The sequence below is a fragment of the Neoarius graeffei genome, chromosome 2 (assembly GCF_027579695.1).
Source record: "Neoarius graeffei isolate fNeoGra1 chromosome 2, fNeoGra1.pri, whole genome shotgun sequence".
In the NCBI taxonomy this organism is placed as follows: Eukaryota; Metazoa; Chordata; class Actinopteri; order Siluriformes; family Ariidae; genus Neoarius; species Neoarius graeffei.
In genome coordinates, this window is record NC_083570.1 from 54,576,400 (window position 1) to 54,703,336 (window position 126,937).

General features: G+C 43.1%; 2 protein-coding genes across 3 annotated transcripts; one reads left to right on the top strand and one right to left on the bottom strand.

The window, feature by feature from the left end:
- Positions 1-19,814: 19,814 nt before the first annotated feature.
- Positions 19,815-106,017, bottom strand: LOC132881687 (von Willebrand factor A domain-containing protein 5A-like). 2 transcript variants are annotated; one of them, XM_060914432.1, is made up of 21 exons: positions 105,923-106,017; positions 105,655-105,738; positions 80,384-80,586; positions 77,867-78,089; positions 77,502-77,668; positions 76,078-76,192; positions 74,660-74,835; positions 74,477-74,565; positions 74,171-74,315; positions 73,709-73,788; positions 62,239-62,353; positions 61,812-61,961; positions 61,545-61,654; positions 56,252-56,469; positions 55,115-55,147; positions 54,436-54,519; positions 48,389-48,415; positions 47,335-47,361; positions 47,060-47,199; positions 20,337-20,460; positions 19,815-20,116 (listed from the first exon to the last, which is right to left on the bottom strand). In XM_060914432.1, exons 2-21 carry the CDS (start codon positions 105,689-105,691, stop codon positions 20,037-20,039), a joined length of 2,343 nt encoding a protein of 780 aa, XP_060770415.1. In that variant the 5' UTR covers positions 105,692-105,738; positions 105,923-106,017; the 3' UTR covers positions 19,815-20,036. The 2 variants fall into 2 exon arrangements, with proteins under 2 accessions (XP_060770415.1, XP_060770414.1); XM_060914431.1 differs by having other exon boundaries at positions 105,823-105,980.
- LOC132873085 (uncharacterized) lies at positions 88,316-90,022 on the top strand. Its single transcript, XM_060908319.1, has 2 exons — positions 88,316-88,466; positions 89,017-90,022. Exons 1-2 carry the CDS (start codon positions 88,320-88,322, stop codon positions 89,995-89,997), a joined length of 1,128 nt encoding a protein of 375 aa, XP_060764302.1. The 5' UTR covers positions 88,316-88,319; the 3' UTR covers positions 89,998-90,022.
- Positions 106,018-126,937: the final 20,920 nt, after the last annotated feature.

The window sequence follows — 126,937 nt, forward strand, 5'->3', positions numbered from 1 at the left end:
GGACAGCACTACAAAATGGCGTCGTCACTATATAGTGCCCTATATAGTGAGTAGGGAGCGATTTCGGACACAAGGCGTATCAGTGCTTGATTCGATCTGTTGTGAACACGTGACCACAACCATGTAACTGAATTGGGAAAGTGATGCACTTCATCGTTTTAACCACTAGATGCCACTAGAGTGCACGAATTAGAGATGAACCCTCTTTTTCGTTGGGGTGTACAAAATTCGATACAGTTCCGAAACAGGAGCGGATCCAGGAAAATGGGAAGGGGAGAGGGTCAACCCAGTAAGGCCGGGGGTCTGGGGGGCTGGCAGATGCCCCCAGAAGCTCTGCAGTTTTTAAATGCCCAAAGATGGATTTTGAGCTGTCGGAGCATGAAGTCTCTTAAAGAGAATTATATCAAATGTTTTAAAAGTAGGAACTTTCAAAACCATTTTATTCGTCATTGAAAATTATATTGTCAGAGTTGCAGTTTTATGCGTAGAACATAATTACAACTGACATATGGTAATATTTATGATAAATATTGAGGCAGCATTAGGGTGAAAGTGTGTGTGGGGGGGGTTAATAAAGGTGAGGTCAAGTGCCTTCAAGGGGAATTGCAGAGAAAATAAATGTCTTCAGTGGTGAGAGTCAGGTGGTAGTACCAGGAGAGAGGGAGGTGAGGTCTTGGTGCCTGGAGTTCCACAAGTCAAGTCAAGTCAACTTTATTGTCAAATATGCTATACATGCTCGACATACAGCACAGATGAAATTTCAGTCCTCTCTGGCCCATGGTGCAAACAGGCAATGCAATAAATAAAAATAGAATAATTGAAATAAACAATATAAACAGTATAAACACTCTAGATAAGAACTAGACATAGACTAAACACTCTATATTATATATACACATAAATTGGAGCAAATAAACAGTCAAGGGCACTTGAGGTATAGCAGGTAAACATGAAATAAGCAGTATAAACAATAAACTAATAGCTGTTAAGGTGAGGTAGTGCGGAATAGTGTAAATGAGCGAGGTAAAGTGAAATGTGCAGTCCCTGAGTTCAGTGTGTTAATGAACGTTGAGAGTGTGTGTGTGTGTGTGTGTGTGTGTGTGTGTGTGTGTGTTGGGTGGGGGGAACTGTGAGGGTGACATGTCAGATGCTGAAGGGGGGGCAGGGAGGTGTGCGAGCAGAATCTGTGGCAGGGGGCAGAGGGGAGAGGAGGGGCAGAACAGGGAGGGAGTTGAGCCTCCTGACCGCCTGGTGAAAGAAACTGTCCTTGAGCCTGCTGGTTTTGGCCCGGAAACTCCACAGTCTCCTCCCCGACGGCAGCAGACTGAAGAGGCTGTGAGATGGGTGGGTGGGGTCACCTGCAATCCTGATGGCTTTGCGGGCGAGGCGGGAGTTATAAATATCCATTAGAGAAGGGAGAGAGACACCAATGATCCTCTCAGCTGCTCTCACGATGCGCTGCAGAGTCTTGCAGCAGGGCACGGTGCAGGCGCCGTACCACACGGTGATGCAGCTGGTCAGGATGTTCTCGATGGTGCCTCTGTAGAATGTGTGCATGATGGGGGCCGGGACTCTTGCTCTCCTCAGTTTGCGGAGGAAGAACAGACGCTGTTGGGCTTTTTTGGCCAGTGATGCGGTGTTGTTGCTCCAGGACAGGACTTCAGAGTTGTGCACACCCAGAAACTTGGTGCTGCTCACCCTCTCCACTGCAGCACCGTCGATAGATAGTGGAGCATGCTGGGTGTGCGCTCTCCTTAAGTTCACAACAATCTCCTTCGTCTTCTCCAAGTTCAGGCAGAGATTGTTGTCCTTGCACCACAAGGCCAAGCGGCTCACCTCACTCGTGTAGATTGTCTCATCGCCATTGTTGATGAGACCCACCACAGTCGTGTCATCCGTAAACTTAATGAAGAGATTAGAGTTGGATGTTGGTGTGCAGTCGTGGGTTGTTATCAGGACCCAGGGCTTTTCGTGCATTTGTCATCCTGAGAGCTCTCGTCACGCTGTCTGGGGACAGTGTCAACACCTGGTCGCCGGGAGGTGGTGGGGTCTTCTGTGCCGTGGTGCTGTTGTCTGCCTCAAAGCGAGAGAAGAAGTCGTTCAACTGATTCAGCAGAGACGTGGAGTTGTCACAGGTCTGCGGTGAGGGCTTGTAGTCTGCGATGGTCTGAATCCCCCGCCACAGGTTCCTGGAGTCTCTGCTGTTGTTGAAATAGTCAGCAATGTACCTGGAATACTGTATCTTGGCCACCCTGATGCCTCGTGACAGGTTGGCCCTAGCTGTCCTCAGGCCCACCTCGTCCCCAGCTCTGAAGGCGGCGTTCCGAGCCCACAGGAGCCTGTGGACTTCCCCTGTCAGCCATGGCTTCTGATTGGCCTGAATGGAGATGGTTCTGGTGACTGTAACGTCATCCATGCACTTCCTCATGTAGGCAGTGACGGTCTCTGTGTACTCCTGGAGATCTGTGATGTTGCTGTAGGTGGCTGCCTGTCTGAACATGCTCCAGTCAGTGGTGGAAAAACAGTCCTGGAGTGCCTCTGAGGACCCCTCTGGCCACACACGTATCTGCTTTGTAGCTGGTTTGGTGACTTTAACCAGTGGTCTGTATGCTGGCATTAGCATAACAGTGGAGTGATCTGAGGCCCAAGGTGGGGGAGGGGTAGGGCTTTGTAGGCGTCTTTATGCATGGTGTAAACATTGTCCAGAGTATTGTTTCCACGTGTGGGAAAGTTGATATGTCCATAGAGTTTTGGAAACACGCTCTTGGGGTTTGCATGATTGAAATCCCCAGCCAGGATGAGAAAAGCATCTGGGTGGGCTGTCTGCTGCTCACTGATGTGCTGATAGAGTTCATTCAGTGCTTCACTCCTGTTGTTATTGGAGCCGGGAGGGATGTATATTGCTACCAGCAATATGGCTGTAAATTCCCTCGGCAGGTAGAATGGCCGGCACTTAATAATTATAAACTCCACCAGTGGTGACCAGTGTTTGCAGACCACGACAGCATCGCGGCACCAGGCATCACTGATGTAAACACAGAGTCCTCCACCGCGAGTCTTCCCCGACTAGCGCTCTATCTGACCGGTACCATGTTAGCCGGGCTAGCTGAATGGCACAGTCTGGGACACTGTTGTTAAGCCATGTTTCCACAAACATGAGGACACAACACTCACTCACAGACTTAGATGAGCAGAGGAGGCAGACATAATCCAGCTTGTTGTCCAGCGAGCGTACGTTGACCAGAATGATGATACCTCCGTGCTTGCCCCTCTTCTGCTTCTGCATGTTCCGCCTGTGGCGCTTCCACTGTGGGCTGGATGCAGGAGTGAGGGTCGGTAATTGAGCAGGCCTCCGGAGCAAACCGTAGTCGCATAGCACTTCCACGTCCGCTGGATTTATATCCGTGAATATAGTTCTGCGGATGTCGAGCAGAAACTCACGGGAGTATGTGCGCCTTAAGACTGTTGGACGCGACAAAGACAAACAGATACACACTGTTTTAAAACACAAAAAACACGAAAACACCGTTCTGTCAGGACAGAGAGGAGCCGCTGCATGTGTACGCGCCACCATCTTGGAACTTGGAACACAAGGCATCGAGAGCTGGCACTGCATCATGCAGGAGTGAGAAGTAGCTCGTCTTCACTGGAGTCTGCTGGCACAGGATCAGTGTAAGTCAGTCTCAGCATTGGAGAACATCATGCTCACTGTGTGGTGCCTGCAGCACCTCTTTATACTCTCCCATCACCTCTTGGAGGGTAGATTAAGCCATTTTTCTTGCAGCCCAACCCCCATGCTGTGTGTCCACTGCTTTCCTCAAGCAGTAGTGCTGAAGTGGCACAGTCTTCTCCATGCTCTAGCGATGATGGAGAGCTGTTTGCTCAGCACCTCCATGGCAGCATGGTAAGGGCTGCAGATCCATCACCACCACACTGCCCCCCCCAGCTCCAAACCAGCTGCTGGTGATGCCTGGGCCCAGAGTGCATACTGTCAAGAGAGCCATCAGCATTCCTTCCTGTTCCATGGCAGTGTAGCACCTCTTGGCAGGGGACAACTTACTGTTGATGTAGATCAGGGGTCATCAAACTACGGCCCGCGGGCCGACTCCGGCCCTCCACCCCCCTTTGACCGGCCCCCCAGCTCCTCTGCCCCCCACCACTTGAACTGGCCCTATGAGGCAATCCCCAAAAGTGGACATGGCCTATTTTTTTAATTGCTTAATAACATGTCTGCATCTTGTATTTTGTTGATTTTATCAATTAAATTGGAAGCTGCGCGAGAGCGGGCCGAGAGGTTGCGCGGGAGCGAAGCTGCGCGAGAGCGGGCCGAGAGGTTGCGCGGGAGCGAGGCTGCGCGAGAGCGGGACGAGAGGTTGCGCGAGAGCGGGCCGAGAGGTTGCGCGGGAGCGAGGCTGCGCGAGAGCGGGCCGAGAGGTTGCGCAGGAACGGGCCGCGTAATAACAAACGCAATGCCCCCGAAGAAAGCTCCTACGGTCGAGGAGATTGATGATATTAAAAAATCCCTCGACTTTCTGGGGGAAGAAATCTCTGCTGTCAGGGTGCAGCAGAAGACCATCCTGGACCTGGTAGAAGAGGTCAAAGCTCTGAGGCTGCAGAATTCAGAGAAGGCAAAGAGGATCGCCATTCTCGAGAACCGAGTGGAGGAGCTGGAGCAGTACACCCGGATGAATGACATCATTGTGACCGGACTGCAAATTCAACCCCGCTCATATGCTGGAGCAGTGGCGAGAAGAGATGGAGAGGAACTGAATGAGGAGGATGCTAACTCTGTGGAGAAACAGGTGTTAGCATTCCTGCACTCCAAGGGGATTGAGGTAAAAAGCAATAACATTGAAGCATGTCACCCTCTCCCACGGAGAAGCAACACAGGCAAACCAGCTGTAATAATGAGATTTGCCAACAGAAAGCATAAGATGCAATTGTTAAAACAAGGGAAGAAACTGAAAGGCTCAGATGTGTTTTTAAATGAGCACTTAACAAAAAAAAATGCAGATATTGCAAAAAAGGCGAGACTACTAAGGAAACAGGGGAAAATCCAAAACACTTGGACACAAAACTGCAAGATTTTCATCAAGTTGAGGGGATCTCCAGAAGAGGCCAAGATCTTGGTCATCCGAGATATTGGGGAACTGGACAAATTCTGAGGGAGCCAAATAAAGCAATTTACAATCATGACACAAGGACTGGACACTGGACACTGGACACAAGAACTGGACACTTTCCATTATACTGAGCACAAAATACAAGATATGGAAAATAATATTGATCCGGAAAATAATCTTTTCAGCAACATCAATATCAGCTGCCGGTATTACACTGAATATCAATACAATGCAAAGATCAGAGACGGAAATAAGATATCAATTATTCATTTCAATATCAGAAGTCTGTATGCCAATTTCCATAAAATGAAGGAATATCTCAGTCAGTTCAATACTCCATTCAATATAATAGCCATATCAGAAACTTGGATCAACGATGAGATGGGAGTAGATTTTGAGCTGAACGGGTATGAATTAAATTATATCAATAGAAAGAACAAAAGAGGAGGGGGAGTGGCAATATATGTTGATAATAGTTTGGAATACAAAATTAATAATAAAATGACGGTAGCTGTTGATGATTGGATGGAGTGTATTACAATAGAAATATGCTGTGAAAAAATGAAAAATATAATGGTGAGCTGTATATACAGATCTCCTGGATCAAGCATAGAAGTTTTTATAGATTGGATGGAAAGTATGTTTATAAAATCAACTCAGAAGGTCATGTACATCTGTGGTGATTTTAACATCGACCTCTTAAATCATAAGAAACATAAAATGACAGAAGAGTTCATTAATTCAATGTTAAGTATGGGACTGTACCCAACTATTACCAGACCAAGCAGGATCACTTCTCACAGCACCACTTTAATAGATAATATATTTACTAATATCCTGGAAAATAATATAGAGAGCGGTCTACTATTAACAGACATCAGTGACCACCTACCTATTTTTAATGTATATTACTGTAATTATAGCAAGAAAAAGGATAATAAAAATTATAAATATATAAGAATGAAAACTGAAGAAACCATGATTGCACTAAAAAATGACTTAATAATACAGGACTGGAATGTAGTTTATAAAGAAAAAGATGTTGATAAAGCATATGAGGAATTTTTAATAATATTCAATGAACTATATAATAAAAATTGTCCTATAAAGAAATACAGTAATATACATAAATATACAAATAGTCCGTGGGTCACCAAGGGGCTACAAAATGCCTGCAAAAAGAAAAATATATTATACAGACAATTCTTAAAGCATCGAACTATAGAGGCAGAGGAAAAATATAAAAAATATAAAAATAAATTAACTAATATTATGAGGATATGTAAGAAAGACTATTATAATAAATTAGTGGAGAAAAATAAAAACAATATTAAAGGTATATGGACTGTATTGAATGGTATTGTGAGAAATGGATCCAAAACTACAAATTACCCAGAGTACTACACTGTAAATGATAAGACCATAAATAATATGGAGGATGTGGTGAATGGTTTTAATCAATTCTTTGTAAATGTGGGACCAGATTTAGCGGCAAAAATAAAGGAACCCGAAACAACACAATGTGGGGACATAGAAGATATGGGGGACAGAAATCCAAGTACAATTTTTCTAACTGCAACTGATGAGGAAGAAATTATCCAAATTGTAAGAAAATGTAAAAACAAAACCTCTGCAGACTGGAATGATATAGACATGTTAACAGTAAAGACAGTTATTGAGGGAATTGTGAAACCACTCACCCACATCTGCAATTTATCTTTTCAATCAGGTACATTTCCAGACAAAATGAAAATTGCAAAAGTGATACCATTGTTTAAAACCGGAGATAGACACCATTTCACAAACTACAGGCCTGTTTCTTTACTCCCCCAATTCTCCAAAATACTCGAAAAACTTTTTTCAGATAGACTGGACAAATTCATTGAAAAACACAACCTCCTTACAGACAGTCAATATGGATTCAGAACGGACAGATCAACATCGATGGCACTAATGGAACTAATAGAGGAAATCACAAAATGTATAGACAATAAAAAAATAGCAATTGGAGTATTTGTGGACCTAAAAAAAGCATTCGATACTATTGATCATAGTATATTATTAAGTAAACTAGAAAAGTGTGGTGTTAGGGGAGTTGGGTGGAGCTGGCTGTCGAGCTATCTAAGAAACAGGCAACAGTTTGTGCAGATAGGTGACCATAAATCTGATTTCATGAACATTACATGCGGGGTACCACAGGGGTCAATATTAGGTCCGAAATTATTCATAATATACATCAATGACATATGTACAATTTCGCAAGAATTGAAATTTGTTTTGTTTGCAGATGACACCAATATTTTTTGTTCCGGTGAGAATTTGCAGCAGACTTTAGAGATAATCACAACTGAAATAAATAAACTAAAACTATGGTTTGACAAAAATAAATTATCATTAAATCTAAGCAAAACAAAGATTATGTTGTTTGGGAGACATAAAATAGATTGTAATGTAGAATTGATAATAGACAATACTAAGATAGAAATGGTACAGGAAATTAAATTTCTTGGTGTGATTTTGGATCCTAAAGTCTGCTGGAAACCTCATGTAGGATACGTACGAGCAAAACTGGCAAAGTGCTCGGCAATTCTGTGGAAAACAAAATATATTCTTGATTGTAAATCTTTGCATATTCTATATTACTCATTATTTTTGCCATATCTGACTTATTGTGTAGAAGTCTGGGGAAACACCTACAAAACCACTCTGCAGCCGATATGTACAATACAGAAAAGAGCAATAAGGACAATAAACAAAACAGGATACAGAGATCACACAAACCCACTATTCATAAAATCACACATGTTGAAATTTATGGATCTGGTCAAATTCAGAACAGCACAAATAATGTACAAAGCAAGAAATAATCTATTGCCAAAAAATATACAAGGAATGTTCAGTGAGAGAGAGGGGGGATATAATCTAAGGGGAGACCTAAATTTTAAAAAACCAAAGGTTCGAACAAATATGAAAAGCATGTGCGTATCGAGCTGTGGGGTGACTTTATGGAACAGACTGGAGACAGAAATAAAACAAAGTGCAAATATAAATCTGTTTAAAAAAAGGTACAAAAAAATATTTTTAAACAAGTATATTGCAGAGGAAATATGTTAATGGAGGATGATGAGGGATAAATAGAATAGGGTTGATTGTTATATTAGAACTAGCTTAGTATATGGTATATATTTATTTATGGGGATAGATATCTTCATATTTACAGGGATAAGTATGTAGTAGATATTTTTTTTTGTAATTATATATTTATATAGATAGTTATGTGTATATGTATATATATATGTATATGGATATGGTATGTAGTATATATTTATTTTTGTAATTATATATTTATATGGATAATCATGAAGTGTATATGTGGTATATATTTTTATAAGTGTATTAATGTAGTTTGGATTTCGGGGTAGTTAAAAAGGGGTGGGAAATTAAAAAAAGTATTGTACTTCTTCCCACTCCTTTTTCGAACAATGTGCGGTGTATTGTAATGTATTAGCTCTTTATATTATTTTATTTATTCTTTTTTTGTCACTTTTTTCATTTTCTTTCTTTTGTATGTATAAATAGTTACATACATTTTTATACATGTTCGAAATAAATAAATTCATTCATTCATTCATTCATTCAAAATTGATATTTAGTTATAAAATGAACTATTCATATTTTCCGAATTTTCGTCATATGCTCGCGATCAAGCAGTGACAGGCAGCGCACGCGCAGAGAACTGTCAGTGTTCAGGACAGCAAAATGGCTAGCGGTCAGCGAAAAGCTGACCGAGAGTGCAGAGTTTTTAAAGAACAGTGGACCACCGATTATTTTTTCGTTCAGTGTAAGGACTGTGCAGTTTGTCTTGTATGTAAAGAAAGTGTGTCGGTTTTCAAAGAATATAATCTGCATCGTCACTCCGAAACCTGCCACAAAGAGTATGCTAGTTTGCGAGGGCAAACAAGAGAAGACAGGATTCGGAGGATGAAATGCAGACTGGCTGCACAACAGAATGTATTCCTTCGCCAAACCCAGATCAACCAGGCTGCTGTCCGAGCTAGCTATAAGGTAGCTCACCTACTAGCTACCCATGGAAAGCCGTTTACTGATGGGGACTTTGTTAAAGTGTGCATGCTTGCTGTGGCCGAGGAGGTGTGTCCCGACAAGAAGGATGCGCTCAACGCGGCGAGTCTCTCCGCACCTGCTATGACCAGGCGAACCGAAGATTTGGGGGACAACGTGTATGACCAGCTGAATGAGAAAGCGTCAGAATTCGAGTTTTTTGCTTTGGCCATGGATGAGAGCAATGACATGCAGGACGCAGCACAACTGCTGTGATCTATTGATCTATTGCTCATATTATTATAATTTCACTGTTTTTTTAAATGTATTTATTTTATAGGCCTATTTATTTGACCTTTATTAAGTGCTGCACACAATTATTATTAATATTATTAATAATATCAACAGGCCTACCTACAATTTATAATTTTCCACTCACCTTTGCCAGTGTCAATCACCTCAACTAGGCAGATGTTTCTTACCTTGACAGCTTTGATGTTATTTTTATTAGAAAATAAATAAATGGAATATCTGTGGTATTTCAAATTAAAACAAGACTCGATTACTACTTTTGCAAACCACTAGTAAAGATAAACAAATATGTGCCAGGAATCAAGTGTTGATATAGTAGCGGGGATATAGTAGTGTGGATATAGTAGTGTGGATATAGTAGTGGGGATGGCTGTGCCAGGCTAATAATCTCTACTACACATTGAGGCCTGCTGGTGGTCATATTTGTCTGGGTCATACAATTCTATGTTATATAGCTGACCCGACCCTGGCCCCCCATCACAGTCAGGAACGACAATGTGGCCCCCAGAGAAAAAGTTTGGTGACCCCTGATGTAGATGATGGGATGCTCCTCTCCATCAAACTCCTGTGACAGAGGTTCACCATCAGCCCAGCCTTTTGAAGTTCAATCAACACTTCCCAGAGGTGATGGAGATGACCTACTTGATGTCTCAAGACAACATCAAGACCCTGCTTCCTGGAGCAAGACTCTAACCTGGGTTGAATATGCCCATAACTCAACCTTCTTCATCCACAGGTCTCTTCCCATTTCAATCCAGTCTTGGCTATCAGCCTCCCCTTTTCCCCAATCAGGAGGAGAAATCAGCAGTTCCCTCTGCCCAACCCTTCATTTATTGATGATGCAGAGTCTGGGCCCAAGCCCGTTCATGTCTTCAGTGTACCTACCACCACTATAAGAGACAAGTGGATCATTGGTCCACTGCTCCTACCTACCAGGTTGCCCAGAAGGTTATGCTGTCAATTGCTAACCTACCTCTCAAAGTCATGTCATGTATGTTGGCACCTAGATTTGTTGGATCTTTCACCATTTCCAAGATTACAACCCCAGTCACTGTCAACCTATTATTACCACTCACCATGCGCTGCATTCACCCAACCTTCGATTTTTCCCAGATCAAACCTTTAGTCTATAGTCCTCTCTCCTATCCCACTACACCTGCTCCTACCCCTAGGATCATTGTTGGTGGTGAAATGTATACAGTCAGATGTCTGCTAAAGGTCCATTGCCGTGGCAGAGGTCTGCAATACCTGGCTGACTGGGAGGGATATGGTCCTGAGGAGAGATGTTGGACATCTGCCAGGTTCATCCTTGACCAAACCCTCATCATGGAGTCCCATATTGAGGCTCTATTTAGGATGCATGGTGGCATCCATAGGGGAGGGGTACTTTCACTATCTGGCCCAACTCCTCTATTTCCTAACCATGTGTATGCATGCCTGGCTCCTCTGTCCTCCACTCCAGGTTTTCTCTGTGCCTCCTAAACTGCAAGATTGACATTGTTTGTTTCACCTACCACCCAGCAGCCTCTCCATTCACCTGTTACTGATCACCTCATTACAGACTGTTTAAAAATCATATTCATATGAGCTTCCTCAGTTCCTGCCAGATTATCTTGTTTCTTTTGTAATATTTTTTTGTACTTTGTTTATAGCTTTTTGTCTATTGCCTGTCTTGTGGATTTCTGCCTTTTTCCTTGCTCCTCTGTTTTTGCAATTGTCTGGACTATTTTCCTTTTTGTGCTTTCATCTCTGCCTCAAGACCACCTGCAACAATATAAGTACTTTTATTGTACTCCTACCTCCCGTGTTTGCTTTTGGGTTCAGCTCACTACATCTCAGGTTTTAAGGCCTGTGACAGTTTGGTGTCTATATTTGTACTTGGCACAATGGTAAGACACTGCCAGACTGTCTTTTGCACTTTCAGACTTAAAAGCACATTTATCTAGAGCACTTGATTCAACAGGTATATTAATAATGATTAATATGGAACAGATTTACCAACATGGGCGGCACGGTGGTGTAGTGGTTAGCACAGTCGCCTCACAGCAAGAAGGTCTGGGTTCAAGCCCCGTGGCCAGCGAGGGCCTTTCTGTGCAGAGTTTGCATGTTCTCCCCGTGTCCGCGTGGGTTTCCTCCGGGTGCTCCGGTTTCCCCCACAGTCCAAAGACATGCAGGTTAGGCTAACTGGTGACTCTAAATTGACCGTAGGTGTGAATGTGAGTGTGAATGGTTGTCTGTGTCTATGTGTCAGCTCTGTGATGACCTGGCGACTTGTCCAGGGTGTACCCCGCCTTTCGCCCGTAGTCAGCTGGGATAGGCTCCAGCTTGCCTGCGACCCTGTAGAAGGATGAAGCAGCTAGAGATAATGAGATGAGATGAGATTTACCAACATGGGCGGCACAGTGGTGTAGTGGTTAGTGCTGTCGCCTCACAGCGAGAAGGTCCGGGTTCAAGCCCCGTGGCCGGCGAGGGCCTTTCTGTGCGGAGTTTGCATGTTCTCCCTGTGTCCGCGTGGGTTTCCTCCGGGTGCTCCGGTTTCCCCCACAGTCCAAAGACATGCAGGTTAGGTTAACTGGTGACTCTAAATTGACCGTAGGTGTGAATGTGAGTGTGAATGGTTGTCTGTGTCTATGTGTCGGCCCTGTGATGACCTGGTGACTTGTCCAGGGTGTACCCCGCCTTTCGCCCGTAGTCAGCTGGAATAGGCTCCAGCTTGCCTGCGACCCTGTAGAACAGGATAAAGTGGCTAGAGATAATGAGATGAGATATTGGCAATAAATGTTTGTTATTAAAATAGAATGAGAACAATACAGTTTGTCTAGATCAGGGCTTTTCAAAGTGTGGGGAGCGCCTCCCCTAGGGGGCGCCAGAGTTCTTCGGGGGGACGGAACGTGAGGAAAAATAAACCAGAATAAGTTACTATTGCGGACATTTAGCGAACTTCAGCTAGCCTTTGCCAGAGACAAAATGGATCGATTTGTAGTACCTAAAGCTACAGTGAGTGAGGAGACAGAGTCTGGGCCAAGCAAAAAAAAAGGAGGAAGTATGACCACGATTATTTAAAGTTTGGATTTTCATGGACTGGATCTGAAGATGCTCCACTGCCACAGTGTGTTGTCTGCCAAGAGGTGCTAGCTAACGATGCTATGAGATGTTTAAAATGTGTAAAACAAGATGTTTTAAAAAAAAGCATAGATGTTTAAAATGTGTAAAAAAAGAGGTTTTAAAAAAGCTCATATGTTTTAAATGTGTAAAAGAAAAAAATAAAAATGTGTACAACAACCATTTTTTAAAATACGAATGGAACATTAATGGCCCTTTTCCACTACCCTTTTTCAGCTCACTTCAGCTTGCTTCAGCCCGACACGGCTCGCGTTTCGACTATCTCAGAGCAGCACGACTCAGCTCACTTCAGCCCTGCTTAGCACCCAAAACTCGCACGGTTTTGGAGTGAGGCTGAAGCGAGCCAAACCGAGCCGAGCGGGGCTAGGGGCGTGAGGAGACACTCCCCTGTGCACTGATTGGTGAGGAGTGTCCTCACATGCCCACACACGCCCCGTGAGCACGCTGGGATCTGTAAACACCGTAAACCCGGAAGAAGAATAATTACGAATTACGAGAATTTCTGAAGCTTTATGCGCCTCGCCTCATCTATACGCTCTTGCCAGTGTCTGTTGGCATTGTCGGTGACAACAAGCCACAGCACCAAGACCAGCAACACTAACGACTCCATGTCCTCCATGTTTATTGTTTACTATCCGGGTCGTGAGACTACCGCTTAAAAGGTCACTGTTTGCGCCGCCTAACGACATCACGTGACGTCCACCCACTTTCGCTAACTCCACCCAATGTGTCCACCCACTTCCAGCCAGCACGGTTCAGCGTGGTTGTAGTCGAAATGCAACTCCAACAGCCCCACTCAGCTCGACTCAGCCCAACTCAGCACGGCACGGCTCAGCCCAACTCAGCCGCGTTTGTAGTGGAAAAGCGGCATAAGTATAGCAACAACAAAAATTGTAAGGGGGTGCTGTTGTTTATTTGCTCTCTGAGGGCGGGCTGACTCTCCCACACCTTGAAAACCCCTGGTCTAGATCATTGCAGACAAAGTAGTTTTCAATTCTCACATCCTTCAACCACGCTTTCTCTCAGTGACCACAGATGATGTGCAACTCTGCAGTTCCACAGAGAACATTATAAAAAAGAGGTAGAGATAGTGTGTTACCTTTTGTTTGTGAGAACAAAAATGACACTGAATAAAAGATGAAATAGGACATAGGAAGGAGCTATATATTAATTGAAATATGATTATATGTTTAAGAAGGGTTCCAATTAAATGTTACATGGTACATAGTTTTATTTTTAAGAAATATAATTTTAATAATTATGTAATAAAAAACAGCTGCATAATGCCACTAACATATTACAACTGTAAGTCTTGCATTCTTCAGTCATATATTATTAATGATTATTTATGAATTTAGGTTTTTGAGTAGGGGATTGAGCTACAGCATGTTAAATTAAATTTCACTGTTTATTAGTTTGAACATGTTTAAGTTTTAAAACGTGTATATTTTCAGTTAAATAATTATTTTTCTGAAATTAAGTTTCCATTCATAACGGTCTTTGTGGCAGCAGAGGCGTGGTTGATCGTCAGCTGCAAACAGAGAAGTGGGTTAAAACCCACAGATAATACATGATGGTTCTCACCTTTGTCTTATTACCGTCAGTGTACTTGTGTGCAACTCCTTACCCCCCACCCAACGAACACACACATACAAAGGAATTGTGAGGTGAAAGCCACAAGCTAGTGATGACCCATTTTTCATTGTATTTCCGTTTGTTCAGTTTTTCTGTTGAGTTTTTGAAAGTGCACTGAAAACTGCTGAAATTTCTCCTGCATCCTGAATCTTCTTCTGCACGTATACACACTGGCTTTTACAGTCATTTTCTTAAATGGTTTAATTGTTAAAAGTTTTGCCAGTAGTGTTTTGAGTATTTGGCAAACCCCCCCCCACCACCGAATTTCCTAATTTTTTGCAGATTTGTCACAATATGTATATTTGGTCATATAAAATGTTATGAGACAAGGAGAATGTTAAAAAAAACACAACAGGTTTTAAATGATTATTTAATTTACTGAAGGAAAGACTGCCTTATCTAAATGTATCACCCATCTTCTTTGGTCTATTTATCTAAACCTAATAACTGGTTGTGCCATGTTTAGTAGCAACAACTGCAATGAAATGTTGCTGATAACTGGAGATCAGTTTTATATAATATGTAACTGCAGATCAGTGGAGGAACTGTGACCTACTTTTTTGTAGAATTGGTTTAATTCATGCACACTGGAAGGCTTTTGAGCAGGAACTGCCCATTTAAGATCTTGTCACAGCATTTCAATGGGGTCCAAGTCAAGACTAGGTCACTCCAAGACCATAATATTGCCTCTTTTGAGCCAATCAGAGGTGGACTTCCACTTGTGCTTTGGTAGCATCTTGCTGCATATCCAAATTGTGCTTGAGCTCCAGATCATGAACTGATGGCTCAATAATCTTCAGGATGTAATGTTACAGAATGGCATTCATGGTGTTATCAATTATGGCAAATCACCCAAGTCCTGAAGCAGCAAAGCATCCCCACACGACCACCAACATGTTTGACTGTTGGTATGATGATCTTATTGTGAAATACTGTTTTAGCTTTATGCCTGTGTAATGGGACCATGTCTTCCAAAAAGTCGTACTTTTGACCCATCAGTCCACAGAACATTATCCCAAAAGACCTGACGGTCATCATGGTGGCTTTTTTTTTAAATAAATGAGCCGAGCCTTTACGTTTCTCTTGTTTAGCAGTGGCTTTTGCCTTGCAAATCTTTCATGTATACCATTTTTGTTCAGTCTTTTTTAATGATAATTCTATCATTATCTAAAGCAAATGCAGCATGCAATTACACAGATATTCATGTGGGTCCTTTTGTAACTCCCCAGATGAGTTGTCAAGGTACCCTTTGAGAAATTTTGGTAGGTTGATCATTTCTGGGAAGATTCACCACTGTTCCATGCCCCATGTTGGTTTGCTTGAGTCCCAGAAGCTTAGTAATAGATTTGTAACACTTTCCAGACTGATATGTTTCAATAACTTTCTTTCATCTTTGTCAGAAATTTATTTTGATTACAGCATAGTGTGCAGCTTGTTGAGGCCTTGTAGCCCACTTCACAATACTAGAAAGGTTCTATGTAAGTGATGTTTAATTTGAACAGGGCTCACTTGGGTGTGTGTAGTCTAACTGAATCCTTTTGTGTGTGTGTGTGTGTGTATCCGAAGTAGACAAATTTGTGGGGACGTTATTTTTTTTAAAAATCCAACAGTAAAATGCATTCTTATGCATTTTGAGTTCATGTTCAATTGTCAAATGTTTGCGATATTTTGATAGTTAGAAAATAACTGTAGCAGTAATACACACAATTTCTCGACATCCAAGTCTCACATACCAAACTTCAGAAAATCTGGTTGACCCTAGTTTCAGTAGGCTGGGGACAGAGGGCACTGTGTGTCATGGGAGTTGTAGTCCTGAGTGTTTGTAGTCTACTCATTCACACCGGGATTACTGACAGAACCCCCCGAGGAGCTACCTCTGGGAGCTACACTCTTTCTAGGACGACCTCTACCTCTGGGTGCTAGCTTGTTAGGATACTGGGCGTGAAACTCTTGCTTCAAGAGTGGGTAGAGAATGTCCTTAGACTTAACCCAACTTTGTTCCTCAGGTCCGTATCCTTCCCAATCTACCAAGTACTCGATTTGGCCTCCTCGTCATCTGGAGTCAAGGATCTTGTTTACCTGGTAGATTGAGGCTCCCTCAAGGTTGAGTGCAGAGTGTTCCTAGTCTGGTGAGCTGTGGGCAAGGGGTTCCAGGATAGCAGGTTTGAGGTGTGAAACTGGAATGTAGGGGATATTCGACAGTGAGGTGGGAGTTCAAGACGGTATGACATGTTGTTGATTCGTTGCAAGACCTTGAAGGGCTGGATGTAGTGTGGCTGGAGCTTCTTGCAGGTGTTCGCTTTTCTCAAGTTTTTTGTGGCTACCCACACCTTGTCACCGGGGAGGAAGTCAGGAGTCTCTCCTCTATGTTTATTTGCATACTCCTTGTACTTGGCACTGACTGCTTCCAGACGCTGGTGGACCTCCTCCCAGATGGTTTGACTTTGTCGAAACCAGTCATCAATGGCCTGTATACTTAGCTGGGTGCATCATCCCAGGGAAACAAGGGCGGCTGGTAGCCGAGTATGCACTGAAACGGTGTTAGCTGGGTGGCTGAGTGTTTGATCAAGTTTTGTGCATACTCAGCCCAAGGTAGGAAGCATGCCCAGTCCCCCTGGTTGCGCATGCAATATATTCTCAGGAAGCAGCCCAATCTCCTGGTTTGTTTTCTCCACTCAGCCATTAGACTGGGGATGGTAGCTGGATGTGAGACTTGCTGATACTCCCAACCTTTCCATGAAACTTGCCCAGAATTTTGAGATGAATTGAGGACTCCGGTCACTGACTATATCTTCGGGGATGCCGTAGTATCAGAAGACCTATTGAAATAACAGCTCAGCGGTCTGAGAAGCTGTGGGGATGCTGAGTAAAGGGATGAGTTTCAGAGCTTTTGAGAATCGATCGATAGTTACCATTATGGTGATATTCCCTTGAGAGGGTGGGAGATCTGTGATCGTCAATTGCCAGATGTGACCAGGGTCTTTGCAGAATTGGTAGAGGGCATAACTTGCCGCTGGCGGGGGTGTGTGGGGGGGGGTGTTCTCGGGACCTTTGCTTGGGCGCATTTAGAGCATGAGGCGATGAACTGATTGATTTCGGACAATGTTCTCCCACCGGTACCGGTTTCTTAGCATTTGGTGAGTACGTCGGCTGTTGGGATGTCCAGTAGCGGGAGATGAGCGAGCTAAGGTGATGAGTTGACTGCGTAGGTGCTTGGGCACATAGGGAATCCAGAGTGAGGTTCTCATCTCTACAAGCCAGCTCACTAACAATCTCTGGACGTAGGCCTTGGCAAAAGACCGCTTTCAGTGTCGGATTGTTCCACTCACTGGCAGCTGCTAGTGTCCTGAATTCCAAGGCATATTCAGCAACACTTCTGGAACCTTGGGAACTGGCGAGAAGACTCTCTACACCCTCTGTCCTTTCCGGTTCATGATCAAACACCCTTTTAAACATGGTGAGGAATTGTTCATAGGACTTGGTTTGCTCATGCCCCTTATTCCAAACTGCAGTGGCCCAGCGAAATGCTTTACCTGAGAGAAAAGGTATAAATTTTGCGATCTTGTGCTCCTCTGATAAATGCGGCATGCTGGAAAAATACATAGAACATTGCAGTAAAAAACCCTTACATGCGATGACGTCTCCAGCAAACTTCTCTGGAGTGGGGAGTTGAAGCACTGGGCTAGGAGGAAGTTCGGAGCATGCTAGGAGGGCCTGCGACATCACAGATGTGAGCTGCATCATCCGAGTGTTAAGGTCAGTGAGCATCTGTTGATGTTCTCCTAGTAAATGCCCCTGTGCGTTTAGAGCAGTCTGTTTAGGACCCTCCGCTACATCCATTACGGTGAAGTATCCTGTGAGAGTGCAGACACTTACTGATGTATGTGCAGAGGAAGCAGATCAGCATACTGTCAACAAAGCCAAAACATGTGACTGAAATCGGTGTCTGTAAACTAGCGAGGGTCAGGCAATCAGCAAACAACGTGACATGGAGAAAATGGAGAGGAAATAGCAAAAGGTCAGGGAATGCTAGAGACACTCAGAAAAGATACAAGGCTCGGTATGTACTGAAATGGCAGGACGATACTTCGCACTGGAGTGGTGTGAATGAGTGGCTTAAATGGCGGAAGCAGTGATTAAGGAAATATGTGACAGCTGTAGTTCAGTAGGCTGGGGACAGAGGGCGCTGTATGTCATGGGAGTTGTAGTCCTGAGTGTTTGTAGTCTGCTTCTTCACACTGGGATTACTGACAGTACACTTCTTTACTGATTCTTTTTAAAAATATAAATATATTTATATTGTTTTTATAGGGTAGTGCTTTACTAAACCTATTGTGCTATATGATTTATTTCACATTGTTCTAAATTTAGATTTTAGAATAAATTTTTAAAAAATACTTTTTCATAAATATGTAATTAATTCATTAACGTTTGGGTTTTTCCAGAATGAAGTGTTTAAACAAGTGGAAATAGATTTTTTTTAAAATTAACAAAACGACAATATGCATCTCTAAATCTTACCTGGCTCATTTTTGTTTGATGCATCTCCCTTGCCCTTGCACAAAAGCTGCTCAAGTAGTTCTCCCTGATGAGACACTGGTTTACAACTGACCTCCTACGACTAATCAACTGACCTTGCGACATTCCATGAAGGTGTGGTGTCGAGCATGTGCTTTTATAGTACTCTAGTGGCATCTACTGTATTTGATCCTCAGATGATTTGTTCAGCTTGAAAAGAAGACACTGGGAACTCTCCTGTCTAAACAGAGATTGATAAACACTGAATGATGTCCATCACCACCACTGATGGGCCGAATGCCCGGTTACTACTGTGGCATGCCACATTGCAAGGATCACTTCAAGACTTTGTTAAAAGGTCTTAGTATGTGTGCCAATGAGCATAAGAAGGTATACAGGTAATATTCCCTGCCTCTGGTTTTTATAGGACTACAATTACACACAACAGTAAACTTTGCTGTACAGCATTATTTAATAGGAGACTGTCCTTACAATTCCACAATACCTGCAGACTCTTATAATGGATACACTAAGGTTGTGGTCATTAAATATATTAAAACATGTATTTGATTTTATCCTTAATCATTGACAGCAACTATTAGAGATTGTAATTCTCTCAGTGAATTAGGAATTCTACAGACATTTTGTGAGCATTAGGACTTGTTTTTGGTTCTAAAATGCTTTATAAATTACTTTTCTTTCTTAAAATCACAGAATTAACACATTTTTTAGACGTTACTACTAAATCTGCCAGTTTGGCACTATTTGGAGACTTAAACATGGGCTGAACAGAAACATTAAGCAAACATTTATCTCTTTTGAAGTAAATAAATGACAAAATAAATTGCATAGGTGAGTTATATTACCGGTAAGTTGCTTGCAAACTATCAGCATGTATCAGTTGGTTTTAAAAGAGGCCTCCCAATTAATAGTTCGATAGGCAAAATAAAGCAAATAACAGAGAAAGTAAATAAACATACAGTACACACTAACAGTATCACCAACATGAAATGTAGGTTAACAAAAATATTTTACAAACAAATGTAACTCTTGTATTTTTATTGAATGCTTTGCAATTGACAATCAAATATGTGCAAAGAGGTAATATTTGCTTACTTTACTGTTACAAGATAATCAAGTTTCTAGAGCTGTATAGCTACAGTAGTATATGTAAAAGCATGCTAATGAAAGAAAAGCTCTCTTAAACTGTAGGAAAGGGAAATGATGCCACAGCTTTTGTGTAGATACTGTAAGATGGTAAATTCTTCAGAGGCCAAGAGCATCTTCTTTAATCTGACAGCCCAGCAGAGCATTTCCTACCCGCACACACACTGACTGGTTGACCACTGAAACACACACACGATAATCATCACCATGACAGTAAGACATTGTAAAGATGTTAGCATTAAATCTGGTAATCTTGTGCTAGTTAGACATGCTTTTTAATCAGCAAAGAGCTTAATTAATATATGGAATTTTTCAAGCAGTGTAAAAAAAAGATCTGATGTGTTTTGTTTTATTGTCATTCCACAGTTCAGTAACTGATTGCTGAAATGCAGAATTTACCTTTCTGAGTGCGGATCCATGCCACTGCTTTCATGGCCAAAAACTGCCACTCAACCTGTGCATCGATCTTAAAGCCATGTAACCAAATCAGAGCCAGAAGTGTAGCCCAGACATCTGGCTTCACCTGCACACAAAACCAAAAAGGAAACTTGCATACATACCAATGTAAGATAAACCCATGTCTATGTACCGTTGATATAACATTAATAAACTTCTTTTAATCATTTTCACATTTAGTTGATCTACAACCCTAATTCCAAAAAAGTTGACACTGTAAAATGTAAATAAAAACAGAATACAATGACTTGCAAATCCTTTTCAACCTATACTCAACTGAATACAAAGACAAAACATTTAATGCTCAAACGGAAACATTATTGCTTTTTTTGAAAATATACACTTTCTCTAAATTTGATGCCTGCAACACATTCCAAAAAAGTTGGGAAAGGGGTATGTTTACCACTATGTTACAGCACCTTTTATTTTAACAATACTCACTAAGTATTGTTAAGTATTGCCATGCTTTTGTAACACGTGTAGAATGTGGCTTGGCATTGTCTTGCTGGAATAAGCAGGGATGTCCCAGAAAAGGATGCTGTCTGGATGGCAGTATATGTTGCTTCAAAAACTGTATGTACTGTACCTTTCAGCATTAATTATGCCTTCACAAATGTGCAAGTTACCCATGCCATGGGCACAAACACACCTCCATACAGTTTTTAAAAGACATGCATATGCTGCCATCCAGATGACGACTTTTGAACTTTGTACAAGCAACAATCTGGATGGTCCTTTTCCTCTTTAGCCCAGAGGATACAATGTCCATTATTTCCAAAAGCAATTCAAAATGTGGACTCGTCAGACCACAGCACACTTTTCCACTTTGTGTCAGTCCACCTCAGAGGGAGAAGACAAAAGGACTGAAGCAAACCTAGGGTGGTAGATGACAACGATGAGAAGGTCAAATGGAGAGGTAACTGGGAATTGAAAGGATGAGATGAGCTAGAGGGAGAAGTCTCCATCTCTGAGACAACAGTAGACATGTGCCACCACCCCTGCCAGTTTCTCATGGAGTAGGAGAGAAAGTATAAGCAGAGGATAAGAAAGTTTAAGCAGAGCATTGTAGCAGAGCATTGTAGCAGAGCATTGTAGCATTGTAGCAGAATTCTGTGGAGATACCCATTTTTCAGTTCATGCCAGAAAGTCAAGATGGTAAAGCTAAAGCTGAGATTAAATTAGCTTTCTTTACAGCAGACTGGCACTTTCAGAGCCCACCTACCACCACTGTGTGAGACTGGGACAACAGTAAAGGGTAGATGAGGTTACTGGTAGTTCATCCTCTGGTTTATGAATGAGAGCTTCTGGGTCTGTGAGATGTGATGACAGATAGGTTTGAGGCACATGTCTGCAGCCTAATTAGAAATGAGGTCAGAGAGTTTCAGTGGGACTGAGAGAGAAATGGTAACCATAACTGAACAGGAAGAGGTAACAAACACCACTAAACTTCACATTTTCTGTCTAAATGTATGCTTCTAACCATTGCAGAATAGGTTTTGAACACTGCAGACTACTACAATACACCTTCAATAAATCTTAGGAAGCTCTGCTCACAATTCACACTTTATAGGAGACTAAAACTACACTAGATTAGCCACCTGAGAGAACTAACTTACCATAGACCAGCAGACACTTCCAAACACTACAGAATCTACACGATACAATACTAATACAAAAATTTAGATCCAACTGAATCAAATAATCAAACACCCCTAAAAATTTTCTTAGCACCCCTAAAAATAAGTAGCCTGATTCAAATTTTGCCTCCCGACGGCCGCACCCGTTCTTCTCTGTCAGATTACTTGCGGCGTCTTTGTCACACAGATAGCATATGCATATCACATAAAACTGCACAGTCCAAATCATAGGTCCAAATGGACCAGTAAAATCTATTCCTCCTCCTTGCACAGATCGGAGCTTCTTCTGATTGGTTTGGGCGTCCGCGCGATTGCCTGATTGTTTGTTTATTCAAATGGAGGCTACTGCAGAGTGCAGACGTTAGTCAGCGCATCTGTGTGTAGTTGTCAACAACACAGCGAGATGTAAAAGGTATGGCTATAGGAGTTGTGATTACATTACATTAAAATACAGATGAAATAGTAGTGTTACCTGTAGACAATTATAAAAACGAACTTAATCCCATTTATTACCGAGATCATTTTTGTGCACAACTGGGCAATGTTAACATCGTTACAGGAGTTGGCCACCTATAGCTCACCAACTGAATTTTAAAAAGTTAGATTATGTAGATAATGTTAGCTTATCTAGCGTTCATATTGGATGAGCATTGTTTCATGTAAGCTAGGCCATTTAGGTGACTGTGGTTGGGCTATCATGTATTTATGTTTCAGACAGATGTCAAAGTTTGCCTACTTTATGATACAGCTTCATACAGTAGGCTATTTTAAAAAGTTACCTTTCTTAGCCTAAGGATAGAAGGGGAATTCGTTGTAACACTGTGATAGCCTACAACATTCTAATGTCCTAGGTTGATTAAACTAGTGCCTTCTGAGGCCCATGTTCCTAACCATCTATAGCACAGGAGAATGAAAATACAGGAGAATTTCCCACAGTTGGAGAGGTCAGTACAGTATGATCCAGGTCAATTTGTATCTCAGGTATTATTTGAAAGGCAAATAGCCTACCTTGGTCAAGAAATGCCTGGTTCATTATGTATATAGACCTACCCCATGGATAGTGAACTGAAACACTGGGAAAATCTGACCCACAAATGTCTGCTTTTCCATAGATGGACATGCATTCTTTTTTTTAAGAGAATAGTACAGGTCATGTTCAGGTGAGAAAATAAATTAATCCTACTAAGCACTTTACCATAGTCAAAAGAATGGTGAAGATAATGTTGATTACCATAGCCTCTGTAGATGAATTCTAACATTAGGCTACTTTTTTGATAGCACGAGGAGAGGGGGGAAAGGAGAGAGAACACGATGAACCAGGTGAGAAAAATAATGGTAGCCTATTTAAGATAGCCTTTTGCCCATAATTATTGGGTCAGACTTGACTTTTGTTTTGTGTCTAAAACCGCACTTGCACTATAAACCTGGCATGCTGTTGACACTGTCTGTAGATTCTTACCAAGCCCTTACACTTGCTGCATTTACTTCACGTTTTATTTATTTGAAGATGACTAGTAGCTCACCACAAAATGTTTGTATGTGTGCAAAGAAGAAGAGAGGAGGATGGAGAGAGGGAGAGCAAAGAGCACAGGTGGAGAATAGAGAGAGAGAGAGGACGAGGAGCAAGACCTGGAAGCAGAGAGAGAAGAACAGGGAGAGTACAGTGAAGGTGAAAGGCAGCAGACCAGAGAGGTGTATGGAGAAACAGAACTACAAGAGCAGGCTGGAGTATCAGGAGAATCTACAGACACCACTTTAGATTTGGGTGACAGGGAGAGTGGTCCTAAACAAGTAAAGCTGCCCCAGTACCCACAAGGTCTGTTTGGCACACAAAAGAGAGCCTTTCAATATAACTGATTCCAGAGCTACAACTGGCTTGAATACTCCTATAGAAGGAATGCTGCATTCTGTTATGGTTGTAGGGTGTTTGGTAGAAATTTGAAGTACCCACAAGGTCTGTTTGGCACACAAAAGAGAGCCTTTCAATATAACTGATTCCAGAGCTACAACTGGCTTGAATACTCCTATAGAAGGAATGCTGCATTCTGTTATGGTTGTAGGGTGTTTGGTAGAAATTTGAAAAAGGATGTATTTGTGACTGATGTGGTCAAAAATTGGAGGAAGGCGCTGAACTTGTTTCAGAAACATGAAACCACTCAGTCTCACAAAGACAATGTAGTTCGCTGGCAAAGCTATCAAGCTAGTCTGTTAAAAGGCAGTGTTGTGCAGCAAATAGAGAGGGCAAGTTCCTCTGAGGTAAATGAGAGAAGGGAGTACTTGAAATGTGTTGTGGTAGTGACCTGCATTCTGGGTAAACAAGGTATTCTATTCAGAGGTCATGATGAATCATCTGAAAGCCACAACAAAGGGATTTTCTTGGCATGCATAGAACTTCTGAAACAGTTTGACCCTGTGGCAGCGGGGGCGTGGTCAAGCATCGGTCTGTGACTGGAGGGCGGAGTCAGGGAAGGTAAGCGACTTCCTTACCTTCCCATCTTGTTTGAAGATACAAAATGGCGCCAGTGTGCGTGGCCTGCCGTCTGTCTCTGCCAGCGTTATGTTTGTTTGTGCTGTATCTGTCACTTGTCAGTCTAAATGTCTGCTCGCTATTGGTGTATGATCGCCAAACACTGTTGGATATTCAAGTTTCTACCAAAGATCTGGTGGGGTCTGATCATGGTGGACAAAAGTCTTTGCCCCCTTTCCTACTGGGGATCCCAGCTTACCTCTGCCGCGCCCCAGCTCCATCCCTCTGGCGTAAATGCCACCGCCGCCGGGGTAAACGCAGCGGTCGACTGGTAAGGCTGAAGGCCTGTTTGTTGCGCACTTCCAAGGTTTCTTGGACTAAGTATGGAGCGGTGCCTCACCTTGTTATTTCTCAACGCCTGGCTGGTACCTGTTGTCGGCCCGGATGAGATGCTTCAGCCCCACGGCCCCTGCTCTCCTCGGCCTCGCTGGCGCGGGGTGAATTTGTGCAACCTACGGCCTTTGTGTTGGGCCCCCTGGATGGTCACTACTGTGGATCCACCGATTCCTGCCAAGTTTGGGCTCGTCAATGCTAGGTCACTGGCGAACAAAACTTTGATTCTGAAGGATTTCCTTACTTCCTGAGGACTGGATTTTCTCTGTGTGACTGAGACGTGGCTAGCTGTTGGTGAGTCCAGTGCCCTCACAGAACTTTTACCTGGGGATTGTTGCTATTTTAACTCCCCACGGACCTCGGGCTGAGGAGGAAGAATAGCGACTATTTATAAAAGTTATTATAAATGTAAGCAACTGTCTCTGTCATCCTCTTTTACCAGCTTTGAGATGAGTTCATTTGAACTGGCTCGCCCTCACACAGTGTTGTGTGCAGTGGTCTACAGACCTCCCAAATACAATAAGGACTTCATAAGTGACTTTTCTGATTTCCTGGCTGAAATTATGCCCAAGTATGACCGTGTTCTTATTGATGGGGATTTTAATGTTCGTGTGCTGTCCTGATAAGCCAATGGTGAAGGACTTTCTTAACCTCATTGACTCTTTTAATCTAGTACAGTCTGTTTCTGGTCCCACACAAGAACGTGGACACACACTCGATCTTGTTTTATCATATGGTTTGCCTGGTTTTTTTTTTAAGATTTTTTTTGGGCTTTTTTCACCTTTATTGGATAGGACAGTGTAGAGACAGGAAATGAGCGGGAGAGAGACGGGGAGGGATCGGGAAATGACCTCGGGTCGGAATCGAACCCGGGTCCCCGGATTTATGGTATGGCGCCTTAGCCACCTGAGCCACGACGCCCCCGTTTGCCTGTTTTTAACTTGGAGATCAGTGACGCAATGTTTTTGGACCATATGCCTGTACTGTTTGATGTTGCCGGCAACACAGTTAAACCTCGCGCTGTTGCTGCCCGGTGCTGTCGCGTCATTAACCTTTCCACTGCTGGTCAGTTCTCAGACGTTTTTAATCAGAGCTGTGTCGTTCCTGAATCAATGTGTAACGACACGGGCGAGCTTAGTTCATGGTTTCACTCCTCCTGCCAAATTGTTTTAGACACTGTGGCTCCATTAAAAATTAGGCAGCCTAAAACTAAATGTGAACCCTGGCTAAATGACACTATTCGTGCTGTCAGACGCCAGTGCCGTAGAGCTGAGTGCAAGTGGAAGAGAGACAAACTGCAAGTGTCTTTTCAAATGTTAAGAGAGTGCTGGCGTAACTACCAGACAACTGTGAAAGCTGCTGAAACTAAACATTTCTCTGATATTATTTTGTCAAACTGTCATAAGCCTCATGTTCTGTTTAAGACTATCGACTCTGTTCTTAATGCTCCGCAGACCGTCAGTATTGAGGCTTCGCCTACTATTTGTGAAGACTTTCTTCACTTTTTTATTGACAGGGTTGCTGGCACTAGGGCTCTAATTTCACCTTCTGCATATGACTCTTCAGTCTTTGTCCCTTGCTCAGCTGTCCTTGATAGGTTTGAGTCTGTGACTCTGTCAGATTTACAGGATACTGTTGGTCATTTAAAGCCCTCAGGCTCTCCTAATGATGCTGTCCCCTCTCGACTATTTAAAGAGGTTTTTCCTACTGTGGGTCCATCTGTGCTCGCAGTTATTAACAGCAGTTTGTCCTCAGGTGTAGTTCCTAAAAACTTTAAACATGCAGTAGTGCAACCTTTAATTAAAAAAACAGGTCTAGATTCTGCAGTTCTGGCTAATTATAGGCCCATTTCCAAACTGCCCTTCCTTTCAAAACTCCTCGAAAAGACAATCTACAAGCAATTAATGTCCTTTCTGGAGGAGCACAATATTCTTGAGGTTTTCCAATCTGGTTTTAAATCACTGCACAGCACAGAATCGGCTCTTTTAAGAGTTTTTAATGATATTCTTTTAACTTGTGATTCCGGTGAATGTGCTGTTCTTGTACTTTTAGACCTAGCTGCTGCATTTGACACTGTAGACCATGACATTTTAATTTCACGTTTGGAGCAGTGGGTGGGCTTCAGTGGCATAGCACTGGAGTGGTTCAGGTCGTACTTGGCAGATCGAACTTTCTGTGTGAGCCTTGGTGACTCTGTAGCCTCCTCTGCTCCTCTGTCATGTAGTGTCCCGCAGGGCTCAGTCTTAAGCCCTCTTCTTTTTTCTTTGCACCTGCTCCCGCTTGGTTCCGTATTTAGGAAGCATGGTATTTCATTTCATTGTTATGCGGATGACACTCAGGTCTATATGCCTCTTAAAAAGAATCAAGCATTCTCTGTAAGACCCTTACTTGAATGTCTTTTTTTTCCTCCGTGCTCTCACGGAAGGCGGTCGCATTTCTCTGCTCTCTTCTCCTCTCCTCTCGTTCCTGCTTGTGCTCTTTGTTTTGTCTCGTCTGCCTATACTTTTTTTTTTTGAGACTCTCTCCGCATTGAATTTCTAAACTAAAAAAGCATGGATTTGATAAACTGGTCTCCTAATGAAATTGACACAGTTTCTGGGTTTGGGGGAACCCACCTGTCCTGCCGGAACGTCTGTGGAGGACATTGAAGATATCTACCTATTCAGAACCATGATTACCAGACTTTTCCCTGGTATATCGAGGAAATCAGACAACGGTGACAGCTGTTCAAAGCCCCACAAAGCTGCCCGATATGATTGAAGCAGTGGGCAAAGCTGTCGGCACTCAGACTGTGGAAGAACTTGAACCACAACATGGTTGTCATCTAGGAGACGCTTTCGGCTTTGCAAAGAATAAGTATTTCGGAGACCAAATGGAATTGATTTGAACAGAATGGACGAAATGGACAGATATGGACGAGTGGTGTGGACATGTAAAGACTGCGTCTGTTCGAAAGACCAAACAATCTCTAGCTTATTGACATTCGGCTCCCTGAACAGCACCGGCCTCGATCAAGGCCATTGCTGGGACAACATTTCCCCCAGAAGGTCACTGCTAGGAGACACTCTCGCATTCTTCGCATTCCTTCCCCAATTTTCCGCGGTCACCGTTTTTCACCCCCAGTGTGACAAGCGGGTGCGTGACAAGCGCCGCTTGCATGACTGCAGGAGCGGACGGCTGCTTGCTTGCACTGGGTTACCTCTACCTCCTCCTCTCCCTTCCTACCCCCTTACCCCTTCCTCCCCACCCTTCAAGTCCCATGTTTTAAAGTGTACTTGTGTTATTGTGTGCTTGTGCGGAGGTTTTTAAATGCTCCCACACTGTACTCCTGACAGGAGCATGGGTGTGTGTGTGTGTGTGTGTGTACTTTTTTCCTCATCTTTCCTCATGCTACTACTGTGTTTCTTTTATCCCTGTCTTCCTGTCCTGTTCCCCCTCTGTAAGGACAGGTTGATGGTCAATTTCACTGGTAACAGTGACAATAAAGGGTTCATTCATTCATTCATCACTGATGACATAAAGGCCTGGATGGCTCTAATTTTTTTTAATTTTAACGAAAAGAAGACAGAAGTGATTGTTTTTGGTGGCAGCTCCGAGACCCTCTGTCTAGATCTAGGTTCCTTGGCTCAATACCTAAAATCCATCATCACTAACTTGGGAGTTAAGGTGGACTCTGACCTCAGACTTGACAATCAGATCAAGGCAGTTGTGAAGTCAAGTTTTTACCAACTGAGGCAGCTAGCCAAAATAAAGCCAATTCTTTCAAAGCAGCACTTTAAGACAGTAATCCATGCCTTTGTCACCACACAGCTGGATTACTGCAATGCACTTTATGTGGGGGTTAGTGGGTCCTCCATCAACCGTCTCCAGATGGTACAAAATGCTGCTGCACGTCTTTTAACTGGCGCACACAAATATGACCACACTTCCCCCATTTTAGCCTCACTCCACTGGTTGCCCATACATTTTAGGATTAATTTTAAAATTCTTTTATTTGCTTTTAAATCTCGCAATGGTCTCGTACCTCCCTACCTCTCCAAATTGCTACACCCATATTCACCCACCCGCTCTCTCAGGTCAGCTGATCAGCTCCTCCTGAGGGTGCCAAAAACTAAGCGCAAGCTCAGAGGGGACCGTGCTCTCACTGTGGCAGCCCCTAAAATGTGGAATGATCTGCCTCTGCACATTAGACAGGCGTCTTCCTTGTCTGTTTTTAAATCCCTTCTTAAAACCCATCTCTTTTCCATGGCCTTTGACACCCTGTAAGATGTTGATTTTATTTGATTGTTTCGTATTTTGTTATTTTATTGTTTTATCTTATTATCTATCTGTTTTTATTGATGTTTTATGTCTTTTAATTTATTTTGTATTTATTGTATCATGTACAGCACTTTGGTACCTTCTGGTTGTTTTTAAAGTGCTTTATACGTAAATAAAGCTGGATTGGATTGTAAGTGGCAGAATCACTGCACCTGATGTCAGTTAACCTGTGTTTGTGTGTCTTCCCCAGTGACCGCGCCCTATATAATGAGAGAGAGAGAGAGAGAGAGCAGAGGAAGGGAGCTCTCTCCCCAACCAGACGACTGATGCGTGTGCGCGTCTGTGTGACTGGGAGATTGAAAAAGCTGAAAAGCTGAAAATAAAAAGAGTTTTTTGAAACTCAGTTCTGGCCTGCCGTAATTCTGTGCTCCACCCACCTGCTCAAATTCCTACAGTGGTGCCGAAACCTGGGAAGGAGCACAGAGGAGAACAGCCCCATGGAGTCCTCCCCCTTCGCAGACCTGATCCATGTCCTCGCCACAGCCCAACAGAGCCAGCACCAGGCGCTGGTCGCCCTCCGAAAGGAGCAAGCGCAAAGGTTCGAGGCCCTGGTGCTGGCGCAACAGGAAGATAGTCAGGCGTTCCGGCACCTCCTCGCGTCGGCGGGGTCCGGCACCTCCACGGGCCCTCCCCACCTCACACTAACGAAGATGGGCCCGCATGACGACCCCGAGGTCTTCCTAGCGCTCTTTGAGCAAGCAGCAGAGGCCTGGGGCTGGCCGGTGGAACAGAGCGCGGTGCGCCTCCTCCCCCTGCTAACGGGCGAGGCGCAGCTGGCCACGCTACAGCTCCCTGCCGACAGCTGGCTGGTCTATGCAGACCTACGCCGGGCCGTCCTCCAGCATGTGGGGTGCACCCCTGAACAACAACGCCAGCACTTCCGCGCTCTACGCCTAGAGGAGGTCGGCCAGCCGTTCGCGTTTGGTCAGCAACTCCAGGACACCTGCCAGCGGTGGCTGAGGGCTGACAACCACAACACTGAGGGAATCGTCGATCTGGTGGTACTGGAGCAGTTCGTCGCCCGACTTCCCGAAGGGACCGTGGAGTGGGTCCGGTGCCATCGCCCGGCGTCGCTGGATCAGGCCATCGAGTTGGCGGAGGATCATTTGGCGTCTTTTCCAATGGCAGGATCACAGATCTCCTCTTCTCCTCTCTCTCCCCCTCCCCTTCTGTGTCTCTCCCCCTCCCCTTCTGTGTCTCGTCCTCGCCCCGTTCCCCCACCACGGAGGCGGGGGCTGGCTCCACCCCAGCCAGCCTGCCGCACCCGCGGTGCCCTCCCATTTCCCGCTTCCGTGTCTGTCTCCCCCCCCCTCAGGTGAGTGAGCCCCAGAGCACCAGTGCAGAGAGAGAGCCCGGGCCGGTTTGCTGGCACTGCGGGGAGCCGGGGCACCTCCAGCATCAGTGCTCAGCAATGGAGGTGGGCGCGGTGGTCCGGATCCCTGACGTGCCAGGAAACGCTCCGACCCGATCAAGGGTGGATCACATACCAGTGAGTGTCCAAGGGGATACGTATGAGGCTTTGGTGGACTCTGGCTGTAATCAGACCTCAATCCACCAAAGCCTGGTGCAAGATGAGGCATTGGGGGGAGCACAATTGGTGAAGGTGTTGTGTGTGCACAGGGATGTTCACAACTACCCTTTAGTGTCGGTCCACATTCTATTTCGAGGGGAAAAATTTAGTGTAAAGGCAGCAGTTAATCCTTGCCTTACCCACTCGATAATTTTGGGGACTGATTGGCTGGGATTTCGGGAGTTAATGACTCATTTAGTGAAGAGTGGGTCCTGCCGTAGTTCAACAGGGGGAGGTCCCGGTGTGGCATTGGTGGGAGCAGCTGTCACAGAGTCGTCTACGTCATCTCCGCGTCAGAGTGAGGAGCAGCAGGCTCCTCCTCCCTCTCTCGGGGAATCCCTCATGGATTTCCCGTTAGAGCAGTCGGGAGACAAGACTCTGTAGCATGCGTTTGACCAAGTGAGAGTAATCGATGGTCAAACGCTCCAGCCAAATGCCACCCCGTCCTTCCCCTATTTCTCCATTATGAAGGATACATTATACCGAGTGACGCAGGACACTCAGACTAAGGAGCCAAATCACACAACTTTTGATCCCAAAGAGCCGCCGGGAATTGATATTCCAGGCGGCTCACTTTAATCCCATGGCTGGACACTTGGGGCAGGATAAGACACTAGCCCGAATAATGGCCCGGTTCTATTGGCCAGGGATTCACGACGATGTCCGTAGGTGGTGTATGGCATGCCGCGAATGCCAGTTAGTACAGTAAATCCAGCGGCCATTCCAAAAGCGCCTTTGCACCCTCTACCATTAATTGAGACCCCATTCAAAAGAATTGGGATGGATCTCGTCAGGCCATTAGATCTGTCAACACGAGGGTATCGCTTTATTTTAGTTCTGGTGGACTATGCAACGCGACACCTGGAAGCAGTGTCTCTTCGCAATATCTCAACACGTAGTATTGCGGAAGCATTCTTCCACGTCATCTCCCGAGTCGGAATCCCCAAAGAGATTCGGACTAATCAAGGCACTTCGTTTATGTCACGCACACTGCGCGAACTGTATGGGTTACTGGGAATTAAGCCGATCCGCACCAGCGTTTATCACCCACAACCGGACGGTTTAGTTGAACGGTTCAATCGCACCCTCAAGAATATAATTAAAAAGTTTGTACGCGAGGACGCACACAATTGGGATAAATGTCTCGAACCCCTGTTATTCGCAGTGCGAGAGGTCCCACAAGCCTCCACGGGGTTCTCCCCGTTTGAATTATTATATGGGCGTAAGCCACGCGGCATCCTAGATGTACTGCGGGAAAATTGGGAGGAGGAAAATGAAGTTCAATACGTTATTGACCTGAGCGCAAAACTCCACACACACCTAACCCAGGAGAATTTGTGGCAGGCCCAAGAACGGCAAATCTGCCTGTACGACAGGGGTATGCGCCTTAGGGAGTTTGCACCGGGAGATAAAGTACTTGTACTGTTGCCCACGTTGAGCTCCAAATTGATCGCCAAGTGGCAAGGACCCTTTGAGGTCATACGGCGAGTCGGGACGTTGACTATGAGGGGAGGCGAACGGTGGGGGTGGGGAACTACAGATTTACCACCTCAATCTGCTCAAACTCTGGAACGAGGAGGTCCCCGTGGCGTTGGTGTCGTTGGTTCCACAGAAGGCGGAGCTGGGGCCAGAGGTTCAAAAGGGAACATTGACATTGCGTATCTCTCCAGTCTCCTGTGGAAACCACCTCTCAGCACCAGGGGGTGGTAGTGTGCAGCCACCCTTACAGGCAACCCGAACACAAGAAAAAGGTGGTTCGGGAAGAACTCGAGGCCATGCTCGACATGGGCATCGTCGAGGAGTCCCACAGTGACTGGAGCAGCCCGGTGGTCTTGGTTCCCAAGGCCGATGGGTCGGTCCAGCTTGGTTCTGTGTGGACTATAGAAAAGTCAACGCGGTGTCTAAATTCAATGCGTACCCAATGCCTCATATTGATGAGTTGCTGGATCGACTAGGCACGGCTCACTTTTATTCGACACTGGATTTGGCAAAGGGTTATTGGCAGATCCCCTTGACTCCACTATCCTGAGAAAAAACGGCCTTTTCCACACCGTTTGGCTTACACCAATTTTTCACACTTCCTTTTGGGCTGTTTGGGGCGCCCGCTACGTTCCAGCGGCTTATGAACAGGGTCCTCCGCCCCCACGCCACCTATGCAGCCGCATACTTAGACGACATTATAATCTATAGTAATGACTGGCTGCGGCATCTGCAACACCTGAGGGCCGTCCTTAGGTCACTGAGGCGAGCGGGTCTCACGGCCAACCCGAAGAAGTGTGCGATTGGGCAGGTGGAAGTACGGTATCTGGGCTTCCACTTGGGCAATGGGCAGGTGCGTCCCCAAATTAATAAGACAGCAGTGATTGCGGCCTGCCCGAGGCCCAAGACCAAAAAGGGGGTGAGACAGTTCCTGGGGCTGGCTGGCTACTATCATAGGTTTATACTTAATTATTCAGACGTCACCAGCCCACTGACTGATCTCACTAAAAAGGGGGCACCAGATCCGGTCCAGTGGACGGAGCAATGCCAGCGGGCTTTCTCTGAGGTGAAGGCTGCACTGTGTGGGGGGCCACTGTTACACTCCCCTGACTTTTCTCTCCCCTTTGTGTTGCAGACGGACAAGTCGGACGGAGGGCTGGGGGCTGTTCTGTCCCAGGAGGTGGAGGGGGAGGATCGCCCCGTGCTGTACATCAGCAGAAAGCTGTCGGTGCATGAGGGGCGCTACAGCACGATAGAGAAAGAGTGCCTAGCCATCAAGTGGGCGGTCCTCGCCCTCCGCTACTACCTGCTGGGACGCCCTTTCACCCTCTGCTCGGACCACGCACCCCTCCAGTGGCTCCACCGCATGAAGGATGCCAACACGCAGATCACCCGTTGGTATCTGGAACTCCAGCCCTTTAACTTCAAGGTGATCCACAGGCCAGGGGCGCAGATGGTTGTGACGGACTTCCTCTCCCATTGGGGGGGGGGGGGGGGGGGAGTCGGCTGCAGGCTGGACAGCTGCCCGGCCTGAGTTGGGCCGTGGGGGTATGTGGCAGCAGGGGCGTGGTCAAGCGTCTGTCTGTGACCGGAGGGTGGAGTCAGGGAAGGTAAGTGGCAGAATCACTGCACCTGTCGTCAGTTAACCTGTGTTTGTGTGTCTTCCCCAGTGACCACGCCCTATATAACGAGAGAGAGAGAGAGAGAGAGAGAGAGAGAGAGAGAGAGAGAGCAGAGGAAGGGAGCTCTCTCCCCAACCAGACGACTGATGTGTGTGTGCGTGTGTCTGTGTGACTGGGAGATTGAAAAAGCTGAAAAGCTGAAAATAGAGTTTTTTGAAACTCAGTTCTGGCCTGCCATACTTCTGTGCTCCACCCACCTGCTCAAAGTCCTACAGACCCTTTCATGCAAAGTTACACTCCTACATCAAATACTACTTATCTTTCATCTGCTAGTCAGAATGAAATGATACAGTGTTGTTCAGAAGAGGTAACTGCAGCTGTTGTAAGCGAGATGAAGGAGTCAAAGATGTATGCCATTATGGCTGATGAAGCCAGAGATGGAAAAGCGGAGCAGCTGTCACTCTGTGTTAGGTATGTTTCAGGGGGTATAGTGAGAGAAAGGTTCCTAGCCCTTACAGAATTGATGAGTTTCGATGCTGCATCCATGACCACCACAATTGAGGATCAGTTGACAGTAAAAGGCATTGATGACTTGAAATGTGTGGCCCAAACCTATGATGGGGCGGCAGTCATGAGTGGGGCAGTGGGGGTGTCCAGGCCCATTTTCAAAAGAAGCGCCCTGAAGCAATTTATGTGCATCGTTATGCCCATGAATTAAACCTTGTCTTATGTCACACATGCAGAGCCATTTCTGAGTCCAAAGAGTTTTTTGACATGCTGAAAAGTGTCCACTCTTTTTTCAGTGTCTCACTTGTGAACCACCACAAGTTTGCAGACACATAAAAAAGCTAGGGTTGCAGCCAAGTCAACTTGTCCAGTTGTCAAACACACGTTAGGCATGCCAACTTCATTCAGTGAATGCAGTACTTGACAACTTCCCTGCCATCATTGAATGCCTACCTGCCATCAACACACCTTTAGCAGTGGGACTGAGAGCAAAACTCTCTAAATTCTCATCACTGACTACGTTTACATGCACATCCAAATCGAGCTGCTGTCGGTAATCGAGCTGAAGGTCCCAGCAGGGTGCCAGAGAAATCCAATCGTACATGCACACAACTGAAATCGGGCTATTGTGTGAGGTGCATTGTGCACCCGAGCTACAGGTGGCGCAACACGCCCCATCGTGTTGGTACACTTCCGATTGTCGTCATGAAGAAGAGCTATTCAAGAGTGTAAACAAAGTTATCAGTTCCGTGTTCTCCATTGCGCGTTTTTCTCCCGTCCATGAATTTTAATATATTCAACTCCTTAAGCTGAATGAGCATGAACTCTTTCTCCTCATTGCTCCAGAAATGGACGTTTCTGCTTGCCTGTAGCAGTGGGGGCGTGGTCAAGCGCCGGTCTGTGACAGGAGGGCGGAGCCAGGGAAGGTGAGTGGCAGAATAACTACACCTGACGGTAATTAACCTGTGTTTGTGTGGCTTCCCAGTAACCACGCCCTATTTAAGGAGGCAGAGGGAGAGTAGAGGGGACAGCTCATCCCGGGACTAGAACACAGCGCGCGCGTGTGTGTTTTTCTCTCAAGAATAAAAGTAGGCTGTTAAACTGAAAAGTCTGACAATAAAAAGCCTATTAGTACCAGAAGCTTTGTCCTGCCGTCCTCTGTGCTCCACCCACACTTCAGAGAGCTCTACATTGCCATTTTCTCTTCTTCGTTTGTTCCTCCTGACCTCTTCTGCTGCTCGCTACTACTGTTGTCATGCCGACCGAGGCTGTTGTGTTTCCCGCTTGTGGTCTCGTCACTCGTCACTTCCGGAAGTAGCTCGACAACTAGCTCGACAGGGTATACATGCACAAAGTAGCTCGGCAGAAATTGCATAAACTAGGTCGTGTAGCTCGATTCCGAGGAATCAAGTTCGGTTCAATTTCAGCCAAATTAAGGTGTATACATGGCATTTTGAACTTCGATTTCAGTCGAGCAACGGCAGAAATTCGATTCTCTCTATGTGCATGTAAACGTAGTGAGTGTATTTGCTGTTTGTTTTCCACTCTCTCCTGTCTGTAACAGCATGTTTACATATGTATCTGCAGAAAGAGACCACTGATCTTGCCCAAGCTGTGGAATACAAAAATGAAGTGATTCCCTTAAGGAGAAATGCAGTGATGCCACTGCTGCAGATCTTCATGCCAGAGCTATGGCCTTATGTGAGGCTAACGAGATATCAGTCCCAGATCCATCATCTAACCAGAGGCGTAAGACAAAGCAAATGGAGGAATATGTTGTTGAGTCTGCTTGTGGGGCAGGCAGTGAGGCTAGTGGTTCTTCAAAGTCAGAAGACCTTAAACAGCAGTTACTATTTCCTTGCTTGGATAGAATGGTAGCAGAACTGGAAAAGCGTTTTTCTGATGTTGGTGAGGAACTGCTCAACGGAATTCATGCATGCAGTCCAAAATCAGACCAATTCTTGTCTGAGCCACATTTGTCAGCACTAGCACTTCACTATCACATTGACCTTAAGTCAGAGGAGGTGATGGTAGCCAAGAACTTTTTTAGGCGTAAGAGAGAGAGAGGCTAGTGATGTTGAGGACATGCTGACTGTGTACAGCCTACTGGATGCTGACATGTTCCCTTCTCTTAAGGCTACTGTTCAGGCTGCTTTAACCATTCCTGTTAGCAGCTGTAGTTGCGAGAGGTCTTTCAGTGCCTTGCGTCGTCTCCATACCTGGCTCAGGAGAACCATGGGGCAAAACAGACTCCATCATTTGGCTGTGATGTCAATTGAGGAGGAGCTACTTGACAGCATCAGTTATGAAAATGTGATTGATAGATTTGCCAGCATTAAAGTGAGACGACACCGCTTAGTTCACCCAAAGTAGAGGGGATGATTTGCTTAGTAAGCCAGAAGAAGAGAGGTTAGGTTTTGGTGTGGTATGAATCAAGGTTAAAAACAGATCTCATCTCATCATCTCTAGCCGCTTTATCCTTCTACAGGGTCGCAGGCAAGCTGGAGCCTATCCCAGCTGACTACGGGCGAAAGGCGGGGTACACCCTGGACAAGTCGCCAGGTCATCACAGGGCTGACACATAGACACAGACAACCATTCACACTCACGGTCAATTTAGAGTCACCAGTTAACCTAACCTGCATGTCTTTGGACTGTGGGGGAAACCGGAGCACCCAGAGGAAACCCACGCGGACACGGGGAGAACATGCAAACTCCACACAGAAAGGCCCTCGCCGGCCCCGGGGCTCGAACCCAGGACCTTCTTGCTGTGAGGCGACAGCGCTAACCACTACACCACCGTGCCGCCGGTTAAAAACAGATATTGTATTATTATTATTTTTATTATCTTTGACATCATGATTCAGTGTCTGTTTTAGAGTGTGAAGAATAAGTGGTTAATAGATATGCCACCCTTAAGGTGAGGCAACACAATTCATTTTTTTTTTCTCCCAAAGTTAAAGATGTTGTAAGTTGTATGCAAAAAGAATAGGGGAGATTTTGGTTTGAGATGGACCAGTATTTTTGACTTTGATTGTCATTTATTAGGCATATTCATTGACCTGTCTGTCTTTATTACATGTTTTGCAAAATATAAGATGATTATAAAAATATAAGTGATTGTATAAGCTATGTGATTTCGGCTTACCATTAAAGCAGTGGTGATTTTAGGCTATTTTTAAGGGGTGCTTTAATGATTAAAGGTAGTTCTCTTAGATGAAAGGCGTTTTGGTCATATAATTGAATAATGAGAATATGCAATGGTAAATTTCCCCCACCTGCTTAAGAAGAATTATTGCATTTGAGTTTTTGTATGAGTATAGGTTGACTTACAGTGAACCAACTACAACTAGCAACTAAGACAAAGAGCCTAGTGGTCCTTGGGTCAAGTTTTTCCTTACCACTTTACCACCACCACATTTCACCAGAGCATTAACACCCAGAAACTGACACAATGTTTTCTCATGCAGCAGGCCTATTACTCTTACTTGTTTATAATAAGCCTATTAATTCACTTTTGGAGAATGATGATGCATTCTTAACCATTACTATCATACACCCATTACCATTAGCCTAACCATTACTATCATACAAGTTTTACCAAACGTTCTAGGTCTTATCTAGTGAAAACATTTAAATCTGCATGACAGTGCTTGTGGATGGGTAGATATTGTAGCTTGTTGGGCGAGCTTTTGTTTAAAAATGTGTCGATTCTAAAAATCTTAAATCTGGAATAAAAATGGAAAGCCTGTTGTTCAAGCCAGGAGCCACTGTCAACACTGGGGGCTGAGCACCCCTAAAGGTCAGATCCTAGAATCACCCCTGAAATAGTACACAAAATTCAGAATCCTGCCTTGCCAGTAGAGAATAAATTCAAACACAGAACACCTTAAAGCACACAATACTTAATGTCAATGTCAAAAGCGAATAACAAAACATTATTTTTAAAAATGCACAACCGCAATATATTGGTTTGGCAAGTATACATCCCTTTACTATAACTTCCTTTGAATAATCTCAGGACTAGCTGCCTTCAAGGTCACATAGTCAGCTCATTTTTTCAACACCTGTGTGGAATCACAGCAACTTGACAGCTTGAATAAAAAAGCTTAAATTCAAGATAAATGTGCAAGTCAATCAAAAGTGGTTTAATTATATAAATTAACAAGTAATGTTTATTTCCAAACCCACATAGAGCACTGTATAGATGCTACTACAACACTTTCTTGTATGTTCAAACTACATTATTAGTCTGCTTACAGGAAGATGGCTTTGTTTAAATGAAACAAGGGGGAGACTGATATACTTAACAGAAAAGTCTGCTAGATTGTCAGGGCATGTGGTGTGCTACAAAGCATGACATCAGAAAGGACTCCTCCTCTTCATCTGCTCTAAACAACCCAATTAATTTCTCAATTCACATCTCTACCCATCTGTCAAGTGTAATATTCATACTTTGAGACTGCATGAGAACATCATGCATTGATTGGGAATAGCTGAGACCAGTGTAAAGGTATATTTTTACGAAGCTTTAATATCACTGGTATATCAGACATACCCAAACAAACTAAAACAAATAAAAGGGAGTACATGACCTCACCAAAGCACACAGCTCAATACCCCACAAGCTGATTGAGACTACTCTGGACTGACGCTATATATCCAGTAAGATCAAGGACCTTATTGTGAATTACTATGGGAACCTCAGGCTTAGAGTAACTTCTGGGAATACATCATCAGACAGGTACCAGCTGGAAAAGGAGACTATAACTGGTTGCACCATCTCTTATTCTCTTTGCCCTTACCATGAATATGGTGGTTAAGTCAGCTGAAATTGAGAGGAGAGGCCCTCTTTACTTATGGATGTCTGCATTATCAACATTTCATTGGTGCCTGGTGGTAGGTGTATCCTCCAGAACCTGGAAAAGCTCATCTCCTGGGCAAGGATGAGTTTCATGGGACTGCAGTGTCATCCAAATAGAAGCAAAACACCATGACCCTGAATTTGGCAGGGGAGTGCTACCACTGGCGATGTGACCAGGTGCTGAAGATAGTTGCAGAGGTCATCTCCAAAGCCATGGCCAACAGCAAGCATGTGTGCAGCCAGAGGAACATTGCCTTTGTCAGGGCAGGTGAGCAGTCTTAGTCATAGCTCAGATCAACAGCCAGTCTGCTCGCCTCTGCATCAGAATGGGAGTTGCATGTCAACCTGGGGACGCAGACCACATGATAACTTCATTGAGGCCAGACATGCTGCTGTCTTCAGCCTCATCAAAGCAGGTGCTCCTTATAGAGCTAACAGTTCCTTGGGAGGACTGTACAGAAGAGGCAAATGAGCAGAAGCAGTCGAAGTACCAGGAGCTGGTGGACCAGTGCTGTGGGAGGCTGCAAGGTATGATGCAAGTCCACTGAAGTGGGGTGTAGAGGTTTTGTTGGCCACTCACTGTGCTAGGTATATGGTCTACTTGTCATTGCAAGGGCTGCAGAAAGGAAAGCCATCAAGTCCAACATGGAGGCTGCAGAGAGAGCCTCCGTTTGGCTTTGGATCAGGAGAACTAACCTGTAAGCCAATGCTGCTGGGGCAAAAGGGTCTGATCAACCCTGGCTGGGTTGCCTGAGTGAGGGTGTATGATGTTGAAAGACCTGAAACACCCAATGACCTCAGGTGATAATGTGTCCTAGTGCATCCTAGGATGCATCTTCAAATCAGTTGGGTGGCAAATCCATATGGAACCAGTGGCACTGAACATACATTAACATGCCAGTGGGGCTTGTTACAGCCTTAGTCACAGGGTAGATCTGTATGGTGTAGAAGATTTATAATTTATGGCAGCAAGGTGTTCATGGCGGGCGGCCTGGTGGTGTAGTGGTTAGCGCTGTCGCCTCACAGCAAGAAGGTCCGGGTTCGAGCCCCGGGGCCGGCGAGGGCCTTTCTGTGCCGAGTTTGCATGTTCTCCCTGTGTCCGCGTGGGTTTCCTCCGGGTGCTCCGGTTTCCCCCACAGTCCAAAGACATGCAGGTTAGGTTAACTGGTGACTCTAAATTGACCGTAGATGTGAATGTGAGTGTGAATGGTTGTCTGTGTCTATGTGTCAGCCCTGTGATGACCTGGCGACTTGTCCAGGGTGTACCCTGCCTTTCGCCCGTAGTCAGCTGGGATAGGCTCCAGCTTGCCTGCGACCCTGTAGAACAGGATAAAGCGGCTACAGATAATGAGATGAGATGAGGTGTTCATGGCAACAATGTAGTGACTTCATATTTATCATACAAGTATGAGAAATAACTTTCACAGTCTACGGGTTTATACGTTGCAAAGCTGGACTGAGACCATCTGGCCTCCATGGGAAACCATTTGGCCTTTGTTTCTCACAAAGTAATGCAATTAACATTAACATAAAGTAGGGTGAACTAACAGTGGGGGGTCTACCCAGCAGTAAAATGCCTTGTGTCTCTTCCATTTGATCACCTGGTCACTATACACTTCAAAGACTCTCAAGGGGACAAAAACATTTGCATTATATAATGTTAAAGGAGGGGGTGGCAGGGTGGTTAGCACTGTCGCATCACAGCAAGAAGGTCCTGGGTTCGAGCCCAGTGGCCGACGAGGGCCTTTCTGTGTGGAGTCTGCACGTTCTTCCAGTGTCTGCGTGGGTTTCCGCCAGGTGCGCCGGTTTCCCCCACAGTCCAAAGACATGAATATGCTGCCATCCAGATGACGACTTTTGAACTTTACACAAGTAACAATCTGGTTGGTCCTTTTCCTCTTTAGCCCACAGAACACAATGTCCATTATTTCCAAAAACAATTCAAAATGTGGACTCGTCAGACCACAGCACACTTTTCCACTTTGTGTCAGTCCACCTCCGAGGGAGAAGACAAAAGGACTGAAGCAAACCTAGGGTGGTAGATGACAACGATGAGAAGGTCAAATGGAGAGGTAACTGTAACTGCATGGAATTGAAAGGATGAGAAGCTGGGGGAGAAGTCTCCATCTCTGAGACAACAGTAGACATGTGCCACCACCCCTGCCAGTTTCTCATGGAGTAGGAGAGAAAGTATAAGCAGAGGGTAAGAAAAGTTTAAGCAGAGCAGCCAGTGTAGCTGAGTTCTGTGGAGATACCCATTTTTCAGTTCATGCCAGAAAGTCAAGATGGTAAAGCTAAAGCTGAGATTAAATCAGCTTTCTTTACAACAGACTGGCACTTTCAGAGCCCACCTACCACCACTGTGTGAGACTGGGACAACAGTGAAGGGTAGATGAAGTTACTGGTAGTTCATCCTCTGGTTTATGAATGAGAGCTTCTGGGTCTGTGAGATGTGATGACAGATAGTTTTGAGGCACATGTCTGCAGCCTAATTCGAAATGAGGTCAGAGAGTTTCAGTGGGACCGAGAGAGAAATGGTAACCACAACCGAACAGGAAGAGGTAACAAACACCACTAAACTTCACATTTTCTGTCTAAATGTACCGTATGCTTCTAACCATTGCAGAATAGGATTTGAACACTGCAGACTACTACAATACACCTTCAATAAATCTTAGTAAGCTCTGCTCACAAGTCACACTTTAAAGGAGACTTAAACTACTCTAGATTAGCCACCTGAGAGAACTAACTTACCATAGACCAGCAGACACTTCCAAAACACTACAGAATCTACACGATACAATACTAATACAAGAATCTACAGTGGTGCTTGAAAGTTTGTGAACCCTTTAGAATTTTCTATATTTCTGCATAAATATGACCTAAAACATCATCAGATTTTCACACAAGTCCTAAAAGTAGATAAAGAGAACCCAGTTAAACAAATGAGACAAAAATATTATGCTTGGTCATTTATTTATTGAGGAAAATGATCCAATATTACATATCTGTGAGTGGCAAAAGTATGTGAACCTCTAGGGTTAGCAGTTCATTTGAAGGTGAAATTAGAGTCAGGTGTTATCAATCAATGGGATGCCAATCAGGTGTGAGTGGGCACCCTGTTTTATTTGAAGAACAGGGATCTATCAAAGTCTGATCTTCACAACACGTTTGTGGAAGTGTATCATGGCATGAACAAAGGAGATTTCTGAGGACCTCAGAAAAAGCGTTGTTGATGCTCATCAGGCTGGAAAAGGTTACAAAACCATCTCTCAAGAGTTTGGACTCCACCAATCCACAGTCAGACAGACTGTGTACAAATGGAGGAAATTCAAGACCATTGTTACCCTCTCCAGGAGTGGTCGACCAACAAAGATCACTCCAAGAGCAAGGCATGTAATAGTTGGCAAGATCACAAAGGACCCCAGGGTAACTTCTAAGCTACTGAAGGCCTCTCTCACATTGGCTAATGTTAATGTTCATGAGTCCACCATCAGGAGAACACTGAACAACAATGGTGTGCATGGCAGGGTTGCAAGGAGAAAGCCACTGTTCTCCAAAAAAAACATTGCTGCTCGTCTGCAGTTTGCTAAAGATCATGTGGACAAGCCAGAAGGCTATTGGAAAAAATGTTTTGTGGACGGATAAGACCAAAATAGAACTTTTTGGTTTAAACCAGAAGCATTATGTTCAGAGATAGGAAAACACTGCATTCCAGCATAAGAACCTTTTCCCATCTGTGAAACATGGTGGTGGTAGTATCATGGTTTGGGCCTGTTTTGCTGCATCTGGGCCAGGACGGCTTGTCATCATTGATGGAACAATGAATTCTGAATTATAATCAGCGAATTCTCAAGGAAAATGTCAGGACATCTGCCCATGAACTGAATCTCAAGAGAAGGTGGGTCATGCAGTAAAACAATGACCCTTAGCACACAAGTCGTTCTACCAAAGAATGGTTAAAGAAGAATAAAAGTTAATGTTTTGGAATGGCCAAGTCAAAATCCTGACCTTAATCCAATCGAAATGTTGTGGAAGGACCTGAAGCGAGCAGTTCATGTGAGGAAACCCACCAGCATCCCAGAGTTGAAGCTGTTCTGTACGGAGGAATGGGCTAAAATTCCTCCAAGCCGGTCTGCAGGACTGACCAACAGTTACCAGAAACGTTTAATTGCAGTTATTGCTGCACAAGGGGGTCACACCAGATACTGAAAGCAAAGGTTCACATACTTTTGCCACTCACAGATATGTAATACTGGATCATTTTCCTCAATAAATAAATGACCAAGTATAATATTTTTGTCTCATTTGTTTAACTGGGTTCTCTTTATCTACTTTTAGGACTTGTATGAAAATCTGATGATGTTTTAGGTCATATTTATGCAGAAATATAGAAAATTCTAAAGGGTTCACAAACTTTCAAGCACCACTGTAGATCCAACTGAATCAAGTAGATAGTACACAAAATTCAGAATCCTGCCTTGCCAGTAGAGAATAAATTCAAACACAGGCTAACTGGTGGGTCTAAATTAACCGTAGGTATGAATGCGAGTGTGAATGGTTGTTTGTCTTTATGTGTCAGCCCTGTGATGACCTGGCAACTTGTCCAGGGTGTACCCTGCCTCTCGCCCATAGTCAGCTGGGATAAGCTCCAGCTTGCCTGTGACCCTGTACAGGATAAGTGGCTACAGATGATGTCACAGATTGATGAATGTTAAAGGAAGAAAAAAAAAAAGTTTTTTACCATCAAGCAATGAGGCATTTTCCATCACACCACAGAGAGATGCTTTCCAATCACACATCCTATTCCCACGACTGAAGCTGTATTCATTTCTGTTTTGTTGTATACTGCATGTTTGCATTTTGTAGAATAAACCTACTTGTTACCTTATCACTAATTGCTTGATAGTCCTTCTGAAAGTTGTTGTAAATTAAATGTTATTGGAACACTGAGTTAGAGCCCTGCACTCCCGCAGGAGTCCCGCGGGACCCGCTGCAAAGCAGTGCGGCGCGGGACAAATTTTGAAAGCTCATTGCGGGCACGGGCGGGACCGGAAGTGCACATATGCGCGCGCGGGCGGGAGCGGGAGTGCACATATGCGGCGCGGGCAGGAGCGATGATAAGCTGCAGTCCCGCTAACTAAAAATGTGTTTGAAATAAAATTTATAAATTATTAATTTATGTCTATCATATATAATTTGTGCTGGATATTTTATTTGGCATTAATAAAAACATTTTAAGATGCCTAAATTTGCAGAGAGAGTCAGATTGCCAGATTGAGTGAGGAATAGCATCTTAAATTTGCCATTGATCACTCTAATGACTCGCAGTTCACACCCAGCTAGCAAGAGAACCATGAGTGAAGTGATTTACTGCTTGCGTTAGTCTACAACTTTAATCAGAGAGACAGGTTACACAGTGACGGTAGGCTTGACTCAATGCTATCCCAGAAATCCTTCCTGTAATAGCATTGAGTCAAGCCTACCGTCACTGTGTAACCTGTCTCTCTGATTAAAGTTGTAGACTAACTCGAGCAGTAAATCAATTCACTTCTCTTACTAGCTCTGCTTTGCAATAAAAAAAACAAAAAAAACAAAAAAAAAACAAACAAAAAAAAAAAACACACCACCACCATTGGTACAAAGCAAGCCCATTCACTTTTTTATGCTGATCAGAGAATTACAATGTTTTCTCATGTGATAAAAATGTGCGATTCGCGATTAAATATTTTAATTGCTTGACAGCACTAATTATTATTATTATTATTATTATTAGAGACATTACATGCTGAATTCAGAAACAAGGTAAATAATAACAAACGTGAACGTGAGCTGTAGATATTTATGCTCAAATCCACTCAAAGTAGGGGGCGGGGCACCATCACGCTGTGTCAAGACAAGAACTTTCCTGAGAAATAACGCGAACATCTGCATCATGCGGGATTTGCAGGCGGGAGCGGGACAAAATATGGCAGGCACGGGCGGGAGCGGGACTGAAAATCATAATTTTTTTGTGGGCGCGGGCGGGAGCAGGACTGAAAATCATAATTCTTTGCGGGCGCGGGCGGGAGCGGGACTGAAAAATCCGACCCGCGCAGACCTCTACACTGAGTTAATACACTTCTATAAATAACTAGAAGATATATATTTGGAGTCAGATAATTAAAATGATCAGAGTCAGATATTTTAATCCTAATGTTAAAACATGTATTTACCTTTGACTGTCCCTATATTCCATCACTGGTTATCGGAGAGTCGCAGGCTAAGATAATATCACTTTACATTTTAGACCTACAATGGCTCTGGAAACACTACTGATGATGTGTCCCAATACATGTTTGAATAAAAAGAATAAATAAAAAAAAGCATCCAACTATTAAAAATAATCCTGTGATGATACAAATACTTAATCAGTTTGCCCAATTACTTTTGAGCCCTTGAAAATGGAGAAAATATGTAAAAATGGCTGTAACCCCTCCATAGTTAATGCAATATTTAATTCACGCTAGCAGCACTGGTGCAAATTGTTACTCTCACTTAGGCTTTTTTGACTTTATTATTCTTATTATTATTCTCCTAATGTTTTAAGGATGCTATTTCTCCCTCAGTTTTCAACCACTCATCACCAAATTTCACATGAAGAATACTTCTGGGCTGAATTAAGTTGCTATGACTTTTGGTGCTGATCCGGATCACCAAAACCGGAATGATCCATGAAAAACGGGCTTTTTTCCTCACTATGTATCATTCTCCATCTCTTACTGTTCTGGCTCTATGGGGTACGGTGACCAGACATCTCGGTTTGTAAGAGCTAGTGCAAATCACTGTGACTTTAGTCACAGTATCTATCTAGCTATTATTATTCTCCTAACATTTTTTAGGATGCTATTTCTCCCTCCGTTTTCAACCAATCATCACCAAATTTCACAGGCAGAATACCTCTGGGCTGAATTACATTGCTATGCCTTTTGGTGGTGATCCAGCTCACTGATCCAGAATGATCCATGAAAAAAGGGATTTTTTTCAATAACTTATAACTAGCAATTTTCATGATTTTTTCAATCAGTTTATTTTATTTTGTTCAGGGAAGCAGGGCACAACTTTTCCTCACTAAGCGTCATTCTCTATCTCTTACTGTCCCGGCTCTATAGGGTACGGTGACCAGACATCCCGGTTTGTAACAGCTCGCGCAAATTGTGACTTTAGTCACAATCTCTATCTAGTTTTATTGAAACCCCTTGAATTAAAGCTGAAAGTCTACACTTCAATCATATCATGACTACTTCAGTTCAAATATATTGTGATGGTGTACAGAGGCAAAATCTCACACACACACACACACACACACAGTGTCAATGTCCACATACTTATGGACCCAGCTGTATATGGATAACCAGTTACCAAAAGAGTTAGAGGTAAGAAGAAATGTTTGGTGTCAGAATATTTGTCATGTAAAGCACCATTTCATATCCTGAAATGTAACATTTTTGGGGGAAACCTATAAGCAATTATTATTATTACATTGAAGATTTTCATCTATACAGCGATCAATTCTATAAAAAGGTTTTAAAAACTTTTTACTGCACAAAATTATTGGACATACCCAAGCTTTCAACTCCTTCAGGAGCCTTCATCAGGGATGGGAAGTGACCATCCCTGATGAAGGCTCCTGAAGGAGTTGAAAGCTTGGGAATGTCCTATTATTATTATTATTATTATTATTATTATTATTTAAAATATATTACTTTAGGCTTTAATCGGTGTCATGGTGTCACATATTACACAGATATATTTAGCGTGTATTAACCTGTGCAGGAATCTGCTCAATCAGCTCTTGTTCTGTCTTCCCAAACACCTCTGCAAGTGTGGACTCCATTTCCCAACAACCAGAAGCCTTCTGGAGGGAGATAAGCTGCAACAATGGGTCCTTTGGAGGCTCAGCAATTTCTACAGACACATCATCATTATAGACATGTAAACACAGAGCTTACTCATAACTAATAACACAAAAGGTTAAAACACATGCATACATACAGTATAATGAGAGAGATTCTGAGTTACTGCTGAACATTACAACTTTACCTGGGCTGAGGTCAAAACTGGCATCACCTAAAGCAATGAAAATTGTTTTAGATTTACCACAACGTTTGAGAACTGAGTTGAACTTTTACAAAATAAAGCACATTTGCTTTCACAAAAGACACCATCATGACATTCTCATTATCATGACTGAAATAACTGTAGCAATACAATAACCACAGAATAAGTGAGAGTACCACAATTTTCCACCATGCCCTGTATATGTACTTTGTATGAAATGAACATTTAGAACAGAGTTACTGGTATATACTACGGCGAGGAAAATGTCAATAAAACAAAATAAAATAAAACAGTATTGGTTATATCAAAATAAACTACAGAGCTATTCAATGCTTAAATCTGACTGTTCAGAAAGTATTGATTAATTTTCTGTAAGAGCAGTTCTGACAATAGTTGTTGCTGTAATAAAGATCTATCGTTTTAATTAATGTACTTTTGAATACAGTAACAACTCTTTCACAGTGGCTTATATGGTGGATGATCAATAATTAATATATTAATATTAATAATTAATTCATATAATTTAATACTCTTCATATTTATTTCTGTGCTGAACCAATTTGCAACGAAATTTCGTTTGGTGTATATTTGTTATATACTGAATGACAATAAAGGTTGTCTAAGTCTAATGTCTAAGTCTATAAGACTCATTTGTCAGCACTCTAAATGGGATTAAAAAGAAACATTCATTTACTCAATAAGAAATGAAAAATTATAACTATTGGCAAATTCCTGTGATATATGAGGAATAAACCACATTGAGCCATGCTGTTATCGGACAATAATACACTCTGGGGTGGTGATGGCCCAACAATTTGCATTGGGCCACATCACACCACCTCATCATTGTTTATTTTCCTTTAACAGCTCACCCTGTAGTATTTTATTCCTTCCCTAATTTTAACAAATTCTTTACTGCAGTGAGAATACAACAGCTCATCTATTGAACTTGCTTAAACGTTCACACTTACTGTATCTTTTTATTCTATTTAACTTTACAAAGAAAATCAGAGAAAAACAGGTTGTGTACACTTACACTCTACCACTGAATCAAATCCACCAGCTGAGTGAAAATAAAATAAAAGGAGAAAAAAAGAAATATATTAGTTACATATTCAACAATGGGTATTTTGAACTTTCAGGAACTAAAAGAAGTAGATATTGCTATAGCCCTGCATACGGTCAGGGCTCTACAGTGCGCACATTTCACTCGCATTTGCGAGCGAATTTTTCGGCATGCGAACGACGAAAAAAAAAACGCGCATTCGTGCGAGGGCTTCTTGCGGCCGACAATTTAGGAAAGCACTGAGCACAGACGCGATGAGTTTAACATTCTAAAATGTATCAAACGTTAAACTGCAAAGTATGTAAATCCAGCGCTGGATAGCCTACCTAATATTTTTTTACACTAGAGACAAGAAAATTACATCAATGTGTTCATCAGAGCCTTGTAGTGCTCAATGTGAAAGAATTTGTGAATATCTCCTTCCGTTTTCATGTAAATCCCCGCTGTTTGGAGGGAGCACTCTGAGAAAATCCTTCACTTTCTGTGTGTCTCTCTGTGTCTCTGCTCGCAGCGCGCGGGTGGGGGAGGGGCTGCTCGTTCTCACACACACACGAGGGAGGGGCTGCTCGCTCTCTCTCTCACACACACACACACACACACACACACACACGAGGGAGGGGCTGCTTGCTCTCACACACGCACACATGAGGGAGGGGCTGCTCGCTCTCACACACGCACACATGAGGGAGGGGCTGCTCACTCTCACACACGTACACATGAGGGAGGGGCTGCTCGCTCTCACACACACACACACGAGGGAGGGGCTGCTCGCTCACACACACACACACACACATACACGAGGGAGGGGCTGCTCGCTCTCTCACACACACACACACACACACACACATGAGGGAGGGGCTGCTCGCTCTCACACACACACACACACACACGAGGGAGGGGCTGCTCCCTCTCAGAGAGACACAGGCTTGTAGCATCATGGCAGTGTAACGAGTAACGGCCTGTATTGTTGTAAGTGTGTGTGTTCAGTGTTGTGTACGTGCGCGCGCGTGTGTGTGTTCTGCCTGCGCCTTGCTCCCTGTCTGTAGTTGTGTGCATTGCCTCTGTCTTGCACTGCAGTGGTTCCCATGGTAGTCGGGGGGGAGTGAAAAAGTTAAATTTTTTTTGCCGTTCTGCCATGCTAGTGCGTTTTACTGGGACATGAGGTTTCAGCATTTTTATTCTTCCTGGTCTGTAGCTTGAATAAGTTTAGGCTACTGAATAACACTTTCAGTTAAAGTTGAGTCTGGTGCTTTTGTGCTGACGCTACTATAGCCTACTATCACAATAAATATCCCCCATAACATTTCCCATTTTCTACTCACCTTTCTGTGACTGCCCCTCTTTCCCACGGTTGTATGTTGTGGGTGTGGCATTAGGTGGGAAAAGTGCTTTTTAGGGATTCATCAGATCATTCAACTGAGAGATAACAGAGCTGGTTCGGACCGAGCTGAGAAATATATTCACTATGCAGAGAATAACGGCGTTTTTTAAAAGCAATGATGGTGGAAACAAGAATAAAAGAACGGACGAGAAAGAAAGCGTAGTGAAGAAAGCTAGAACGACGGGAGAAGGTGCGGGAAAATTATATAATGAGATGGAAAGCACACACCCCAGTGCAAACATTTAGATGGGAACATACAACACAGCAGAAAAACAAATAATATACAGTATATACAAATGGTGCATGTCACAACACAGCAGAAAAACAAAGAATATATATATAGCTGGGCGTGTTGAGTTGCAGATGTTAATTGCACATTAGTTATAGAAACTCAGTTCAGCATCAAAACTCAGGATATTGCACTATATTTGGTATTGCATTGTATTGGGTATGGATGTAAAAGTGTAGAAATATAAATATATAATATACAAAAGCTATAAAAACTAAAAAGTTGCTCTGTGAGGTTGCACTGTAATAAGTATTGCACTGTATCAGGTAAGTGTGAGAATATTGTCCTTTTAGGTCCTTGTTGGTGCATTGTTGCACCTGCCAGAAGTGGCATCAGTCAGTGCATGTAATTAGCCTTTTTCACATTACGTCACTTGCAGAAGAACCTCACATCCGTTTTCAGCCTTTTGAATGGAAGAGGCGGCATGCTAATCTGCTGGCTAACAAGTAGCAACCATAGAAAGTCAGTAAACTTCCTTTCCAAAACAAGGCAGATAGGTGACTGGAATGGTCGCTAACAATACGTAATGATAAACAACAATGCGCAATATTATCATCAATCTTATCTGTGAATGACACAGTTTTGTTAACATATGTTGCCGCCGTATACCTCTTCTTCCATTCAAAAGGCTGAAAACGGATACGAGTTCCCCTGCAAGTGATGTAATGTGAAAAAGGCTAATTGCTCAAGGTGGTTATGGCCTGTGGGAAAAAACTGTTTTTGAGTCTGTTGGTCCTTGCTTTGATGCACCTGTAACGCCTGCTTGAGGGCAGCAAGTCAAAGAACTCAGAGCCAGGGTGGGAGCTGTCCTTGATGATGTTGTTAGCTCTGCTGAGCTCTGCTCTCTGTTTAGCTACTGTTTGTTCATTCATTCAGTTGTTCGTTATTCATTTGTTTGTTCATTCATTCATTCATTCATTCTCAATTGAATTTTGCATTGTGTGTTGGTGTGTCTAAGGTTTGCGCTGCAATAAACCTTTAAAATGAAAACCTACTTGTGCTTGTGCCCCCATTTTTTTCCCTGTGCTCCTAAAATTTTTAACTTAGGAGCACGTGTGCTCCTGAAAAAAAAAAAAAGTTAGTGTAGAGCCCTGCATACGGTACAGTTTTCTGTAGGCTCTGTAGATCAATCAATCAAACAAACTTTCCTTTTTACTGTAATTTTGTGGATATGTATGGTGTATAAATTACAAATTAATATATTCAGTAACTATGTCTGAAACTGCAGACATAACTTTAGAAAAACAAACAAACAAAAACAGGATTCTTCCTCATTAATCATTATATTCAGAGCACATCATTTATATGTGCATTATTGTTTCATCATGCATTTTAGTGTAAATTGGTGGAACACAATGATGCCATTTCAAAACTGTGTTCCTAATGGTTTTCTGCTTCACAACAAAAACATGGTATACTGTACAACACTGCTGCATTAATTAACATGAAAAATCATGAACCTCAGCATTAATTACATCATAAAAAAATGTTAAATAATTTACTTGACATTTCTTTGACATTTAGTCAAAGATGTGACAAATGTCAGCTCATTAAATATAAACTGTGCATTAATATTTTCAGAAAAAAAAAGATATTATGCAAAATAGGCTGCTGCAGTGATTATGTTAACATCCTATCACAAAAAAGCTTAAAAGTCAGAGCAGATGATGTTCCCACTTAATCTCTGCTTCAGGATGAAATCCATTAACACAATGGAGATAAACTTTATAGGATCCAAAAGAATTTGGTAATGTTGCAGTATGAAATTGAGCTTGAACCCCTTAAGCAGTGCACAAACAGCCATATTTGTATAGAGACACTTAGACAATTCACACACACACACACACACACACACACACACACACACACACACACACACACACACACACACACACCTTCACATCTTCATGATAAACATTAAAAAAAAAGCCTACTGTCTGACTGCACTGTGTAGACAAAGAAAGGAGTCCCCAGTTCTAGGACTTAATCTATTTTGATGCACAAGTGTAGCATCACACATTTTAAACCTGACTACTTCCTTCTTCTTTTGCTTCTTTTGGACAACGTGAGTGAGCGAATGAAACGTGAAAGACCGACGACAGTAACGGAAAGCGAGAAGAAAAGATGTTATGTTGCGAAGGAAAGGAAATGCAAGACCAAACTAATAAATATCGGCAATCAGCGAGCACCTCGGTGTGATCAGCTGTTCATTTAGCGACAGAATGATGGAACTGTCAGTGCACGGTCAAGGTAAACCTGTAGATGGCAGTAATGCAACACTGGATGCCAACTGCCGTAAAACCCAAAAGATGAAGACGACGACTAATGTAAGCATGCGCATGCGCACAAGGACTTCCTCGGTCTGCTTGACTGTACAAAGTGAGTGATTTCATGCACATTATTTAAGCCAATTTAAATAATAAGTTTGGTAGCGCAAGCATACAGAACAAAATTGTAACCATGTATTTCAGGTACATCACGGTGTGTCCTTGAGCTTCAACAGAGTCATTGGCAAGGTGGCCAGAGCGAATTTTGACACTCTTGCTGCATTTGGTCTGAACATACCATTACAAACGTACTCACTACTACAAGATGAAATCCGCTGACGCAGTGAAGATAGTTAATAACACAGTAGCCGTTACATTAAGATATCCTTAGTTAGCATTATCTACTCCATTAGGTAGCATTAACAAACTGTGAACTTCAGCATTTTCGTTCACTTACTTTCAGTAATCACTTTATTCAGGTCAAGATTGTGGTGGAGTCAGAGCTTACCCTGGGAACACTGGGTGTGAGGCAGAATACACCCTGGATTGGATGACAGTCCACTCCAGGGCAACTTGCATATTATTAAATAGTAAGTAATTTTAACAAAATAACTTACGGTAACTGACATTTGTTTAAATTTTAATGAAATACACCTGCACTGACTTGAGCTTTTTCCATCCATGTCTCAAAATAATTCCTCATGAATTATCAAAAGTTACATTACTTTATGTTCCTGAATGTTGATAACATTCTGAAATCTGCTCCTCAAATAGAAATACTGAAATTTGATATTCAGCCTAAATTCTGAACAAGAAGACAGAGTAATCTATATCCCTTGCCCTGTATACCAAGTTTCCAGATATTATTGGTCACATTTTTCAAGTTCTGCGGCAGGAAACCAACCCTACCTCTTTACACTGACCTCAGCAGCCTATGACATAAACCCACCAGACCTTTGGCCCAGGTGAGCTAAAAATTGAAATTTCTCACATTTCTTAGTATCAAAAGGCACATATACATTACTTAATCAACACATATATCAACTTTCAAGACCATACCACTCAGTTTTCAAGTTCTGCTCTAGAAACAAAACCTACCCCTAAGACTAACCTGAGAGACTAAGTCTGAAATTGTTGCAGTGGAAACATGAAAAATTAAAATTTCTCAAATTTCTTAGTAGGAAAAAGCACATCTACATCACCTTGTTAACATGTATACCAAGTTTCAAATCCGTATGACGAATAGTTTTGAATTATGCGCCGGAAATGAACACTGCTCTTAGAAACTAAGTCAAAATCTATTTTTTATGTAAAAATTTGAAAAATACTTTTTTTCAAAAATCCAAAATAGCAAAAGGCACCAGTTCACATGTTGTTTGATATGTATACAAAGTTTCATGAAGATATCTTCAGTAGTTTTAAAGATATGGCCCAGAAACTAAAACATGACTGGCCGGCCGGATGGCCGGCCGGAACCCGTTTCTATATCCCTCGCCAAACTTTGTTTGGGTGGGGGATAATTAACCCACTTAAGAACTCCAAATAAAGAAGGGTTAATTCAGATGTGATTATATGGTTTATTACTTTAAATCACTCAAGTGTATTTTCAATTCATGTGTATTATAATGTTACAAGTGTGTTTTCTAAGTTACTTTAATAAACTATAAGCAGAGGTTCATTGTTTCTTCATGTTAACGAATGTATGAAAAAATTCCAGTTAAACTCAATGCACAGGATTGCAGATATATGTTGAGAATTGAGTTCAGATGATTTATAAGTTTCTTTAAAAGTTGGCATGTTTGGTGGCTCTCAGCATTTCCACTACAATGGTGGTTTAAATATGCCTTTGTCTGTTTTTTTTTTTTAAGTGAACAATTACAGTCAGGGTTCTCCATGTGACCATGCACCATGTTAGAGTATAAATTACTCTCTTATTGTTGTTCTTATCGTTGTCCAAGGTCTGAATACAATAAGACCTGTCTAGAAGTTCTGACAGTCAGCATATTTCATGGATAAAGGAAATACACAATTATTCTCATGTTCATCAGCCAATTATTTAGTCTAATGTTCAACAACTTACCAAAGCAAGGTCTTGGTAAAGCTTTACATGGGTAACTCATTGGTAAAGCTTGACATTGGTAACTCATTGGTGAAGCCATAGAACCTGTACAGAGGTAAACAAAAACAGGATGTTCGATTACTCATGTGCTTTCTATAATGTTTACATGCAAAAAAGTACAATAATTGTAATATTATTAGAGGAATGCTCTTGCATAAATAAGGTCAAGTATTTAGAAACTCGATATAGTTACACTGCATTAAAAAAATAAACTGTTAACGTCCACAAAATAACACATTTTTTCTTTTAACAAATTACATTTATATGGAATGTGTGAAATAACTTCAGTTAAACTCAATGCACAGCATTGCAAATATATATTGAGAATTTTGTACAGATGAGTTTTAATTTTCTTTAGAAGTTGGCATTTTTAGTGGCTTTGAGCAGTTCCACTAAAACCATGGTTGAAATAAGCTTTTGCCATTAAGTAAACAATTACAGTAAGGTTTCTCAATCTGACCATGCACCATGTTATAGTACAAATCACTCTCTTATTGTTGCTCTTGTGGTTGTCCAAGGTCTGAATACAAAAAGACCTATCTTGAAGTCTCGACAGCTGGCATATTTCATGGATAAAGGAAGTACATAATTATTCTCATGCTCACCAGCCAATTTTTTCGTCTAATGTTCAGCAACTTACCATACGCGTAGCACATTTGTGAAGCCATCAATCCTGTACAGAGGTAAACAAAAACAAGATGTTAGACTACTCATGTGCTTTCTATAATGTTTACATGCAGAAAAGTACAATAATTGTAATATTATTGGAAGAATACTGTTGTATAAATAAGGTCAAGTATTTAGAAACTCGATATAGTTGCACTGCATTAAATGGTCATACTTTATTTAATGGTCATACTTTATTTAATGCCTACATTTTTTTTATTTACCAAATTACATTTCATTTATAAAATAAAAATTAGAACAAAAACTTCTCAAAAATGAAAATTAACATTTTACAATCTAAAACATTAAATCACATCGAGGGGTGCTGTAACAGGTGAGGCAAAGCAGGCAATTGTCTGGGGCCCCGAGCTGGAAAGCAGCCCCCGAGGACAGCTGATTACACTTGTCCACAACAATGACAAATTTCATGAGAACCCCCTGAAACCGAATTGAAAGGGGTTCTCACAAAACTGTCATTACGGTGGACAAATGTAATCACCCATCCACTCCTACCTCTCCTTCATTTAATAAATTTTACGATCAACCATGTACAGGAAACCACAATAACATATCTGGAGACCCCCTTAGAGATCGTGAAATTTCATGAAGCCATGCCACTAACTTTCTGAAAAAAGCTTTTCAGTACAGTATAGTGACCAAATCTTTAAATGTAATCTTCGATTGGCTACTAGGTAGGTAAAAATTTGTAATCTAAAGTACTGTAAGGCTTCTGTGCACTCAAATCAAGGTCATATCATGTACATGATACAAAAGCACCAAATCATCGTTCCCCAACTTTACAAACTCGCAACACATTTCATTAAGGAAATACAACACAATGTTAGTCAGATGAATCAGTATTTACGAACTCCTGTTTTGTTACTTACAGGAAGATCTAAATGCATGCCTCACTGAACATATAAACAAAAACAGGATGTCAGTTTCACCATGTGCTCTATATGTGTTTACACATAAAAGCAATAAAGCTAGTAGTATGTATGATAGTAATGCTCACATTATTGTATAGGTTTATAAATATTATTACCAATACAGGTTGAGTAAATTGACTCAGTTTAAAGAAAAAACAAGAGAGAGAGAAAAGAATACTGACTTAGGATAGGAATTCTTCTCGTCACCATCGGTCCTTTCATAGCTTGTCCGCTGCCTTTATTGACAGCTATGAAGGCTGTGTGTGAGCTGCTCACTCCAGACTGCTTACTCAGATCCACCACCCTGGCCTTCAGAGCCTCTTTATCAGCTCCATCATCCTGCTCGTCCCTTTCCAGAGAGCGGATCAGAGAGCGAGCACCCAGCCTGTGGATGGCCAGTCTGCACGCGCGCACACACAAAGCTGAATCAGTAACAAACAGATGATTGTAAGTGCTATTCTGTCATGTTGTGATTAGTTAGGATTTATGGGATAAACTTGACCATGTGTCTTACATTACCTGAAGTGCTTCTGTTAAGGATTTATCAATTTCCAGTTGTTTTTGAGGAGTTCAATAACAAAGTTAATACTGTACCACAAATCCCAAATCCACATGTCTTAACTACATATTACTCATTTCATTTTGGGATGAATGAAATGACTCAAATCCTCCATAAACTGCCATCTGGTTCAGCTTATCACACTAAACTGCTAGAGATTTTATTAGTATAAAACAGGGCTTCTCAAACATTTGTGTTTTCTCAATAAGCTGCTCTTGCATCTGCAGTGACAAATCGTTTGCGGTGCAAACAAATGGATCCTGAACCCATGAAAATGACCGGTAGTCCTCCAAGAAATAAGAAACTAACTGCTGCTTAAGCCCAGACAGGTGATCTGCAGCTGACTGAAAAATAGAGGAGACGTCACTGCCGCGTGCCTCAGTGATGAAGTCTGTGAGGCTGGGGAACATGTCACAATTTCTGACAATTATGCGGTCATGCCAGAGGACAAGTTTTTGGATGAAAGCATTCACCCTGTCAGCAAGCACAAACAGATTGGAATCTTGGCCTTGCAAAGACAGATTCAAACTATTCAGTCTGTCAAATATGTCGACCGAATACGACAAGGAAGCTAGCCACAGGGAATCATGGAGGTGCTTGGCCAGTTCCGAATTGCTTTCGGTCAAAAACAACTTAAGCTCTTCTCGCAGCGCATACAAGCGCTGTAACACTCTCCCTCTGGAAAGCCAGTGAACCTCTGTGTGCAAAAGCAGCTGTTCATGCCCAGAACCCATTTCCTGACAGAGGACCCCGAATAACCGTGAGTTCAATGGATGCGACTTAATGTAATTTATCATCTGAACTGCCTGTTGAAGCACAGACTGGAAGAGCGTCGGCATTTTTTTAGCTGCAAGTGCCTTGCCATGGATCATGCAATGAGTCCATCTTGCTAACAGAGCTACCTGTTAAAGGTGTGTCACTAGGCCACTCTCCTATCCTATCACTGATCACGCCCCATCGGTACAAATACCAACACAGTTCTCCCAGACCAAGTCTGCATTTTTGACAAACGAGTCAATAAGATGAAAGATTGCTTCCTCAGTTGTACGGGTTTGAAGAGGAAGACAAAACAGGACATCATCTTCAATCCCCTGGTCTTTCACAAACCTTACATAAGTAAGCACCTGAGCCCGCCCAGCAATATCAGTCGACTCATCTAACTGCAATGCATAGTAAGGACTCTGTCTAACTAGCTGCAGCAATTGCTCCTTAACATCACTGGCCAAATCAGAGATCCTGCGAGCTACAGTTCCACTGGATAGTGGAATGTCACGAAGTTTAGCAGCGGTGCTTTCACCCAGCATTATTCTGCAAATATCCTGTGCTGTAGGCAAAATCAGTGTCTCGGCTATAGTATGTGGCTTCCCAAGTTTAGCTATTCTTTGGGAGACCATGTACGAAACTTCGAGACACTAGACACGGTGGTATGTTTGGTTATGGTGGACTTTCGTAGATGAAGGGCATCACGCTTTCTTTTGAAATAATCCACCGGTTTGTTTTTCATGTCGGGGTGCTTGGTGTCCAAATGCCTCTTTAATTTGCACGGTTTCATGCTATCATTGGCAAGCACCTGCGCACAATTGACACATTGCGGACGTGGTTCCAGTGTGCCAGTAACAGAAAAAACGTATTGTAAATAACTTTTGTCATATTTGCAGAGTTTTGTTTTTTTTGGGAACTGGTGCACCAGTGGGACCAGCTCTCTCATCTCATCATCTGTAGCCGCTTTATCCTGTTCTACATGGTCGCAGGCAAGCTGGAGCCTATCCCAGCTGACTACGGGCGAAAGGCGTGGTACACCCTGGACAAGTCGCCAGGTCATCACAGGGCTGACACAGACACAGACGACCATTCACACTCACATTCACACCTACGGTCAATTTAGAGTCACCAGTTAACCTAACCTGCATGTCTTTGGACTGTGGGGGAAACCGGAGCACCCGGAGGAAACCCACGCGGACACGGGGAGAACATGCAAACTCCACACAGAAAGGCCCTCGTTGGCCACGGGGCTCGAACCTGGACCTTCTTGCTGTGAGGCGACAGCGCTAACCACTACACCACTGTGCCACCCCGTGCTTAATGTAATTAAGTTAAAATATAATTAACTGTGATACAATGTTGGATCCTTACAATTTTTAAATCAAAGAAAAAAGGTGGAGGAAAGAGAGAAAAAAGTAGGTGAAAGATTAAAAAAGGAGAGAGTAGGTTGACAAGTAGGCAAAGGAGGAAGTAAGTTGGCAAGTAGGAAAGAGAGATGGTAAGATCGGATTTAAATAGAGTTTTAAAGCGAGAAAAGAGGGCTGAAAGAGTCTTTAAAAAGACTGTTTAAATTATTACTGCAGTAGCAGTGCTGGAAGGCCAGCTATATATGCAAGGATGTAGCCTTTAAAAAGGCTGTTGGTAAAAAGTAATTGAAAAGCTAATAGTAGGCTATATGAAAGCTGCAATGGTACAAGCTCGACTCGATTGCACAGTGGTGTGTTTCCGATGTCTGTGATCGCTTATGTACTTGAGGTGCATCTATAAAAGTTCCTTGCTGAGATTTCAAATAATAACTCTGTTTTCATTGGCTGGACTGAAGACGAAGACGTTCGTTATTTGTTGATGCAACTGTAAACCAGCCCCTTGCATTTGCCACTGAGCGGTTTGTGACCACACACCCCACTCAAGGCGCGCCCCCCAGTTTGAGAACCACTGGTATAAAATATACTAGGAGCGGCGGCTACAATTATCAACAGCTTAACAATCTTCTGGCCATTGCAAAAGTAGAAAAGACTTTCAATACATAAATTGTGCATGAATAGTTACTCAAACTTCCATTGGAAAAAAATGAGTTGATTCCTGATTACTTAGCGTATCAGATCATGTGACACTGTTCCACAAGTATTGACACCTTTGTCCACAGTTATCGACACCCAGATGGTTATTTATAAAAAAATAATCGGTATGTGGTATTAAGTTAACAAAATGTAGTTTTTATTTAAAATTTGTTTTACATAGATTGATATTTAGTAGAAAATATCTTTTATATAAATAGATCAATGTTGGTGCTTACGTAAATGAGGAAATAATTCTAACGTTCGTAAACAAATGAACTGATAATGTTTAACCTGTCAGAAAATCTTTTTGTTCCATTTGCTGCCTACTATAAGTATTTTCGTAGATCACATTTTGTTAATCATTCGTTGTTGTTTGTACTAATTTCTACTTTTGTAGTTTACCAATAAATGTCAACAGGCATTTGACATTGTAACCACATGAAAATCCAGGTCAAAGGTCGCATGTCATTCCTTGAACCAAAATATAAAATGTCTACTGATATTGTAATATGTGGTAGATATTTACAACAAACTGCAAAAAAAAAAAAATCTGAAATGGAATAGAAAAATCTGAATATTTCAAGCATGTAATTTTTTTATACGCTAGGAATTTAATTCTGGTTTAATTCTATTTATTTCAATAGGATTCCAAATAGTCTATAAGATTTCCATTCTGTTATGAATCAGAAAAAAATTATTATAAAATCACAGCACTTTTATTTTTTTAAAGTACTTCATTTACTTCAACAATGTTACACAAAGCTCGATCCATAACAGTTGTAAATGTCACTTAATTCCACAGGGTGTTGATAATGGTGGACACCAGTGAAAGTGATCACTATTATCGACACCTCGTGTGACTTCTCAAACGCGCGTTTAGATACAAAATGGTGACTGTCAAATGAAAGCGTAAGAAACAAAGTAGGTTTCGACAAGGATATCATGAAGTATCTGTGAATTTGATAAGTAAAAACATGTCCATGATTTTTCCACCATGCTTACCTGTGATGATAATGTCTGGGTTTTCCTCAAATTGCTGAATGTGCTAAAAAATATTCCATCTCAGGTAATGAGCTGTGTCATTAGACGACAAGATCAAAGGGTGACGGGGTTCTTCTGGTTGATTGATTAACAAATAATAACTGTTGTAACTGAAACTCACCTTTGAAATCTGAAAAGGTGTTGATAATTATGGACTGTCAATAATTGTAGCCGCTGCTATAAGCTTTGATGAATATTAAGTAAGATAATATTTATTGCCCGATATTGAAGTGGTGGGCAAAGCTGTTCGCACTCGGACTGTGGACATTCAGAACTTTAACCACAAAATGGTTGTTATCTCGGAGCAGCTTTCAGCTTTGCAAGGAATACGTTTTTCGGAGATCAATTTGAATAGAATGGACAGATATGGACCAGCGGTGAGGACGTGCAAAGACTGCGTCTGGAAAGACCAAACAATTCATATCTTATCGACATTTGGCGCCCTGAGACAGAACCGGCCTTGTTTTAGGCCGTTGCTGAGAAAACATTTCCCCCTGAAGGTCAATGCCGGGAGACACTCTCATTCCTCTCTAATTCTCCGTGGTCGCCATTTTTACCCCCAGTGTGACAAACCAGCGCCTTCATGGCTGCAGGAGCGGACGACTGCTTGCTTGCGCTGGATTACTCCCCCCCCCCCCCCAAGTCCTGTGTTTAAAGTGTACCTGTGTTGTAGTTGTGCTTATGCAAAGGTTTTTTTAAATGTTCCCACACTGTACTCCTGACAGGAGCATAGTGTGGGGGTGTTCTTTTTTTCCTTATCTCTCCTCATGTTGTGTTTCCTTTTTATCTTTATCCCTGTCTTCCTGTCCTGTCTACCCTATGTCAATTGTATGTTGCATATGTACGGACAGGTTGACGGCTAATTTCGCTGGTACATGTGACTAGTGACAATAAAAGGCATCATCATCATTTATGACTGATAGGTATGACCTAAAAGGCCACCCAGCCAGGGTTTATTATATGATTATGTTGGAAATGTCTTAATCAGAAATGAGATCATCAAAATGAGAAAACTGATTGCTTTAAATATTACAGAGTACTTGTAGCAGTTACCCGCTGTTCTCAGCAGGCTTCAGGGAGAAGTGGACAATGTTTGAGATCTCCTGATCTCCAAGACGGTACCGAACTGATATCTTCCCCTTAGCATCTGGTTTCTGGCATTCCTAGAGACAGAAATTATAGATAAATAATTGAAAATCCATAGGCTGATGAATATAAAAATGAAGAGAAAATATGCAAATCAATCTCCACACAATACAATCAGATTCAGAATATAAAAAGGTAACATTTTCACATAAAACAGTGTGATAAAGCTCTCACCTCTCCTTTCAGCTGGGCATAAATCAGTGCTCTTTGACCATGGAAAAGTGAATTAATCGGGGGGCTCAGACGGGTGAAAGACACACCAGTCCAATCCTCAGTGATATCAATCACTGCTGGTTGTAAAGCATAACGGAGAGACTGCATTACCTAGCATTGGGAATGAAAGACAAACAATGTTCAATAATAAGGAGAACAGAATGTAGAAATATTTCACAGTAAAGCCTCCCTCAAAGGTCAATGGCAAACTGAGAGATGAACAGATATTGTCTGATGGGCATGCTGTAAATGAACCACCAAATAATTTAAATTAAATCGTGATTACTAAAGTGAGAAGTGATTCATTATTTGACAACATTAGGTTAAAGTATAAATTTATTATTTCTGTTTGTTTCTTTGTTGCTGTTTCAGAAGAACCCCGTCTTACTTTGGCCTGCATGCGGTCAGTTCCTGTGATGAACTGGGCGTGGCCAGAGCTGTTCTCAGCCAATCCTGTGATGAGTGCAGAACTTGCACCTTCACCAATCCCAAATGAGAAGCATCTGTTTAAACAAAGGAGTGGAATATAAATCCCTTATGAATCTTCTACTAGATCTCGAAAATCATCATTATGAGCATGCCAATTCAATCAATCAATCAATCAATCAATCAATCAATCAATCAATCAAGGTGCATGTATGTATATGTATGTGTGTATGTATAAGGCGGCACGGTGGTGTAGTGATTAGCACTGTCGCCTCACAGCAAGAAGGTTCTGGGTTTGAGCCCAGTGGCCAATGAGGGTCTTTCTGTGTGGAGTTTGCATGTTTTCCACGTGTCTGCATGGGTTTCCTCCAGATGCTCCGGTTTCCCCCACAGTCCAAAGGCATGCAGGTTAGGCTAATTGGTGGCTCTAAATTGACCGTAGGTGTAAATGTGAGTGTGAATGGTTGTTTGTCTCTATGGCCAAGTTTACATTAGACCGTATCTGTCTCGTTTTCTTCGCGGATGCACTGTCCGTTTACATTAAACCGCCTGAAAACGCCGGGAAACGGGAATCCGCCAACGTCCACGTATTCAATCCAGATCGTGTCAGCTCCGGTGCTGTGTAAACATTGAGAATACGCGGATACAATGTGCTGAGCTCTAGCTGGCGTCGTCATTGGACAACGTCACTGTGACATCCACCTTCCTGATTCGCTGGCGTTGGTCATGTGACGCGACTGCTGAAAAACGGCGCGGACTTCCGCCTTGTATCACCTTTCATTAAAGAGTATAAAAGTATGAAAATACTGCAAATACTGATGCAAATACTGCCCATTGTGTAGTTATGATTGTCTTTAGGCTTGCCATCCTTCCACTTGCAAGTGGTAAGTGATATGCGCTGGGATCACACACACAGCGGCTCAGTCCCGAATCACAGCTTGTGCACTTCACTCGCGCGCTCTGTGAGCTGCGCGAGGCCGGAGCGCGCACCCTCCAAAGGGCACTCGCTGTTCAGGGCGGAGTGATTTGGAGCGCAGGATGCCTGCAGAGCCGAGCGTATCCGTGTATTGGTGCTGCTGTGTGCACGCAAATCGTGTATTGGTGTTGCTGTGTGCACACTAATCGTTTTAAAAACGTTAATCTGATGATCCGCTGATACGGTCTAATGTAAACATGGGCTATGTGTCAGCCCTGTGATGGCCTGGCAACTTGTTCAGGGTGTACCCCACCTCTCACCCATAGTCAGCTGGGATAGGCTCCAGCTTTCCTGCGACCCTGTACAGGATAAGCGGTTACAGATAATGGATGGATTTATATATCAACCACTTGATGTGACCACACTGCAAAGCTTTCAAAGGCAATACAGTTGAAAACGGTTTTAACTCTGAGTTTTACACTATGCTATCATAGTCTCCTTATGAGGAATCATATGAACCCATTATGAGCTTTCCAGATATAGAAATTTATCAGAAAAAAAACCTCACTGTAAAACATGCTAAGTAAGGAATGAAATCACAATTGGGCATGCTGCCTCATCTAGAAATCTTAAATAAACCTATTTTTTATTACAGACAGCTTCACCATAGCAACTGTTACACAATTTACTTTTGTGGCAGCGGGGGCATGGCCAAGTAGCAGTCTGTGAATGGAGGGCGGGGTCAGGGAAGGTAAGTGGCCAAGTCATTCCACCTGCTGTCAATGTGTGTGTTGTTACAGGGATGGAGCATAAAAGAAGGGAGAAAGCAGAGAAAAGGGGCTCCCTCCTGACCACAATGCATGTGTGTGTGTGTGTGTGTGTGTGTGTGTGTGTGTGTGTGAATGAGTACTGAAAAGCTGAAATAAGAAAAAATAAAAAAGTGTTTGTGTGATCAACAACTCTCGCCTGCCGTGCTTCTGTGCTCCACCCACATCAGGAATTGTACAGTGGTGCTGAAACCCGGGAGCACAGAAGGGAACGACCCCATGGAGTCCTCCCCGTTCGAAGAGCTCATCCTTGCCCTCGCTACTGCCCAGCAGAACCAGTATCAAGCGCTGATCGCCCTCTGAAAGGAACAACAGCAACGCTTCGAAGCCTTGATGCTGGCCCAGCAGGAAGATCGCCAGGCGTTCCGGCACCTGCTCGCGTCAGCAGGGGCGTCGACAACCGCAGCCGGCACCCCTACGAAGATGGGCCCGCAGGATGATCCAGAAGCGTTCCTCACCCTCTTCAAGCAAGCAGCCGAGGTGTGGGGGTGGCCGCTGAAGCAGTGCGCGGCGTGCCTCCTCCCACTCCTGACTGGCGAGGCGCAGCTTGCAGCGCAGCAGCTCCCTGCTGACAGCCAACTGGTGTATGCTGACCTGAGGAAAGCCATCCTGCAGCGGGTCGGCCGCTCCTCAGAACAACATCGCCAGCGCTTCCGGACACTGGCATTGGAGGAGGTTGGCCGGCTGTTTGCATTCAGCCAGCAACTCCGGGACGCCTGCCGGCTATGGCTGAAGGTGGAAGACTGCAACGTCAACGAGATCGTCGATCTGGTGGCACTGGAACAGTTTATCTCTCGACTTCTGGAAGGAATGGCGGAATGGGTCCGGTATCATCGCCCGGCGTCGCTGGAACGAGCCATTGAGTTGGCAGAGGACCATCTGGAGGCGGCTCCAACGGCAGGCAGACGAGGCGTCTCCCCTCGATTCTCTTCTCTCTCTTCCCCCCGTCTCTTGTCCCCCTCCCCACCCTGTTCCCCTGCCGCGGAGGCGGCGGCCGGCTCCTCCCCAGCCGGCCCGTCACGCCCGTGGTGTCCTCCCATCTCCCTCTTCCGTGTCTGTGTTGTCTCCTCCTCAGGTGAGTGACACCGATAACACCATTGCAGAGGGAAAGCCTGGGCCGGTGTGCTGGCGCGGTGGGGAATCGGAGCATCTCCAGAGTTGGCGCTCCGCAAGGGAGGTGGAAGCTGTAATCCAGATCCCCGACACGCCAGAAACCACCCCCGATCAGGCCAGAACGTATCTGTGGCAGCGGGGGCGTGGTCTAGCATCGGTCTATGACAGGAGGGCGGAGTCGGGGAAGTTAATTGGCAGAATCATTTCACCTGTTGTTAATTGATGTTTGTGTGTCTTCCCAGTGACCGCGCCCTTCTTAAGGAGAGAGAGTGAGAGCAGAGGGACTCTCTCCATAACCAGACAGCTAATGTGTGTGCGTGTATTTACAGCTGAAAAGCTGAATAAAGAGAGTTTTGTATGCTCAGTTCTGTCCTGCCGTCCTTCTGTGCTCCACCCATTTACACGAACTGCCACAGTATCACATACCGGTAAGTGTTCAAGGGGATACATATCACGCTTTGGTGGATTCCGGTTGTAATCAGACCTCAATTCACCAACGCCTGGTGCAAGGTGAGGCATTGGGGAGAGCACAAGTGGTGAAAGTGTTGTGTGCACACGGGGATGTTCACAATTATCCCTTAGTGTCTGTCCGTATTCTATTCCAGGGCCAAATGCATAGAGTAAAGCCGGCGGTTAGTCCTCATCTCACCCACTCGTTCATTTTGGGTACTGATTGGTCAGGGTTTAAAAAGCTGATGGAATATTTAACACATAGTGGGTCCTGCACTAGTAGGTCACAGGAAGATCCCGGTGTGGCATTGACTGGAGAAGCTGTCACAGAGCCGTCTATGTCAGCACTGCATCAGAGTGAGGAGCAGCCCACTCCTCCTCCCTCTCTCCGGGATTCCCTTGGGGATTTCCCGTTAGAGCAATCGCAAGACGAGACTCTGCGGCATGCGTTTGACCAAGTGAGAGTAATCGATGGTCAAACTCTTCAGCCACGTGCAGCACTGACCTTCCCTTATTTTGCTATTATTAAAGATAGATTGTACCGAGTGACGCAGGACACTCAAACTAGTGAACGAATAACCCAATTGTTAATCCCAAAGAGCCGGAGGGAACTCATATTCCATGCGGCTCACTTTAATCCCATGGCTGGACACTTAGGGCAAGATAAAACACTAGCCCGAATAATGGCCTGGTTCTATTGGCCAGGGATTCGCGGGGATGTCCATTGGTGGTGTGCGGCGTGCCGTGAATGCCAAGTAGTAAATCACGCGGCCACTCCAAAAGCGCCGCTGTGCCCTCTTCCTCTAATCGAGACCCTGTTTGAGCGAATTGGGATGGATCTCGTCGGGCCATTAGATCGGACAGCACAGGGATATCGCTTTATTTTAGTTCTGGTGGACTATGCAACGCAATATCCGGAAGCAGTGCCTCTCCGCAATATCTCAGCACGCAGTATTGTGGAAGCGCTCTTCTGCTTATCTCCTGGGTTGGGATTCCGAAAGAAATCCTGACAGATGAAGGCACTTCGTTTATGTCACGCACATTGTGTGAACTGTATGGGTTATTAGGGATTAAATATATCCGCACCAGTGTCCATCACCCACAAACGGATGGCTTCATAGAGCGATTTAACCAAACACTCAAGAACATAATCTGGAAATTCATAAGTGAAGATGTGCGTAATTGGGATAAGTGGCTCAAGCCCCTGTTATTCGCAGTACAATAGGTCCCACAGGCCTCCATGGAGTTTTCTCCATTTGAATTATTATATGGGCGTAAACCGCATGGCATTCTGGACGTGCTACGGGAAAATTGGGAGGAGGGACCTTCACCTAGCAAGAACGAAATCTAGTACATTCTTGACCTGTGCGCAAAACCCCACACCCTCACGCACCTAACCCAGGAGAATTTGCGGCAGGCACAAGAACGTCAAATCCGGTTGTATGACAGGGGCACGCGCCTTAGAGAGTTCACGCCGGGAAACAAAGTGCTCGTATTATTGCCCATGTCAAGCTCCAAATTAGTCGCCAAGTGGCAAGGACCCTTTGAGGTCACACGGCGAGTCAGGGACGTCGACTATGAGGTGAACGGATGGGGCGGGGAATTGCAAATCTACCACCTCAACCTTTTAAAACGCTGGAATGAGGGGGTCCCCGTGGCGTTGGCATCGGTAGTCCCGGAGAAGGCAGAGCTGGGGCCAGAGGTGAAAAAGAGAACATCTCGGACCACTCTGGTCCCTTGTGTAGACCACCTCTCGCCGGCCCAACTCACGGAGGTGGCCAAATTGCAAAAGGAATTTTCTGACATGTTCTCATCCCTTCCTGGTCATACTCACCTCATAGAACACCACATCGAAACGTCCCCGGGGGTGGTAGTGCATAGCCGCCCTTACCGCTTGCCCAAACACAAGAAAAAGGTGGTTCGGGATGAACTCAAGACCATGCTCGAAATGGGCATAATCGAGGAGTCCCACAGTGACTGGAGCAGCCCAGTGGTCTTGGTTTCCAAGACTGACAGGCCTGTCCGGTTCTGTGTGGACTATAGAAAGGTCAACGCAGTGTCAAAATTTGATGCATACCCAATGCCTCGCATTGATGAGTTGCTTGATCAGTTAGGCACTGCTTGCTTTTATTTGACACTGGATCTAACAAAGGGATATTGGCAGATCCCCTTGACTCCTCTATCCAGAGAGAAAATGGCCTTTTCCACACCGTTTGATTTGCACCAATTTGTCACACTCCCTTTTGGGTTGTTTGGGGCGCTCACTATGTTCGAGCGGCTTATGGACAGGGTCCTCTGCCCTCCTGCTGCCTACGCAGCCGCCTATCTGGAGGATATAATAATCTACAGCTATGATTGGCCACGGCACGTGGAACACCTGAGGGCCATTCTAAAGTCGCTGAGGCGAGCAGGCTTCACAGCTAACCTGAAAAAGTGTGCAATTGGGCAGGTGGAAATACGTTATCTGGGGTTCCACTTGGGTGCGTCCCCAAATTAACAAGACTGCAGTGATTGCGGCCTGCCCGAGGCCCAAGACCAAAAAGGAGGTGAGACGGTTCTTGGGGCTGGCTGGCTATTATCATAGGTTTCTACCCAATTATTCGGACATCACCAGCCCACTAACCGATCTCACTAAAAAGGGGGCTCCAGATCCGGTCCAGTGGACAGAGCAGTGCCAACAGGCCTTCTCTGAGGTAAAAGCTGCACTGTGTGGGGGGCCACTTTTACACTCCCCTGACTTCTCTCTCCCCTTTATTTTGCAGACTGACGCATTGGACAGAGGACTGGGGTCCGTTTTGTTCCAGGAGGTGGAGGGCAAGCAGCGCCCCGTGCTGTACATCAGCCGGAAACTGTCGATGCATGAAAGCAAGTACAGCACAATTGAGAAGGAGTGTCTTGCCATCAAGTGGGTGGTCCTCGCCCTCCAATACTACCTGCTGGGGTGCCCTTTCACTCACTGTTCGGACCACGCGCCCCTCCAGTGGCTCCACCGCATGAAGGATGCCAATGTGCGGATCACCCGTTGCTATCTCGTCCTCCAGCCATTTAAGTTCAAGGTGACCCACAGGCCGGGGGCACAGATGGTGGTGGCAGACTTCCTGTCCCGTCAGGGTGGGGGGTGGGGTGTATGTGGCAGCGGGGGCATGGCCAAGCAGCAGTCTGTGAATGGAGGGCGGGGTTGGGGGAGGTAAGTGGCTAAGTCATTCCACCTGCTGTCAGTGTGTGTGTGTGTGTGTGTGTGTGTGTGTGTGTGTGTTAGTTACAGGGACGGAGCATAAAAGGAGGGAGAGAGCAGAGAAAAGGGGCTCCCTCCCGACCACAACGCATGTGTGCATGTTGAGTGAGTGAATGAGTGCTGAAAAGCTGAAATAAGAAAAATAAAGTGTTTGTGTGTGACCAACAACTCTCGCCTGCCGTGCTTCTGTGCTCCACCCACATCAGGAATTGCTACAACTTTGTTATAAAACAAACAATGTGTTCCTCTTTTTAAATAAATTTATTGTTAGGGTTGAATAATATTTGCTTCTGCCATACAAGTCGCTGTTGAGTTTTTACTTAAGTTGTTCCTCAACAAAAGGTAACTCCTGAACTCTCACATGCAGCAAAAATGAATGAAACTGGAGGATGCCGACATGCACATACAACTGGGGAGAGGACAACAGAGACCAAGTACTACTGTCACAGCACTACAATAATACAATCCCATTTCCAAAAAAAGTTAGGACGTTGTACAAAATGCAAATAAAAATAGAATGCTATGACTTGCAAGTCAAGGAAACCCTACAGTATATTTCACTGAAAATAGTACAAACATATCAAATGTTGAAACAGGATGTTTGTAGTTTGTTTTTTTAAATATATGCTCATTTTGAATTTAGTGCCGGTGACTTGTTTAAAAAATAAGTCAGGACGGGGCAACAAAAGACTGGAAACAACTGTGTAATGTTTATTAAACAAACAAACAAACAAACAAACAAACAAACAAACAAACAAACAAACAAACAAAAACAAACCACCTAATTAGGTAAATTGGCAACAAGTCAGTAACATGATTGGGTATAAAAAGAGCATCCCAGAGAGGTTGAATCGCTAAGAAGTAAAGATGGGAAGCAGTTCACCACTCTGTGAAAGACAAACTGAGCAACAATTGAAGAATAATGTTCCTCAGCGAGGTAAGCAATTCTTTGCAATTTTACATAATCTACAGTACATATCATTAAAAGATTCAGTGAATCCAGAGAAATCTCTGTCTGCAAGCGGCAAGGCCAAAAACCAACAATGGATGGTTGTGGTTGCTGGTGTGATTCCCTGGACCAGCAGGAATGGCTAAAGTACCCTTGAGCAAGGCACCTAACCCCCAACTGCTCCCCAGGCTGCTCTGGGTATGTTGTACATCACTCTGGAGAAGAGAATCTGCTAAATGCCATTAATCTAATGTAATGTAATGTGATCTTCAAGCCCTTAGGCAACAGTGAATTAAAAACAGACAGGATTCTGTAGTGGAAAATCGCTGCATAGGCCCAGGTACATTTCTGAAAACCATTGTCTGTGAACACAGTTCATTACTGTATCCACAAATGCAAGGTAAAACTATATATAAACAATATCCAGAAACAATACAGCCTTCTCTGGGCCCAAGCTAATTTATGATGGACTGAGGCGAAGTAGAAAATTGTCCTGTGGTCTGATAAATCGAAATCTGAAATTCTTTTTGGAAATCATGGAAATACACATCCTCCAGGCTAAAGAGGAGAGGGGCCATCCAACTTATCATCAGTGCACAGTTCAAAAGAAAGCATCTGTGATGGTATGAGGGTGCATTAGTGTACATGACACGGGTAGGTAGCTTGCACATCTGGGAAGGCACCATAAATGCTGAAATTATATACACGTTTCAGAGAAATATGCTGCCATCCAGACAAAATCTTTTTCAAGGAAGGTCTTCCTTCTTTCAGCAAGACAATACCAAACGACATTCTGCACATATTAAAACTGTATGGCTCTGTAGTAAGAGAGTCCGAGTGCTAAACTGGCCTGCCTGCAGTACAGACCTGTCTCCCATTTAAAATATTTGGTGTATTATGACACACAAAATACAATAAAGGAGAGGCTGAACTGTCAAGTAACTGAAATTGCATATCAGGCAAGAATGGGACAACATTTCTCTTTCAAAACTACAGCAACTGGTCTCCTCAATTCCCACACATTTACAGTGTCTTGTTAAAAGTAGAGGTGATGTAACATACAGTGGTGCTTGAAAGTTTGTGAACCCTTTAGAATTTTCTATATTTCTGCATAAATATGACCTAAAGCATCATCAGATTTTCACACAAGTCCTAAAAGTAGATAAAGAGAACCAAGTTAAACAAATGAGACAAAAAGATTAGACTTGGTCATTTATTTATAGAGGAAAATGATCCAATATTACATATCTATGAGTGGCAAAAGTATGTGAACCTCTAGGATTAGCAGTTAATTTGAAGGTGAAATTAGAGTCAGGTGTTTTCAATTAATGGGATGACAATCAGGTGTGAGTTTGTGGAAGTGTATCATGGCATGAACAAAGGAGATTTCTGAGGACCTCAGAAAAAGCATTGTTGATGCTCATCAGGCTGGAAAAGGTTACAAAACCACTTCGAAAGAGTTTGGACTCCACCAATCCACAGTAAGACAGATCGTGTACAAACGGAGGAAATTCAAAACCATTGTTACCCTCCCAAGGAGTGGTCGACCAACAAAGATCACTCCAAGAACAAGGCGTGTGATAGTCAGCGAGGTCACAAAGGACCCCAGGGTAACTTCTAAGCAACTGAAGGCCTCTCTCACATTGGCTAATGTTAATGTTCATGAATCCATCATCAGGAGAACACTGAACAACAATGGTGCGCATGGCAGGGTTGCAAGGAGAAAGCCACCGCTCTCCAAAAAGAACATTGGTGCTCATCTGCAGTTTGCTAAAGAGCATGTGGACAAGCCAGAAGGCTATTGGAAAAATGTTTTGTGGAGGAATGAGACCAAAATAGAACTTTTTGGTTTAAATGAGAAGCGTTATGTTTGGAGAAAGGAAAACACTGCATTCCAGCATAAGAACCTTATCCCGTCTGTGAAACTTGGTGGTGGTAGTATCATGGTTTGGACCCGTTTTGCTGTATCTGGGCCAGGACGGCTTGCCATCATTGATGGAACAATGAATTCTGAATTATACCAGCGAATTCTAAAGGAAAATGTCAGGACATCTGTTCATCAACTGAATCTCAAGAGAAGGTGGGTCATGCAGCAAGACAACGACCCTAAGCACACAAGTAGTTCTACCAAAGAATCGTTAAAGAAGAATAAAGTTAATGTTTTGGAATGGCCAAGTCAAAGTCCTGACCTTAATCCAATCAAAATGTTGTCGAAGGACCTGAAGTGAGCAGTTCATGTGAGGAAACCCACCAACATCCCAGAGTTGAAGCTGTTCAATATGGAGGAATGGGCTAAAATTCCTCCAAGCCGGTGTGCAGGACTGATCAACAGTTACCAGAAATTTTTAGTTGCAGTTATTGCTGCACAAGGGGGTCACACCAGATACTGAAAGCAAAGTTTAACATACTTTTGCCACTCACAGATATGTAACATTGGATCATTTCCCTCAATAAATAAATTACCAAGTATAATATTTTTGTCTCATTTGTTTAACTGTGTTCTCTTTATCTACTTTTAGGACTTGCGTGAAAAGGTGATGATGTTTTAGGTCTATTTACTGTATGCAGAAATATAGAAAATTCTAAAGGGTTCACAAACTTTCAAGCACTACTGTATTGGTAAACATACCCCTGTCCCAACTTCTTTGAAACATGTTGCTGGCATCAAGTTTAAAAATGAGCATATATTAAAAAAAAAAAAATCACTTCCATTTCAACATTTGATATGTTGTCTTTGTACCATTTTCAGTGAAATATAGGTTTTCCATGATTTGCAAATTAAATAAATCATATTCTGTTTTTTTTCACATTTTTCACAGCATCCCAACTGCTTTGAAATTGGGGTTGTACACCCATCAGCAAACATCCAAACTACCTTTCTAATATTGTGTAGGTCCCCCTTGTACCATCAAAACACCCAAGGTTTCGCAGCAGAACATTGCCCAGAGCATCACACTGCCTCCGCTGGCTTGCCTTTTTCCCCCATAGTACATCCTTTTGCCATCTCTTCCCCAGGTAGGCAACACACATGTTCCCAGCCATCCACACGATATAAAAGAAAATCTAATTCATCAGACCAGCCACCTTCTTCCATTGCTCCATGATCCAGTTCTGATGCTCATGCATTTGTTGTAGGTGCTTTCGGCAGTAGATCAAGGTCAGTGGGCACGCTGAACAATCTGCAACTATGCAGCCCAAAACACAACGCTGTGTGTTCTGACCCCTTTTTATCATAAGCAGCATTAACTTTTTCAGCAATTTCTGCTACGGTACTTCTTCTGTGGGATCAAACAGACGGGCTAGCCTTCACTCCTGACATGCATCACTGAGCCTTGGGTGCCCATGACCCCATCGCTAGTTCACCAGTTGCCCTTCCTTGGACCACTTTTTGTAGGTACTAACCACTGCACACCAGGAACACCCCACACGATCTGCCGTTTTAGATATGCTCTGACCGAGGCAGTCAGGCTCTTGCCAAAGTTGCGCAGTTGTCCATTTCTCCTGCTTCCAACACATCAACTTCGAAAGCTGCCTGTTCACTTGCTGCCTAATATACCCCACCCCTTGATAGGTGCCACTGCAATGAGAAAATTAATATTCACTTCACCCATCAGTAGTTTTAATGTTATGGCTGATTGGTGCATACCTTTGATTGGTCTGGCATTACTTTATGGCATAATACAAAATGAATGAACACCTTCTGACTAATTGGAATGGATTAAACTCAGTGTCATGATATGCTACATTTTCCTCTTTTACATCTGGTCAACTTTAGGGAATTGCTGTTTAAACCAGGTTGCTCTTTTGTGTAATTCTAAAAATGTAATGCCAATTCTCCCAAAATAATAAAATATTTGTACCTCTCAGTTAGCTATTGTGTATACTCAGTTTTACAGAAAACTGTATACAGCACAAATGTTTTAAGCTTTAAAGAGCACATGCCTGTGGAAATTAGCATTGCTCCTGACACAGTGAAGCACATCCTTGGTGTTTTCTACTTCACCATCTGTGAATATGAACACCTGAAAAGAGAGCACAAATTGAACATCCAGGGGGAAAAAATGACTAAAGCTGAGCAACAGTCTTTTGCAAAAAATCCTGATCCTTACATTATTAGCAACATTTGTTTGTCCCACTCTGGAGGAACCCCATAATAGTACTTCTAACATTTAATTAAGAACACGTAATTATTCAATGAACCCTTAAATAACCCTCAAAAAGCTTAAGAATGTAGAAAGAGTGCCCTTAAAATAATTAAGCATGGGACTTTGGAGAGAGTATGGTATAGTAGTGATCTACTGGCCTTAACTAGAGGTATAAATCTAAACAGGGAATTCTAAACATAAAAATGACACTGATTGCCATTCATAAATCACTGCAGCTTTGCATAAAGAATCATGTTACCTGTCTTGGGTGGTTGGGGATGCACGGCTGTTTGTAAATGTGTTCCAGAGGTTGCAGAATCTCTGTGCCCCCCATGTCTGCTTCCATTTCCTTTACCTTCTTCACAGCCTGCTCCATAGTGTCCTGACTGTACTGGACACTTTTACTAAAGACAAAGAAACACACAGCAAATACAGCAAAGCTGTGACTCATCACATCTAACCAGCTCTGTTTTGTTTCATCTCATTTCATCCATGCTTGTGACTCATTAATGAGCTGGGTGACAGAAATACTACATATTCACTGGCTCAGGTGAGGGTTACTTACGGAAAGAAGGACTCATAGTGAGAGCCAAAGCCATAGATGTTGAAGTAACAATCCACGGGGAGACTCTTCAGCAGCAGGAGCAGAGTGTCCTAAACACATTATTCACATAGTATTTTTTTTTTCATTCAACTTAAATTCATATGAAAAAAAAGTGTTACAATTCAGTTAAGTGTTGAGTCTTACCCTGGCACACACAATGCGTTCTTGTGCACCTGGTCCATGATGCATGTCGCAGCTCATACTGCCAGATCTGTCCATAACAAATACAAACTCTCCACACGATAACATAGAGGACATCACTGACTCAGGAAACTCTGGATAAAAACTGACCATGACCACAGGGTCTCCCATGAGAGTTCCTAAAAGAAAGAGAAATGAACCGAAGTGTAATGAAAAGAAGACAAAAAAAATGGTATTTCCAATTTCTTAAATGTGCACAATTCAAATGAGATTACAAATGTTATAAACTTTTGTTCTTGTTTTAAAGCTAGACAGCCTTTCAATTTCATAAACTCGGTGAAATTTAGTTGCCGCTGAAATTTGGTCACTGTGATGTATGTTTATTTCTGTAATATCTCACAAAAAAACAGGCCATTCTGTGACTGGGAAGTTATTTAATTTGAGGGGATTCTCAAGCATATAATGTGCATGAGATCATTCACTTCGTTCAGTCAAGCAGACAGAGGAAGTCCATGTGTGCATGTGCAGGTTTATCTTCTTCTTTTGGGTTTTATGGCAGCTGACATCCACAGTATTGCATTACTGCCATCTACAGGTTTACCTTGACCGTGCACTGACAGTTACATCATTCTGTTGCTAAACGAACAGCTGATCACACTGAGGTGCTCGCTGACCACTGATATTTATTAGTTTGGTCCTGCGTTTCCTTTCCTTCACAACATAACGTCTTCTCGCTTTCCGTTACTGTCGTCAGTCTTTCACGTTTCATTCGCTCACTCACGCTGTCCATTTTTCTCTCCTGTTTCAAATTTGTATCCCACAGTGCCTGCACAAACAGGGAAAGCCCACCACGTGATGCATGACGTAGTATTTTGAATTGGGTCATGCTGAAGCAGGAAAAAATAGCAGACAATTTAGGGCCACTTGGCCCTAAATCCATTAATTGTTCTATATTTAAAAAAAAAAAAACTTAATAAAACTGGAAGTCTGTGATTTGAATTCAGTAACTTTCAGTCTACTAAACAAAAATAATTGGGTGTTAGGGAAAATTCTTTTTATGACCTAAACTTGAAAAATCTGAAACACAGTCTACCTTTAATAGAAAATTTCAAAATATGCTCCAGAATTAGTTTGTTTGGTAGGAAGCCATAGCCTAATGGTTAGAGAAGCAGCTTTAGGACCAAAAGGCTACCAGTTTGATTCCCTGGACCAGTAGGAATGGCTGAAGTGCCCTTGAGCAAGGCACCTAACCCCCAACTGCTCCCCAGGCTGCTCTGGGTATGCTATACATTGCTCTGGATAAGAGCATCTGTTATATGCCATTAATGTAATGTTTGTTTAAATAAGTGTTTTATTTGACAAAAGGATGTGTGACATTCTGAAAAACATGTTTTTGTTTCTTTAAACAGTTTAAATTGTACCTGGTTTTGCCGCAGGCGCTTCAGCCTCCACTATAGCAGTGAGCTGATGGGGATTCTGATAATATAGATACAGCTCAACATCTCGGTCAAACATATGACCTGCACAAAGGCTTACCTAAATGCACGTACACACAGGTCTGATTTAAAACAAGCAAAACAAACTATATACAAGTATGATGTACATAATGCTTAAACAAGCATTTGTTTTGAAAAATAATTTCTACCTCAAACAAGGAGATTTCTGTTTGTAACCACCCATTATATGGGATTGGTTAAGTTTATGGAGTAATAAATACTATAAAGCTACTCAGTAGGTAGGGTTATCATGTCTTAATGTGAACTAGAGGGAAGATAAAAATACCAAAATTGTTTGGGTGGTACCAATATATGCATAAAACCTTGGGTGGTGCCAATATATGCAAAATAATCCATATTGGCCCCTGGATTAATTCTTGAATATTCAATTATTATTGTGAAGGTTTCAACCATCTTCAAAATTCTGCAGGGGCTGAGGCTTCAATAGGCAACCCTAAGAAGAGCTGCTTCATGATTAGAACAACAACAAAGAAAATAAAGAGATCTAATAAAATTGAAATATTTAGTAAACTTTAACTATCAGAACTAAAGAGACCAAATCTTTTAAATGAGGAACTTGAGTTAAAACTTGAGTCAATGTAAATTATTCTTAATATGATTTATGTATTTATACTACTATTAAACACTTAAAGCAAAAATGTTCCTGAAACTTTTATTCAATTGTAATTTTTAATATAAATAAAAGCTAACAAACTACACCTTTTAGTTGTCTATTAACTTTGTACTTCATTAATGACAAAGATCTCAAACTATGTGATTTTTACTGACAACAAAATATATGAATCAACAGACTTCACTTTTATGAAGTGTAAATCTAACTTGCATGTGTAGTACTGATACAAATACTAGTAAACAGTGGTCGGTTTCATAGCACAAAGAGGATTCTTGCAGACTAAAAAGATCACTTTTCTTAGTGAATAAAAACCAACAAAGCATGTCACATAAAAACACAAGGAAAAAGTTTCATTTTTTGGAATGAATGGAAAAAAGAAAAAAAAAACCCCACTAGTAGCCGGCGATGGAGCATTTATAGGTCGCAAAATCACTGGCTGCCTGCAGTTATTGACAGGGCTGTACTCATGGAAAATAAATGTGATGGATGCCTGTATTTGTTTGCCTAATACACCCAATGCTAAATCACTGAATAAAGTAAAAAAAAAAAAAAAAAAACTGTATCAGCATTCTTTTTCAGTTAATCATTACACCTCTAAACTTTGCTGCACCATATGGACACTTTACATGCTATTTAATCTCTCTCTCTCTCTCTCTCTCTCACACACACACACACACACACACACACACACACACACACACACACACACACACACCTTTGCCTTTGTGTGGTCTGTGTTGAGGAACATCAGAGGCTCGAGAGCACATTTGGACTCCACTTTGGTGATGGGGTTTGGAGAGCTTATGTGTGCAGTAAAAGAGAGAGAGTAGGGAATGCCAGTGGAACTTGATGTTATCTCTGATACTATACCACCACCTGTACCTGAAAATAAAGCAGAAAACAAATTATAGGATTTATTTACCTGATGGATTATGCATTTACCTGGGTGCATGATTGATCAGCAGGATTCCTCACATTGTGATGTGACAGAGTCTTCAATAATGCGTCTTTAGTATGGGACAGTAAAGCATGTGCTGGTGGATGTTTTTGTGTGTGTGCGCGCGCGTGAGCGTTTAATACCAGCTGGTGTATAGCGGGGGTTGAGCACTGCTGGCAGGCAGAATTGCAGTGAATGGTCAGCCTGCACACTCAGCTCGGTGATGAAAGTGAAGGTGATGGCGGCACTCTGTCCCGGGGGTAGAGAGCCCACACTCAGCTTGAACACGTCCACAGACTCCTCACTCTCCTCCAGCAGAAAAGCCTGTTCACCTGAACTCAGGGCATCGTCATACTGCTCTCGCGCCTGACACAAAATACGTGTGTTCAGGTCACATTCTCTTGCTATGTGATGAAGAGGCTAAAGGAGGCTTACAAGCATGCTGCCTACTTAATGAAACTCAGAAGACAGTTAATGACTTGTGTAGCCAACAGTTTATGGTGGCACTGACATTCCTGTTAAATTGTCTAAAGGATACTGCAGGTAAGGTCATTATTTTATCACTTTCAGGAAAGCTTAGCATCAGTTATTATAACTGCTCCATTAGGGTTGGGCGGTATTACGGTAAGAAGGTATCCCGAGGTATCCAAAAGTACCAACGGTATCGGTCTCATTACCGTCATTTAAAAAAAATATATAATATCTAAATAAATATGGAGTACATGAGGTCATAATATAAAATAATAAATTGAAGATCATCCCGAATAACTGTGTGATCGTATTTTCACTAATTCTATCAATTTCCTAAAGAAGTTCTCATCGCGTGCAGGGTTGTTTATGTCGTTACCATGGCAACCCTGCGTGACATTTGGAGTCTGACAGAAAGCTTCGCAAGAGACTGAGACCGGGGGTGTCATGGCTCAGATGGCTAAGGCACCGTACCATAAATCCGAGGACCCGGGTTCGATTCCGACCCGAGGTTATTTCCTGATCCCGTCTCTCTCTCCCTCGCTCATTTCCTGTCTCTCTATACTGTCTTATCTAAAAAAAAAAAAAAAAAAAAAAAAAAGAGACTGAGACCGCGGTTGAAAGGTGGCAAGTCAAGATAACGAGTTAGTGGCAAAAAAAAAAAAATACAACATCGGCAGTGTGGCAGTATTTTGGTTTCAAACCAAACGAAAAATCTAATAATATGTCCCCTAAGGCACACCATAGCCTGGGGTACTCCACTTCCACGAGATCTCTCCAATGAGTTGTGTTTTGAGTAGGTTACATGAGTAACAACAAGGTAAAATAATATAACGTATGACATTTGGGATGTGGGTAATAAACGTTTGAAATGTCATCTACTGAAGAAGCGGAAGAAAACATCGTAGCGTAAACTGTTAGGTTTCTGGTGGGAATTAGCAATGCGCTTGCTGTCTTTGTTGGGTGTGTTAAACCGTATGGATTTAAGTGGAATAATTGTAAGGAGTTATGTGATCAAGACAACGTTTTAAGCAAGGTAAGGCCATTTGATTATTAATTTCCCCGCCATGGCATGACGTGGGCCCATATGATTTTGCCTTGTGCAGCTATCACGCATTTGAATTAGGTTCGCCTCATTTGCGCTGAAGAATATGGTTTATCGCGCAGTCTAAACGGACTTGGGTGTTGGTTGATTCTTTTTCTTTTTTTTATTTCCCATGCTTGAAAGGGTATGATCCTGCTCATCGTGTACTTTTTTTTTGATGGAGTAGGTGAAATAGTGCTGCAAATGGCGTTTCAACGCAGACATGTGTAAACGACAGTTGAATGCTATTTTCAAGATGAAGGAAGAGTTGCGTGATGCTTTGAAATATCTCTTAATCCATTCATCAATGCACAAAATTCGCTTTGCTGCTTAATCCATACCACAATGCACACAATTCGCTATGCTGCTTTTAAATAGTACATTTGAGGCATAGGCGCACGTTACACAGTAGGCCGAAACAAAATATTATTTTTTTCTCGGTAATACCGTATACCCCGGGAAAACACAGAGACAGTTTAAAGGTATCAAAATTTGGATACCGCCCAACCCTATGCTCCATATCAAGAAGAAGCTGCCTTTATTTGTCACATGCACACTCAAGCACAGTGAAATTCATCCTCTGCATTTAACCTAGCTGAAGCAGTGAACACACACACACACACACACACACACACACACACACACACACACACAGAGCAGTGGGCAGCCATACTACAGCGCCTGGGGAGCAGTTAGGGGTTAGGTACCCTGCTCAAGGGCACTTCAGCCCAAGCCCACCCCATGTGAACTTAACTGCATGTCTGAACTGTGGGGGAAACCAGAGCACCCGGAGGAAACTCACACAGACACGGGGAGAACATGCAAACTCCACACAGAAAAGCCCCCCCATCGGCCACTGGGCTTGAACCCAGAACCTTCTTGCTGTGAGGCAATAGTGCTAACCACTACACCACCATGCCGTCCACATAGTAACAGAATGATCTATATTTATCAGATACATGTCTAAATAACTTTAGCAAAGATACTCACTTTATGTTCAGAAACAAAGTGTGCAAATGTTCCACTTTGTTGTGAGAGGTGTACTGTGATTAAACACTGAACAGGTCAGGACTTTCAGCAGGTGTCAGATGTTGATCGTTTTACTCACCTCCTGTTTCTCCTGCACCTCAGCCACTATCTCCTGGTCTGCAATCTTGGCACTGAATTGACAGACAGCAGCTCCTGAAGGCATGGGGAAGACAAACACAGCCTCCAGGGGTTGCTCTTCCTCATTTACATACTGCAGGGTGGAGGTCACTGTCGCTACATGCCCCTGAACTTGCAGATCCACCTCAATGTGCTTCAGGGGAACTGAGCAAGAAACAAACAAAAGGTGGCAGGAGTTACAGGTTATATCACATTTGGAGTTTTTCCTGAAAGGGTTTCTATAGCAGGTGTGAGAATACCCAGTTTAAAAGTTTATAATGCTTGTCAACATGTCCACAATGTACCTGTGTCACATCATCAAGTGCTCTGTACAGATGACAGTTTTAAAATGATTGTACAGATGACAAAGTTTTAAATCATTTAAATGATTAACATGACATGAAAAAAAAAAAAAATCAGCCAACAATGCAGAAGAGGAATCACCTGGATCCAGTAAGTCAAAGTAAGTGATTTTTACCTCAGGTGATGAGACAGACGCATGTTTACGATACAGCTCATCAAGAACAACAACTTTATCACACGTACACTACCCCACCTCTCTGCATTTAACCCATCTGAAGCAGTGAACAAATGCATACACACGTGAGCAATGAGCACACACACATACCCAGAGCTGTAGCCATGCTACAGTGCCCATGGAGCAGTTGGGGGTTAGGTGCCTTGTTCAAGGGCACTTAAGCCCAAGGCCACCTCATATTATCCTAACCGCATGTCTTTGAACTGTGGAGGAAACTGGAGCACCCAGAAGAAACCCATGCAAACATGGGGAGAACATGCAAACTCCACACAGAAAGATCCCCCATTGGCTGCTGGGCTCAAACCTAGAACCTTCTTGCTGCGAGGCGACAGTGCTAACCACTAGTAGCTACACTACTGTGCCAGCATTTCCTACTGTAAAATGGTCATTTTATAAAACTGGTCATTAATGATGTTTTTCCAGAAGTAGATTATGTCATAAATGTGTTAAGTCTTTGAATGTTAAGCATCTACTTTTTTCCTTTTGGAGAACTTTATTATGCTATATTTTTACTTCTGGTTGAGATTTGTGCAAAAGAGTAATGTTGTAAAAGATAAATGCCTGTAGTTTTCAGAACAGTAAGCAGTAACTGAGAAAAAGTAACCAGGTTAAAGGTTTTCACAGATCACCACACAAATTTAAACTTATTTGGGTTTGTGCTTGTGTCCACGTTCATTTTCATTTAGTCAGATCTTTAAAATGTATTAACCACAATGGATTTTTTTGGCGACAGAGACCCCCAGAGCTTCCAACATCTATGCTTCAGCCTTTACTTAGCTTTAATAAAGTTTGACCACTATTTGTTGCTATGGCAAAATGATAAAAGTGGCCAGATGTAAATATAAATAAAATTGACAAAAAAAGGTCACTGAAGATGAAAGATACACCTCTGTTAGTGGCTACTTTTACCCTGCATCAACTATATGCTAGTAAACTTTGACCTTTTAATTCAGAAACCTCTACCTTGTAAACCAATAGAAAACAAGAAGGTGGACAATAGCCAAATGTTAAAAAAAAAGGTGGATGAAATTTAAGTTAATTATACATAAAGAACAGCAAAAATCTTTCATTATTGTAGTCCATTGTATACTTCATTTTCCTACTTTGACCAGTTCTTTGTTATTCCCCTTTCATGTCAGTAATAAAAGTGTAACATCTGTATACTGCTGTCCAACCATATAAAGTCAGACAACCAACAGTAAATATCTCTGTTTATTATTATGTGCAATATCTGACAGAATGGACCGCAGAGTGAGCGAAAGCTGATTTGGTAACAACTATCTAAAACTAGAGATACTGTGCCAAGGGCACAGTGGTATCTTATTTCCACACCTGAGGCCTTGGGACAAAGGTCAAGGTCACAGACTGAGAGAAATTAGGCCACTTGTCTGGAATCTGATGACAAAGGGAAAAGGATATAATACTTCCATGTTAATAATATTAACTAAATTCCTATCTTTCACCAATTTCTTGATGCAGGCCAGTGAAAAACATGCAGATCATTGATCTGACCTGTCAAGGTCACTCCAGGGCAAAACCAATGTTCCCAAATGAAAGCCCATATATGACTTCCAATTCATGATCAATAGTAACTATGGGCCTATCTTGCACCATTTTCATAATACAAGCCATTGAAAATATGCAGGTCATTGATTTGACCTGGGCGGCACGGTGGTGTAGTGGTTAGCGCTGTCGCCTCACAGCAAGAAGGTCCTGGGTTCGAGCCCCGGGGCCGGCGAGGGCCTTTCTGTGTGGAGTTTGCATGTTCTCCCCGTGTCCGCGTGGGTTTCCTCCGGGTGCTCCGGTTTCCCCCACAGTCCAAAGACATGCAGGTTAGGTTAACTGGTGACTCTAAATTGACCGTAGGTGTGAATGTGAGTGTGAATGGTTGTCTGTGTCTATGTGTCAGCCCTGTGATGACCTGGCGACTTGTCCAGGGTGTACCCCGCCTTTCGCCCGTAGTCAGCTGGGATAGGCTCCAGCTTGCCTGCGACCCTGTAGAAGGATAAAGCGGCTAGAGATAATGAGATGAGATGAGATTGATTTGACCTTTCAAGGCCACTCTAGATCAAAAAATTTTTGGTGCCAAAAGAAAGTCCATATAGGAGTTCCTATTCATGATTAATAGTAACCATGGACCTATCTAGCAGAGTATGAGATACAGGCCTTCGAAAATATGGGGGGGGGGGGGGGGGGGGGGTGTCACCAATCTGACCTTTCGAGGTCACTCCAGGTCAAATTTTTTGGTACCAAAAGAAAGTCCATATATGACTTTCTATTCATGGTTAATAGTAACTATGGCCTTATCTTGCTCTGTTTTTGAGATATAGGCCATTAAAAATATGTGACCTAATATTGACCTAGGTCAAAGGTCAATACTATAAATATTCATCAAAACATGTTTTTCTATGGCAAAGGAGCAAGGCTAGCTCAGGTTCAGGCAGGCATCTGTCATAACCAACAATGTCGTTTAAATCATCACTCCGTGGAAGATGAGCATCAGTGACGTCTCTTGAGTTTTTCCAGGTTATCAGCATGATCCTTCTTCCTTCCAGAAATTAGACTGGAGCGCCATACATGAGAGCTCTGTGAGAGCTGTGTCCAAGAATCTGGATTGATGCCAAAGTCCTTTAGATCTCTCTTGAGCACATCCTTAAATCTGAATCTTGGGTGACCAACAGGTCATGTGCCTTCCTATAGTGCACTGTGAAGTACCACATGAGGCAGCCGATCTTTAAGCATTCTGCTGACATGGCCAGCCCAACGCAGCAACATAAATTTCAGCTTAGATGACAATGGCTCAGACTTTGTGAGCCAAAACACTTTTGTTAGGTCATTCTATCCTCCCAGGAAACTCCAAAGATGGACCTCAGGGATCTTGCATGAAAAGGCACTTAGGCATGATTCTTGAGGGCGATATGTGGGCCAAGATTCAGCTCTGTAGAGTAGCACACTCAAAACACATGCCTCACAGACTCTGACTTTAGTGGTGATGGTAAGATGTTTGTTTTTCCAAACATGGTCAGTTAGATGGCCAAAAGGTTGTCACGGCATATCCCAACCTAGATAAGATCTCAGTCTCCAATGACACGCTTTTATCTATAGCTGAGCCAAGATATCTGAACTTGTCAACATTTTCCAGCATCGCGTCTTCAATCCGAAAGTGATACTCATCAGCAGACTGGGACAGAGTCACAGTTTTCTTAAGACTGATTGTCAGCCCAATGTTCTTGCAGGCCTTGGAGAAACAATTCAGGAGTTCTTGTAGATGGTCGGCAAATGATGCACACAGAGCCACATCGTCAGTATAGAGAAGCTCCCTTATGACCACCTCTTGAACTCTAGATCTCGTCTTATAGCAGGAGAGTGAGAAGAAGTTGCCATCATCTCGAATGAGAACAGAGACACCCATCGATTTGTCAATATTCTTGTAAACTTGCCTGAAAACAAATGAAAGTATATGCTGAATAGTGTGGGAGCAAGTACATGTCCTTGTTTAACTCCCCGGTTGATGGGGAATCTATCAGAGATATCACCCTCATATTGGACCTTTCCATGCATGCCTTCATGAAATGCCTTGATCAAAGCAAGAAGTGTTTCCAGACATCCAGCCTTTTTCAAGACTAAGACAAGGGTGTTTCTGTCAACAAGATCGAAGGTTTTGGTAAGGTCTACAAAGGCTATATGAAGAGGATGACATTGTTCTCATAATTTCTCTTGTAGTTGTCTCACACAGAAAATCATGTCAGCAGTAGATCTTCCTGAACGAAAGCCACACTGAGATTCTGGATAGATTCTCTCAGCCAGTAATTGCAGACGAGTCAGGAGCATACGAGCCATCAGTTTCCCAGTGACACTCTGGAGAGAGATGCCTCGATACTTGTTGCAGTCTCCCCTTCTGTTTGTAGAGTGTGGTTATTTTCGCATCCTTGAAGTCCTGTGGGACAGACTTTGTAGACCAGCAAAGCAGAAATCAGTCGATGAATGTGTTTAGCTAGTATCGAGATACCAGGTATTCCATCCTCACCAGCAGTTTTGTTGTTCTTCAGCTTAAGTATTGTTCTAGTGGTCTTGTCCAGAGAAGGTTCTTCATCCAGGTGTTGCATTATTGGTAAGTCACAGATATCTTCTATACTGGAAATGTCTACTTTGCTGTTCCCGCCATACAACTCCATGCTGTTCCCGCCATACAACTGCTTGATCCATCGAGCAAGCTTTTCAGATTTGTCAGTTATAGTTGTACAGTACCATCTTTCCTTTGTAGGACACAGAGTCTGAGAGGCAAGCCCGATAGTCATCTTTATTGCAGAATACATGCCTCGTAAGTCCCCTAAGTCACAAGCTGTTCCAATCTGTGAACAGAGTGAGTCCCAGTAATCTTTTGCACATTTCCTAGTTGTTCTTTGTGCATTTGACCTGCTCTGTCGGTGGTGTTCCTTTGTTTGTCTAGTTGGCCGAGACTTGTATTGGAGCAGAGCATTCCGTTTATCTGCTAAGGCAGGCTCGATTACTGGCAGTGATGCATTAAACCAGTCTGGGTTTTTCTTTTGCTTTATACCAAACACCTTTGTTCAACCATGAAAAATAGACAAAACTCTGACTTTTTGCTATAGAGTCACCTCATTGACAAGTTCAAGGTCACAGAACTCAGTGAAAATGGGTCAAATCACTTAACTGATGCAAACTATTTTGAAGCCCCCTAGATAGGTTCTCCGTACCCAATTTAGTGAAAATTCATGATAAAAAAAAATGAGGGAGGAGTCGCGATTTAACACAAGTGACCTTTGACCTAATTCTGGCAAAGGGTCAAAGTCAGCGGTCAAATGAGTGCAAAAAAGTATTAAGGTATAAGGGCCATGGAAGATGGCATGAAAGAATTTTGTCTAGCTTGTCCTGGTACTGTACCAGGTGGTCCCATTCATAGCCATTCCTGAAAAAATTTATGATGTCATAAATTGACATCATGTGACATCATGCATTATATGGAGATCACAGATGGTCACTATCTATATGCACACCAAGTTTCATCCAGATATCTTGAAAACTGAGCAAGAAATAAGCCTTGTCTAACTACTACTATGACGTGCACACTAAACCTAAGCAATTTCAAGATCTCATTTCCACCAAATAATAAGCTACAACCCCGATTCCAAAAAAGTTGGGACAAAGTACAAATGACAAAAGATGGCGGTGCCCTGTATGGCAACGGCTACTCCAGCTCCCGATAGCGATATGCGTTTTATGTTAAATGTGTTGTCTGTACCGTCACAGTCTTGTATGAGAATAGTCTACAACAGAAGCTTACTACTCGGACTACGAAACTCCAACTTTTCAAACAATCTTTCCGGAGTTATGATGGCTTTGGGACCCAAAGCACTCGGCGAGCTAGGCATTCTACACCGGCAAGACCCAGGGGCCTGCAAGGCAGCAGACTCTCCTCCTGCCACCGGCCGACACTGGAGGCGACGCAAGTGGTGGGAGAGACCTAACATGCGTCACAAGCGGTGTGCTAGACCCAGCAAGTGGGGCAGTCGAGTGGGTATCAGCGCCAGGCTAAAAGCTAAACCGTACAGACCCGCACTTCCTTCAATCCTGCTATCCAACGTTCGTTTGCTGGAAAACAAAATGGACTACCTCAGACTGGATTTAATTACACAAAGAAAGGTGAGAGACTGCAGCGCCATCATCCTCACTGAGACGTGGCTTAATCACACCATACCAGACAATGCCATTCAGGTGGATGGACTAACAACGTTCCGGGCGGACAGGAGCCACGCTCTCGGTGGTAAATCTCGGGGAGGTGGTGTGTGCATTTTCATTAATAACAACTGGTGTACTAACGTCAAAGTTATCTCAAGTCACTGTTCTGAGGACATAGAATTTCTAACAGTTAAATGTCATCCAGTTTACTTGCCAAGAGAATTCTCAGCCATCAACATTACAGCTGTGTACATTCCTCCCAGTGCGAATACAAAGGACGCGCTGTCTACATTGTATCAGTCTGTGAGCTCAATGCAGGACTCTAACCCAGACTCTGTCTATATAATCGCTGGCGATTTCAATCAGGCCAATTTGAAGACAGTACTCCCACATTATCACAAATATGTGGACTTTGCAACTAGGGGAGAGAACACTCTTGACCAGGTCTACACAAACATTAAACAGGCATTCAGAGCTGTTCCCCACCCCCACCTGGGAAACTCGGGCCATCTCTCTGTTATGCTAATTCCAGCTTACAGACCACTGCTAACCAGGAACAAGCCATCTGTGAAACAGATCAGAACATGGCCAGAGGGGGCTACCTAAGCTCTTCAAGACTGTTTTGATTGCACAGACTGGAATGTTTTTAGGGAGGCTGCCACTACCAACCAGCATGTCAACATAACGGAATGCACTGAGTCTGTGATGGGATACATATCCAAATGCATGGAAGATGTGACCGTCATCAAACACATCACCACAAGGGCCAACGAAAAACCCTGGTTCACCAGGGAGGTACGTGAGCTCCTGAGAGCACGGAATACTGCTTTCAAGTCCGGGGACAAAGTAGCTCTTAGAACTGCTAGGGCTAACTTGAACCGGGGCGTGAGAGCAGCCAAGCATGCCTATGGACAGAAAATCCAATCACACTTCACTGACACAAAAGACCCCAGACGCCTATGGCAAGGCATCCAGTCAGTAACCGATTACAGGCCAATACCCCCACCATGTGGGGACAGCACAGACTTCCTAAACTCACTTAAACACCTTCTTCAGCTGGTTTGAAGAAAACAACACCACCACACCAACAAAAACCCCTCACTGCTCGGACAATGTAACACTTCACCTGGACCCTGCTGATGTGCGGAGGACCCTTCAAAAGGTGAACCCCAGGAAAGCTGCTGGTCCTGACAATATACCTGGGCATGTGCTTACAGACTGTGCTGACTCACTTACAGATGTTCTCACAGATATCTTCAACACCTCTCTGAGCCAAGCCATCTTACCAGCATGCTTCAAAGCCACCAGGGTCAATGACATGACGTCTATATTTTCTGTCCAACTGCAATTTCTTCAGTTAAAAAGTGTTTAAATTTCATAATAATTTACCACATATGTAGTACATGTGACCTCCATGGAACAATCTTTTTTTCAGAAATAATTAGTTAGCATGCAATTTTTTTGTCCTCAAAGTGTTAAAGTCATGTGGTGCGACCGTCCAACCTTAACTGCTGATTTTTAAACTTTTTAAAAATTACTCTAAATCTAATTAAATTTATTGTCTTTCTTTTTTGGCATGTTTTCTGAAGTGTTTTGTAGTCCCACATGAAATTTCAGCTTTCTTGAATATATATTTCCCCCCATAATATACAAACAAATAATGTCCGAGCCTGTCTATTTTTCCAAATATCATGTGGTGCGACCATCAAGAAATGACCATTTTGGGACTTTTATTTTAAATCCAAGTGAAAGACATGAAGTTGCATCATTCATCAATAGGCAAAGGACACATGGAATCAACAGGCAGGTCTGTAACCCTCTTTCATACATTTCTAAAAGTAATGATTTTAAGTGCTGTGATGCTGTTGCCATATTTGGATGTCATGCGGTATGACCCCAAAAAGAAAACTATAATAAAGTTTTATTTACAAATGTATATTTTGATAATATAGTTCAAGGTGACCTTCTGTCAGAAACCAGCTAGTTTCGTTACAGTGCCTAATGCTAGGTCTGTAAATTTTCACTGAATCTAGAAAACATCATTTGGTGCGACCAATATCATGTGGTGCGACCACTGCAGGATACTTTCAATTACTTGTATACATTGAAGAGTTACATTTATTGTGCTTCAAAAGTTACTTTCATGATTAATACAAACAAAGGATTGATTGTAAAATATGTTTTTCCCATTTTTGAGTATTTTTTGTGTATTTCAGGAACAACGAGTTATAATTCATATTTCATAGTATAATTAGAAAAAACATAAAAAGTGAGATCTTGTCACTGCGATAATATTTCCTATTTTATATACATTTATATATTTTAACTGTTTTTAAATTTTTTTTTTTTCCAATCAGATGCCACTGTCCAGCAAAATAAAGACTGCCCGCCATAGGGAGCAGGTCAACTCTGACCCAGCAGTATTAGACCTCACCCCGCCATCTATGGAGAGCATTCCACCAGCTCTCCTTAATGTAGCTGTAGCTCCCAACCCATCCGGAAATGTGAATCTAGTGGACCCAATATTGAATGACGATTTTAGTCCACCAGTGGTGTCCACACCAGTGAGAGATGAGAGAAGGGATAAGTCAGGCCAGAAACTTTGCAAAAAATTGCGGCGGGAGAAGATAATGCTTAAAAAGCAAGTCTTGCATCTCAGGAAAAAGCTGATGGAAATGCAAAAAATGAAAAATAAAATAAAAAGTAGAAAGCGTGAGATGAGAATGATGGAAATGCAAAGGAAAGTGAGAAGTGGAAAGGTCAAACAAAAGGGTCAGAAGAGACTGTCAGCTGAGAGAAAGCAAGCTGTTATACAGTTTTTGTTGAGAGATGAAAACAGTTGCCTTCTACCTGGGAAAAAAGACACAATCACGAAAAATAAACAAAGAGTACAAAGAAGAGTCCTGACAAAGCCTCTCAAAGAGCTTCACACACAGTATCAAACAGAGGTAGAACAGCACCTGTCCATGTCTTACAGACAGTTTACCCAACACAGGCCCTTTTACATTACAGAGCCAAAGTTACGGGACCGAGATACATGTGCATGTTCAGAACATGAGAACATCCGACTGTTGGCGAACAAACTAGCGAAGACAGGGCTGCTGAAGACAACCAGTGCCTCGGAGTTAGTGGAAATGATTGTGTGTGACCCCAAAAACAAAGCATGTATGGATCGTGTGTGTCCCGAATGCTGCTTTGATGAAATCGTCTTCCCGGAGACAGACAACTGTGAGACTACATCCTGGGAACAATGGGAGCGGGTGACATCAACTAATGGAGACAAAAACTTTGCACATGTTGTAGACTTGTTGTGCACTGTTGTGAATGAGAAAAAGTGAAAACTGAAATGACAATGTTGTGAAAAGAAGTAGACATGAAATGGAAAAAAAGATTCAATTTTCATTTTCACTGAGTGTTAAAAGGCAATAAAATTTGATTTAAATCATACATGTTGCCTGCACTTTATCTGTTACTAATTTATTGCTATTTGTTTTGCCAATATGAGGATTTCCTGTCATTTGGTGCGAACATGCATCATATGGCACGACCAAAAATAGCAGTAATTTTCTCAAAATAAGAATATGACATTTCACTTCTATGGGTGGAATTTTAATAACTGACAAAGTTTACTTGGGTGGATGTTGTTCTTCAGGTATTTTTTCTTCATTTTGTACATTTTATAAGGAAAAGTCTTGTTTTAATTAGACGCAAGCAGGTGACTGCCATATTGGACATCAAAAGAAAATAACAATATGCATTAAAAGTCAAAATAAATGTCAATGGGTTGTTTCTATACACATCATACTACTCAGAACTTAGATTAATATCCAAACCATGTTTTGGAAAATAAAACAATTTTAAGGTTATTCTCGGTCGCACCACATGACATTTTTTAAGGTTGTAGCCAATTCGTGTACATAAAAAAACACTAAAAATGCCCAATATGAATATAAAAAATAGATTTATGCATACCTGACATTGTAAATATTTGAACATTCTCAATAGAAATTAATATTTTTTATATTTTAAAATTTGCAAGTTGAAAATCCTTATCCGTCATTGACCCACCACCATCATACCGCTACCCAAGAAATTCCGAGCCACAACACTGAACGACTACCGGCCCATAGCACTCACTCCCATCATAATGAAGTGCTTTGAAAGGCTGGTCAAGGCCCATATAACATCCAGCCTACCCACCACATTTGACCCATTCCATTGCATACCATCCCAAACGCTCCACTGATGACGCCATAGCAACAGCACTTCACATCAGCCTGGCTCATCTGGAAAACAAAAACAGTTATGTGCGGATGCTGTTCATCGACTTCAGCTCTGACTTCAACACAGTCATCCCACAACACCTGGTGAATAAACTCAGTGCTATAGGCATCAGCACCCCGCTATGCAACTGGCTACTGGACTTTCTCACCAACAGACCACAGACAGGAAGAGTTGGCAAAAACTCCTCAAAGACCACCATCATGAACACTGGGGTCCCCCAGGGATGTGTGCTGAGTCCTCTGCTGTTCACACTGATGACCCATGACTGTTGTGCCAGACACAACTCGAACCACATCATCAAGTTTGCAGATGACACAACAGTGGTGGGCCTCATCAGCAACAATGACGACTCAGCCTACAGAGAGGAGGTACACCAACTCATCAACTGGTGTGACATCAACAATCTACACCTGAATGTCAATAAAACAAAGGAAATAACTGTGGACTTCAGGAAAAATCACGTCACACACACCCCTCACCATCAATGGCAGTGCTGTGGAATCAGTGAAAAGCACCAAGTTTCTGGGGGTGCACATCACAGATGACCTGACATGGACAACTAACACCACCTCCCTTGTCAAGAAAGCACAGCAACGCCTCCACTTCCTACGCAGGATGAGGAGAGCCGACCTCCCCCCTTCTGCACTCACCACCTTCTACAGGGGTGCCATTGAGAGCATCCTCACCAGCAGTCTCTCAGTCTGGTACGGCAGCTGCTCTGTTGCTGACCAGAAGGCCCTACAGAGGGTGGTGAGGACAGCAGAGATGATCACCAGATCAGCCCAACCATCCATCCAGGACCTATACTCATCCCGCTGTCGCAAAAGAGCCATCAACATCATCAAAGACCCCACCCACCCTGCACACAAACTGTTTACCCTCCTGGCAAGCACTACAGCAGCATGCGTTGAAGAACTACCAGACTCAGCAACAGCTTTTTCCCCACAGGCCATCAGACTGCTCAACTCACTCATGAAAACTCCAAGAACATAATCCCCCCACACATAAAAGACCAGCAAACTGTCAAAACAGTATACTCAATGTCTATACAATGCTCTTTATATGCACATATGCCAATATTCTTTTTTGCACAAGAACATACAAGTTTACAATACTTATTTATCTCCATGCTGCTATTCTGCACTTTACCATATTGCACCTCGTATTATTGTACCCTTGTACTATTGCACCCCAGTAACATACCTCAAACTTGACTACATTTCTGGAACTACTATTCTGGACTACATTACCTCAAACTTGACTACATTTCTGGAACTACAATTCTGGACTACATTACCTAAAACTTGACTACATTTCTGGATCACGGTGAATATTCTGGGAACTGTATGCCCACTGTCTGTCTATATGTTGTGTTAATTTGCTTATCTGTTGATGTCTGTGTGCACTTTTATGTTTAGTTGTGTGTCAATTTTTTTTTAATACTGCACATTTGGAGTTTGGGGAAACGCAATTTCAATCCTCTGTGTAATTCTGTTACATGGTCTGATTGACAATAAAGTTCACTTTGACTTTGAAATTGTAAATAAAAACGGAATGCAATAATTTACAAATCTCAAAAACTGATATTGTATTCACAATAGAACATAGACAACATATCAAATGTCGAAAGTGAGACATTTTGAAATTTCATGACAGCAACACATCTCAAAAAAGTTGGGACAGGGGCAATAAGAGGCTGGAAAAGTTAAAGGTACAAAAAAGGAACAGCTGGAGGACCAAATTGCAACTCATTAGGTTAATTGGCAATAGGTCATTAATATGACTGGGCATAAAAAGAGCATCTTGGAGTGGCAGCGGCTCTCAGAAGTAAAGATGGGAAGAGGCTCACCAATCTCCCTAATTCTGCGCCGACAAATAGTGGCGCAATATCAGAAAGGAGTTTGACAGTGTAAAATTGCAAAGAGTTTGAACATATCATCATCATCTACAGTGCATAATATCAAAAGATTCAGAGAATCTGGAAGAATCTGTGCGTAAGGGTCAAGGCTGGAAAACCATACTGGGTGCCCGTGATCTTCGGGCCCTTAGACGGCACTGCATCACATACAGGCATGCTTCTGTATTGGAAATCACAAAATGGGCTCAGGAATATTTCCAGAGAACATTATCTGTGAACACAATTCACCGTGCCATCCGCCGTTGCCAGCTAAAACTCTATAGTTCAAAGAAGAAGCCATATCTAAACATGATCCAGAAGCGCAGACGTCTTCTCTGGGCCAAGGCTCATTTAAAATGTACTGTGGCAAAGTGGAAAACTGTTCTGTGGTCAGACGAATCAAAATTTGAAGTTCTTTATGGAAATCAGGAACGCCATGTCATTCAGACTAAAGAGGAGAAGGACGACCCACGTTATCATCAGCGCTCAGTTCAGAAGCCTGCATCTCTGATGGTATGGGGTTGCATTAGTGCATGTGGCATGAGGAGCTTACACATCTGGAAAGACACCATCAATGCTGAAAGGTACATCCAGGTTCTAGAGCAACATATGCTCCCATCCAGACAACATCTCTTTCAGGGAAGACCTTGCATTTTCCAACATGACAATGCCAAACCACATACTGCATCAATTACAGCATCGTGGCTGCATAGAAGAAGGGTCCGGGTACTGAACTGGCCAGCCTGCAGTCCAGATCTTTCACCCATAGAAAACATTTGGCGCATCATAAAACGGAAGATACGACAAAAAAAAGACCTAAGACAGTTGAGCAACTAGAATCCTACATTAGACAAGAATGGGTTAACATTCCTATCCCTAAACTTGAGCAACTTGTCTCCTCAGTCCCCAGACGTTTGCAGACTGTTGTAAAGAGAAAAGGGGATGTCTCATAGTGGTAAACATGGCCTTGTCCCAACTTTTTTGGGATGTGGTGTTGTCATGAAATTTAAAATCACCTAATTTTTCTCTTTAAATGATGCATCTCAGTTTAAACATTTGATATGTCATCTATGTTCTATTCTGAATAAAATATGGAATTTTGAAACTTCCACATCATTGCATTCCGTTTTTATTTACAATTTGTACTTTGTCACAACTTTTTTGGAATCGGGGTTGTAAATGTTTTTAAAACCAAATGGCATTTAAAGGTCTCATTGCATCGTTTTTTCATTAATTGTGCGGTGGTCTCTAGTATAAATGAATGCCCTGTGAGCCGGTTTTGGTGAAAAAAATGCTGTGGTTCTCCTGTTTGAGGCTGTTCTAGTTTGGTGGAGGAGTGGGTGGTGGGAGAACGACAGGATTTCAGCTCTTACTCATTAATATTCATGACATGTAAATGTGTTACCTCTGATTGGCTTACAGCAGGGATGGGCAACTTCCATGATAAAGAGGGCCAATTTTTTTTCACCACTCTCATCGGAGGGCCACATGATCACACAATTCAAATAATTGGATATGAAAGAAGCTACAATGTGATTCTCAATAAGAACACATTTTATATGTATTTATATCTGTATGTTTATTGCACCAACATACAACTATTTTCTGCATAGAAATGCATTTTAACATGTCCTTAATAAGCAACAAAGACAAAACGTTTGCTTAAAAAAAACAAAGTGCAAAAAGTCCAGTGCAGGGGCAGAAGAAGCATTTGTAATGGGGGGGGGGGGGGGGGGGGGGGGGGGGCACACTGGCAGGGGGTCCTCCCCCAGAAATTTTTTAATTAATTAGATGCCATTTCCTGCATTCTGGTGTATTTTTAACAGGTTGTTAAACACCTAATTTTGCCTACAAAAGTCACTTAATTCAATGACTATTTTAGAGACTCAACAGTAAGTCCTCATTCAACTAGTCCACATATTCATCAGCCTGTTTTTAAACCCACTGCTCTGCCTAAGATAATGAGATGAATGTGACACAATTTATCACCGACAATGACTTTATGGAGGCATTTTACTTTTTATTTTGTGTTTCCTTTTTTATTTAGTTTTAGATGTAACACAACATGCCACTGTGCCAAGCAATAGTGACACTCAATTGTATGTTTAAAAATAAGAATATTCATAATTTCACACAATGAACAGGCATGACATGGCATCATGCAAACTTCATAACACAAAATCACACTGTGCCAAGCAATGGTGACACATAAAAAATAACTTCACACAATGAACAGGTGCAATTTTGTTAACCACCAACAGTGACTTTAGTGGGTGCATTTTACTTTTTTCCGATTTAGTGATACTCATAACAAAAATGACATGGCATCATGCAGTCTTCATAACACAAAATTACACTGTGTCAAGCAACGACACATAAAAGAGAACTTCATACACTGGACAACAGCGGCTCTGGCAGCTCCAGTGTACTTCTCATATTTAACCTTATGCAAGGTGTTGTAACGGCGACTTAAGTTGTAATCTTTTAGGGCTGATAATGTCTCCAAGCAAACTAGACACATTGGTTTTCCTTTGAATTCGGTGAAGAGGTACTCTTCTTCCCATTTTGGCTGAAAAGTGCGATTTTCTCGGTCAAGTTTTCTCTTTTTGCCACTATTCGTGGTCATGGCTCTTGACTTTCTTCTTTGCTGATGGGGAAGGCGGCCCGGGCCCCGCTATTGTTTGCGTATGACGTGCCCTCTATCGGTCAACAGTATAATTACAAGGTTTATTTATTTATTTTTAACTATTATTATTAATCTATTTGCGGGCCGTAATGAGTGAGGACGAGGGCCGCGTGCGGCCCCCGGGCTGCCAGTTGCCCATCCCTGGCTTACAGCAATCAGTAAACGTGTTACCTCTGATTGGCTAACAGCACTGTGATGCTACCTCCAGTGGGTCAGAACAAGCGGATGTGGGTGTCTTTGTAAAAACTGTTTTGATTGGCTATTATGGTCTCGACATCAATGTTTTGATCAATAACAATGTAGATAACACGAATTTTACATCACATTCAATGAGATTTAAACGAGACTAAAGATGGCGATTTACAAATAATGTGTAAACATCGTTGGAGTTAATAAAGTTTGAACAGCATGAAGGTACATACCCCAACCCCCCGAAATTAATAAAAAAACCACTCTCAATGGATTTGGCATAATATAAAAAGGTCGTTTTTTACTCAGAAAAAGCGGAAATCCGCCGAAAAGCGGAAAACTCTCATCCCTGCCTAGCTTGTGACCATGTCATGCATGCTAACGTGGAGAATATGAACATGCTTTTTGCAACAAAAACCTTCGAACAAAAAGTTCATGTTTTACTTACAGCTTGTGAGCTGGTGGTTGATTGTCTTGACAGTACAGATCCAGGTATTAAAAACAACCTTGAAGCAAAACCACTACTGAAGGCACTGAAGTTTGAAAAGTCACTGTGGTTGAAATGATCAGAACACAGTATTAACATTGCATTACACTTCGCTGGTGGTGTTCCAAAGATAAATTCCAACCATTTCTTCTTCACCTCTTCTATCTTGGGCAAGAAATGCAACATTGATGTGTTACTGCCACAAATAACACAGGCACGAACTTCTTCAGACATGCTTTCAACTTGCTGTTAGGTCCTCTTCGTTAGCTACTGACGAGATGGGCTCTCAGACAATGTCTAAGAAAACGAGACAGATACGGTCTAATGTAAACTTGGCCGCCAAGTTTACATTAGACCGTATCTGTCTCGTTTTCTTCGCGGATGCACTGTCCGTTTACATTAAAACGCCTGGAAACGCCGGGAAACGGGAATCCGCCAGGGTCCACGTATTCAATCCAGATCGTGTCAGCTCCGGTGCTGTGTAAACATTGAGAATACGCGGATACGCTGTGCTGAGCTCTAGCTGGCGTCGTCATTGGACAACGTCACTGTGACATCCACCTTCCTGATTCGCTGGCATTGGTCATGTGACGCGACTGCTGAAAAACGACGCGGACTTCCGCCTTGTATCACCTTTCATTAAAGAGTATAAAAGTATGAAAATACTGCAAATACTGATGCAAATACTGCCCATTGTGTAGTTATGATTGTCTTTAGGCTTGCCATCCTTCCACTTGCAAGTGGTAAGTGATGTGCGCTGGGATCACACACACAGCGGCTCAGTCCCGAATCGTGGCTCGTGCACTTCACTCGCGCGCTCTGTGAGCTGCGCAGGGCCGGAGTGCGCACCCTCCAGAGGGCACTCGCTGTTCAGGGCGGAGCGATTTGGAGCGCAGGATGCCTGCAGAGCCGAGCGTATCCGTGTATTGGTGTTGCTGTGTGCACGCAAATCGTGTATTGGTGTTACTGTGTGCACACGAATCGTTTTAAAAACGTTAATCTGATGATCCGCTGATACGGTCTAATGTAAACATGGGCTAAGACTCAACTGACTTCAGTGACTCACAGGATGACAGAGAGAACCAACGGCCCACAGATCACCCTAATGACTCCCTAAGCTGCTAACACTGTTCACACCCAGCCCTACAGGATGACTCAATGACCCAGGTGACCTTAACGACTCTCCGTAGGGTTGCTTTTGATCCACTAGAGCAGGGGTCACCAAACCTTTTTCTCTGGGGACCACATTGTCGTTCCTGACTGTGATGGGGGGCCGGGGTCGGGTCAGCTATATAACATAGAATTGTATGACCCAGACAAATGACCATCAGCAGGCCTCATTGTGTAGTAGAGATTACTAGCCTGGCACAGCCATCCCCACTACTATATCCACACTACTATATCAACACTTGATTCCTGGCACATATTTGTTTATCTTTACTATTGGTTTGCAAAAGTAGTAATCGAGTCTTCGCACTTTGTTTTAATTTGAAATACCACAGATATTCCATTTAATTATTTTCTAATAAAAATAACATCAAAGCTGTCAAGGTAAGAAACATCTGCCTAGTTGAGGTGATTGACACTGGCAAAGGTCAGTGGAAAATTATAAATTGTAGGTAGGCCTGTTGATATTATTAATAATATTAATAATAATTGTGTGCAGCACTTAATAAAGGTCAAATAAATAGGCCTATAAAATAAATACATTTAAAAAAAAACCAGTGAAATTATAATAATATAAGCAATAGATCAACTAGCCAGCTCTTATGCCTATCCATTTGAGCATGTTCAGTAAACATTTTTTAGGTCAAGGTGAAATTGAAATGAGCAGTAGGCCATTTACAGGTCAAAACTAAAGCATAATACAGAATAATGGGAATCAAAATCAGTAGTATATGTAGGTGAGCTGGATTTATACTTGTTGATTTGTACTTCTTGTCGGGACACACCTCCTCGGCCACAGCAAGCATGCATACTTTAACAAAGTCCCCATCAGTAAACGGCTTTCCATGGGTAGCTGGTAGGTGAGCTACCTTATAGCTAGCTCGGACAGCAGCCTGGTTGATCTGGGTTTGGTGAAGGAATACATTCTGTTGTGCAGCCAGTCCGCATTTCATCCTCCGAATCCTGTCTTCTCTTGTTTGCCCTCGCAAACTAGCATACTCTTTGTGGCGGGTTTTGTAGTGACGACGCAGATTACATTCTTTGAAAACCGACACACTTTCTTTACATACAAGACAAACTGCACGGTCCTTACACTGAACGAAAAAATAATCGGTGGTCCACTGTTCTTTACAAACTCTGCACTCTCTGTCAGCTTTTCGCTGACCGCTAGCCATTTTGCTGTCCTGAACACTGACAGTTCTCTGCGCATGCGCTGCCTGTCACTGCTTGATCGCGAGCATATGATGAAAATTCGGAAAATATGAATAGTTCTTTTTATAACTAAATATCAATTTTAACTGATAAAATAAACAAAATACAAGATGCAGACATTATTATTTGCCAAAAAGCAATTTAAAAAAATAGGCCATGACCACTTTTGGGGATTGCCTTAGAGGGCCAGTTCAAGTGGTGGGGGACAGAGGGGCTGCGGGGCCGGTCAAAGGGGGGTGGCGGGCCGGAGTGGGGCCGGTCAAAGGGGGGTGGCGGGCCGGAGTGGGACCGGTCAAAGGGGGGTGGCGGGCCGGAGTGGGGCCGGTCAAAGGGGGGTGGCGGGCCGGAGTCGGGCCGGTCAAAGGGGGGTGGCGGGCCGGAGTCGGGCCGGTCAAAGGGGGGTGGCGGGCCGGAGTCGGGCCGGTCAAAGGGGGGTGGCGGGCCGGAGTCGGGCCGGTTAAAGGGGGGTGGCGGGCCGGAGTGGGACCGGTCAAAGGGGGGTGGCGGGCCGGAGTCGGGCCGGTCAAAGGGGGGTGGCGGGCCGGAGTCGGGCCGGTCAAAGGGGGGTGGCGGGCCGGAGTCGGGCCGGTCAAAGGGGGGTGGCGGGCCGGAGTCGGGCCGGTCAAAGGGGGGTGGCGGGCCGGAGTCGGGCCGGTCAAAGGGGGGTGGCGGGCCGGAGTCGGGCCGGTCAAAGGGGGGTGGCGGGCCGGAGTCGGGCCGGTCAAAGGGGGGTGGCGGGCCGGAGTCGGGCCGGTCAAAGGGGGGTGGCGGGCCGGAGTCGGCCGGTCAAAGGGGGGTGGCGGGCCGGAGTCGGCCGGTCAAAGGGGGGTGGCGGGCCGGAGTCGGCCGGTCAAAGGGGGGTGGCGGGCCGGTGTTTGATGACCCCTGCACTACAGGATAAATACCTGGAACTCCCCACTAGTCAGACAGAACTGAAGAAGCCTTTCAGATGAGAGGTGAAACGTCTTCAAGAATTTCAAGCAAGTCCAGTTGCCTTCTTTTAGCACGTATGGTTTTCCAACCTGGCCTTCTGATTCTGACTGCCGATGAGTGGTTTGCATCTTGTCATATAACCTCTATATTTCTGCTCTCAAAGTCTTCTTCAAATGGTGGACTGTGATCTCTTCACCCCTGTCCTGTGGAGGTTGCTGGAGATGTCACTAACTGTTGTTTTGTTTTTTCCCTTCACAGCTTTCACAATGTTTCATCAACTGCTTTTGTTTTCCTTGGCTGACCTGTTTGACGTCAGCTCTCTGACCTTCATGTTGGTTTATCCTTTTTAAAAGGTGAAACTCAGGTTTCAAACCAAGAGCAGACATTCAGACCTATTAATTTTTCCAATACATCAAGGTGTAAATATCAGGAAATGAAAGTTTAAATTTTGATCCAACATCTCATTCATCTGTTGATCTCAAATCCAAATGTCTTCAGTGTACAGCAGAAACAAAAGACTTGGCCTCGCTATTCCATTAGTTTCAGAGGGGACTGTAGAATATTTTAATAAATTTAATAAATAAAATTCCTCATGGTTGGAGTGATTTTAGGTACATTATAAATGACTACTGGTGTTGAGTCTCATCCAACGAATGGCTGAGTGGACAACATGGCACTATTTACTCCCACACTGCAGTTTGGATGCCTTTTTGGTCAAACTGAAAATCACTATTTTAACTAACAAGAATACAAAAATTGAGGCCAGAGCAATGGAGAACTTGGAGCATGCGCAGCAGATATGGCCAGTCTAGGGTGACCAGATTTCCCTAGTCTGAAACCGGGACACTTTTGCGTGCGACCATGCTCGTGCACGCACACCTTTTTTTTTTACGTAAACGTGACACTCAGAGAGGTGCTCTTATTTTGTTGAAGCTCACATTTATCAACATCTCACACGAAATAAAACAAACAGGCATTTTGTTATCTCGTAGCATGGTGGTATACAGATCAGTTAAATTATGGTCAGACAACAGATTTTGTAATGGCTGAGAATAGGCCAGGCTATGTCCATAGGCCAAATTTAAACTGATTTATTTCACCTGTTTGTGAGAACACCAAGAAGAATGCATATGCACATGTAGGCTATATCTCTAAAATTGTATGCACTATAGCATGAACTTAAAAAGTAGATATGTGACCTCAACATAGCCTAGGTCAGAATCAACCTTACTAACCATTCCCCACAACTGAATGAATAAAGCAAGATGATGTGTACAAAAGTGAACACTTTAATGGAAGGTGCAACAAGCTGTTCAACACAGCAATAAACTGTCAGAATGGTATGTTAAACAGAAGCAAAAAAAGAGACAAGTGATTTGAGAATATATACTACGGAAGCCGAGAGAGGATTATATATAAACATATAATCCTTTTTTTTATTCACCTTGTTATCCCGAGATAACGACATAATTAATTCAGGATCTCGAGAAAAGAACACAACTAATTCGAGATCTGGAGAAAACAAAACTGTTATTTCGAGATCTCGAGAAAACAAAACAATTATTCCGTGATCTCGAGAAAACAAAACAATTATTTCATGATCTCGAGTAAACAGCTGAGAAATGGTTCATTCAGGTGCGCCAAGAGACTTGTGATATGCTGACTTTGGGGCTATTTCTCATTCTGTATAGACGCAACTTTGGTCATTAGAATGTCTGGAATAATCGATCACCTAATAAGGCAATATTTTGATCAGGGGTTGACACAGGGAGAGATTGCATTAAGTCTTTTAATAAGGGATCATTTCAAAATGAGTCCGCGGCACCTCCGCAGAAGACTGGCCCGGCTTTGTCTCTACCGACGGAGATACAGTGATCCAGCTGAGATCACGGAATTTTTTGTTTTGTTTTCTCGAGATCTCAGAATAACGGTTTTGTCTTCTCAAGATCTCAAATTAGTTGTGTTGTTTTCTCGAGATCCTGAATTAATTATGTTGTTATCTCGGGATAACAAGGTGAATTAAAAAAAAAAAAAAAATTATATGAAGGGCCTCTCGCGGCTTCCGTAAATATACACTCAAACAAAACAGCAATAAAGGAGGAGAGGGGCGACAGTCCGAGGAAAGCCCCCACAGGAGCGCACAGCATTTGCAACATAGGCTACCCAACTCAGTACAAGAACAAAACACTTACAGTGTGTGCAGTAGGCTTCGTGTGTATTGTTCTGCACCTCTCGGAGGAAGGGGTAGGTGCCCCGTAAATCTTTGGAAAAGGTCCATTTTCTTTTCGGCATAATTGCTGTGGCATTACTGCTGCTAGACAAAGAACATTCGCGCCAGTTAATGTTTATTTTATTGTTGCATGGCAACACGTTCTGTTGTCTGGAATAATGCGGCTAAATAAACACCCATGCCACAGGGCCAGGGGGCAGTAACCAGGAAAGTTTGCAACTCCTGTCAATTCATCAAAATAGTAAATGCAGAGATTTCTCCGCTAATGATTCCCACGCTGCTCAGTCGCAAACGTCGCAAGTGGTGAAAACCGGGACATATCCGTGTCCCGACAGACTTTTGTCGGGACTCGGGACACAACCCCAAATCGGGACTGTCCCGGTAAAACCGGGACGTCTGGTCACCCTAGGCCAGTCAAACAGACGTCCTACCTCTTGCGCACAATATTGGTTTTAGAAGCTTCCCTGCTTTATGCCGATAGCATGCACATTGAAAGTTATTGCATGAAGTGCAAATTAAAATAGTGCATTGAACCCTATCTAAAAGAAGCAAGTAAAGCTTTATGAATTATCCACTAAATAGTAAATCGTTACGAAAGTTAGTATGAGGTAACTTGGTTTATCAACATAGTGGAAACACTGCTGAAGGTCTCCTAGAACAGATTACAGCAGAACAAGTCATGGCTTTGCTACAGAACTGTCAAGAGTATCAGCTGCATGCTGGAAAGTGTGTGTGCCAGATGAGTAACTTACTGCAAATGTCAGAGCGAGAGAAAATCATGGAAAACATCCATCCATTATCTGTAACCGCTTATTCTGTGCAGGGTCGCGGGCAAGCTGGAGCCTATCCCAGCTGACTATGGGCAAGAGGCAGGGTACACCCTGGACAAGTCGCCAGGTTATCACAGGGCTGACACATACAGACAAATAACCATTCACACCTACTGTCAGTTTAGAGCCACCAATTAGTCTAACCTGCATGTCTTTGGACTGTGGGGGAAACCGGAGCACCCAGAGAAAACACGCAGACACGGAGAGAACATGCAAACTCCACACAGAAAGGCCCCTGTCGGCCACTGGGCTCGAACCCAGAACCTTCTTGCTGTGAGGCAACAGTGACTACACCACTGTGCCACCAAGAATAATAACCTGTATATAATAATAATTATAGAGTACTAATTATCTTCCTTAATGTATCCATGACTGTAAAATGCTGTACATTATGATTAAAACACAAACACCCCCACAAAAGTCAACCATACACACATCCAGTTTTGTGTAGCTTCCTAGGCAGAGATATGGCTGTACAGATCCGATGAGCGTGGTAATATGGTGGCCTAACCTGCATGTCTTTGGACTGTAGGGGGAAACCGGAGTACCCAGAGGAAACCCACGCAGACACAGGGAGAACATGCAAACTCCACACTGAAAGGCCCCCGTCAGCCACTGGGCTCGAACCCAGAACCTTCTTGCTGTGAGGTGACAGTGTTAACCACTACACCATTGTGCTGCCAAGAATAATAACCTGTAGTATTCTTCCTGAATGTATCCATCCATCCATTATCTGTAACCACTTATCCTGTTCTACAGGGTCATAGGCAAGCTGGAACCTATCCCAGCTGACTACGGGCGAGAGGCGGGGTACACCCTGGACAAGTCGCCAGGTCATCGTAGGGCTGACACATAGAGACAAACAACAAACACTCACATTCACACATAGGGTCAATTTAGAGCCACCAATTAGCCTAACCTGCATGCCTTTGGACTGTGGGGGAAACCGGAGTACCCGGAGGAAACCCACGCAGACACGGGGAGAACATGCAAACTCCACACTGAAAGGCCCCCGTCGGCCACTTGGCTCGAACCCAGAACCTTCTTGCTGTGAGGCGACAGTGTTAACCACTACACCACTGTGCCGCCAAGAATAATAACCTGTAGTAATTTATTTATTTATCTATCTCAGACATGCAGACAACGTACAGTCCATAATATTATAAAATATATAAAATTGCATAAAAATATATAAAATCTGTAAAATAGAAATAAAAACAGAACACATGAATTGCACCATGATAGGCCATTGACTAGCATCTGTAATAAAAAAAAAAAAGTATAAAAATCACAGCAGAATAGTTAAGACATACGATGACCAACATACAACAGGTTTTTCCATTTTGTGATCAATTTTGACTCGCGACAAATATCAAAATGAATGATGCTATGAATAAAAAAGTTCTCAGAATATTCAAGCCGGTTTTTTAAGACTATAAATAACAGTTCTTCGTAATTCCTGATAAGACTTAATGCCATTACTAACAAACATCTGACTAGCACTGCTTCTGCGGTTATAATTCAGTAGGCCCCCAAGGACATTATTGAAGGCAACACATACAATATTTCTGTAATTACCATGATAATTTACCCATAGAGTACATAAGTAAATGTTGTTACAATATGATGAGAATAACTTGATCTTAACAGCATTTGAACAAAAGTAAAATTTTCTGGCAAGTCAATTAACTCGACCGTATAAAGCTCTCTGTTTACTTTTCATATCCTCTTAATCATTAAGATGACTATCAATGATATGGCCAAGATATTTATATCGATCAACATAATCTAGGACTGAATTAGCTAAAGTTATGTTGGGTTTGACTTCAAGATGTTTCTGATCAAACAACATCAGCTGAGACTTGGTACAATTATATACATCACATCGTGGTGCTGACCATATTCAGTACAAACATTCATCAATCTCTGCAGACCTTTGGTAGAGGGTGCAAATACAACTAAATCATCAGCGTGCATTAGATGGTTGATTGTGGTACCAGCACAACAACAACCAACAGAAATCTTATTCAAAGCATTACTTAGATCATTCATATAAACATTAAAGAGAAGAGGGGACAAAACACCGCCTTGTCTTACACCATTACTTGTGTAAAAACCATCACTGATAACCTGTCCACATCTAATATGATACATTTGATGACAATACCAATAAGCAATAAGCCTGATGATATACATAGGTACACCAATCACCTTTAGTTTAGATAATCTTCCTGAATGTATCCATGATTGTGAAATGCTGTACAATATGATTAAACCAGGCGGCACGGTGGTGTAGTGGTTAGTGCTGTCGCCTCACAGCAAGAAGGTCCGGGTTTGAGCCCCCTGGCCGGTGAGGGCCGTTCTGTGCGGAGTTTGCATGTTCTCACCGTGTCCGCGTGGGTTTCCTCCGGGTGCTCCGGTTTCCCCCAAAGACATGCAGGTTAGGTTAACTGGTGACTCTAAATTGAGCGGAGGTGTGAATGTGAATGGTTGTCTGTGTCTATGTGTCAGCCCTGTGATGACCTGGCGACTTGTCCAGGGTGTACCCCGCCTTTCGCCCGTAGTCAGCTGGGATAGGCTCCAGCTTGCCTGCGACCCTGTAGAACAGGATAAAGCGGCTAGAGATAATGAGATGAGATGATTAAACCACAAACACCCCTACAAAAATCAACCATTCACACACTGACACACGTCCAGTTTTGTGTAGCTTCCTAGGCAGAGATATGGCCGTACAGATCCCGATGTGCGTGGTAATATGGCGGCCAAGTGACTTCACTCTGACTGGCCAATCGTCACACCCTGAGGTGTTTACATGTCCCACGTGAGAATGTGCTTTTCCATGAGCTGATTTACAGCACAAACACTTGAAGGCATCAAAGGGACGCAGTGTACAAGGAACACAAGCATCCATGTAGTTAATACACTGACATTTTGTTCTGTTGAATTAGGCAGGACGATTAGTATTTCCGGGACAGTCACAGGAAGAGGATAAAAGTGAAAGTAAGAGAGAGACAAAGACATTATATATATTTTTTTAAAAAAAACTTTTTTTTTAATTAGTAAAAACAAACACACAATACCTGGCTCATTCTTGTTTGTCAGCAGGCCACAGTTCATTTTCAACTCCTGTTATAGGAATCCTAACACACTGCTGGTGTGAGATCCTGGAAATAAAACTGTTTATTAGAGCGGAATTAAATTCAATTACACACACATAAAACACGGATAAACATTTCCACAAGACTGACAGTTAAAGGGCAGAAAACGCCTGCAGCAAAGTTAAAGTCACGCTTTAGACGTGAATTGTGTCCGTCACAATTTTAAGCAGTTTTTGCCAGAAAGTCTTACTGCAGCCTGACTATCTGAGATTTCTTGTTTTCGACGTATTAGCGAGGCGGCGCCGCGGCTGTGGAAAGCCAAAGGTGTCATGATAATACGAAATGCATTTTTTTTTTCATCTCATTATCTCTAGCCGCTTTATCCTGTTCTACAGGGTCGCAGGCAAGCTGTAGCCTATCCCAGCTGACTACGGGCGAAAGGCGGGGTACACCCTGGACAAGTCGCCAGGTCATCACAGGGCTGACACATACAGTACGTTTACATGCACATCCAAATCGAGCTGCTGTCGGTAATCGAGCTAAGGGTCCCAGCAGGGGTGCCAGAGAAATCCAATCCTACATGCACACAAGTTAATCGAGCTATTGTGTGAGGTACATTGTGCACCCGAGCCAAAGGTGGCGTTACACACCCCATCGTGTTGGTACACTTCCGGTTGTCGTCATGAAGAAGAGCTATTCAAGAGTATAAACAAAGTTATCAGCAGTGTTGCCAGATACTGCTGACGTTTTCCTGCCCAAAATATGTTCAAATCCGCCAAAATACACTTAAAACCGCCCAATCTGGCAACACTGGCAGTTCTGCGTTCACAAGTTCCGTGCTTGAGCTGTTAGGCTTGCTCTAACAGACTGTATGGCTACAAACTGTCCTGCGCAGACCACTGTTTTGTAAGACAACTTATTTTGCACAATTGTATATTTTTCTAAAGTCCATTTTTCGCTTACAAAAATTTTTTTTTTTTGCTTACAAAAAATATTTTTCTAAAGTCCATTTTTTGCTTACAGTTTAACTTATGTCTTAATAAACACACAAAAAGTTCAATTGTTTTGTTTTTATTGACATTCTTCAGATGTTGGACATCTATATATATACACACACACAAATACAGTGACTTGTTTATGTACACAATTCACAGCTATGCAACAGCTGTACAGATGTATTTGGTGATACAGTAAGTGAGCTAAATTTTAACAGTGCAAACAATGCCACAAAAAGAAAAGATTCATGCCGTTGTCATGCCGACTGAGGCTGTTGTGTTTCCCGCTTGTGGTCTCATCACTCATCACTTCCGGAAGGGGCAGTGCTGAAGTAAGTAGCTCGAATACGTAGCTCAATAGGGTATACATGCACTAAGTAGCTCGGCAGAAATCGCATAATCTAGGTCGTGTAGCTCGATTCCGAGAAATCAAGTTCGGTTCAATTTCAGCCGAATTAAGGTGTATACATGGCATTTTGAACTTCGATTTCAGTTGAGCAACGGCAGAAATTCGATTCTCTCTATGTGCATGTAAACGCACTGAGTGACACAGACAACCATTCACACTCACATTCACACCTACAGTCAATTTAGAGTCACCAGTTAACCTAACCTGCATGTCTTTGGACTGTGGAGGAAACCGGAGCACCCGGAGGAAACCCACGCAGACACAGGGAGAACATGCAAACTCCGCACAGAAAGGCCCTCGCCGACCACGGGGATCGAACCCGGACCTTCTTGTTGTGAGGCGACAGTGCTAACTACTACACCACTGTGCCGCCCGCATTTTTTAAAATTAAATTAAAGTGTAACTGCCCCCCTCCCCCGAGCCTAACTATGGAGTCACAGGAGTGCCATAAAAAGAATAAATCTGCAAAAGAATAAGAAAATAAATAAAAAATAAAAAAAATATGAAAATGTGGCGGCACGGTGGTGTAGTGGTTAGCGCTGTCGCCTCACAGCAAGAAGGTCCGGGTTTGAGCCCCGTGGCCAGGGGCGGTCCTGGGGGCGGGCCGACCGGGCAGCCGCCCGAGGCGGCATCGCGGGGGGGGCGGCACGAGCGCGGGAGCGAAAAAAAAACGGTCCCCCCCCCAAAAAAAGGTCCCCAAAAAAAAAAACCCGAAAAAAAAAACAAGACGGGCGTGTGTGTGTGTGTGTGTGTGAACATTTTGGATGGGGAAGCCCAATAGACCCTTTTCACTGATGTCACCGGAAACCGGAAGTAAGCAAACTCTGCGCCATATTGGAAGACCAACAAACTTGTGATTAGGGGGAAATAACGGCAGCGCGCGGAATTTAAACCCACGAGGCACTTGATTCATCATAAACCTACAATGGTAAACTTTTGTGCTGTGTTAGGGTGTTCCAACAAAGCTGATGGGAAAGGTGAAAAGAAGTCTTTCTACAGAATACCAGCTGTGATTGAGACACAAGCAAACCAAGGAGCTTTCTGCCAGGAGACAGAGAATAAGTGCATTACTGAGTGTCTGTGAGCAAAGGAGAGCCTGAACGTTTATTGGTTGTTTGTAAAAATGTATCAATTGTTGCCCTTCCCACGGGAATCATTGCAGGCTCGAGAGACGAGACCTGACGAGTTAGTTCGTTGGTAGCAGAACAAAATGTCTGGACACAAATCGGGTTTTCAGAAAAGGAAAGAAAATAAACGGAGGGTCGAAAATACAAAAAAGGAGGCAGAAAATGCAAAATGAGTTTTAAGGTAGGACAAATGGTTACTTTTTAAGGCAGCCCGCCGTGGCTGCAGGCTTTCAGTTGTGTCATTGAATGGTTACTTTTTAAGGCAGCCTGCCGTGGCTGCCTGCAGGCTTATTTATTATAGCCCATTTAGTTGAAATAGTTGATATAAAATGTTTATAGTTATAGTTATGTGATGGTTGTCCTGATTTAGACTGGTGTTTTTTTTTTTTTTTTTTTTGGGGGGGGGGGGGGGGGGGGGGGTGCGCGATGTTGCACCCGGGTCCAGATTAGGGCAGAACCGGCCCTGGCTACATTTCAGGTGTAGTTTGTTTTATGAATGTATGTACTTGCATAGATGTGTACTTGGTCTCCCAATATGGCGCTTAACAAAATATCGCGGCGCGGTGACGTCATGCGGTAGCCCTCTATGCGCAGGTGATGTCATCAGTGTGTGTGTGTGCCTAACTTGTCGTAGCCCCATAATATGCACAATCCCGCCAGTGGAACGTTGTACTAGTCATCAAAAAGACTTTACTGCCATAGTACTACACTACTATGACATTACACAGAGTCTTAAGTAATACATTACGACTTGGTCATTGCCATTCTGGTAACAGCAAATTTATAACGGGCCGTGTCCGCGACGTACAACACATGACGAGAAATGTTTAAATGACCATGTAAAGCTGTTAACATTCTGTTGGCTAATACAGACCCCAATGCGGGGGGGGGGGGGGGGGGGCGGCACGAGCACGGGCGCGAAAAAAAAAACGGTCCTCGAAAAAAAAGGTCCCCCCAAAAAAAAACCCGAAAAAAAAAGACGGGCGGGGGGGCCCAGCAGGGGGTTTCACCCAGGGAGTAAATCACTCTAGGATTGCTACTGCCCGTGGCCGACGAAGGCCTTTCTGTGCGGAGTTTGCATGTTCTCCCCATGTCCGCATGGGTTTCCTCCGGGTGCTCCGGTTTCCCCCACAGTCCAAAGACATGCAGGTTAGGTTAACTGGTGACTCTAAATTGACCGGAGGTGTGAATGTGAGTGTGAAGTTGTCTGTGTCTATGTGTCAGCCCTGTGATGACCTGGCAACTTGTCCAGGGTGTACCCCGCCTTTCGCCCGTAGTCAGCTGGGATAGGCTCCAGCTTGCCTTCGATCCTGTAGAACAGGATAAAGCAGCTAGAGATAATGAGATAAGATGTGGCAGCACGGTGGTGTAGTGGTTAGCACTGTCACCTCACAGCAAGAAGCTCCTGGGTTCAAGCTCAGCGGCCAGTGAGGGCCTTTCTGTGTGGTGTTTGCATGTTCTCCCTGTGTCCATGTGGGTTTCCTCCAGGTACTCCGGTTTCCCCCAAAGACATGCAGGTTAGGTTAATGGCTCTAAATTGACTGTAGGTTTGAGTGTGAATGGTTGTTTGTCTGTGTCAGCTCTGCAATGACCTGGCAACTTGTCAAGGGTGTACCCTGCCTCTTGCCCATAGTCAGCTGGGATAGGCTCCAGCTTGCCTGCGACCCTGCAGAACAGGATAAGTGGCTACAGATAATGGATGGATGAATGAACATGTGGTGGCACGGTGGTGTAGTGGTTAGCACTGTTGCCTCACAGCAAGAAGGTCCTGGATTCGATGGCCTTTCTATGCGGAGTTTGCATGTTCTCCCTGTGTCTGTGTGGGTTTCCTCTACAGGTAGGTGCTCCAGTTTCTCTCACAGTCCAAAGACATGCAGGTTAGGTTAATGGCTCTAAATTGACTGTAGGTTTGAGTGTGAATGGTTGTTTGTCTCTCTCTGTGTCAGCTCTGCGATGACCTGGCAACTTGTCAAGGGTGTAGCCTGCCTCTTGCCCATGGTCAGCTGGGATAGGCTCCAGCTTGCCTGCGACCCTGTAGGACAGGATAAGCGGCTACAGATGATGTATGGATGGATGGATGGATGAATGAAAATATGGCGGCACAGTGGTGTAGTGGTTAGCACTGTCGCCTTACAGCAAGAAGGTCCTGGGTTCAAGCCCAGTGGCCGGTGAGGGCCTTTCTGTGTGGTGTTTGCATGTTCTTCCTGTGTCTGCATGGGTTTCCTCTGGGTTCTCTGGTTTCCCATATGAAAACAAATACAGAAATAACATTAAAAATAAAAGAGTAAGAAAATAAATCTGCAAAAGTATAAGAAAATACATGTCAATAAAGAAAATGAATAAAAATGAGAGAATAAGAAAAGAAATGCAGAAATAAAAGTAAAGGAATAGGAAAATAAATTCAAGAATAGAAAAATTAATTATTTACATTATTGCTTTTTTCCTGTTGTTTTTTTCCTCCCCTATTGTGTTTTCATTTCCTTGAGTGTCCAAGCTGTCAATCAGGCCTTCCTGCTCAGGCTGAGTAGCACATATGAATCCTGTGCAGTGTAAATCCTGTGCCCTTAGGGAACAAATAAAGTGTTTTGAATTGAATTGAACTGAATTGAATGTGGTAGCAGTTTGAATTGGGAGAGAAGGAGAGGATTTGGTTCCTCTGTGTGTGCTGGCCATTATCTGGTCTTATTCTTTTACTGTTTTAGTCTTATTTTTATGCCACTCATATGACAATACTGTTTCACTCACATTATTTTTTTCCATGTAAAGTGACTTGAAAATGACTCATTATTTACTTCCTAGTAGATTGCTGTGTCGTGTAGTGGGTAGTGTCAGTGCTTGAGAGCTTGAAGATCACTAGTTCTGGTTTGATCCTCAGCTTGGATGAGTGTTTAAGAATATTTTTTTCTTTTTACACACACACACACACACACACACACACACACACACACACACACACACGTTATACACCAATCAACGATGATATTAAAACCACTGACAGGGCAAGTGAATTACATTATCTCATTACAATGGCACCTATCAAAGGGTGGGATATGTTAGGCATCAAGAGAACAGTCAGTTCTTGAGAGTTGATGTGTTGGAAGCAGGAAAAAAGGGCAAGCATTAGGATCTAAGCAACTTTGACAAGGACCAAATTGTGATGGCCAGATGACTGGGTCTGAGGATCTCCAAAATGGCACATCTTGTGGGGTGTTCCCAGTATGAAGTGATTGGTGCCTATCAAAAGTGGTCCAATGAAGAACAACCAGTGAACTGGTGACAGGGTCATGTGCGGCCAAGGCTCATTGATTCGCATGGGGCACGAAGTGCACATCATTGTAGCATTTCTCCTCTGCACTATGTGGTTTAGGGGTAGTTCTTCGGTAATGGAATTAGATTCACAGCAAAATGTGGTAACTTTTTTAGCTGCAGTACTCAAGATAATGGTATTAAATAAAAATTTCACACTGTATGGGGTATTTTTTGGCCCAAAAAAAGCATCGAAAAATTGGCTGTGTTTAACTCTGAACACAAAATCTTTTATAAGGAAAGAAAAGTTAGTAATGGAATTACATCAGAAAAAACTGGACTTTCATTTCTTAAAATTCAAACCAAGCTTTCTCTGAGGTGGCATTGCTATAATTGGGGTGATGATATTTAAATATGGTTTTCAGTACATTTTGCCTTGGATTCCATACTTTGGCAATATCACTGAGCTGACAAGTTAAGGCAATCTTAATAATTTCATAATTGAAATTATTTTTCAATAATTGTGGTCCAAAACAGAGGTGCTGAAATGGTGCTATCTCTTCAGAACCATCAGTGCAGCAGGGTGAGGACTGACACAAAGAGATGGCAGAGAACTTCTTGAGCTGCTGCCACAGTCCCTTTACTACCACCACAACCACCACAGAGAATTCAAATGGAACACATACAATCACACAACGTTGCAAAGTAATTCATACTGTGACTCTCTCAGTGTTTGCCAAGCTAATTGATCATAGTGATTATCCTGGTTGTGATCCCTTTGCTACATCTCTGATTTGTGTATTTGGATTTCCCTAACTGTTGAAATTGTTTGTGGTTTCCCTGACCTACATCTGCTCTCAACCCTGTCTCTGGATCACCCATCTGTATACTGAACCCTGCTTGCAAACTGCAACCCATTTGCCCTGAACATTTTTAGACAAGATCCAAGTTTATAATAATAAGCACTTAAATAGTGTTTTAGCATCTTCATTCCATGTTGACCACACTTCAGATCATTTACTAAATCTGTGTGCCTTGTGAGACTGCCAGATTGTGAACAAAGTCAATCTGCAAATGTGTGATTTACAGGTGGCAACAGGTGTTCATGTAACCCTGTTCCTTTCCCTGTTGATTATCAAATGTGATATCCCAATTTGCATATGTGTGCTGGACTCTGTACATGGTGACCAAGCACTGGAAGCAAACTAGATGGCCATCTGGTTGGACTGAGATTTCAAATGCATTAGAAATACAGTTTTTAGAATGTTCAAACTTTTAGAAGTTGTTGTTTTTAAGCTAGATCATTATAGAAGTCAGTCTCAGGTGGGTGTGCAAGTTTTGTTGTCTGAAACCACACAGGAAGTGTGCAGAATCCACTCTATTTTTGTCAAAGGAAACTAGGTCTGTGGCAGGTGTGTAAACCCTAGGTCACAACCGGCTGTACGTGCTCCTACGGCCGGTCTACGTGCAAAAAAACGCAAGAAACGCACGGAGGGCGCGTGTGTGACATGCTGATTTTCGAGCCGTAGACTGGCCGCAGACCGGCCGCAGAGGTTCTTTGTCATGTCAAACAAACTCTACGGGTGCTTACGTTTTTTTCAGGTTGCAAGACAAACTTACGGCCAACGTGCGTCTTTCTCCACGAACAAAAAAAAAACGCAGCGATTTGGGAAACGCGAAAAATCGCAAGGCCAAAAAATCGTACGTCCGGTTGTGACCTAGGCTTAAGTTTGACATTTTATACAGAAGGCAACTGAATCACATCTACCAGTACTTGATCAGCTGTCCATGCAAAATGGGCTTTTAAGCTAAATGTGGAAGAAAAACAACAGCTTGCTTCCAAATTTGACCAAAATTATGTACTACTTATAAAAACTCTAGTGAAAGTCTATAAATGTTAACAATCTGTTTATTTGCCAGAATACATGCACATGTGAGAGCAAAGAGTTAATTTATTTATGCTTAAACACATTGTGTTAATGTGTTTCAACAACATCATGATCTGTCAAAATAACATAAAAATCAAATTTGCATTATCCAGAGGTGTTTGAGCTAAGGCTGGCTACATGAAGCTTATTTAATGTACTACAGCACAACAATCAGACCACGTTTGTGGAGATGTCCAAGATGCCATGACACTTGTGTCCATACAATAATTCAAATCAGAAGAACCCTGTAGAGACGTGTGGGACCTCTTGAACTTTGAATAACAGAGGCTCAAGCCATTTATCCCAATTCTGTGTGTGTTCATGAACAAACTAAAAAATCATATTTTTAAGCATCTGATTAAACTGTTTGACCAATCCATACATCTGTGGGTGGTAAACAGTGATACACATCAATTTAATCCCCAATAATTTATACAGTTTGCCAAGTGTGCATGACATGAACATTATGCCTTGATCAGTCAGGCTCTCTTTCGGGATCCTGACTTGAGAGATAACACAGAATGGTTTCTGGGTATCGCATTGCAGAAGCTACTAGGATTAAAAGGTGATACAAGGTGATGCCCTCATGCAGTCCAGTCTTATGGCCCTATGAGACCCATGCCAATTCTTTCAAAGAGGACCTCGATCAATGGTAAAAGGCACAATGGCACTTTTGGGGCGGCTGGTGGATTCACCAGTTGGCATCTGCAACATGCCATACACCACCTGCAAATATTGCCATGAATGCCTGGCCAATAGAAGCAGGCCATGAGGCAGTTCATTGTTTTATCCTGACCTAAATGTCCTGCCATGGGATTATGATGAGTTACATGGAACAGAAGTTCCCTACTACTCTTCGGGACCAACAGCTGGTTTCACCTCTTTCTTAGTTTAAGGGTGCTGTGTCACTCAATATAACTTTAAAAGTATGAGAGGGAGAGCGCAACATTAGTCTGTGTTTTCTCACCATCATTGAGAAATGCTCTAGGAGTGTTAGAAAAACAAAAATGACAGGAGTATGCTGATATTAAATCATTCCACATGGTGGAGCATAAGCCTGATGAATTATCTTACAATGAATCAACACATTGTGGACTCTCCAGCCATCTCTCCACCTCCACAGTCCCCAACACTGATGGAGATCTCTCATGCCTGCACTCCACGTGCTAAAAGGGAGAGGAGATGTCATGAGGGGTTATGTTTTTACTGCGGGGAGCCTAGTCACCTGCTTGCTACTTGCCCTGTCTGACCACCCAGGCCCAGACAAGAGGGCTCCCATCAGGCTGAAGCCAGCTCCACCAGTCCAGTTGGTCATAAACCTACTTCCATGCATTCATTTAAAATTCATGTGCTGCTGAAACTACCAGACTCAACCCATGCCCTTTCTGCCTTCATAGATTCATGGCAGAAAGCAACTTAATCAGTCTCGAGACTGTCCAAAGGCTCAACCTATCCACCAAGGAACTCCTACAACCCATGAGGCTACAGGCCATCAACAGTGGTCCCATTGGGGAGGGACTGATCACCACTTACCCTCTCCCACTGAACATTCAGGTTGGTGCCCTTCATGTCAAGAGCATTGCTCTGTTTGTCATTTGCATTGCTCATCATGCATTAGTTCTTGGATTTCCCTGGCTCCAAATCCATGACCCCTTAACATCATGGCAGAACCGAGAAATCCTGCAATGGTCCCTTTCCTGTTTCCAACAATGCTTGCAGCTCCTGTACATTTCCATGGCATCTTTGTCCATTAAAATTCCTGCACCGGGAGGCATTGAACATATCTAAGCATGGTACCATGACCTGAGAGAGGTCTTCAGCAATGGTAAAGCCAGTGGCTTCCCTCCACATTGAGCCTATGACTGCATGATTGACCTTCTCCCTGGCACCTTGCCACCACACAACTGTATCTACCCACTTTCCATTACAGAGCAGGCGACGATGGACGAGTATGTTCAGGAAGTTCTACAACAAGGGTACATTCGTCCTTCCACTTCCCCGGCTTCTGTGAGCTTCTCTTCATTGAGAAGAAAGGGAAAGGCCTCCACCCTTGTATATGGTAGATTACCAGGGCTTAAACCAGATCACCATCAAACATCCTTATCCACTTTCTGTAGTACTCTCTGCCCTAGAACAACTCAGGTCCACCACGGTGTTCATTAAACTTGACCTTCGCAGTGTATATAACCTCATCAGGATCTATGAAGGTGACGAATGTAAGCCTGCCTTTAGTACAATGTCTGGTCACTTTGAATATTGTGTCATGCCTTATGGCCTCTCTTGTGCTCCAAGCATCTTCCAATGCCTTATCAATGACATCCTAAGACATATGACGCGGTACGCGGTGGTCCGGATCACCGTATTTTCCATACAAAACGAGGGCATTAATTAATTATTTTTCCTGGATTGTGGTCCGGTTCACCGTATGCTGTATTATATTACGATATAAATAAAAACTTACCAAAATCATACTGTGTTTGTCATTTAATACGAGTTTTTTTACAAAGTCGTACATCATTTGTTATTTTTTCTCAAACCGGAAGAGAAATGCATGCGTAAAACACACGCGCAATAAAAGATACCAGTTCTAACGCATGTAAAAAAGCGGGAGCTGCCACGAGGGAAGTGAAAAATAATTTTACCAACTTTCGTCATTATGTCTCAGGGTGGTTATGAACAGCTTCTAAGGAATAAGAAAAAATGTGCTAGAGACTACAAAGCAACAGAAGAAAGGGCAAAGGAAAGAATTTATTCTAAATTAGGGGAAGAAGTAGCTGAAAATTTAAAATTTATTTGTCTTCTGAACTTGGTGGTCCGGACCACACCTGAAAACGGCGTGGTCCGGACCACAACGGTAGTCCGGACCACCGCGTACCGCGTCATATGCTGGATAGATATGTCATAGCATATATTGATGACATTCTAATTTACTCCCCTGACTAAACTTCACACCTAGAATGTGTCAGAACAGTACAAAGCTGGCTCCTCAAGAACCACTTATACGTCAAAGCAGAAAAATGTGAATTCCACATTCACCAGATTTCATTTCTTGGGTACGTGGTTAGTGCAGAAGGTGTCAGCATGGACAACAACAAAGTATCCACAGGTCACTTCGTGGCTAACTCCCACAACGGTCAAGGAACTACAATGTTTTCTGGGCTTTGTGAATTTCTTTTTTTTTTTTAAATATTTTTATTAGGAAGCAAGGCACGTCAAAACAGGAATCAACGTCAAATCAACATTAAATACCACACCATCCCTGCACAACAATCTACAAAATACACATACCAATACCACAAAAATACTGTACATCTCGATGAATTAAGAGAAATGCATACAGTCTACCTCCTAGGATTTTTTTTTTCACACAAACAAGAACAAGACATTACACAATTCAAAGAAAATAAAAATAATAAATAAATAAATAACTGGAAGTTCTATTATGTAATAATTAAATATTAAAGCTGCACAGTACAAATAAAACCAAAAGGCAAAAAAAAACCCAACCCCTAAAAAATTAATAAATAAATAAATAAAAAGGGAGAGAGAGAGACGGTCCGTCAGTTAGGGGGCAGAGACTGGAGAGAGTGGAAGAATGTAAGAAAGGGAAGCCACTTGTTATAAAATTTAGCAGAGTTAACATTCACTGAATATCTGATCTTTTCCAACTTTAGAAAAGACATGATGTCGTTGAGCCACTGACTACTAGAGGGAGCTTTAGTCGACTTCCAGTGGAGAAGAAGGTGGCGTCTTGCCAGTAAGGAAGTAAAAGCTAAAATATCTAATTGATGAGAGGTAAACCGGTTATGGTCCTCTGGGAGCCCGAATATGGCAACATGGGGGGAGACTTTTATGGTCACTGAAAGTATTTTAGACATGGTATCAAAATAATTCAACCAGAAGCAAGAGAGTAGCGGACAAGAGTAGAACATATGGGTTAAATTGCAGGATGAGGCATGACATTTGTCGCATTTGTCGGCAATACTGGGATAGATTTGAGACAATCGAGCTTTGGATAAATGGACTCTAAACAGTACTTTAAACTGTATAAGTGTGAGACGAGCACAGGATGAGCTTGTGTGAATTTTCTTAAGAGCAGTGTCCCACCAGTCATCCTCCAATTTTAGATCCAGTTCATCTTCCCAGGCAGTCTTAACTTTAGTAACTGGTGAGCAATCAAAAGAAAGAAGTTCGTTCTAAACTTTAGAAATAAATGATTTTTGAAGTGGATCGCAGTTTAAAAACACCTCTCAGTGTAGAGTAGGCGGTGAGGAAGGAAAAACTGGAAACAAAGCTTTAGCGCAGTGTCTAATTTGAAAGTATCGAAAGAAATGAGAAGGTGGGAGATGAAATTCTCTTGAGAGATCTATAAAGCTGCGAAAAATACCATCCTTGTAAAGGTCTTTAAAACATTTCAGGCCTTTATTATGCCATGCGAGAAAGGCTGAATCTGTAAGGGGAGGTTGAAATAAATGATTCTTCAGTAAAGGAGCTAATGTAGATGCTGACTTAAATTTAAAGTGCTTCCTAAACTGATACCAAATTTTAAGTGTGGAGAGAACCACTTGATTATTTGTAAAGCCAGAGGGGTTAGATGGAATAGAAGAGGTAAGTAAAGCAGGTAAGGAGGATGAAACACATGACTGTGCCTCCAAGTTGCACCATGGCAGATTCGTAGATTTGAACCAAAATGAAATTTTATGAATATGTGCCACCCAATAATATAGTTGGAAATTCGGAAGTGTCAATCCACCATTGAATTTACATCTCTGAAGTATGGATTTACGGATCCTGGGAGCCTTTCCACACCATAAGAAATCAGAAATACTTTGATCAATTGTTTTAAAAAAACTGTTTTGGCAGGAAAAGTGGGAGACAATGGAACAAAAATAGAAATTTGGGCAAGCTGTTCATTTTAACTGCGTGAATTCTTCCAATTAACGAAAGAGGCAAGCTTCTCCATCTTTGGAAGTCAGATTTAATTTTAGACATTAAAGGTAAAAAATTAGCAGAAAAAAGTGACTTTAACGTTCTGGTAACGCTGATCCCAAGATACCTAAAGCCAGACAGATTCATCTTAAAAGGGACATCTGACTGTGTAAGCTGTGATGCTGAAGCATTAATAGGATAGCATTCACTTTTAGAGATATTCACTTTATAGCCTGAGAATGATCCAAATCTCTGGAAAGCAGATAAAATTGTGGGAATGGAAAGGACAGGATCTGAGACATATAACAATAACTCATCAGCATAAAGTGACAACTTAAATTCTGTGCCCAATCATGAGATCCCTCTAAAAGTTGAGGAGGACCTCAGAAAGATTGACAAGGGCTCTATAGCTAGTGCGAACAATAGAGGAGATAGGGGACACCCCTGTCTGGTACCACGGGTTAGAGTGAAAAAACTGGCTTGGATGCCATTAGTGGAGATGCTTGCTTGTGGAGATGTGTAAAGGAGACGTATCCATGAAATGAACCCATTTCCCAGTCCAAATTTCTTTAGTACAGTAAATAAATAGTCCCATTCAACCCTGTCGAATGCTTTTTCTGCATCAACCGAGATTACCACTTCGGGTGATGTTGTGGTGGTTTTGGAGTAAATAATATTTAGGAGTGTGCGGACATTAAAAAATAACTGCCGCCCCTTAACAAATCCAGTTTGCTCATGTGAGACAATAGTTGGTATGATGTTTTCCAGGCGACAGGCCAAAGCTTTAGCAAGGATCTTAGCATCTACATTTATTAATGAGAGAGGTCTGTATGAGCTGCAGAGATTTGGATCCCTATCTTTTTTTAAGAGGAGACTTATGGAGGCTTGCCTTAAAGTGGGAGGGAGAGTGCCATGTTCCAGTGATTCTTTATAAACAGCATGCAGTAAAGGGAACAGTTTTTCCTGAAATCTCTTAAAAAATTCAACTGGGAATCCATCAGGGCCAGGAGCTTTGTTATTTTGCATGCTACTCACAGCGAGAGTGATTTCTTCTAACGTTAATGGTGAGTCAAGTTTTTTAGCAGCATCTAAGCTTAACACAGGAAAATTGAGGCTATCTAGGAATGAATTCACTTCAGTGGTGTCAGGTGAAGATTCAGACGTATATAAAGAGGAGTAAAATGAGTGAAAAAGAGAATTAATGGTAGTGGGATCCTTATGCAATGAGCCGGATGAATCTTTTATCTGAGGGATCATACGTGAGGCTGCCTAGCGACGTAGTTGATGAGCCAGGAGCCGACTTGCCTTGTCGCCATGTTCATAATATGTGGCGCGTGATCGTAAGAGAAGTTGCTCTGCATCACTAGTGGTGATGAGATCAAATTCAGTCTGTAAATCAACACGTTATTTAAAGGTCCCATGGCATGAAATTTTCACTTTCTGAGGTTTTTTAACGTTAAAATGAGTTCCTCTGACCTTCTTAAGTCACCCCAGTGGCTAGAAATTTCATAATGTGTAAACCAAACTATGCCCAACATTTGAGAATGGCGCGTCAAAACGTCGCGTTGATAAGCTCTTCCCTTTACTACGTCAGCAAAGGAGATGATCCCCACACACCCCCTCTGGATTCCCACCCACTGTATGGATTGCCTGCCCAGTTGTAGTGAGGAGACCATAGAGGACACAACAACATGGCATCACCTAAGCGAGCGAAACATGGAAATTGCGCTGTACATGGATGTGACAACACAGAAAAGAGTCTGTTTTTACTGCCGACGGGAGAGCCCCTGAAGACGCAGTGGCTTAATTTTATTTACTTCAATAATACGCCGTCGAGTCTACCTAAGATGGTGTATGCTTGTCGGAAGCATTTTCCTGAGGAATGTTTCCACAACTTGGGACAGTACAGGGCAGGTTTTGCACATCAACTGTCACTGAAGCCTGGGTCCGTACCAAGCATCCCTGCCGCATCAGCAACAAACACCGAACAAGTAAGTGTATAACTGGTCGTTTTGCCGTGTTTTAAAATCGGTGCGTTAGCCTAGCAATGGCTACATTAGCTGTGCAGCTAACCGCTTCCTGCAGTTAGCCAGGTAATCTGCACTACAAAACTAAAGAGCATGCAGCATGCTCTGTTAAACTGAGTTTAGTCTGGAAATTGACTGTAACTTATGAGCTTATGTTTGACTATTGCTCCGCAATGCATGTCTTCTGTTGGATAAGCGATATGTTGCTGTAGTTGCTGCTTCTATCCTCTTTGGTTATGGAGTGCGTGTTCAAGCCTAGGGTATTATACGTTCGTAAACTACCACTCCGAACACTCTCACTCTCTGTTCTCTGTGTCATGTTGAGTTTACGAAAGGAGTCCAAGGGAGAACGGGGTTTTGTCTTAGCAGCGTGGCTACAGGCGTTGATAGCAGTGAGTATGTGTGTGTGCAGCTTGGTCAAGCCCCTCCCTCTTCCCCCATGGCCCGCCCCCACCCTCTACCCTTCCCCGCCTCCATGCTTCTCATTAGCAAAACGACACACTGGGAAAAGCGCTGAAATGGGGCTTTCTCCCAGGAGGCTATATTTACGTGCTGAGGGTTCATTTCGAGAAAGGCTGCGGATATAACATCCGGAAGCCTCCACAAGCCCGTTTAAAGCATCAACAAACCACCATGCCATGGGACCTTTAAGTAAACAGGGAGAGGGGCAAGTAGCAAGTTGTTGGTCCAATTTGGTGATATTAATAGAGAGTTCTTGCAATTTGGTTTTACGGGACTTATTCAAGTGGGCAGAGTAGGAAATAATTTGTCCCCACAAGTATGCTTTTAATGATTCCCACAGCAGTGAACAAGAAACAGGTTCCATATCATTTTGATTTATAGAGATATAATCATCAATTTTAGTTGCAATAAATTTGGTGAACTTATCATCTGAGAGAAGTAATGTATTGAACCTCCAAGGTGTTGAGTACCAGGGTTGTGAGGAGAACTGAATATCTAAAGAAAGAGGAGCGTGGTCAGAAATAACAATCGGGTGGTAATTGACAGACAGTACTTTGGGAATTAGTTTAGCATCAATAAAATAATAATCAATCCGAGAGAAAGACTGATGCATCTGAGAAAAAAATGAATATTCCTTGGTACAAGGGTTATAAAATCTCCAAGGATCAATGCAGCTGTTCTTGGACATAAAATCTGAAAGTGACCTTGACATTAAAGAAGGAGTCAGAGTTCGTGGGTTAGAGCGGTCTAGGTTGGGATCAATTACACAGTTCATGTCCCCTCCAATTATAAGAAGGCTGTTGTTCAATGAGGGAAGACATTCAAAAAGTTTATTCATGAAGTGTGGATCATCAAAATTGGGGGCAATATATGTTAACTAATAAAATGGGAGTATGGAATAGCATGCCTGTAACAATTAAGTATCTGCTGTTTTTGTCTGATATCACCTTAGAAGCTGAAAACTGAACTGACTTACCAATTAAAATAGCAACTGCCCTGGCTTTAGAGTTGAAATCAGAGTGAAACACCCAGGAACATTTAAGTCTGAACTGATCTTTGACGTGCATGTGGGTTTCCTGCAGAAACACTAGGTCAGCTTTAAGACGTTTCAAATGAGCAAATATCCTTGATCTCTTAATTGGACTCCCCATGCCTTTAATATTCCAGCTCAAAAACCTCACAGAGGACCCAATATGTGGAATATCAGAAGTACTAGCATTGGTGGACATACAGGTATGTTAAGTTCCTAGAGATAGAAATAGACTGAATGCGGACCCCCAACGAAGGAAGGAAAAGAGGGGGAAAAACGCAAAAAAAACCCCACAAAAAAAACCCCAAACCCCCCACCACACTTACAGATTGAACCCCCCACCCCACCCCATTGCACTTACAATGACCCCATCCCCAAACGATGGAGAACCCAGTGCTAACTCCACAAGGAGTCAGATCCCCAAAACAAAAACTTATGGCTTTAAGCATAACTATCGAGCTTCGGATTGAGCTCCTGCAGGCCTAGCAACATTTGACAGAATGGTACAACCAATCAAGTCCAAGTTGAAGTGAAAACTGAAAACCACACAGTGTGCGTATATGAGAATCGTAAAGAGAAAAGAAAAGAAAAGAAAAGAAAAGAGGAAACAAATGAAATAAAGTAATAACTGACAATATTAACTGACACTGCTTCCTCAAGGTTGTGTATCATTTCTCGGTTCTCTCACTATTGAGCGACCTGATAAATGCACTGGCCTCTTCTGGTGATTTAAACTCCTTCTCTGCACCGTTATGAGTGACCCGGAGGCGCGCCGGGTAGAGCAAACCAAAGCGAATCCCCGGTATTTCGCGGAGCTGGCGTCGGACATCATTAAAGGAGGCTCGGGCACGGGCCGTCCTCAGAGTGTGGTCGGGGAAGACAGAAAAACTCATGTCTCCAATCTTGATCTGTTGCTGAGCCCTGGCTCGGCGCAGTATATCCACACAGTCTGTATAGTAGTGCAAACGAGCGATTATGGGGCGAGGGCACTCTCCGGGCTTCGGCTTCGGCTGGAGAGTACGATGAGCGTGGTCCACGAGAGGCTCCTTCTCGAGCTTAAAAGCCTCCTTGAGCAGAGAGGAAACAGCTGTAGCAGTAAAAGAGGTGGAAAAATCTTCGGGAATGCCCACTAACCGTATGTTATTGCGCCACGATCTTGCCTCCAAATCCTCGCATTTATTGTCCAATCTCATCAGTTCAGTTGACAGATGCTCCACTTTAGCCTGTAAGGTAGTAATGTCGTTGGCGCAGGAGGACAGCGATGTCTCCATTTCACCTACGGTAGTCTTCAGAGTGCACACATCAGACTGAATGTTTGTAATGCTACTAGATAATTCAGACTTCACTGCCTGTAGCTCAGTCTTGATATTTGACAAATTTTCGGTCAAGGCAGCCTGAAGCTCAGTTTTAAAAATAGCTGACATTTCAACACGGAGTGACGAGAGCAGCTCGGCCTTAAAATCGTGGAAAGCAGCGTCGCCTGCGGCTTCGGCCAGGACAGAAGGGGAATCACTACGAGGCGGGGATGCAACGTGCGAAGCAGGCCGTGGTGGTTGTACAGGTACTTTAGGCTTTGGAGGCATTTTGATCGGCAAAAAGACGGCGTTAAATTCAAATTTTGATGGTGGAGAACACACACACTGAAAAAAGAGACAAAAGGTGTACCTAAAATAGGTTTTTTTAAAGGTTGCTGCAGGAGCTCGGAGAAACACGTCCTATTCCATTAGTCACTACACCGGAAGTCCGGCTTTGTGAATTTCTATCATTGTTTCATCAGAAACTTCAACTCCATAGCATCACCCCTCACAACCCTGCTAAAGAGAGGTCCCAAGCATCTGCAGTGGAATCAGGCTTCCAAGGAAGCCTTTAAGCATCTCCAAACTGCCTTCACCCCAGCCCCTATTCTGCAACACCCGGATCCAAGCATCCCATTTGTGGTAGAGGTCGACGCATCAGAAATGGGGGTAGGAGGAGTGCTATTGCAATGCTCTGGAGAAAAGCCCAAATTATACCCTGTCACCTTTTTTTCAAAGAAACTGATCTCAGCGGATCAAAATTATGATATCGGCAACTGGGAACTCCTTGCCATTAAGCTGGCACTGGAGGAGTGGAGGCACTGGCTGGAAGGGACAAAACATCCTTTCAACATCTTAACCAACCACAAGAACCTAGAGTACCTGAAGACAGCCAAGAGACTCAATTCTCATCAGGCAAGATGGGTGCTGTTTTTTTTATCTGCTTCAGATTCACTCTCTTACCGTCCAAGCTCCAAGAACACCAAAACTGATGCTCTGTCTCGTATCCATAATGCCTCCAACCCCAGTACTGAACTCCTACCTTATCACCTGAGTGCTTTATCCAGGCCATTACATGGGAAGTAGACAAGGAGATAAGCCAAGCCCAATCACGCAACCCCCTGATAACCTGTCCCCCTGGTCTTATGTATGTTCTGGCTCAACTATGAGGCAAGCTCATTACCTGGGCACACACATCTCCAGCCACAGGACATCTCAGCAGTCAACACACCTAACAACTGCTCAAGAACAAGTACTGGTGGGAAAACATGATGTTGAAGATCAATGATTTTGTGCCCTCCTGCCCCCCCATGGGCAAACTTTGTCCACTATCCATGCCTCAGAGACCCTGGTCCCATGTAGTTATCGACTTTTATCATGGATCTACCCAAGTAACAAGGAAACACTGTTATCCTAGTCATTAGCAATAGATTCTCAAAAAACACTAAAACTCATTCTCCTGCCAGGTCTACCCACCACTTTTGAAACAGCAGAACTCCTGTTCACACATGTGTTGTGTTATTATGGCCTTCCAGAGGACATCATTAGCAACCAAGGCCCACAGTTCATTTCCAGAGTTTGGGCCAAATTCATGGACAAGCTGGCAGTCTCGGTCAGCCTCATATCTGTGTACCACCTGCAATCCAACGGCCAAGTGGAATGCACCGACCAAGAGATCGGGTGTTTCCTCCAGGTCTACTGCATGGAAAACCCAAGGGATTGGGTACAATACCTCCCCTGGGCTGAGTACACCCAGAACTCTCTGAAACACTCAGCCACACAATTAAACCCCCTTCCAATGTGTCCTAGGTTACTAGCCACCCTTGTTCCCTTGGGATGACTCATCTCAAATTCCAGCAGTGGAATTTCAAGGGAAACAAACAGGTGTGGGAGGGACTGCATCAGTGACTGGAACAGGTAGCCCTAAAGTACAAGCAATACACAGGCAGACACAGAGGGGAAACACCCATTTACTCCTCCGCTGGACTGAGTAGGGGTATCCACCAGGGATCTAAGAGATCCCAATACATGTTGCAAGCCAGATACACAGACCCATTCAAGGTCCTCTGTAGAATCAATGAGGTCACCTATAGGTTAGAACTCCCACCTCACTCCTATAGATCTTCAGATTTTCATGTGTGCTGCCTTAAGCCAGCAATTCAAGGACCCCTGGCAGACTGTGCTCCCACCAGTAAAACCCCCTCCCACCCCTCTAGAAGTGGAAGGAGACCCCATATACCAAGTCCACAAGATCCTTAACTCCCATCACAGGCAGGGCCACTTGGAATATCTGGTGGACTGGGAGTGATACGGCCCGGAGGAGCGCAGCTGGGTAAATGGCAAGGACATGTTAGATCCACTCGTCATGCAGTAATTCCATGCCACACACCCAGATAAGCCAGCACCCAGGGGAAGAGGATGTTCCAGAAAGGAGTCAGCTCCCAGAGTGGGTGCGGGGTGTGTGTGTGTGTTTCTGTCAGTAACAATGCAGAAAATCAGTGTTCAGAGCAGCCATGTTTGGACCACATCTCCCAAGAGTCACAGTGCCCCACCTCTCCTGAATTCAAGAAGCACACCTCTTTGGCGTCATGTGACAAATTACTGCTCTACTTAAGCTCTGCAAACACTCACCTCTGTGCAAAGTATCGTTCTGTGTCCCCATGCCTGATCATACCGAGCCTTCTTATTATTCTGCCTGACTACTAGTGCTTTGATCTTTGCTTATGTTTCTTCCTGACTACAATTACTCGCCTGTCCTCTGACATTCTGTTAGCAAATTGACCAACCCTCGCCTGTCCCTGACCACATCTTCTGCCTTGCGATTTGGATTTAGATTACAGTTTGCAACACACCCACTCTTCCTTGCACCTGCTATAAGTGCTGGCACCCTGAGAACTGCAAATAGTGAGTAACTTCATATAATTTATTACATCTATGTATTACATTCAAATGTATCAGAATATTATTTATGCCCACAATAAAACATTTCAAGTGCTTGTCTAATGAAAACAACATAAAATCTGCTCATTAAAGTACTATGTCATTTTCCTAATTTATTTATTTATTTATTTATTTTCCAAATAACAGGTGATTTTGGAGACACCAACAAGATCAGTCATGTCTCATTCACATGTAAGAGAACACCTAACATTATCATAATGAATGTAAACAACAAACATAGCTATTGTTACTCCTCATAGCTGTCAGTTAGCTCACTATCTTTAGCAATAGTAACTAGGGTGTTCCAAAAGTTTACATACATAAAGGAAATCAACACTTTTTTAAACAAAATGTAACTTTTTATTAACAAAACATCCTCTAAATGATTGCCATTTCTTTGTAAACACATATGGAGTCATCTCTCCCACTCATGATTAACTCCTGTTAACACTTCTGGTGTTATTATTATTTTTTCTCTCTCTCCGTGCTTCCACGGAAGGCAGTCGCATTCTCTCTGCTCTCCCTCTCCCTCCTTTTTTTCCCTGCTTGTGCTTCTTTGTCTTGTCTGCTGTACTTTTTGAAGAGACTCTCCCCGCATTACTTTCTAAACTAAAAAAAGCATGGAATTGATAAACTGGTCTCCTAACGAAATTGACACAGTTTTCTCGACGAGAAGCCTGGGTTCGGGGGAACCCGCCTGTCCTGCCGGAACGTTTGCAGCTGGTTATGCGATGGACGCGTGGGAGCGGTGGCGAGTCATGCGCCTGGCGATTCTTTCTGTGGAGGACATTGAAGATATCTACCTATTCGGAACCATGATTACAGGACTTTTGCTGATTGGATTAGGCATTGTCCTGGTATATTGAGGAAATCAGAC

Bases quoted from the DNA above. Each gene is read 5' to 3' on its own strand.
- LOC132873085 (XM_060908319.1), top strand. From the start codon at position 88,320: ATGTCCGAGCCTGTCTATTTTTCCAAATATCATGTGGTGCGACCATCA. The intron at 88,467-89,016 runs GTCTGTAACCCT...TTTTCCAATCAG, and splicing joins CACATGGAATCAACAGGCAG to ATGCCACTGTCCAGCAAAAT.
- LOC132881687 (XM_060914432.1), bottom strand. From the start codon at position 105,691: ATGAACTGTGGCCTGCTGACAAACAAGAATGAGCCAG. The intron at 80,587-105,654 runs GTATTGTGTGTT...TTTCTTGCTCAG, and splicing joins GACAAACAAGAATGAGCCAG to TTCCCCTGAAGCACATTGAG. The intron at 77,669-77,866 runs GTATTAAACGCT...CTTTATTTTCAG, and splicing joins CCCCCGCTATACACCAGCTG to GTACAGGTGGTGGTATAGTA.